This window comes from Thamnophis elegans, chromosome 8 (genome assembly GCF_009769535.1).
Source record: "Thamnophis elegans isolate rThaEle1 chromosome 8, rThaEle1.pri, whole genome shotgun sequence".
Taxonomy (NCBI): Eukaryota; Metazoa; Chordata; class Lepidosauria; order Squamata; family Colubridae; genus Thamnophis; species Thamnophis elegans.
The window spans coordinates 31,297,874-31,442,052 of record NC_045548.1 but is presented as its reverse complement, the minus strand read 5'-3'; the positions used below and the strand labels follow the sequence as shown (position 1 = coordinate 31,442,052).

Genomic DNA, 144,179 nt, shown 5'->3' with positions numbered 1-144,179 from the left:
TATCTTCATCGAGAGCTTGGTGCAAGCCAGAATTTTCCGGTGTAAGTTGATGTCAAGGAGCCCATAGATAAATTGTTCGAGGAGGGCATCCTCTAGGTCGGCAAATTCGCAGTTAATCGCAGCGGCTCGCACTTCAGCCACGTACTGGCTGATGGATTGGCCTTGCCTCTGAACGCAATGCAGGAAATATTGCCAGCGGGTATACTTAGAAGGCAAAGGCTCATAGTGAAACTTGAGCCGAGCCATAAGGACATCTAATGGCACAGTGTGTACCGGGGCAGGTGCAGTGAGAGCCCGGGCAGTGGCGAACATTTCTGGTCCGCAATAGTGGAGAAAAGTGCCCCGTCGTCTCCCCTCAGGGAGCTCGGAGAGGTCATGAGCCATGAGGAAAACCTCGAACCTCTCTAAAAAGGCATCCCATGATTCTGGCCTAAAAGCGGCAAAAACAGATGAAGGAGCCAGGGCAGGGATGATGACAGGATCCGTGTCGCGCATCCTCATCACCAGTTTTAGATTCGAGGCGTGAGGTAAATAATAACGGCTTTTATTAACAGGCAACAGCAGAACAGTAACTTCAGAACACGGACAGCGCTCGGCTGCCTGACAGCTCTTTATATATGACAGCTGTCAGGTGGCTGGCCAATAGGTAGCAAGTGGTTTTCCCGCCAGCCGGCAGGCGCGCCAGGGCCAATCAGGAGCCTGTGGCTCTGGCCCCACCTGTCGGCTGCGTCAGGAGGACACAACAATGGCGAATCTTTTTTGGCTCACTTGCCATAAGCAGGGGGAGCGCAGGGGGGTCGTGCATGGGCATGCTGCACCCATAATGCAATGTGTGATCCCCCCAGCACGCATGCGTGCATGACAGGTGCTCCCCCCATTTTTTGCATGCATTTTTCACCCTCCCCAGGCTCCAGAGGCTTTATAGGAGCTTGGGGAGGGCAAAAAAAGCCTCTCCTGCCCCCACCCCCGGAGGCTGTCTAGAGGCTTCAGGAGCTTCCCTGAAGCCTCCGGAGTGCAAAAAAGCTGGCCCTATGGGCAAACCAGAAGTTCGGGAACGGACTTCTGGTTTGCTCATAGGGTCATTTTCAGCCCTCCGGAGCCTTCAGGGACCTTCTGGAGGCTTTCCTGAAGGCTCCAGAGGACAAAAAATGACCCTACGAGCAAACCAGAGGTGACTTCATTTTTCATCCTCTGGAGCCTTCAGGGAAGCCTCTGGAAGGCCCCTGAAGGCTCTGGAGGGCTTAAACCAGCCCTACGAGCAAACCGGAAGTCGTTCCCAAATTTCTGGTTTGCCCGTAGGGCTGGTTTTTTGTGCTCCAGAGCCTTCAAGGAAGCTCCTGAAGCCTTTGGAGGGCCTCTGGGGGGGGAGCTGTTTGCACCATCCACAGGCTCCTATAAAGCCTCTGGAATCTGGGGAGGGTGAAAAATGGGTTAAAAAGAGTGAACTCAGCTGGCCAGCGCACGCATGCGCGCTGGCCAGATGACAGGGAACACCTCGCGTGCCCTGACAAATGGCTTTGTGTGCCACCTGTGGCACACGTGCCATAGGTTTTCCATCCCGGTACTAGGAGATTACATTACAGCACAAGGGATTCCAAAACTCTGCAACTTAGTTTTCTTACAACTGTTGTATAAAAGAATCATAGGTTTACTAAGCCTAGAGAGAAGTAGTGGCATCGTGGTTAGAATGTAGTATTGCAGGTTAACTCTGCTGACTGCCAGCAGTTCGATCCTTACCAATTCAAGGTTGACTCAGACTTCCATTCTTCCTAGGTTGATAAAATGAGGACTCAGATTGTTGGAGGCAATATGCTTATTCTGTAAACCACTTAAAGAGGGTTGTAAAGTACTGTGAAGTGGTATCAGGATAGAGGCCTTGATCACACAAGTGATCCTGAAACTGAAATCTCACTCTTTTTGGGTGCCATGTGTACAATATATGTAAAAAGGGGAGTTTCTATCATGTGGTCATGGCTTCCATTTAAATATTTTTAATCATACTAAGGATATTCTGATCATCATATGGTTTGCAAGATATCTATGCAGGGATCTGATTGCAAAATGTGATTCACGGTGTATCTAAGGCATGCATGTTGCACCTGTTGGGAACACATTCAAGCAGCCAGCTGCCCTCACCAGCAGATGCATGATCCAAAATACCATTTTGCCCTTCAAATCCAAATTCTGCACAGACCTCAATTCCAAAATATTTTGTTTCTTGCTAACTTGTTCAACACTTCAATTTCAGAAAATGATGATTTATGGCATTCAAATGGGCAGAATTTATTCTTCATGTTACTCATCATTAAAGGAATGTTAGTCTTACAAAAAATATTCTGCAAACATTATCAGATTGCCACTATCCTTTAAAATATTTTTTATTTATTTACATAATCAATTCTTGGGAAAAGTAGCACTTCTGCTTCCTCCCCACCATCCACCACCCAACACACCCAACAGACACTTTCCAAATATGAAGAACAGTTCAGATTTGCTTCTAGTGATGCTTTAGAGCAGTGCTTCTCAATTTTGGGAACTTTAAGATGTATAGCTGTCAAGTCCCAGAATTGGGAGGCTGCTGGCTGCATGGCTGGTTGGACAATTTTGGAGTTGAAGAACACAGTTGCCAAGGCTGAGAAACATCACTTTAGGGAGAGGAGAAAAATGAAGGGCATTGTTGCCAAATTTATTGTTGAGACAATAAAGAGAAATTCATTAGAAACTTAACTCAGCCACTAAACCTGAATAAGAAGCACGTGCAAAAACTGAATCACAACAGAATTCCATCAAAAGCAGAGGAGATACAAACCTCCCTTATGGCAAGACAAACACCACAGAGGCAGCACAGGAAGACAGTAAATTCCCTGGCAAGACCAAGTCATGGACACACCACAGATATCAACCTGGTCCTGCAGATAGAAAAGCTATAGAAAGGATCCCTCTCTGAGGGACAGGGGCAGCTTAGAAATAGAAAATTTAAATACATGAATTAAATTTTTAAAAAAATCAAAATCAAACTCACAACCTGGACCTGTGGGTGGGGCATGGATTTGGCCCTTTTCACATAGCCCTCATGTTTATCTTCCATAAGTGCAGTACAGCATTTTGCACAAGAAAAAAAGGGTGGGGGGGATGTCAGAGGAAAGTGAGTAGCCAGGAGGATAGGTGTGTGAGCAAGAGGGGGGAGGAGGAGGAGAATGAGGAGAGCAAATAAGTGAGCAGTCAAGGTCTGCAAGAGTGTAGGGAGTGACGACAAGCAGCCTCCGGTTGAAAAATGCATGGAGAGGCATGTGTGTGGCCAAGAGAGAAAGCAGCATTAGAGATGGCAGTGACAGCCTGGGAGACAAGCATAAGAGATCTGGAGGGTATGTATGTGTGTTTTCTAGAGAGCAAGTCATGCAGGAGATCAAGACAGGAAGAGTAGAAAACATAAACCTTTCTCTTTTGAAGCTATCAATTGTTCTTTAAATATATTTCTCATACAACTATATTAAAAGAAGTTAGAACATGTGGGATAGAACATGGCAACTCTATTAGTAACCAAAGAACAAACCCTCAGATATGCTAAAATATTTTCAACAGTAAATGACTTTTATAGGGAGGCTTCTCAATATACTATCAGCAAATGTAGCTCACCTGCATGGAAAGACTGCCTTTTCACACATAGGTGGCATGGAGCAATTATCAAAAGCCAAAAATAAAATAATGCATGAGTCTGAATGCCTACAATTAACATAATTTAAGGAAAAGCATTCCGTGCGCCTTTGGCATTTATTCATGCCGGCCACATGATCACGGATACGTCTTCGGACAGTGCTTGCTCTTTGGCCTTGAAACGGAGATGAGCACCGCCTCCTTGAATCGGGAAGGACTAGCACATATGTGCGAGGGGAACCTTTACCTTTACCTTAAGGAAAAATAGAGCATGAAGGAGAGAATTTAAATCCATCAAGAAGATATATTTAAACTCTTTATTGGGTAAATGAAGCTCCTTTGGGTTCTTCCAGGCTGAGAGCTTTTAGCATTGCCAAAATAGATTGTACAGATTATTTTTCCCCCTTTCCTTAACTCCTTTTCTATGATTAAAAAAAGATGAAAAAAAAGATGGGAAAAGTACAGGAGATATTCCAAAGAAAGGTAACTCCATCTGACACCCTAAAGTAATGAATAAAGTGTCTCCTAGAGGTGTTCTTACTCATCAGAGTATCACATATGTAGAAGACACAAATAAGGTGCAGTTTACTAATCCTGCCTCCTCTGATGAAAGTAATCACCCACCAAGCAAAGAACGATGAACCCTGAATACAGTATTCCCACTGGGCAAAGCTTCCTTAGAAGATTGCAGTCAGTATAAATGGTAGTAAAAGACATAACTACTAGAGACCCCAGCTGAGTCGCTATATTGGATAAGACAGTATTAGCTGCACTGAAAAGGGAATCTCAAGGGTGACTATTAGGTGACTGCCTGCTCAATGGGAAATTTGAAAAAGACACACACACTAGAAAGCAGCCAACCAATGACACAACATCAGGATGTTCCCTGCCTTTCAGTTCACAGCTGTGACAGATAAGGAACCAGATATTCCCATGCAATGTTTTCAACATAGATGATTAATGTATTAGAAGAGTGAAACCTTCTGTACATCCATTTCAGCATTCCTGAAAGCCTAACAACCCTAACATGAGGTAGTACTTTTGGATCCTTCCCCCCAGCCCACCAGAGTAGGAGATTTTTCATATACAACTATCAACAGGTAGCATTCCCCAGATAGAACTAGTGTAAAATTTGGGAGTCTTCCTGGGTTCCGAGTCCCTGCTCAAAGATCAGGTGACAGCCACAAACTTTGTCTGAGGCCATGCTCACTGTAACTCATGCCTTAGTTGTCTTCTGATTGGATTATTGCAATGTTTTCTGCATGGGGAACCGACTAGATGGTTCCACCCCAGGCGCCTGATGGACCCTGAAAGGTTCCTGATGGAGCTTGGGACTTTTTCTGAATTGCTTGCTCATAGCTCGACTGAAGCCCTAGTGGAAGCCTGGGATAGGGCGGCCACTGGGGCCTTGGATCGCGTTGTGCCTTTGCGGCCTCTGACCCGGTGTCAATCCCGGGTAACTGCCTGGTTTACCAAGGAGCTCTGGGAGATGAAACGCCAGAAAAGATGCCTAGAGAGTGGTTGGAGGGCCAGATCTAACACTAGTAAATCCTACTTTAATAGTGCCTGGAATACAGCGGCGGCAGGGGCTCTAAACCGGATTGCGCCTTTGCAACCTCTCCAAGGCAGCGGATCCAGGAGGGCCCCTTGGTTCACCAAGGAACTCCGGGAGATGAAGCGCCAAAAGAGACGCCTAGAGCACCGCTGGAGGGCCAGATAATCTGAGTCAGACCGAGCACTGATGAGAGCCTTTATCAGAGCCTATCTCGTGGCAATACAGGCGGCAAAACATGTGCATTTTGCCGCCCTTATTGCATCCGCTGAATCGCGCCCAGCTGCCTTGTTTAGAATAACCCACTCCCTCTTGAAAGGGAGGGATGCGGATGACCCTTTACAAGGTAGAGCTGAGGAATTTGCTCAGTATTTAACGGATAAAGTTGCTCGGATTCGGACAGAGCTGGACTCCAATTGCACGGTACCAGCCGAGGTACCGGGGGCAGGTCTTGAGCGTATTTCATGGATTGAGTTTCAACTTGTCTCTCCTGAGGAAGTGGACAAGGCCATGGGAGCGGTGAGTACCTCCACTTGTATACTGGACCCGAGCCCCTCCTGGCTGGTCTCGACCAGCAGGGAGGTGACACGCGGCTGGATCCGGACGCTTGTCAACACCTCTCTCCGAGAAGGAATTTTCCCGCTCCTCCTAAAGGATGCGGTGGTGAGACCCCTCCTGAAGAAACCTTCTCTGGACCCAGCCATTTTGAGCAACTATCGTCCAGTCTCCAACCTGCCCTTTGTAGGGAAGGTTGTTGAGAAAGTGGTGGCCTCTCAACTCCGACGGTCCTTGGATGAAACCGATTATCTGGATTCCTTTCAGTTGGGTTTCAGGCCTGGTTACAGCACGGAAACTGCTTTGGTCGCGCTGATCGATGATCTCTGGCGAGCCAGGGATAGGGGTTACCCCTCTATCCTTGTGATCCTTGACCTCTCAGCGGCCTTCGATACCATCGACCATGGTATCCTTTTGCGACGGTTGTGAGAGGTGGGAGTGGGAGGCACCGTTCTTCAGTGGTTCTCCTCCTACCTCTCGGACAGGTCACAGTCGGTGTTGGTTGGAGGGCAGAGATCGACTCCTAGGCCCCTTAACTATGGGGTGCCACAGGGTTCGGTCCTGTCCCCCTTCCTATTTAACATCTACATGAAGCCGCTGGGTGAGATCATACGCCGGCACAGGATTAAATACCACCAATATGCGGACGATACGCAGTTGTATCTGTCCGCCCCGTGCCAACTCAGTGAAGCGGTAGAAGTGATGTGCCAGTGCCTGGAGGCTGTCTGGGTCTGGATAGGTATGAACAAGTTTGCACTCAATCCCGACAAGACCGAGTGGCTATTGATGCTTCCTCCCAAAGATTGGCCAAGTATTCCATCTCTCAGGCTGGGGGGTGAAATTATACGCCCCTCAGAGAGGGTTCGCAATTTGGGAGTCCTCCTGGATCCGCAGCTGACTTTAGAACACCACTTGTCGGCTGTGACCAGGGGGACTTTGCCCAGGTTCGCCTGGTGCACCAATTGCGACCCTACCAGGATCGGGAGGCCCTTCAGATAGTCACTCATGCCCTTGTGACCTCAAGACTGGATTACTGTAACACGCTCTACATGGGGCTGCCCTTGAAAAGTGTTCGAAGACTTCAGCTAGCCCAGAACGCAGCCGCACGAGCGATTGTGGGTGCACCCAGGTACACCCACGTTACACCTATCCTCCGCGAGCTGCACTGGCTACCCATTAGTCTCCGGACTCACTTCAAGGTGCTAGTCGTTACTTATAAAGCCCTACATGGCATCGGACCTGGGTACCTGAGAGACCGCCTCCTGCCAATTACCTCCCATAGACCAATCAGATCTCACAGACTAGGCCTTCTCCGGATTCCATCTGCCAGCCAATGTTGGCTGGCGACTCCCCAGGGGAGAGCCTTCTCTGTTGCAGCTCCAGCCCTTTGGAACGACCTCCCCGTGGAGATCCTGACCCTTACTACTCTCCCGGCCTTCCGCAAAGCCACTAAGTCCTGGCTGCTCCAGCAGGCCGGGGGGCTGTTGAAGTACCCAGCCCCACGGTGACTATGAATGTTGTGTATTTTAAATTGTTGTTTTGTCTATTTATCCCCCTTCCCTTGTTTATTGTAAGCCGCCCGGAGTCCTTCGGGAGTGGGCGGCATACAAGACCAATAAACTCAACTCAACTCAACTACTTAGTGGCGATAAAAGCGGCAAAATGGCAACATTTTTCTGCTCTCATCACATCTGCAGATAACTGCCCAGCCACCCTGTTTAGGGTGACCCATTCCTTACTTAACCGAGGAACTGGGAAAGACCCCTTGCAGGGTAGGGCTGAAGAATTTGTTCAGTATCTGCAGGATAAAATCGCTCAGATCCGGACAGGCTTGGACTCTGACTGGGTAGATTCGGGCGAGTCGACGAGATGAATCTTGTGGAGACTATCTGGGATGAGTTTGACCCTGTGACCCCTGAGGGCATGGAGAGGATTATGGGGAGACTCAGTGCTGCCACTTGTGTGCTGGACCCATGTTCCTCTTGGTTAGTTTCGGCTTCCCGGGAGGTGACACGAGGCTGGCTCCAGGCGATTACCAATGCTTCATTGAGAGAGGGGTTCTTTCTCACTGCCATGAAGGAGGCGGTGGTGAGGCCCCTCCTTAAGAAGTCTTCCCTGGACCCAGCTTCTTTAGCCAACTATCGTCCGGTCTCCAACCTTCGCTTTGTAGCGAAGGTTGTCAAGAGTGTGGTAGCACGTCAGCTTCCCCAGTACCTGGATGAAGCTGCCTACCTGGATCCGTTTCAGTCGAGTTTCAAGCCTGGGTACAGCACAGTGACGGCATTGGGCACGTTGGTTGATGATCTCTGGCGGGCCTGGGACAGGGGCTGCTCCTCTATCCTGGTCCTATTAGACCTCTCGGTGGCTTTTGATACCATCGACCATATTATCCTACTGCGACAACTTGGGGGGTTGGTAGTGGGGGGCACCATTTTACGGTGGTTCTCCTCCTACCTGTCGGATCGGCCAGAGTTCGTGTTGACTGGAGGACAGGGATTGACCCTGAGGCATGTCACTTGTGGGATGCCCCAGGGGTCAGTTCTCTCACCCCTCCTGTTCAACATATATATGAAACCGCTGGGCAAGATCATCCATGGTTTTAGGGTATGGTATCATCAATATGCTGATGATACCCAACTTTTCATCTCTACCCCAAGGCACACAAACGATGCCCTCGACGTGATGTCACGATGCCTGGAGGCTGTGCGGATCTGGATGGGGAGAAACAGGCTCAAGCTCAATTCCTCCAAGACTGAGTGGCTGTGGTTTCCGTCATCCCGATTTTTGCATCTTGTTCCATCTTTGATGATAGGGGGAAAAAATTTAGTCCCCTCAGAGAGGGCCCGCAATCTGGGAGTCCTCCTGGATATGCAGCTTAGTTTAGAAGAACATCTGATGGCCGTGACCAGGGGGGCCTTTTACCAGGTTCATCTGGTACATCAGTTGCGCCCCTTTCTGGATTGGGATGCTCTGTGCACAGCCACTCATGCCCTCGTCCTTTCTCGCCTGGACTACTGCAGCGCTGTCTACATGGGGCTGTCCTTGAAGAGCACCTGAAGACTTCAGCTGGTCCAGAATGGGGGCCACATGGGTTAACATGGGGGTGCCTAGGTGCTCCCATGTTACATCCCTTTTAGGCGGCCTGCACTGGTTGCCGGTTGTTTTCCGGGTGCAATTCAAGGTACTAATTATGACCCTTAAAGCGCTCCATGGCTTAGCCTCAGGGTACCTGCAAGACCACCTACTGTCATCAGTAGCCTCCCACCACTCAGTGCGATCCCACAGAGTTGGCCTCCTCAGGGTGCCGCGGCCAGACAGTGTCGGCTAGCGACCCCCAGGGGGAGAGCCTTCTCTGTGGGAGCACCTTCCCTCTGGAATGAGTGCCCCCGGAGCTTCGTATAATCCCTGATCTCCAGTCCTTCCGATGCGCCCTAAAAAGTTGGCTTTTCCAGCAAGCCGGCTTGGCCTGAACAGAATAAAATAAATGATTAATTTAATTGTTAATTTTAATCTAATTTTTAAAATTATATTGTTAATATTAATTGGGTTTGTTTTTGGATACTTGATTTAATTTTCTTTTTAACTTTTGTAATATGTTTTTTTTAATGTTGTATGCTGCCCCAAGTCCTTTGGGAGAAGGGCAGCATATAAAGCCAATAAACAAACAAACAAACAAACAAACATGGGGCTGCTCTTGAAAAGCACTTGAACTGATGCAGAATGCAGCAATGTGCAGAGTTCTAGGCATGTTCACCAGGTTTCATCAACTCTTCTGCAAGTTGTACTGGTTCCCAGTGGGCTTCCAAGTAAAATCCAAAGGTCTAGTTTTCACTTTTAAAACCCTGTATGGCACAGGACCAGGTAATTTACAGAATTATGGTACTTGTCTCCAGTTCTGACCAGGTGAGAATGCCCCAGGTCCCCTTTATTAAGCAATACCAATTTGTGGGTCAAGGAGCTGTGTGTTCTGTGTCACACTGTTGGTCCTGAAACCCAGAAGGCTTGAGCCCTCTTGGCTCTTTGAAAGGTGATGAAGACCCGGCTTTTTCCTCAGGGGTCAGAGTAAGAGGTAATAGGTATAAGTATGGTTGTATGTTTGTTCATGATGTGTATCCTTAGTTATTGGACTTGTTTCACTTTATTGATTATTTTAATCTTTGTTTTCTGTTTGGCGGGTAAAGGTTTTATAATTTTGTTTTTGTTCATTATTGTATGATAAATGGGTGGTCATATAAATTTTCTAAATAAATAAATGTTCTACATTTTTCTAAATAAATATTTACAAGAAGCACATTATAGGAACTGATAAAACCTCATGCATAGCTAACTACATCATATCAGGAGACAACACACCAGGAGTCGGGCAGCACCTTGTCTGCCTAACAAATTTTATTAAAAGGCATATGCTTATTTTTTTTATATGAATCTATTTTTGATATTGATACATACTGCAAAAGTTTTATACACCAATGACAAAATTTAATGTGGTTTTTAAGTAGCAGATGTACCAGCTGTTGAAATGCCATTTTGTATACTTTGTGGCAATTTATTGTAAATATTGGTGAATAGAAATGCTCCTGACAAGAACAGAATTTCTGTATTTAGAATTTTTATCATTGAAAAGAAGACAATCATATTGTCTTCCAGAATTGCTGTGCTTTGTGACAATGCCATTAGATATTAAAGAATGGTCCAACTTTATTATTACATTTTCAGCAATTTTCTTTATATTAGATATTTTGGCAATTAAGACTGGAGTAATACCAGCAAATACCAGTTTTACCTCAATGTAAATGTGATATTTTTCCTCCATGGTTTCTATTTTCATTGTTTCACATCAATAATTCTGTTTAAATTTTGCATTCAGAGTTTATATATAAATTGTTGCTAAAATATGATTCAGAAACCAAGCAAGTCAAAGTATATATGACAGCAATTTTTATGGAATATGTTGTGTTCTCAGTTTTTCCACATTTCCATTTTATTTTCTGAACTTTCTTGGAGAAAGTACTAGATTTTTATTTTACAATAGAATATAATAAAAGGAAAAAGCTTTGAATACCCCAAAAGTAAAATTGCTCTTCTTTAAAATTTTGATTTGACCACTTTTTGAATTCTTACAGTATACTAGATATCTAACTTATCCAAAATAAACATGTTGTGCAAATGCCTCAAGTAACATCAAGCAATAGAAAGAAGTTAACAATCTCAAGGGCAACATTTTTTAAAAGGAATTAAATCTACAAATTCTGCCCTGAGCTATTTTAGAATATCGTGTTAAAGAAACAGATGGTTGATATACTTCTGCACAAAATAAAATAAAATATAACTAAAGAAGAACCCTAGACTGTTAAGCAAGAAAAACATACTTATGAAAAATAAGGTTAGTGGGCTTTGAAAATTTTTAGTCTTAAACAAAAACATACAAGAAAGATTGGAATTCACTAGCAAAAAACAGCATACAAAACATGTCTTGTACACACTATTTTTGAGGATAGATGTGTAGCACCTCCAGTTAAAGGTCCTTGAACAGTAGACTAGGAAAGGTCAGGGTGACTTGTATTCAGAAAAATCATACTTTATTTCTATTTTATTTTATTAATTTATTTGTATCCCGCTTTTATTATTTTTGCAAATAACTCATGGTGGCCAACATATCCAACATGCATTCCTTCTCCTGTTCCCCCCCCCCCACAACAACAATCCTGTGAGGTGAGGTGAGCTGAGAGAGAACAATTAGCCCAAAGTCAGCCAGCTGGCTTTCATAGCTAAGATGGGATTTGAATTCATGATCTCCTGCTTTCCAACCTTTCTAACCACCAGAACTTACTGGCTCTTAAGTATCCTATAATAGAGTGCGTAACATGAGCAATTAGATGTGTGTGGTGGGGATACTCACATACTTACAGAGGAAACCACTGACAAGAAAGGGTCCAGTATGATTGCATCACAACGGTAGAATATCATATGGGGCAAATCTACTATGTACGTACACACTCAGTATGAATACTGTATACTCTGGCCCTTGACAAAAAAATACTGGGCTAGACTCTGAAGCTACTTTATTCCTATAGTGCAGAGGTGGAGATACCATGTTTTTTTCCAGTTATGGTGTTGCTGAACTAGACCTCTTAGCTTTTCTCATTGCTCAACATGTCAGTAGGGCTACTGGAATTTGTGATTCATCAATATTTAGAGACAAGTTCTCTAATTCTGCATACAGTGGAAAATGACTTGTTACAGGAGGTCTACAAGGGTGCAGCTTAGGTTTCATGGCTGCTAGTATTGAGAGGCTTAATTGCTCTGATACTGGAATTAATTACCAGCTACCAGTATTGATAAACTTATCTTTTATAAACTGAATAAATTCTTTTCTACAGTTGTTCAAATTGGCAATCATTTCACTATGTTATAGTACCAAATCTGAGAATTCAACCATATACTGAATGACAAAGTATTTCCTTTTGTTTTTGTGACTGTTCTATCCTTCAGCTTTATTGGAAGGCACACATTACAGTTTCATGCAAAAGAAAATTCCTTGAAGGACACTAGTTGACTAAAAGGATTTGCATGGTGAGTATGCATGTAAAACATTCAAAATAGGAAAGGTGGTTCTGAAATAATCTACTTGTTAATTGGATTAAATCTTTGTTCAGTCTTTTTATTTGTTATATTTCCCGTCTTTCAGTCCCCTGTGGCAGAGAGAGTCCATTTTATTTATGCAAGCACAATCGTTGTTTGCTTGGATATGTTAAATAGGGTTTGTTCCCACATAGATTTTTCTTTCAGAATTACACACCAATATATTAAATAAACAGCAATTTTAAATAGACTTCCAAATCTACTGTCTTAAATAACGTCTTTGCTGACTTTCTCTTTCAACAGCTTTCATTCATGTAGTATATTAGACCATTATTATGATGTACTTTCAGTTTTTCTGCTCCATAATAAAGATGTACTTCTATTACATGATAATAAACAATCATATTTTTCAAACTGCTTCCTTCTTAATGCAAGGTATCAAACTCCATCCATTGTATGATGTCTGTAGAAAAAACATAAACTTGATTTTGGAAAAAAAAATCTGCCTTTTGAATTATTTATATATTTGAAGCTTATTCATTATTTATTATTCTACTGTACCTGTTATCTCAATAATAAAATGGTTGAGTATTGTAATTCTATTTTCTAATTGTTCTGATGTTTTTATGTTAGCTGTAAAATAAAGGAGAACTTTCATGTTACCTGTTATGATGCTTCAGAAGTTTAAGAGTACAAAATACTGCATAGAAAATTGGGATAATATATTTAATCTTGTTGAATGTATATATAGTGGGTAGGTGATAGATAAATAGATAGATAGATAGATAGATAGATAGATAGATAGATAGATAGATGGATGGATGGATGGATGGATGGATGGATGGATGGATGGATGGATAGATAGATAGATAGATAGATAGATAGATAGATAGATAGATAGATAGATAGATAGATAGATAGATAGAATATAGTATATATGTATGTAGTTTATAGTATATAGTATATATAGTATGCATGTGTATTAAATGTGTGTGTGTGTATATAGTGTATGTGTGTATGTATGTATGTGTGTACATATAAATAAATATTTTGCACCTATATTGGAATTACATGACAGTTATTTTCATGGTTAGCTAAACTGAGAATTTCTAACACCCAAAGGATACACAAAGAGATACACTTACATAAATTTATATAGTGCCTTCAAGGCAACTCTGTTGCATTATTAGGTATCTCAGGAACAGTTCTGGTTCAGGCAATAGGACAATGAAGCAAAGCTAAGTGGTTCTATACCAGATGAACTGCAAACAAGACAGATTGTGCTACAAACAGAACTGCCTTCAGATACTCCATAGTATCTTTAAAGTGCTAGATAAAATATATCATTTACACTACCCCCAAGTTGTGAATCACTGTAGATACAGCTGGTTCTAAGAATAGAAAGAGGGTAGTTACTTTACACATTGTCATTTCCATCACTGCATAATCTTTAGACTGAGCTGATTGTCATTTCCATCCCACTTCCAGGATTACAACACAATACAATACAATACAAATACAATAGCAGAGTTGGAAGGGACATTGGAGGTCTTCTAGTCCAACCCTCTGCCTAGGCAGGAACCTTATACCATTTTAGACAAATGGCTATCCAAAATCTTCTTAAAGACTTCCAGTGTTGGGGCATTCACAAGGATTCAAAACCCCCATCAGAATTCCTACTTTTCTTCATGAAATAAATCTTAATATTCTCCTCCACCAATTTGTCCATTGTACAGTACTTAAAAAAAAAACAAGAGCAGTATCTGTTGATGGTTATTTGGGGGGAATAACTTGTTAACTAAAGACACTGAGTACTGGAGATCAGACTGCCAGGAAAAGCCATGGAGTTTCTATATTGGTCCCTGAGAAGCCTGAGGGTAGCAGGAAAATGTATGTTGTCTATAGTGCCAACTTAGTGAGGGCCAGTCCTGATTGCAGTCTCTAATTAGAACCATCTGTCACATAAATCCAAGCTATGTACAAACCTGAGACAAACACTAAGTTCTTGCACATTTGGAGATTACAGTTTCATTAAGGACCAGTTGAAAATAGTTCTTTGTCATATATAAAGACATTATATATATATATATATATATATATATATATATATATATATATATATATATATATATATATATATATATATATATATATATATATATATATATATGAACATTGCTCCTGGAAGCACGAAGCCTGAAGATGATGAATGAGACTTCGTCGAAACGTCGCCAAGACACCTCCAATTTTACGTGGGAGAAAACCCGAATAACCAAAGACCTACATACTAACACCCGCGAAAACCTCAGAATAAATATTCAGAATGTGTGTGTGTGTGTGTGTGTGTGTGTGTGTGTGTGTTGATATAGAGACACACAATGGAGTTATGTGGGAGAGGGCAAAAGTTATATTCAAACTCCAAATTATATCATTAAGGTAACAATTGCTTGGTCCTTGGTTGAAATAGGTAAACAAGTTATATAAAATTGAAAAGTTATAGCAAAACATTGGTTTGGTTACAGGTTGCTACAGTTCCATTGCTTTTATAATAGCATGACATGGGAAGCCCCCTATTATATATTAAGGTTAATAATAAAGGAGGCTGTTAAATCTCACATTTGTGAACAGTGTGCCACCTTCTATTCCATCAATGTATTATCCTTCTTTCTGCTTGGAGGCGGTCAGTACTGACTACTGATGTTCTATTAATGTGAACAATCCAATATGGATATTTTTTCTCTCCAGAAAATAAGTGACATTATTCAAGCTGCATCTGTGTAATAGTGAGAACCATGCAACTGTAAAGTCTAATCCCATACTTTATCTTTTTGAGTACACATGAGATCCTGGAAGTGAATAATGGCAACAGGTAAGCAAATGGTAAGAAATAAAAAAGGATCTACTACCTCATGCTAGCTGGGGGAAAAGATACTGCCTCCATAAATTTGAAGACAAATTTGGAGAGAAAATTGAAAGGAAACACAACTATTTTATAAGCAGTTCTTAAACTTTAAAGTACACTTTAGACATTGATTGCTAGATAGAGGTGCTTGCATTTATTTGTTTGTATGTTTTCTGCTTAAGTGTTATATATTTCTGAGATTAGGGTCAGGTTGACATGGTAATATAAAACCCATACTCATAGAGTTAGTTTTGATATTTGTTGTTTACAAGAAGGGCCAAATAAAAATGCAATGGGTTCATATTGTCTGAATCCTTTACAACCTTACCCTAATCTGGTATCTTTCTAATGCATCAGGGCAACAGCTTCCAGAATTAGTCAAACCCCCTAATATTTCAATGTTGTAAGTTCTAGTAGAAGGCTAAGAAAAATTTCTCTTTGAAAAAGTTTCCATTTTGTTGAGGGTTAATATTGATGATGACATGAGGGATGGAGGATATTAGTTTTCCATGAACTAATTATAACCAGATGAGACTTTTAAGTAAAAACTCAAAATCCAAATACCTCTCTCAGTTGGAGTTCACAGATTGTTTCACAAACATGTTCCAGATTTATGTAAAATCTACGGGAGGAATTTCCCTTCAAAGTTAATGCCAGATAAAATTGAACATAGTTTTTCCAGTAAAATTATATTCAACAACTAAACAGTATCTAAAAATAGAAACACAGAGCTATGGCAGTTGCTGTCAAGAACAAATTTAACTCTTGAATAACTGAGAAAATTATTTCTAGAATAATTATGCTGGCTTTAGTAATGAAGGTTTTTTTCTTCAACAACTATTCCTATTCAAAATACATTCTAGCCATCTTATTAATTTCATGTATCTGTAAAAACATCCCCATGCTTTCTCTGACACACTATTACATAATATAGTATAATATAGGCTACTATATGCTCTTCAATGTCCAGAAAAGCATGTATGTCAGAATCAGAAGTACATTACTCTTGAGGAAAGAGATTAGAACTCCTTTAACTCAAGCTTGATCCTCAGCATTATATGAATACAGCCAGGTAGGATATTTGCCAATAGCATGTAGAAACTGTTTGCCATCACCTTTTTCCAGTATGTTTATCCAGCCTCTTAATTTAGGTTTAGGTTTAGGTTTATTAGATTTATATGCCGCCCTTCTCCAAAGGACTCAGGGTGGTGTACAACATTAAAAGAAACACATAATACAAAAGTTAAAAAAAATTAAATAGAATATCCCAAACCCAATTAAAATTGACAATGACATTTTTTTTTAAAAAAAAATCGAATTAAAATTAACAGTGATCAATATATATTTTTTTGTTCAGGCCAGGCTGGCTTGCTGGAAAACCCAACTTTTTAGGGCGCATCGGAAGGACCTAATTTAGCCTAAGCCTTGGGATTTGCAGACTATCTTCCATATGAATACTAACAAAGTCCAATCCTACTTCTTTTTGAAGAATGGTTAGCTACATGCTTCTGGTTATTTGGGTTCAACCAAGGAGACATCTGTCAAAATACATATGGAAAGTAGAATTGGATCACTGGTCATCTCACCCAATATTATTGAAATTGATTGGCAATGACTCTTTAAGCTTTCAAGCAAAGGTTCATTTCTGGGGATACCAAGGAGTGATAAATGGATATTCTGTATGCAACTATATACTCTCTCACTGAGCTCCATTTTATGCTAATTCTTCTTAAATTAATACACATTGATTGCTGTATAAAAAACACTGTAAATGGAAATAGTCTCATAGAGGTTTTGGTTTCTTGGAAGAAAGGCAGGTTATGATGGAAATAATAGGAGCAACAGGATGATCTCTCAGGCACCAAACTAAAACCCAAAGAAGATGGCATGTAGGGCAAATGTCTTGTAAATCTGTCTTAGAGAAATGTATGTGAATACCGGTAAATATGAAAAGCTTATAGTGAACCTGCAAGAGGGAATGTATATAGGATAGTCCATATGTCAAAGTGGGATACTCTACTTTAAATAATGCAGAAAACACCCATTGCCTGCTAAAGAAATACCTGCAGAAAGGAAAGGACAAAAGGAATTTATTGGAGAAGCTGTTTCTCAGCAAGAACCAGATATCAAGGTACAAGGTATTGATTGGTGACACCAGGTCTGGTATGATCTGTGTGATAAATTCCAGGCAAAAATGGTGAGGTGTCAGGGACAAAATTGGGAAGTATGTAATTGTCTTCAGATGTACTTTTCCTTGGTAAGATTCCAGTTAATGTAGTTTTACTGATGTTTGAGTAACTTGTTCAGGACAGAAAAGATACATGATGTATTAGAATAGGGATATCAAACTTGTGGGACAGATGTATCATGTGCTGGCCACAGCCACCACCAGTTTAGCAAAGAGGAAAAAAGTTATGATACATCACGTGATGTGTTGTCAGGAGTTTGACACTCCTATATTAGAAGTATGCTATTACTATTGAGTGCAAAATGTTCCATCAGAAAGACAAACTCTTTTGTTTTATCCTCCCAAACTTTGGTTATTTTCAACAGTTTCTTTAGAAAATATGTAACAAATTATATTTGTGTTATATGGCTAGAAGAAATTAATAAACTGTTATTTAAATTGATTTTTGTATCAAGTATTTGACTAGCAAGAAAAATAAAAGCATTTTAATACTTTAATTTTTACTTTATTACAATTAAGTTAATATACTATAGATAAACCTGCTACTGTAAAGTATGTGTTTAAATTTTCACTTACACTAAAAATAATCTGATTTATTAAATCTGTTCTTGTAAATAACATTGACTAACATGTTGAAGTGTGCTTTAAACCCATTATTTTCACTCCATTTTATTCTTTTTCACAATTTAAAATCTGTAATTTAAATTTTTGGGAAAATAGGGTCTAACATTAAGTATTATTTAAAGTGGCTTTAGATGTCCACCTCTAAGTCCTTTAAATTATAATAGACATCAATTATGTTCATAAGATTGGATCATCTAATCCTATCCAAGACAATATACTAGGTATCTTTAGCTTGAAAAGTTGTCTTACTTTAAGAATCTCAAACTCTTTGTACCAATCAGGTACAATAAACTGTTGAAGAATACAGAAGGTGGGAGATGACATTGAATTAATAGGAAAAATCCCATTGCATTTGTTTTTAATCATAATAAATGTTACCTGATTGTACAAATATGCTGGAACTATGCATTTAAATGCTGCAACCAAGTAGCGCTTCTAAGTTTTCCATAATACATGCTATACATTGTATACATTTTGAATACTACAATAAATATTCTGGTCAATAAGCTGGGAGGAAAAAAATTCTTTGATTTATTTCACCCTGTAGTGACTATAGGGTGCAGGACCAAGGCCATGGTCACATTTACCTTGCAATTTTTATCCCATCTCTGTGCTCTTCGTATTATAAACTCAGATACAACTCAGTCATTTTTAAATTAAATATTCCAGTTACTGTAGATTTTAGATAAATTTAACTTCTACTATGGGGAGGAAAAACTTTAAAAGTTAAACAGTCAGTATTGGGGTCGTCTTATTAAAATCAATAAAACTACTCAAGTAGTTAACCGCAGGTTATTCAGGAAGTACCATAGTTACCAGCCAAGAATATTTGGAGAACTCTTCCAGTTTAATTAGATAATTGAGGAAAGTTAGCCACAATTGATGACAGGGTCATGTGATCCCTTCATGGTGAATTCCTGAGATGGCTTACATAGATTTTGTTTTAATTCTGCTGTTTTGGAATAAAAATTCAGTGGAACTCCTTCAATCTTTTTACAATTCTGCATGGTTGAACATTCAAAATGAGTTTCTGTATCACCCCCAGGCACTGATTCAGACTTGGTTGGGGCAAAGCAGATTCCATGTGCTTGTTTTATTTTTTATATATATGTCATTTGGGAAGTCATACAGCCAAAGGATCAGAAAATGCCTGGCTCCCTTGCCAAATCATCACCTATCCTTTATTCAAATTAGAAGGGCATCTTAATCAACAAGTTAGGCAACCTCAATGCAGTGGTAATGTTAGGTCAACTGGGAAAAGCGTAGGGACCGATCTAAATGCCCTTTTAGAAAAAGAAAAAGAAACAACCAACAATCCTTATAATTATCATCATCTGCTGCTTTTCCCTCTTCTGGCAAAGAAACACGCCATCCATTTGCAGAAATCGCCCGCGGAAACGTTACATCAAAACTAATCACAACGATTAAAATCAGCTTTTCTGTGCAAGAGGAAAGTAAAAAGCAAGTTGGAGGGTGGAATGAGCCTGCTTTTTCCAAACAACAACAAAAAAAGAAATATCTGGAAAAAATACATACATGTGCGTGTGCATTTTGAAAGAGATCAATTCAATGCCCGTGTGATCAGTTAATTTAATTTAACTTTTATTTTAGAGATTGATTTAGACTGGAGGTAGAGACATGAGCTAATTGTATCCTGATCCTTGCCTTGAGGGGTTTCAAAACCCCTGGAGCAACTATTCTTTGTATTTTGTTCTGTCTACCTTAGCCAAGCTATTGCATTTCTCTCTGGTATAGCGAAGAGAGCAGATCGCTGCCGGGAGAGAGAAATATCGGGAGGAAGGAAGGAAAAAAGAGAGGGGGGAAAAAGGACTTGGAAAAAAGAGACATACACACTTCGCGGCTTCAATGTTTCAGGTAAGATCTGGATGGGTTTGTTATTATTTGCTAAGAAGGGTCTGCTTGGGACTCAGGCGCAACTCGCTTTTACGCATGTGCCAGGCAATGGGTGAGCGCCGCACATTTCTAGAAATAGACGAGGAGAGACACCGGACTGGCAAATCTCCAGCCTCCCGGTTCACTGGAACTGGGGCGCTGAGAGCTTGCGAGGGCGGGCTGGGCTGCGACGGGAACGCTCTTTCTGGCATCTCTCCCAGCGGCTCCTCGCGCAGCCTTTTCGCTTGGTCCGAGCGGCTACCGATTTGGAAGCGGTCACTTTCTCTCTCCCCCCCCCCCCGCATGCTTCTAACCCTCGTCCCTCCTCGCCACCCTCCTTCCAAAAAGGTGCAGCAGCAATACATCCCGTTGCGTGGCGTCGCCATAAGCGGCTGCTTTTGCAATTAGCCGGACTACAGCGCGCGCGCGCCAGTTGCTTTTCCCGGCGGGGCTTGAGGAGGATTTGTTTATTTTGCTCGCTCTCCTTTTCCTCTTCCCCACACACACGCAGCAGGCAGGCAGCCGCCGCCTCTTTCCAAAGAGCGTCGGAGTAACAAGCGGGGGAACGAACAACGGGCCGCAAGCGAAGCCTCAGACTAGTATTGTTCGGCGGCTCGCTCTCTCTCCGCCCCCAAGCGCCCCAGCTGGCTGCAGGAGAGACGCCATTATGGGCGAAAAGCGCGTGCGTGTGTTCAGCTCTTGCCCGGGGTCCTTCGCTTTTCTCTGTTACAGGAGGCGCCTTCTTCCCCACTAGGCGGGCTGGCGGAGGCGCGCGCTCTTCCCTGCGCGCCAGCTAAAAAGGCAGCCCCCGCCAGCCCTGCCCCTTTTCCCTCAGCTTCGGACGATTCTTCCTCTTGCGCAGGTTCAGGCTGAGGCGAAAGGATACAAGGCTCGCCTTCTGCAGGCCGACGGCGACCCGAGCTTTCTTGGGAGAGGCCGCTCCTCCTGCGGCGTCCTTTCGTCTCCGTTTAGCGCGCCGCTCGCGTCTGCCCCCTTCTGGCCGGTTCCTCGGAGAACGGGCGCGTTGCCGCTTCCTGCAACGGCTCTGCGAGTCGCGGGACCTTGGCGAGGCTGTCGCTGCCTGCCTGCCTGCCTGCCTGCCGGCCTGCCGAGCTGTAATACCGGGCATCTTAAAGGGCCAGAGCTTTGCCTTGAGGGAACTCTGCCTTGTACGAGAAGAGCCAGGGCCTGCTTAAAACTCTCAGGAAGGGACTACTAAGGAATCGGCGAAGGCTTTATTCGGTTGCATAGTACGCCACGTACTGCGATGGGAGGGGAGGGGAGAAAGCCTATTCAAAAACTAGCCGCTGAAAGTGGTGGGTGGTAATCCATCGGGTGTGCAACGGATTCGCGATGCGTCACTGGAGATAGAAATTAGTGGTTTTTAATGGACGTGAATAAGGAAATAATTTGTGGGGGATTTCCTACGGTGTAAACATGCTCGAACACGTGTCGTAGGTAGGCTGGCCGCGCTAGCTAAGTCACGGCGTTCCTGAACGTAGGCTTGTGTTTCCCAACCTATTTCTCTGCAAAATACAAACACCCCCGACAATTGTGGGAGGACGATTTGACTGGTTTATTAAATTTGCCCGGATGCCCAATTCAAAACGAGTTTGGGAAGCGTACGGGGTTAAAAGCAGATGAAAAACAAGGATCCAAAAGAGATTAATTGCTCAGTAGTAGAGGCTGCGTTTGCAGGATGTTCATAATTTAGTTAACCGCGATTTTACCCCTATCACAGAATATTGATCTGTAAATTAACCATGCATGGTAGTCAAAAATGGTGGTGGGTTGGTTTCTTGATTTGAGTATTGATGAAGGAATTTGAAAAATTGAAGTACAGTGTTGGAAAGACTACTTCTAATAACGTACATTTGAAGGCATGTTTGATATTTTACTGTGATTGTGGGACTTTAGGGAGTGCCCAAAGTGAGGAGCTATGTATTTAAGATTGGATGGAGCAATGAAAGTTGCTGCTTGAAGGTAACTATAAGTAGATATACCACCCAGTATCACTGGCTTAAGCTTTCTTCAGTCTCCCTGGCATCAGCTCAATGGATAAAACACAATTAGTTCAAATGAAATGCCTTAATGTTCTTTGGAAGTCATGCAAACAGTTATCTTCAAATAAGTCTTTGCTTGTTTTTCCCCCCTTCTCTCTAATTCCTTTTTCTCTGTTGAAATAAAGGAAACAGTTATAACATCACAATTCTCTCAGAAATGTTCGCCTTCTGGTTTCAATCAACAAAACTGGCAGACACATACAAGTTTATTTGAGCATACCCTCTGGCCACCAAGCATGCTTGGATTGTTTGAGCAAATTAAAAATAAGGAAAACGGCTTTTACCTTCTCAGCAGTTAGACTCCTAAAGAGTCCTTCTACTTTGAAAGTGGAAAAACAAACAAAAAAATGAGGAAAGAAGGGGATTTCCTAATATACCTAAAATAATTTATATAGCAGATTTGTTTATATAAGTATTTCAAATGCACAGTTAATGAAAGAGTAGTTGTACAACTTACTTTGAAGTAAGGCCCTTTGAATTTAGCGGGACGAGTAAACAGCCAGAGATTCAAGCTGTTGTAGAATTATGTAACATACAACTATGGTGAATCTGGTCTGTTGAGTATGTATATGCATCCATAAGACATACTTTATTCCATAAAATTTAATTAAACCTTTTCTGGACTAACTTGCACATCTAGAATTTTGAGAGTATTGTGGATTCACTCACAAAATAGCCATCAAGAGTGGCCTTACCAAAAATTCCTGTTGCTTCCTACCATAATCTCCACCCCCAGGACATTCTGTACTCTCCTTTGAATAAGGATGAGGGTGTCTCTTGTTTTTGTTTTCTCAATGAAGAGCAATTAAACCACAAGAAGAAAAGTCCCACTAGAATTAGCATTACAACACTCAAGTATAAATGAGGCAGTTCAAGTGGGAGTACATATAGGAAATGGGGATTAACTAAAACACCTGATCCTGAAATAATTACTTTAGTTAATTTGCCATCCTCCTTACATTCTATTTATATAATTTCCCAGTATAATAATGGCAGGAACAAGACACACACACACACACAAAAACTCGGTTCCATGTTAATACATCTCCCTCCTCCAGAAGAGAGTTAGGAGACTGACACTCCATGTCATGTGTAGAGTGAGTCCACAGGACTTCCCTTGGTATCCACTGACTATTTTTCACATTTCTTAAAGGGAGTCTGAATAAATTAAATGAAATAATGAGAGAAAAAGAACAATGGGTGGATGAATAGATAATAAGTAGGACATTGGTTTGCTACAAAGCACGGGCCTCTGGGATCATATTTCTTTATAAGAATACTTGAATACTTGAATATGTTTCCATAGGAGGGAAGTGAGTGCCTTCAGGTAAATTGATATTTTATGGCTGGAGATGCTCTTCCTAATTACATATATCTCATATGGCAGCCATTTGGCATGCTGAGCACAGGTCTTTACAATTTCTAATGTTCTTTTGGCCAAGGAAATGTTGTCTATCTCTCGTCTATGCTCTGTGTTTCCTTTTGGTAACTTCCCATGAGCTGCTTATTGGAATTTCTCTCTGCTTCTCATAAGCTTCCAATGAGTCTTTTTGAAGTAGGCCAGGTCAGGAAATAGAATTCATGAAGATCCCAAGAATGCTTTATTGTTCTAGCTTAATAATAATAGAAAAGTCTTCCAAAGGTCTCCTTACCCTCCTCTTATACTTATCCGAATCAAGGCAGATCTCTTGAATTTAATTTTTAACCTTTTAATTTTACACAACTTTATTTATTAATCAAACTTGTATGCTGCCAATCTCTCCAAAGGCAGGCAGCTCAAAGACATTGAATAAAATGCACCAGAAAACATTAAAACAATAATATGGGTCCTCATTTTACTGGCCTCGGAAAGATGGAAGACTGAACTGATCAGGATCAAACTAGGGACTGGGGAGTGTTAGCCTGCAATACTGCATTCTAACCACTGTGACCTCAGGACCCCCAAATATTTGTCCATATTTCCTTAACTGTCACTTTAAAGTTTTCATTTTCCTTTCACCATTTCCACTTTACGTGCCTTTGATAGTAGCCAAACTGATGACCAGAGATTTCAGAGTGGACGAAATAGAGAAATGATTATAAGCTATAGGCTTAACCTCTTTCAGTATTTTTATGGCCTAATAACTTGTAGTTGTTTGTTGGAAATTTTATGTTTAATTATACTTCTCTATCATTTGCAAATTTATGTTTATGATGATATTCCAATTATGTAGAAATGTAAATATACTGGGATACTGCCATTTTGCTTCCACATTAAAAGACTTCCTGAATTTAACACACACACACCCTACTCCCCAAAGTACATCAGATTTAAAAGCAGGCATTAATTCCAAATCCTATTTTCTTTAGTTTTATACATGCATACTGATTACTGGTCATTAAATAAATCAGAAACCAGTTATTTTAAATCCACCCTATAGCGTTCAATAGGATAAACACTAGATTTATAAATTGCTTTATTTTTGTTACTTGTTACTTTTGTACTTTAGTTTTGGTCTGGCAGGAATATAAGACACTGTTAGGCAAAGTGTTTGTGGTCCTGGATACAAAGGTGTGAATACTGCTGGTGACCTTTTGATCATTCAGCTATAAAAATCCAATCACGGAAACTGATTGGACATAGTGCAGAAGGAAGGTTTGAGTTTTTATTCAGTTTTAGTCTGATGCCATTTAAGTTAAGCTGCACACTTAGGACATTTAAAACGAATTCACTCTGAGAGACACTTATTGAAATTTAATATCATGTATGCAAAATGACTGCAGTGATTTTGTGTATTAATTATGCCTGAAGCATGACACAAGATGTTCTAGCACACAGTAGAGGTCTCCCTCGTAGCTAAAATGCATCTTGTTTACAGTTATTTCTCATCTGATTTTGAAACAACTAGAGCTGTAATCTTAAAACACATACATTTATCTCAGTACTTTTTACATAGTGCTGCATAGAATGAAGGTTAATACACATTCACTGAAATAGGCAGTTAGTGTATAGCCATGAAAGTAGTTGAGAAATACTGCACCTTTAAAATGAAGATACTAGCCTTGATTTTTTTAAAAATGCTAGGGGAATCTAGTAAATGGATGTTCTGTATCATGAATATATGGAAATAAGTTAACGGGTTCCATCCAATCTACCTCATAACAAACATTTATACTTTTGTACAAATAAAATATTTTGTTTACAGTAGAATCCAAGAAAACTAAGAGGGAGATTTAATTAATTACTGTTTACATGTGGTTGGATGATTGTTTTAGTCTTTATTAATAATGTTTAGTGTTACTTAGTAATGTATACAGATGATTTAAAAGATGCAGGTAAACTGTTAAGTGAAGTAAATCCATGACAATACATCTTTAAGAGACGCAAACAGCCATTTCTCAAGAACTAATGGATTTTAATTCAATGATTACACAGTTACAAAATTATATGATACTAAAGATTAATTGTAGTTCATGTGCTGCTTGCATTTACCAAGAGCCATTTTAGCGGAGTAAATAGAATAGTACCTACCAGTTCCACATTCATGATGCTATAATATGACTATGTGCTGCTGTATGTACTTTGGTGCTCTACCTCAGTGGGAATCTTGCATAATTTCTGTTTCTGTTGGTACTCAGAGCTATTTAGTGCATATATTTATAGACTACTTCACCACCACTGATTTTCTGTTATATGTGCAATAGTGATGGGAAGGTAAAGTGAAGGTAAACTGTGGGCCTTGCATTCAGTATATTATGAACAGTGATATGAAAAATAGTTCTAATCCATGCCATGCCATGGGAAATGATAGCTGATTTTTGCAAACCAAGTTTAGTTAAAGGTACTATAGGAGCAAGCATACTGTTTTTCCCCTGATCTACGTATTAGCAACAATAGATATTTGTGTTTTGCATATGTTCAGATATTTTCATCCAGGTTTATTTGTATTTTTATCCTGCTATTACAAAGCATGCATAAAGAAAAGACAAGATGGCTAATGCCATAAATCCATCTAATGCACCATCCTGTAATGATGGACCATATCCTAGCTTGTTGATCCTGTATTTTTCCTGAACTTTCACCACTACTATGACATATTTCTTCTTTAATTTAATTTATGCAATGAAAGCTTTTGTGCATTGTGAAACCCCTGCCAGTATCATTGGATGAACATTAATTGTAATTGTAATTTAATAAATTCATATGCCGCCCAATCCCGTAGGACTCCGGGCGGCTTACAAAGTACAAGACTAAAAATAAAAAGTTAAAATATAGGGAAAGAGAAAACAGATTTAAAAGCAACACACCATACACTCAACCTAGGTGGGACTGGACCTTGTTCATGGGGTCAACAGCCCCAGGCCTGCCGGAAAAACCAGGTTTTAGTGGCTTTTCGGAAGGCCGAGAGAGTGGGAAGGGTCTGCATCTCTGCGGGTAGATCGTTTCACAGGGCCAGAGCAGCTACACAAAGGCCCTCCCCCAAGGGGTCGTCAGCCGGCATTGTCCAGCTGACGGCACCCGGAGAAGGCCCAGCCTGTGAGATCTTATCGGCCGTTGGGAGGTATGTGGCAGGAGGCGGTCTCACAGATATCCGGGTCCTAGGCCATGTAGGGCTTTAAAGGTGATAACCAGCACCTTGAAGCGCGTTTGGAGACCAATAGGAAGCAGTGCAGCTCGCGGAGGATAGGTGTAACATGGGTGTATCTAGGTACACCCGATATCGCTCATGCGGCTGCATTCTGGACCAGCTGTAGTCTCCGAACACTCTTCAGGGGCAGCCCCATGTAGAGCGCATTACAGTAATCAAGCCTTGAGGTGACGAGGGCATGAGTGACCATTCGAAGTGCCTCCCGGTCCAGGTAGGGCCGCAACTGGTACACCAGGCGAACCTGGGCAAAAGCCCCCCGGTCACAGCCGACAAGTGGTGTTCTAATGTCAGCTGCGAGTCCAGGAGGACACCCAAGTTGTGGACCCTCTCTGAGGGGTGTAAAATTTTACCCCCCAAGCTAAGGGATGGAATATCTGGACTATCCTTGGAGGGCAACATCAATAGCCACTCGGTCTTGTCTGGATTGAGTGCAAGCTTGTTCACTCCCATCCAGACCCTGGCAGCCTCCAGGCACTGGCACATCACTTCCACCGCTTTGCTGAGTTGGCTCGGGGCGGACAGATACAACTGGGTATCGTCCGCATATTGGTGGTATTTAATCCCGTACCGGCAAATGATCTCACCCAGTGGCTTCATGTAGATATTAAATAGGAGGGGGGACAGGACCGAGCCCTGCGGCACCCCATATTTAAGGGGCCTAGGGGTCGACCTCTGTCCTCCAACCAACACCGACTGCGACCTGTCCGAGAGGTAAGAGGAGAACCACCGTAAAACGGTGCCTCCCACTCCCACCTCCCCCAGCCGTCGCAGAAGGATGCCATGGTCGATGGTATTGAAGGCCGCTGGGAGGTCAAGAAGCACCAGGATAGAGGAATGTCCTCTATCCCTGGCCCGCCAGAGATCATCGGTCAGCGCGACCAAAGCAGTTTTGGTGCAGTAACCAGGCCTGAAACCAGACTGAAAGGGATCTAGATAGTCTGCTTCATCCAAGGCCCGTCGGAGTTGAAAGGCCACCACCTTCTCAACAACCTTCCCTACAAAAGGAAGGTTGGAGACTGGACGGTAGTTTTTAAGGATAGCTGGGTCCAGAGCAGGCTTCTTAAGGAGGGGGTCTTACCACCGCATTCTTCAAAGGCTGCGGGAAAGATCCCTCCTGTAGAGAGGTGTTAACAATTCTCTGGAGCCAGCCTCGTGTTACCTCCCTGCTGATCGAGACCAGCCAGGAGGGACACTGGTCCAGTAAGCAGGTGGAGGCACTCTCCGCTCCCATGGCCTTGTGCACTTCCTCAAGAGTGAGAAGCTGGAACTCACTCCAAGAAATCCGATCAAGGCCCACCCTAGGCATCTCCGCTGGTACTGTCCAAGTGGAGTCCAGGTCCGTCCAAATCTGAGTGACTTTGTCCGACAGAAACTGAACAAATTCCTCAGCTCTTCCCTGTAAGGGTTCCCCCACGTCTCTCCCTTTCAGGAGGGAGTGAGTAATCCTAAACAGGGCGGCCGGGTGAGATTCTGCGGACACAATAAGAGTGGAAAATGAGTATATTTTGCTGCCCATATCGCCACTAAATAAGTCTTAATAAAGGCTCTTAGTTGTGTTCGGTCAGATTCGGAGTTACTAGTCCTCCAGCATTGCTCTAGGCGTCTCTTTTGGCGCTTCATCTCCCGGAGTTCCTCGGTAAACCAAGGGGCCCTCCTGGATCCACTGCCACGGAGAGGTCGCAAAGGCGCAATCCGGTCTAGTGCCTCAGCTGCCGCTGTATTCCAAGCAGCGACCAAGGACTCTGTCGGATTGTGGCCAAGGGAGTCAGGTATCTCTCCAAGCTCTGTCTGAAATCCCAATGGGTCCATCAGGCGCCTGGGGCGGAACCATTTAATTGGCTCCACCTCCCTGCAGTGGGGGAGTAGTTTCCGAAAATCAAGCCTCAGTAGGAAGTGATCTGATCATGACAAGGGCGAGATCTCTATGCCCTTCAGTTCCAGATCACGTCTCCACTGCCCCGAGAGAAACACAAGGTCGAGCGTGTGTCCCGCTGTATGAGTCTGACCCTGAATTACCTGGGTCGAGTCCATGGTTGTCATGGAAGCCATGAACTCCTGCGCCCCATCTGAGCGTTCGCCGAGAGATGGCAGGTTGAAGTCCCCCAGTACTGTCAGTCTGGGGAATTCAACCGCCAGTCCGGCTACTGACTCTAGGAGCGCAGGCAGGGCTGTTGTAACGCAGCTGGGAGGTAGGTACGTTAGAAACAAGCCCACTTGACCCCCTAGGTCCAGCTTCACCAGAAGGGACTCACACCTGGCAGTCTCCGGAGCAGGGATCCCATGAGGGACTAATGACTCTCGGATGATAGCTGCCACTCCCCCACCCCTTTATCTGATGTCGTGGTTGGTGGAGCACCTGAAACCATTCTGGGCACATTTCTGATGTGGGGACTCCTCCCTCGTGGCCCAGCCAGGTTTCAGTAATACATGCCAGGTCTGCCCCCTCATCTAATATTAAGTCCCGGACGAGGGGAGCTTTATGAATCACAGACCTGGCATTTAGCAACAGCAACCTGAGACCAGGGCCCTGACATTTCTTGCCACCTGGTCCTTGAGTTGAGCTATCAGGGCCGGAACGAGGGATCGCTGTGACGTAGCGAACCCTCCTTCCCCGGTAATGGCTAGCCCTGTAGCTCCCGTGGTACCTGCCTCTCCCAAACATAATCGGGATGCTCCGTCCCGTCCCCATCCCCGTAGACCCCTCCTCCCCTCCCACAGCCCCTGCTCTCCCCGGCAGACCATTCACACCATGCACTCCAGGACGAGAGGCGGATCCGGGCCCCCATCCACTTCTGCTTCTGCACTCAGTGGAGGTGGCTCCAGGCCACGCTCTCGGTCCCCTTATATGTACTAAACAGCCATTCTCCACATGCATACCCCACTATAACCTTAAAAACATATAGGTACAATAAAACAGGGTATAAAAATTAAATTAATTTAAAAAGTGGGATCATTCACCTACATGCATACAACAAACATTCCACATACAAAGAAGGTTCGCGCAGGTAGTTCGAAATAGCTGAGAACCAGCGGTGGTATACAGGTGGTATACAGGAGAGTGTCTCGTCTTCCCCCTCTCCTGTAGACCTGGAAAGGTATAACAGAAGGGTCCAGAGTCCGGGGTAGCTGAGGCGGATTGAAGAAGAGGGGGGAGGTGCATCAGTTGAAGAAACGTTAAGTCCCCACCCGTATTTCCGCCATCTTCCGTCGCTCCTTCCCCTGAACAAATGCACCACGGAGCAAACTGTAGGTGTCACCGCCATGTCAGAGGGCCTCCACACTCGCTGTAAGTGTAACATTGTCTTTTCGACAATTATGCTCATGAAGGTATAATCATTTATAAAGTAGGTGAGGGATTTATCACCTTACTTAAATGTGTCATTTAAAAAAGCTCCAGCTCTTACGGCATATAGTAAAAATGTGAGAGTTGGGTGAGAGTGAAATCCAGCCACTACACCGTCTTTCAGACTCCTGCTCTGCTATAGTTCAGCAAAAGACAACAATGAGGGACCGTTTTGAATGTTTGTATATTGTCCTTCATGATCTCAAACACAGAATGATCAGAAACACAGATTGTCACACATTTCGCTAGCAATGCTGTTCTTGTAGTTGTCCAACTCTCTGCTCTACATTTGAAGGGGGGGGAAATCTGTTCAGAAAAAAAATTCTCCAATCCCTATTTTCATTCATTCATCCATCCATCCATCCATCCATCCATCCATTGCTACATAGAGGCACATTGGATTTTCCAGAGGAAGGGGAAAATCCTTATTTGTGCACCCAGACACAAAGTTATTTAAGTGCTTGCTTTCATTATAATTTTACAAGTAAGGTTGGATAGCATCATACTTTTTCTTGGAGCTTCAGTCAGCTTAGTGTATCACTTGCCAATACATAAGAATTATTCTGTCCTACTATTACACTTTATTATTTCCTTGTCCTACTTTTTCTAAGTTATAATCTATTTTTTTCTGCTTCAAAGAAAATAATTTAAAATGCAAATTTTATTGTAATTTTAACTGCTGCCCCTTCCCTTTACTCGCAATGCAGTGGGGGTCATGACCTTTGCTCCCTGCTTTTTTCTTGACTGCTGGCATGTCACTGCCACCCTTGAACAACCCCCCCCCCCAATGCTCCATCTAGCTCACTTGAACAGCAATACTCAGCAGCAATGCCAAGACTGGACCTGAAATTGAGGCATGGGCCTCGACTTCAGCCTTAACATCACTGCTGGCCACCTTGAATCACTCCCTTGGGGAGTGGTGCAATTACCTCTGCAGACCAGAATCTTCTGATCTTCTGCAGACCAGGGTCCTCGGGATCTTCTGCGTGCCGCTTACCTTCAGGCAGTGTTTTTTTTCTTTTGACAGACCCCTGTGGCTACCGGAGGCTGCTCCGAGTTGCAGAAGGCCTTTGCTCTTGAAGCAGCTTCAGAAAATGTTTTTCTGCAGGCTCTGCAACCTCTAAAAACTGCATGGAAACACTGTTCTCACATAATTTCAGAGGCCACACGAGAGCAGGGCCCTCTCAAGCAACTTTTGGAGGTTCTAGAGATGTGATGGCAAACCTATGGCACATGTGTCACAGGTGGCATGTGGAGCCATTTGTTAGGGCACGTGAGACGTTGCCCTGTCAGCTCGGCTGTGACTTTGGCCTTCATTTTCGGCTGTTCGGGAACGGACCTCCGATTTGTGCATTGGGTCGTTTTTCTCCCTCTGGATGCTTTAGGGAAGCCTCCTGAATCATCCTCTGGAGGGCGAAAAAAGGCTTATGGGCAAAGTGGAAGTCCGTTCCCGAACGGTTGCACATAGGGCTCATTCAGGGAAGCCTCCAGATCCTCCGAGGGCCTCCGGGTGTGGTGGTGGAGACCGTTTTCACCCTCCCCAAACTCCTAGAAAGCCTCTGGAACCTAGGGAGGGTGAAAAACAGGTCCATCGCGGGCCAAAAGCGGGAGGAGGGTGGGGGTTGCGCGCATAGAATTATGGGTGTGGGCACGACTGCTCATTACCCCCTTGCGCTCCTCCACTTTTGGCACGTGATGGGAAAAAGGTTAGCCATCACTATTCTAGAGGCTACGCAAGAGCACACTCCATTCTCTCTCAGCCTCTGCTACCTACAAAAATCATTTGAAAACAAAGTGTACTTTCAAGAATAGTTGTTGAGTATTGGTGAAGACTTGTGTGTTACTCAAAACATGGTGTGTCACTTTTGTCATGTGTGTCATAGGTTCTCCATGACTGATCTATGGTGTGCAATATAAGGTTGCTCTAAGAAGCACAATTTGACTGAATTTTGAATTGAACCTCTGTGTGTATGTGATGTGCATGTGTTTCAGTTTCTTTGCATGTGTTTCAGTTTCTTTATTGGATTTCTTTTAGCAATTTGGTAAATCTGGTCACTAGGACTCTTTCAAAAAAAGTTGTCAAACATAGTTTATTCTGAATTGTATTTTTGTAAAAGTATGGTATGCTTTCTTGTGTTTAAAGGCAGCTCTATTCTGTATACCCTATCATCTTGCATATCTGCATATACAATTGTTTGACTTGAAATTTGCAAATAGCCTGATCCACTTTACAGACACCAGGAGATTGTTGATTATCTTGCTGGCCATCTCCATTTCAGAAGCATGAATCTGGAAAAATGGATCTCACCGTTTGTTGAAGATAATTATCTCTCCTCTACCCCAATCATAAGTGCATCTCCCTTAAAATAAACGTTAGAGGAAAATTAAATGAAGTAAAGATAAACACAAATGGGAAGATTTCTTAGGAACTAAGATGCAAACCACATCCTGTTGGAAGAAAAGCAATGCATTTTACAGAACAGTTCACATAGGAGATTGCAGTATCTCATAAGAGAGAGCAAAAAGTTTCTGTGATTTTCTCAGGCTTTGTGAGTGAAGGTACTAAGAAAAAGAACCAAACTAACAAATTTAGAATCAAACTATTTTTCCTTCTTGATGTCCTCCCCTTAAAAAATATAAAACTTGAAAAATGCTGCTTAAAGTCAATACTTTTTGTCCTCCAGGTTTTGGTGTTGCATTACCACAGTGCTCTGGTGCTACAGTTTATGCTGAAAGGTACCTGAGTTTGACCCATCCTTGAATTAAGATATGGGTGTCAAGTTCAGAGAGTGAGTGGGCCACATCTATAAGTATTTTGAAGCTGATCAGAAAGAATTTAAACAGATTAAAAATAATTTTATTGAGATAAATTTCTGAAATCTTTTAGAAATTGGGCAACCAGCTAAGATGAGAGAAAGATGGGAAGGAAAGCCTGGTCTCAGGCTGATTCAGAAAGGAGCAATTTTTTAAAAAGCTGTGTGAAAAACACAAAAAGTGAAAAATGGACAGACTAATTAATACACATTCATAAATAGATTATTTTAATCAATAGCATTATCAAAAATACATGGCCTTGCTGGCAACCTTATTTCTTCTATTCTGCAAGAATAGAATAGAAGAATGCACTTTCCTAATTTTTTTTAGTTATGTACATTTCCTAAAAATGATATTACACTGTACTATGTGTCTATAGAGCACTATTTTCATATTGGAAACCTCATTGCTTCCTACTCACAATGAGTTCCAAATGTTGAAAATGCTATTAATCAAATTTGGAGACCTTATTAAAGTTTTGAAGAAAATACACTATACTTGAACAGTATTCAAACTTTTTTGTTTAGCTGAAACAATTTCAGGTGAATGGTTTTGAATGGTTATAGCCCATGGACAAGTGAGTTGAGCCACACCAGTAGTATGTAAAGGTAAAGGTTCCCCTTGCACATGTGTGCTAGTTGTTCCCGACTCTAGGGAGCAGTGCTCATCTCTGTTTCAAAGCCGAAGGGCCAGTGCTGTCCGAAGATGTCTCCATGGTCATGTGGCTGGCATGACTAAATGCCTAAGGTGCATGGAACAGTTACTTTCCCACCAAAGGTGGTTACTATTTTCCTACTGCATTTTTACATTTTCAAACTGCTGGGTTGGCAGAAGCTGGGACAAGTAACAGGAGCTCACTCTGTTTTGCGGCGCTAGAGATTCAAACCGCCAAACTGCTGATCTTTCTGATTGACAAGCTCAGCATCTTAGCCATTGAGCCACCACATCCCTCTATTAGTTTGTACTTTTATCCAATTCTATTGCTTTATTAGTATGTACTTTTATCCAATTTTCTTTTGTTATGCTTTCTTTTTAATCTGGGGAAAATATGTATAAAGAAATCCAGATACTTTAAATATATCATATACGAGTTAAGGAAATAATCCTGAGAAGCAAAAAGAAAATCTCTCTCTTTTTTGTTCCTTTTCTGTGTAATGCATTGTCTCATGTGCAGCACATATTCTCAGTAGTTCAAACTTCAATCTCTATGCCTAGAAGAAGTCAATGAGATAGTAGAGCTATTTCTAGACAGTTAAGAGTACCAGATGGTCTTATGAGATAGCAGGGCCCTGAGTGTAAAAGGGTGAATGAATGAATGAATGTTAATTTATAAAGAGATTCTGACTTGGCAGTTTTTAATTCCATTATTATAGTTAATAATTTTGCTTATTTTCTAAAAAAAAAATTCTGTATATTTAAGTATCTGTCTATTAAATGATAATGAAAAAATAAATCATGTTATAAACACTTGATCTATGTATGTAGTCACTGAAAAATAAATTACAATGTGATTTATTAGAGGCATTTATTTCCTTGTCTTACTACAGTACAAAATGTCTTAGATAAATTATATAAGATCCTATAGGCCCATTTCCCCCCCCCCCCAATGATTACATGTATTGGGCAAACATTGCCTCTCATAGCTGGCTGCATTGGCTCCTTTGAAGAAAACAATCCTTAAATTGAATATACTACATAATCATTTACTTAAAATTTCAAAGTTGTTCTATGGATTACCTGAATTATGGAAACAACAAAGAATTATGTAATGTTCTAAAAATGGAAACTTTCATTATAGCATAACATTATATGGACTGGCATCTACTCCATCAAATGTGTATTATCCTGGGTTGTCAAGCATGAATTCATATGAGTGTAGAGAAAGAAAAAATGATAAATAGTACAGTTAAGGGAATCCAAAGAATATAATCTCAACAATTCCATTAAGTGACCATTCACAAATTTATGTAACTGGTCCAGAATTTATTTTAACATCTCTTTAAATTCTGTAAGGTTTCAATATATACATAACTTGAAAAAAACCCGGGAAAGGAATGTTTGTCTCCTTTTCCAAAGGTTTCTTTCACTTGTATGCCGCCCTATTCCCGGAGGGACTCAGGGCGGCTAACAAACCAAGGGGGGGGGGGGTAGTACAAAACAAAAAACAAAGGACAAGCAACAAAATACAAAGACAATTTAAAAACAATCAACAGCCACAAAATTCGAGCGGGGATGGGAACTCATCAGCCCCAGGCCTGCCGGAACAGCCAGGTTTTAATGGCTTTGCGGAAAGCCTGAAGGGTGGCGAGGGTCCAAATTTCCACGGGGAGCTCTTTCCAGAGGGCCGAAGCAGCCACAGAGAAGGCCCTCCTCCGAGTGGTCGCCAATCGACATTGGCCGGCGGATGGAATTCGGAGGAGGCCTAGTCTGTGGGATCTAATAGGTCTTTGGGAGGTAATTGGCAGCAGGCGGTCTCTCAAGTAAGAGTACAGTTCTTTGTACACAGTACACCTCCTCTTTAACCTTTTAAACTGAAACTGGAAGGAACATAGGTCTTTCTTCAGATAGTTCAATAAAGATTAACTTACTGTATTTCAATGGCCATAAATATGTGAGAGATAGAGCCAGGGTAGAATTAAAGCAAAGACTATAGTTAAACTCACTTCATGACTAATGAGCTTTAATAGCAATATCAGAGTTGGAATGGACCTTGGAAGTTTTCGAGTCAAACCCCTTCCTCAGGCAGGAAATCCTATACCCGTGATGGCGAACCTATGGCACACTTCTAAGTCTCCAGAGGGTGAAAAACAACCTAACACACAAACTGGAAGTTTGGAAACGGACTTCCAGGCATGTTGTGCTGTTTTTTCCCCCCCCTCCAGAGGCTTCAGTTAAGCCTGCTGAAGCCTCTGGAGGGAGAAAAACAGCCCTACAGTTTGGGAATGGACTTTCAGGTTTGCCTGTAGAACTGTTTTTCTCCCTCCAGAGGCTTCAGGAGGCTTCCCTGAAGCTTCCGGGGGGGGGGGGGGGGAAACGGTCCCAACAGGCAAACCGGAAGTCAGAAAATGGGCCATTTCCAGCCTCTGGAGGGTCTGCGAGTGGGAGGTAGAGGGCTGGGGAGGGTGAAAAATGGATCCACTGTGCCATCGCATGCAAAAAGCAGGCGGGAGGATGGGGGTCACATGTGCATGTGCGGGGGTGCATGTGTGTGCCCTCCCCGCTTATGCGCACACGACTTACCTGTGCATGCACGTGCGAAGCATATAATAGAATAATAAAACATGAGGGATCTTGGAGATCATTTAGCCTATCAAAAGGCCAAAGGAATGAATCTATAACTACAGCATACCCAACAGGGATTGGGGGTTGTGACTTCCAATCTTCCAAGTGTATTAAGGTCATTCAGAGTTATAGGTGATATTACTAGAACAGGGAGACCGGACTTATTTTTTTCCAGTCTGTTTTTGTTCATTTCTTTAATGTGGCAGTAATTCACTGCCAAAACAGCTTTCTATTCTCAAAACCAGGGGTGGGCTGCTATGGGTTCTCCCAGGTTCAGGAGAACCTGTAGCTAATGTTTTGGCTGGTTTGGAGAACCTACACATTCCACCCCTGGCTGGCCACATCTGCCCTGCCCCTCCCCTCCCACCCATCCCTTCCCAGGAGTCTCCACACGGTCTGTTTTGGATGTGAGGTAAGTGTGGGACCCACAAGAAGGCTCGGAGAGGGGAAAAAAGGGGCTGTCCAGAAATTCTGGAAGGCCATAAATGAGCCCATTTCCGGCCTTCAGAGGGCCTCCGGAGTCTGGAGGAGGCAGTTTTCACCTTCCCAAAGGCTTGAGGAAAGCCTATGGAGCCTGGGGAAGGTGAAAACAGCCCCTCCCTGCCATGGTGCAGCAGGCTGACTAGGCCACACCCACCATGGTCATGCCCACCCAGCAACCAGGCAAAGAACATGTTGAAATTTTTGAAGCCCAACCCTGCTCAAAACCCATGGTGATTTCAGACTATGAGAGTTAGAGATCTGCTGGTTACATTCACACTCTTAATTTTGAGAAAAACATCAAAGTAGAGCCATTTTACCCCTGAATTTTAGTAGCAGTATTACAGAGTGCAGCTGGGGACTTATCTCAGGTAAGTCCATGGAAGTGTATGATATCTATCTGCAGTTTTAGAGATGATAGTAGTTTTTTAACTAGCAGAGTAACTCAGTTGCACTCTAGTACTCCATACAGCATTTCAAAACAACCATTACTACATACTGCCAACAACAGCACTCAAGCAAAAATAATAAACTTTGAGGTCTTCTAAAGCATCATTAAATATACTAATTTATTTTGATTCCACTGTATTATCCCTCTTTCAATACTTTTGCTGAAAAAAACTTTCAGATAGCTAGTCCAATGGCTTTTGAAAGTAATGTTCAGTGAAACATATTCAGAACTTACTCCAAAGTTTTATGCAACAAAGATTACATAGACAGATTGAACTGGAATTCCTATTTAACAGCTTTCCAAACACAAAATCAAATTTATTCAAAGGGTAAATGAAAAATCTTTGTTGCTTGTGCCAGAAATCCCAAATTATACAACCTTATCCATAAAAGTAAAACTTACATGTCAGTACAAAATAATGGAGTTTCTGACATAAAATGAACACGATTTCAATGTAAACTTTGAGAAAATAGCAGATTTTGTAATCAAAATGTTAACATTAGATAAGCTACATGTATGTATGTATTAGAGGTGGGTTGCTGCTGATTCAGTCCGGTTCAGCTGGACAGCAACCCAGGCCTGACACACCCCTGAACCAGTTCCTTCGCCGCCGCTGATGTCGCTGCCATGTTGGATTTTAGTGACTGCGCATACGCAGTTCACTGTAAATTGTTCTGGGCATGCGCGCAAAACAATTTCCATTGACAAGCACATGTGCACGCACAGTGCATATCTGGCATGTGTGTGGGTTGCGAACCAGTAGTAAAACCAGCAGCAACTCACCCCTGGTTAGTAGGTATGTATAGCAATAGCAATAGCAGTTAGACTTATATACCGCTTCATAGGGCTTTCAGCCCTCTCTAAGCGGTTTACAGAGTCAGCATATTGCCCCCAACAACAATCCGGGTCCTCATTTTACCCACCTCGGAAGGATGGAAGGCTGAGTCAACCCTGAGCCGGTGAGATTTGAACAGCCGAACTGTAGAACTACAGTCAGCTGAAGTAGCCTGCAGTGCTGCATTTAACCACTGCGCCACCTTGTAAAGGTAAAGGTTCCCCTCGCACATATATGCTAGTTGTTCCCGACTCTAGGAGCGGTGCTCATCTCCGTTTCAAAGACTAAGAGCCAGCACTGTCCAAAGACGTCTCTGTGGTCATGTGACTGGCATGACTAAACCGAAGGCACACGGAACACTGTTACCTTTCCACCAAAGTGGTTCCTGTTTTTGTACTTCCATTTTTACATGCTTTCGAACTGCTAGGTTGGCAGAAGCTGGGATAAGTAACAAGATCACTCCGTTACACGGTGCTAGGGATTTGAACTGCTGACCTTTCTGATCGATAAGCTCAGCATCTTAGCCACTGAGCCACCGTGTCCCTGTAGGTATGTATGTGTGTATGTATTATTTTTATTTATTAAATGTGTATGATGCCATCTCCCCGATAAGGAAACTGAGTAGCTTTTAAAGTTATATATTTGATACTGGAACACCATTGAACATAATGATCAATAATTCTTGTTTTAACCCTCAATTGACTCTAAATGGCTGTGTTTATACAGTACAGTTCTATATCAAGGTTTTCAAAGTACAGTATCTGCATATATTAACCACCACCCATTTATTATGTTGAATGGAATGCACTTACTGAATAAGTTCATGCTATATAATGTTTTCCTCAATCAAGTTTTGTTTAAGCGTAACTTCTTGAAGTCAAAATTAATTGAGTATTCCATAAGCCATGATTAATAAATCATAGCAACTAGATTGATTAAAAATGTATAAAAATCTTTCTGGGAATTAAAAATCAATGTAATAAATTTAGTTTAAAGAGCACAAGAAACAAAGATATTCAAAGATGGACACTTGAAAAGGGAATTTTAAAGATTTTGTCAAACCAGAGGTTGATTTAATAATGCACATAAAACAATGTACTTTGATGCCCTACTACATTTGTTTAAATTTGACCAAGCTCACATTAATGGAAAACAAAATGGGGATCCTTAGCAATCTTTATTTTATTTTTTATTTTATTTTTGCTTTGAGAGACAGAAGGCAAGCTTTAATAATGACAATTTCCACACCAAAATATCTGTTTCTCTAATATAGTCTCCTGCAATCTTTTGCCCTTCAAATATGTTGAGATGATAATTTCCTGAATTCCCAGCCCTCTTTGGCCAAGGTAACATGGGATTCCACACAGTACTTGTATTTAGTTAGATACAAGTGATACATCTAACCTCTTTACTTAGAACTGTTCTGAATCTCCTCCTTGTCTGACACCATTTTTTAATCATCAAGTGATAAAATCTGCAAAGCTTTGGGATCCATTAGTACAATCACTAATATCTGTGTTATAGAACTACTATATATAAGAATCATATAATAATCAATATTTTGAATATTTGTTATCACTTTACCTCAAGCATACTATATGGTCTTGAATCCAAAATAAGTTAATCTAATTTATAGTATTATATTATTTTCATGTAATTACTAGACAAATAGGCATGATTGCTGCAGGAAAAACATGGGTTTTGTTGTTTGTGGATATTTCTTTAGCTATATGAAATGTGTTATGCTAACACAGAATTAGTAATATCCTAATTTTATATTAAGGATATATTTTATACAAGATACAAGACCAATAAACATCAACATCAAACATTTTCATCTCAGCAATGCAATTGCCTCCTCCCCGACGGTATATGCCCTGGATGGATATATAGGTATGAAGTAGATAAATGATAACCATACTAAGAGATCAGTGAAAAGGGTGATAATAAATCATCACATGTTAATTCTTAAAATAAGGTCCATTATTGATGTTCTATGGCAGCGGCCCCCAACCTTTCAGGCCCCAGAGACTGGTTCCGTGAAGAGAGGTTTTCTTCATTGGTTTCTGCCTGCATCCCGCCTGCATCCCACAGATGGGGCTTTACTTGTTTGCACAACCCAGTTTCTGGCATGCCACAGACTGGTGCTGGTCCACAGACCAGAATTTGAGGACCCCTCATCTATTTGAAATAAGTCATTCTGAAACCTAACATCCCAGGGAGTTGATATGACAGTACCTAATCATTCTGTTTTCTAATTTCATGTCACTCCTTCATATTCCTTTAACATGATTAAGCAAGTAGGATGCAAGAAAAAGAAAATTCATGCTGAATCCAAATAAACAAATAAGAGCCTGTATTCTCTGTATTTACAGTGGAGACGGGGAAATCCATTGTATCTCTACATTGCTACCCAGCCAAAGTTTTCTGTTGATGATGGATCTGTTGAAGTCTGCCCCAGAAATACAGTTATTTCTTTCTCTCCTGCCTTAAACCTATAGTTAGTATAATTATACTAGTATATATTTTATAAAACTGTATATAGTATACAACATTTTGTTCAGATGTGTTGGCTTTCTGTTTCTGAGTCCTGACACTGCAGATAATGATAAGATACTCAGTTAAGTTGGATTAATCATTTGCTGTCTTGACCTTGATTCTCCTGGCAGTTATGTACCTTTGAAAAAGAAGCAGTGGCGACGTCTTTGAATGAGGTAGTGGTCAGATTAGAAACCTTGATCAGATTAAGAATCTAATCTGTACCATATCAGGAAAGCAGTTATAATTGATTGCCACCTTCAGCTTCCTAGCAAGCTGTTTAAGTAAATAGTGTCTAATAACTGCAGGCTCACTTGGATGAAATTTATTTTCTGGATCTATTTTAATCTGGAATCGAACCTCAATTTGAAACAAAGTCCTTGGATGACATATGTTGAAAGAGGGATATGGGATTACAACCTGTTTGGTTTGCTTGTTCTCTCAGCAGCTTGTTGACATCATCAACACGAAGTCTTGGCTGGATTTCTGGGATGACTGATTCAGGAAGGTAATATGGGAGCCTATTTTTCTGTCTCTGGCAATTGCTTTAAAGTTAGTCAAGACTTTGTTTATCTCCTGCCCTTTATCATCTAAAACCTCTGAAATGATTAACTTAAGATGATGGTAAAATGTGATTGTACAGATAATATCCTATTCGGCATTTACCTGCAGTATTTGTGTGCAACATTGCAATATAAAAACGAAAAAAATGGAGTTTGTATTCTGATGTCACAATGGGTATTTCATAATTTGTCCCATTCTGTCAATGCCCATAGCAATATGGCAACAAATGTTTTGTATTCTGTCCTTGTGGTTGGTAAAGGATATCTGTGGGGAGTGGTTAAGTAATCAGAACTGAATATAGGAATGTTCTAACAATGTAGTTCAGTTTTTGAAAATAATGCAAATAGTCCCTTAAAGAATACCAAGTTGTCAGGTATTATAATTCTGTGGCCTTGTTTTGTGATCTATCACTTGGATTGGACATTTACTGAAAAATATATGTGGTCTTATTTTATATTCATTTATATGGGAGTAAGCATTAAATTGTGATTAATTGAAGTATGTTGCATGTTTTGAATTGTAGCTATGAGAAGATGGAAATCTTTTATGCACATATTTCTCCTTACATGAAATGAATCTACCCTTTAGGCTTTTCTGCTTAACAAGTCACATGTTTATATCAAATAAGTGGACACAACTCAGTTCAAAGGTAAAATGATCAGACTATTTAGTCAAATCAGAAACTTTAAAAAATAGCTAAAAATATACAGGTGGAATTACAAATAAACATTTTATTTTTAAAGCACTTAGTTGATTAAAAGTATATTTTAATATAGCTTATGTTTTACATTTTACATACAGATGACACAGTACTTCTGAAATTAGAAACATTTCTTTAATTTTAGGAATGTTATAAATGTTATAAAAAGCATATGAATGTTTAAAATAGGGCTTTACCATGTATGGCTTCTGCAATCTTCCTTGATTGTCAGATAAGTAGGAAGCTGAGGTGTAAATTAAATAATAAAGATGCAGTGGCATTAAAATATCTGCTGACATCAGCCATATAATCTGAGTATTCAGGACTTCTCTAGTGTGTTTTTTATAAGCTTTTTGAAACAGTTGAGCATGTTCAACCTGAAGAAAAAGAAGTAGTAGAGCTACTGATGCCTTCTTCAATAGCTCTAGCATACAGAAAGGAGAGCAGTCAGACTGAAGTGGCCTAAAAGTCACTGAAATGTTTTTTTTAAACATTAAAGAAGAAAAGTATTTTTTCCAAGCTAGCCATAATGATTTGTTTATAATGATGTTAATATTAACAACATCGTAACTGAAAGTTTACTTTACTACAATAAAAGAATTGGCAAGAATCCTGTGATTTGGTTGCATACATAATAACTTATTTGCATGGTCATGTTCTTAACAGAAAGCTGGATATGAATACTATAGCAGAAATAATTTGTAGTGATAACAGGAACAAAACACTGCCAAAACTTTGAGATAAATTGTTGATGTAAGAGTATTTTACCACATTCTCTTGGATCATTTGGCATTTTTGGTTGTTTTCAAAGGCAATAGAAAATTCATTGTGACAATTATACTGGAATTACCAGAACATTCATGATTCTTGTAAAGCTATTTCAGGACATGTTCAGCTATTTTACAGCATGTCATTCATTCATTGGGTAGCTTTGAGACAATCACTTTATATCACCTCAGACTACCTAACAACAGTGTTGAAAGGGGAAAAGTTATGAAGAAAATACATAAATACAAATAAATGAATAACCTATCTACCAGCCATATATTCATTCTACCCTCAGATTTTATACTAAGCTTATTGCTGAATTTCAAGTATTAAGGAAACATAATAATTGTGCTATTTTTAACTTGGGGCAGGTTGAAACAAGTCAGGCAGACTAATTCTGATCATTCTGTCTGCCAAACTATATGGCAGTACTTCGTGGCTCATAAGCAGAAATGTACATAGAGACCACAACAATTGATAGGGGTGGGTGAATCCCAGTTCATGTATTCACAGATTCTTTTGAATGCACCAACCAAGAGAAATCCATTAGAGAAATAGAGTTGCATGTCCAGTTTTTATCTATGTTTATTTGTAACTTAGACAGCTAAATCAGCTTATTCTTCTGGATAATGGAGAAAAACATGATCCACTTGTGATGATATTCAGGAAGTAGAAGGTGGAGTTTCCTTGGCTGTTGATTATGTGAGTGATCTAAGACATTGAATACACGATGGATGTTCAGAAACATGTAGTTGCTTTCATTTTTTCTGATCGTCTTAGCACTATATTTACTTAATTTATTGATTAGCTTATAGGATATATCAAAACACTATATTAACTTATACTGCTACATGTCCATAATTATATTGGTAGAGTTTTTATTATTTTATATCCTAGATTAAAAAATAGAAATCCAATGTAAAATCCTAAATTGTATGAATGGTGTTGGTGAAGGATAGGTCTTTTTATTTAAAATATTTATATAATTTGAACAGTTTTTTAAAAAATAAATCCAGTTGCCAAGTGCCCCAAATGTGATTGCATGACTGCAGCAGGAGGGGCAGGATGAGCAAAGCTGCTTTTTTAAAAGTGTGTTGTAATTTTGACTAGTTAAACAACAAATAATAAATTGAGGACTATCTGTATAGGCTAGGTTGGAATAAAATAGGTGTTTTAATCTAATCTGAAATATATGTAAGTGAACATTCAGCAAACAAAATTAGGAATTGATGACTGCTCCAGTTTCTATCGAAGGCAGCTTTTTTATGGCATTCGAATTCTCTTAGGCTGCACACTGTTACTTCCTGGTTTGTTTCTTACATTAAATTTACATCTTATTTGGTTTAGTAGAAATACTTTGAACCAGGCATAAAGAAACTCATTTTTCCATATGTGTCCCAATGACATTTACAAAAGCTTATTTTCAAGGTTCTGTGTTTTTAATGGGAAAGAGATTTGTAGAGCATGCATTTGACTTTTATTCTTTGTAGTTGAAATTCTACTGATTTCTTTGCATATGGTTTGTGACCTGTTTAGATCAAGTAGTACCTATGTTGTTTGTCTTCAGATCTCTGACAAGCAATGAAGCAATGGCAATAGAAGCGCTGATGCCAGGTCGGTGAGCTATACTTAAAACTCTCGGTTTTCTTGCCCTCAAGCTCCAAGATAACCTAATTTTCTCTCGGTGGAAACAATGCAATCATTTGACTCCTTGTCCACATATAATTGTTCAGATGACCTTTCTCTCTGAAACTGGAAGGTAGAAAGGGAAAATGAAGGAATCACTGTAAGGTTTGCTTTTTATTCCCTTTTTTGCCTTATTATTTTAATACTTGCTTCTATCTCTTTGTCTAATCTACCAGATTTGTCAGGCGCCTACAAGATTACCTTTATTTTGCATGTCTATACATTTACAACTTAGCTACTCAGTGTTTGTAAAAGATGTCTTACTTTGAAATGTGTGTGTGTGTTCTTTGTTTTTCAAGGACTAGTCATATCATAGCACAGAAAATTACTGTTTGAAGTACTTTATTGAACCACACATATTGCCCTGGGTTAACTCCATTTTCCTAAGTTGCAGTTTTCTGTAGCTACATGAGTGGTGGGTTCCTACTGGTTCGGACCTTATGGAACTGGCAGCAACCTAGGCCTGCCACGGCCCCGAACTGGTTCTTGGGCGGCAACGCAGGTGCTGCCATCTTATTTCGCATATGCAGAATAATTTTAATTGTGCACAAGCACAGCGCGCATGCAAGCAAACCAGCAGTAGTGCCTGCCGGAACTCACCCTTGAGCTATATAAATAAGTATTTGATGGTTAGTCTTTATATATAAGTACAAGTCTTCAAATCTGTAAAGTGGCATCTAACTGATGCCTTCCTCCAAAAGTTCTGCACTTGTTGAGATTGGGTGCAGCCTCAGTGTGGTTGCCCCTCTTCTTGTTTCTACAAAGTTCCAAGCTCTAAGCTAAGTTCCAGGCAGGAATCATACCACATTCCATATCCGTATCACAATTGGCTGCTTACAAAATAGCTTGTGAACCTAGTAGTTGAATGATAGGTCTCTTGCTTGCCTGGAATACATTTGATACATTGCTTCCTGCTTCTTTATCTGCTTATTCTTTTTCTGCTAGGCACTAATTTTTGTATGCTAAGGGCCTGGGATGCTGAAGCTACCTATGGATACCGCCAAGTTCCTGAAATGCTCAATTAGCCAGATACTTGGAATACTGATATGGATGCTTTTGAGCAAACTGTGAATGGGGGATTAAATGAATGAGCATGAGCCCATCTCTTTGCAGGTTTCTGGATCTGTAAAACATTTACTGCCTTTGGACAATAAAGAAAGGATAAGATGAGCTATATCTGGGTAAGTGGGAGTGGGAAGTATTTCTGCACGATAGAAGCTACTTTCCCCAGAAATAAACAGCAACCCCAACTTCATTATCCCACAGTGTAGCAGTCTAGATTGTGTGAATAGGGGCAACATTAAAAGTAATACTCTGGTTTGGTTCATGCATACTGCTAAGCTAAATGTGGTTTGCTTGAATTGGACTTTTGTGTGTTGTGTGAATCCTGTTGCTAGGATTGGTAAACTGTGGTTTATGGATTAACACTTATCAGCATGTTGGTAAGAAGGTGTTCCTACAACCCCTCTTGATGCTCTCAAATTTCTTGGAATGCACGATTTTTATTTTTTTTTAAAGTTAGAAACCTTTTAATGCCAGAATGCTTCTGAAAAACGATCCCCATAAGCTTGGCTCAATACATTTTTTTGCAACTGCTCAGTTGTGTAGAAAAAAGACAAAACAAAGAATGCAGATATGATATGGTAAGAGTAATAGGTAGCATTCTGGCAAAATAGTGCTCTAAACTGGTTATAATCTCCCATGAGAGCTGTTTTATGAATGAACAAGGACCTTGAGAAGCTATTTTGAAAAGCTGTTTTCACAATTTCAGGTGAGTCTATCAGCCTGAACCCAGGATCAGTGTCAACAGACAAGATTTAAACAATCCAAGCTGAATGCATGAATCCAGAATCTCAGTCTCTTTACATGTCTAGGAAAATAGTTCTTGCAGCAAATGTAAGGTCACGTGATGACTCATTAATGACCCCATTGCTTAGGGACAGAAGTGTTGTAAGTCGAGGGCTGCCCGTAATGTTTATTTTTAAATATGGATGTGTGTGTGTCAGGGGTGGGTTCCGGCACTCGTCTGTGTGCTTTGCACGCATGCTTTGAGTGCGCGCAGGATCAATGCAATTAAAATTGTTCTGTGCATGCACAGAACTGAAAAACAAGATGGCAGCGCCACTGGCGGCCGCCCAGGGAACTGATTTGGGGGCGTGGCAGGCCTGAGTCGCTGCCGGTTTCAGCGACCCAGGTTGCCAAACCACTACTGGTTTGGCCGAACTGGTAGGAACCCACCATTGGTGTGTGGTTTTACACACACACACACACACACACACAGAGACACAAAAAGACACGCAGGAAATAAGCTTATAGCATTTTACACACACACACACACACACAATGTTATAAACTTATTTCCTTTTTATTTGAGATTCTGCATAGTCAATTTGAGCCAGAAGTGAAATGTGAGATTTAGGAACTATTGCAATGAAGTGGCAGTGAATTATGTTTTTGATAGATCTCACTATCACCAATTGTGAAGGTTTGTTATTAAACCATGGATCTGAATTACTGTAAACATACCAGAGGATATAGAATTCCAAATCTAGAACAAAACAATAGTTCTGGAAGTAAAACAGCATTTTTTTTACTTATCACAGCATTAAAATAAATAATATTATGCATAGTACATCAAACTGAAGAACTATATGTTTTCAGTGTTGATTTGATGAAAGACCAGTTCAGATTATCCATTTGAATACCTTATTTCAGACATAAAAATATTTAGATTTCCCCCCACATAAATGTCTTACCCCTGAAATGTTATTCACCTCTATTCCCCTAAGCAGTTTATAGGTCAATAGCAGTTTGAAAGACAAAATCCCGTCATCTCCTCCTTCCTGCTCTCTTGGGTCTTAAGAGAAAAATGCATGTCTTAGATAATTGATTTCAATGGCTTAACATCTTTTTTTACAAGTTTTTTTTTTTTTTACTGCTCGTAATTTTGGTGTGACTACCCAAATAGTGCTTTGTGCATTCTATTTCCCCATGCAGACATTACAAGACATTTGTAATGGTTCATATATTTCATAGCACACTAAAAAAGGATTTAAGATTAAATAATTTCTATAGGCTTTCAGTGTCTGGTGTTGATGAATACTAGGTATGCCTAGACTGCCATACATAAGAAGGTCAAAAGTTTATGGATGAACTAATCTACTTCCTTTTCAGGATTTTCACAAGGAATGAATCCAGTTGCATTTACTTTTCCAGGACTTTGTGATATTTTTATAGACCATCAACCACATAACTCTGCTTTGTAGATATGTGGATCAAGAAAAAAACTTTTCTTAGAAGTATGCAAAATGTTTCAAATTCAAAATGTTTCAAGTTCAAAGCCCTACATTTTAAGGATTCTGGAAATGTTTTGATTATACTATACTCAAAACATGGTTACATTAACCTTGGAACATCATTTAAATAGTTGCAGCAACTGTCTTAAACTTTAAAAAAACAGACATTAAAAGGCTACATTCTCAATAGAAAGTGATTGAAATTCAAATGTTTTAAGTTTGAAATGCTCTGTCCTAAGTTTGAAACAGATGTTTGGATTATTTCTTGTTCTGAATTTTAAGTATTTTTAATTTGAAATGTTTTTCACATCACCATTTTGTTTGGAGTGAGACTACAGTATCTTTAAAAACTCAATTTATATACAGTATTGGTTTATTTCTTAAGCAAAATGTTCTATATGATGGCAGGTCTTGATGCATTATTTACAGTGATCCCTAAAAAGAAAAACATCTGGTCGTTTGACACATTCTTTAGTAAGTATGCATTATAGTGGCAAACTTTAGGTAGGACTGGACAGGTTTTATCTATCATAGCGTGAACATACTGTGACAAATATGCTTATTTGTTATGTTGTAAAATTATTTATTTTCAAACTACATCATTGATCACATATTCTTAATATTGTGAACTGTTAAAATTAGTAGTTCTAAACTGAAAAAATGCTAGGTGCAGCAATATGACAAATACTGTTAATATTGCCAATGTAAATTGGTGGAACTCTGCTGTGCATAGATAGTTTTGTTTTTTGTTACTTGTCATGCAGTAGTTAAAAAACTGATTCCCTTTTTATACATTTATAAATGGTAAGCAAGTCCTGTTAACCTTTGCTTCTTGCACCAACATCCAAAAGAGTGCATGGGAAAATAACTTTTAAGGAGAAATAATACTTTTAAGGCTTTAAGAATTTTATAGGAAGCAAATCATAACATGTTACAGTTAGAAACAACAAGGCTCATGTTATAAAGATATCTTAAAATAACAGCCCTTGTATATATTATTGCATGTTTAATAATGATAAATATAAGCTAGAGGTCTGTCTTCATATCAGGTAACTTCCTCTCTAATTGGCTGAATTATAGAAATAACCCCATACACAATCCCTTAAATGCTTCTATAGACTGAAATAAATAATTTGACATAATTTAATGCATCTTCTTCCAAGATGTGTTAATGAATACAATATACAGCTGCAAATTTTAATTGCAACTTTGTCTTTTTCTTGGAGAATAATAATTATTGTTTGCTTATTTAACAAGCAGCTCCTATGAACTCAGAACTTGCAATGAAAAAGATTCTATAACTATTTCAGTCTATATAATTGTCAACTCATAGTAATGAAACAGATCAGCTTCTTATTTTATTATTCAATGTTATAAGATCATATCATCAAAAATAATAAAATATTTAACAGTTATTGATACAGTACACAATTCACAAAGCATGTATATAGCATAATAAAATACAAAAATAATAGTGAATGTAACATTTATTCTCTGCCCAACATCAAATAAATTTCTTCTACCCAACATCAAATAAATTACTTTTGTCTTTCTTTATCTAATTTATAATCAATATGTGGAATTCACTGGCATCAAATAAGGTCCTAGCCATCAATTCATACAATTATAAAGCAGAGTGGTTAAATTCATAGAAATTTAGACTGTCAGTGCATCATAGGCAATATACCTTAAATAGCAGTATTGCTGAGAAAGTATGCATCCAGTTAACCACCATAGTGCATATAGTGCTGGGCTAAATGTATCTTTGATCTAATCTATCGGACCTCCTTATGTTCTGAATAATTACAACAGTAACTTTCCAAAAATTTGCACTATTGTACAGGAATACATTTACTAGGCTAATATAAAGACAACAATTTAAAAAAGCAAAAAGAAAAAAAGAAAACCAGTTTGGTCTAATGCAGGGGTCCCGCCCTCCCCCCAGTCCATAGACAGCAATCAGTCTGTGGCATGCCAGAAACTGGCTCATGCAAATAAGTGAAGCCCATCCTTGGGATGCAGACAACACACAAAACCATGCCCCCTCCAGTCTGCAAAGAAATCTCTTTCCATGGAACTGGTCCCTGGTGCCCAAAAGACTGGTGGCTGCTGGTCTACTGGTTAATCTAAATCCAACTGACTTTAAACAGGTCACTCTCTCTCAGCCCAATCTACCTTGTAGGTTTGTTGCTGCGAAGAAAATAGGAGAAGCAAAGAGAATTAAGTATGTTCACTCTCTTGAGTTATTAATAAAAAGGTGATATTCAATGAATGAATGAACAAACAAACACAGGTGCAATCTATTGAATCCTTTCCATTGGGCAAAATGAAAAATAAAACTGGGGATGGAGAGAAAGGGAGAAACAGAAAGGTAGCTGAAAAGCCTAGAATTACTGCATTTTACGCATTATAAGACACACTCCCCATCACAAAAGTGGGCGGAAATATTTGTGCGTCTTATAGACTGAATATTGCGGTGGAGGGGAGGGGGGATGGTGCCGTGGCAAATGGTGGAGAACGGTGATGGAGAACAATGATGGCGAATGGCGATCCCTGCCACCTAGTACAGCTGATCGGCAATATTCCGGGAGACCAATCCAATCACCAATCAGCTTTGCAGCGAAGGCTCCAGCATTCCCTGGCAGTGGCAGCAGCTCAGCTCAGTTGACTAGTGGTGGGCACAATGGAGCAGAGACCTGATGAGCCACGTGCTGGGGCTGCAATAATGTGCTGAAGCTGACCAGGCTGTTTGCTGCAAGGATGCCAGCCAGATGAATACCGGATGGATGCGGGGAGGCAGAGGCAGATTTTTTTTCTTGTTCTCCTCCTCTAAAATTAATGTGCGTCTTATGGTCCAGTGAGTCATAGTGCAAAAAATACAGTAATTATAGATTGTGAAGAATGAGGAGAGAAAAATCAAATATTCAATATACAAAGTCAAGGTGTGCACTTCACATTCAGTTCTGAATGTGTGAAATCTTGGCTTCATATATTGGGTATTTGCTTTTTATCCTCTCCTGCTTCAGATTCAGACCGGAAGTGAAAATAGTGCTTCAGATCTGAGATAGATTTAGTGTACTTTTCCTGTTTCAGTTCTATAAACTGCACATTATGGCAATTATAAATGTATGGCCATTTTAATGTGATTGTGTGGGATATAAAATAAATAGCAAGCAAAAACAAAAATAAAGCTTAGGCTTACAAAATACAAATATAAGTGAACATATAAGCTTTGTTGCTCTAGATCGGAAGGTGAAATGAATTGCCCAATTGTAAATCTTTAGCTCATGAGTTCCAAGCATAGTGTTAAGCAAACAAGCAATTATCACCCATTCACCCACAAAGATGTGTTGCAATATTATTCACCACTGCTTTGGCAGATAAATTTACAGCATTCATATTCCATTCTGTTGTATCATTTATTAATTGAGTCAGTTTTAAACCTGAAGAAATAATTTATTTTATGTTTCATCTTAGAAACTTGGATGAAACTCTATACTGTAAAGAACATTGTCACAAACCACGTTCTTTATTTTAAAACTTTAATATTTAGTGTAAACAATTTTGGCTCACCTCCTCCCTACAATGACTCCTGTAAAGATTATCAAGGAAATCATGTAGGAAGATTTCTTGATATCAATGGTAGTAACCCTCTGATGAGGCTTCAATGTTATTTTTTTATTACTAAGTTCCAGTGTACTTGGGGTTGTTTTTTTTTTTTTTTGAGAAGTTTGTAATTTAGGTGCTATGAGGTCAATACCAAACTCTGGTAACTATATGGACAATTGCCCAATTTGTCCAGTGACTACCTGCAGTTATCTTTCCTTTCTTCTATTTTTGTCAATCTTGCCAAGCATTAGTTTTTTCTGTCATAAGCCTATAATAACCCACATTGTACATGTACAGTTTCTACTAATGGACTGTTGTGTCTGGGAAGCATAGTTCTTTTTGCAATCTATGAGACTCTTAGTAAAGATTTCCAGATTCCAGATAATTTGAAGAGGCATGTTTTTTTTTCTTTTTCTCTCTTAATGTTCAACTTTCACAATACTTTACAACTGGAAAATCCACTGCTTTAACTATTTTGATCTTTGATTGTCAGAGAGATATCCCTATACTGCACAATTTGCCTAAGCTTGATACAGTCTTATATTCTTATTATATTTACTTTCTAAGTTAATTAGATAGTATGATGATATGTAGTTTTATCTTAACCTTTCCTATTCTTAACCATTCTGCTTACACTAATTTCTAGTTCATTATGAATGCTCCTTGGAAGCAAAATAAATATGAAAAGCATGAATAATGTTAACCCTCCCATACCAAGGGAATAAGGAATAAACCTATTATTTCAGGAGGAATGCAACCCTATCCAAAATCAAATCGGGAATCATTCTAGTATGGAATAGCTTCTGAATCAAAAACCACTTTATCTTGTTACTATTAGATCTGAATTTGTTTCTTCTCTTCCAAACACTTACTCTTTTCAGATATTAGGTCTAGTGTTCCTTCACCGTACTACTGAGTTTCAGCAGCATCCTGATACATCATCACATGCTAATGGATGACTTCTTCCAGCAGCTTCAAGTAGATGTGAAATAGTATGACAGAAAAGAGCCAAGGTGGCGCAGTAGTTAGAGTGCAGTACTTCAGGCCACTTCAGCTGACTGTTATCTGCAGTTTAGTGGTTCTAATCTCACCAGGTCAAGGTTGACTCAGCCTTCCATCCTTCCGAGGTGGGTGAAATGAGGACCCAGACTGTGGGGGCGATATGCTGACTCTGTAAACAGCTTAGAGAGGGCTGAAAGCCCTATGAAGCGGTATATAAGTCTAACTGCTATTGCTATTGCTAAAAGGCTTCAGGTAGATATGAAATAGTACGACAGAAAAGGCAGTGCAATAGGGCATTGAATAAAGGACTCATCAAGGGCTCAACTTTTCTTTCCTCCCTAATTCTGGCAACACTTGCTCAAGAATGATCAGCCGCTGAAAAATGGTGTCCCTTTCTCAATCCTTGTAGATAGTACAACATAGCATCTATATATCACAGACAATGGAAGAAGTCCAACAAGACCAAGTGCAATCTTAAATCCCACTGTGATCAACAAGAATAACAAATACAGTTTTCATCTCATGCCGAAGCCTCAATCCAGACTGAAAAGGGTCTTCACCCAAGAACTCCTGTGGCTACAGCCCTACCATTTAACAATTTTCTCCCCAAAAGTGATAATTTAAATAGTGGTAGTTCTGTAGTGATATGTGTCTAATATGAATGAGTTGAAGGAGAGAAAGAGGTGTGCCATTGATCTTTAAGCCTGGTGACTTCACTTCTCACTCAGAGGCATTCAACAAACCCAGCTCCTCATTTCTTCCTTGGTAAGCTGTACCAGGATTTAGCCTGAAGGGAGAGAACTTGCCTCACAGAGATTCTATTCACTTCATCAAGATCCATAGACTCATATGAATCCCAGAAAGCATTAAAGACACCACCTCATCTCGTTGGCCTTCAGGCCTGTCCAATTGAGTAAATATGATTGTACTCCAAAATGCTTAGCAAAAAGATTATTGTTTAGGTTTAGGTTTTAGGTTTCATTTGACTTGTATGCCGCCCTATTCCCGGAAGACTCAGGGCGGCTAACAATCAGAAGGGGAGGGGGTATTGTTCTCTTTATATCCACTAATTCTAATAACTATTATCCTGTTGTTCACTGGGATGTATAAGCAAGGCACATGTTAAGTGATGTCATTTTTAAATATCATTGCCATTCCATTCTTAAGTTTCATATTCTAGTTCTTGCAAAATATACTTAAAGTGCCCCCACCCCCGTACATTTAGCCTCACATCCCCCAAACTCCATGTTTCACAGGTATATACATCTTTTTCACTTTAAGAATTTCAAATTCCCTTGGTTTGTACTTTTCATATTCCATGCTTCAACTGCAAAGGAACTCTTCTTTTAGTATAGACAGTATCAATGACCAGCCTTTTTTTGTGATCTGGATTATTGATTCCAGATCTATTTATAAAAGTTCAGTTTTTCCATCCCAGTAACGTGTATCTTTTGACATGGAGAGATAATCATCTGGCACTCAAAGTTGCCTACCTGTTTTCAGCCCTGTCTATATGGGGAGTATATGGGGTGGGGGTGGAGGTGGAGTTTGACAACAATACAAAAGTTGTCAAAACATCTGTATTTGTCTTTTGAGTTCCTCCAGATTTGAGTTTAGAATTCCTTTTAAGTGAATTGGCTTCCTTCATGCCTTCAGTGCCTCACCTGCTCTCATTCTGTCAATTGTACTTATAGTCCCTGTTCCTTTATGACCTTAGCAGTAAGGGAGACCCAATGAAGGGCTTCTTCTGGGATGAAGCTGGGTGATGATGATGCTGGTGATGACTTAAAGCAGCTTACATTAAAAATAATAATAATGATGATGATGATGATCAGAATACAAGATATGCAAATGAAGTGATGCTTTGGGGAAGTATTTTTTTTTAAATAACCAGTTTCAGTCATGACATGGCAGGCTTACAAAATATTTCAGCACATGGCCTGCTTGAAACGTCAGGTTTTTCATGCCCTTTTTAAAAGCTTAATATAATCTGTCTCAGGAAAAGTGGTAGGAAAATAAACCTGTCTCTATTCTATCATTTTGCCTTTGCTGGAGAGCCAAGACAAAAACATGCTGACACAATGCTGCTATTCTTCCTTGGTCTTTTCAGTTGTTTTAATACAAGATTTTAGCACGTCTTGGGAACTTGCAGTTTTATTAAGGTAATTTTCTGAAGCTTAAGCTAAATACCTGTTTGCTGTATTTGAATATCAGTTTGACTCCATGTGAAAATGTGACTCAGACATGGATTTCCTTCTGACAGGAATTTTCCATTGGCATTAGCCAATATTCATGAAAGCAAACTATATATGCCACTAAGCTTCATGCATCACATATCACATATTTCTCAGCCAATCTTCTTTTGAAAAGTTTTTTTCTTTTTCCATAACCACTCTTACATCATTAATCTTAAAGTGTGTCATCTGTGTGCAATCTTTGTGTCATCATATTTAACAGTTACATCATTTTATTTTACATTTACAATTCAATTGCCTTTTAATTCAACTCCTCCCCTATAATTCTGTGTTCTTTTCCAAATTATTCAATTTTCTGCTTCTGTTCAGCCAATCTTCTTTTGGTTCTTTATTGCAGGTTTACATATAAATGGTATGTGTAGTTTGCCTATATGAGTACAGGTTTAATAACTCATAATAAAACAAGGTCACTGTATGAATAAATGTACTTCATTCTACTGTATATAAATAATTTATATATTGTTATAAATTGTAAGATATATATGTAATGAATGGTAGTTGATACCATATTCCTATATGAATTTTTTTAAACCAAAATAATTATAAATAGCAAAATCCCATTGTAATACAAAGTCTTTCACTATAAATATTTTATATTATTTTTATCTTTGTAAGATAGAAATATCTTCATTAGAACTAAGTTTTCTGGCTGATTAAGCTCATTGCGGTTACCAAATATAATTAGGCTCATGTTCTACTACATGTTCAAATCTCTGCTGAGAAAAAGATGATCTAGTTAAAAAACACAAATCATATGCAAAACATTCTCAGTAGAAAACATTTTGAGCTCAACATGTGTTATCCTAAGCTTGAAACAGTTGTTCCAAATTTGAAAACAGCTTTTCTCACCCTACTAGAAGCCTTCCAACGCTATTCTCAGCTTTTCTGGAAATGCTCTGAGTTTTGTGACTCTGTTTATTCACACAGCATTTAGCTACTGCAAAATGGGATTCTTTTTTGTGGAAGAAAACGAGCATTTCTTATAGATACAGTGATATCATTTTTGCTTGAACTTTGAAAATCAACTCAAGCATTTAAGTTTGTGTTTTGAATTAATTGTTGAACTGTTGTCATCTACCTTTTCCCAAAATACTCGGCTTTATTTCACTTTTTCAAACGCGCGCGCCTTCGCGCTCGTTCACACGCACGCACACATGGAAATTGTACTCAAGTATTGTTAAAATTGTCTCCAGCCCATTTTAAGGATCAGAATAGCAATAAACTGTCACATTGGTCCTTATCTGTGAATCATATCTAGGGAGTTGCGCTGGTTTGTTGTGACTTGTCTGCTGCTAAGCAAGATTTCCCCACAATTTTTTTCACTGAAGCACATTGTCAGGAGGCGGGTGTCAGGGTGTGTGTATGGAAAGGGATTTTGCTCCATCTAAGGAAGCGCAACGACACTGTGGCGTCAGTTTGATACCGCCAAGTTTGTGAGCGGCGCGTGTTTATGCTAGTGATGTCTGCTGTGTGTATGGAAAAAGAGAGCGAGCGCCCAAATTCAGACTCGCTTTCCCTGTTCTCTCAGCAAGGAACCGCGAGGGCGCCCGTACACACAGGCTTGCTTTGTTGACTTTTGTCGAGAAGCCCACTGCTCAAGGGCACCATCCTCCGTTGTCGTAAAACAGCGAAAGGAGTCAAATCGAAGGCGAGCAGGCCGGCCGGCACGCCCCTCTTGCTGAAAGTTGGGCAGGAAGGATTGGCGGCACCATCTGGAAATACGCGGCGAAGAGAATTTGGGGCTGGCGGGGAATTGAGGGGGGTTCGGTAACAGGGCTCCAAGCAGGTATTAACTTGAGGGCGGCTGGCGGCAACGCGAGGGCTTGCCGAGTCCCGCCTGGCCCGAGGGAGATGCTAGAAATGGTTTTGAGGACTGAAAAGTGAGGCGGGAACCGGGAGAAGAGGCACACATGAGCGTCTATGAGAACGAGACAAGTAGATAGCTATGTTCTACAGGGCTAGGCTGTGCCACGTGTGTGTGAGTGTGTGTGTGCGCGCGCGTTTGTGTGTGTGTGAGAGACAGCCTATGTGTGTGCGCGCGTGTTGCAGCTGCCTGTCCCCGCAGGCTGGGGAATAGCTGTAGATTTGCCTTTTGGCTGCGGACTGTGTGGGCTTTGCTAGCCCTGACGGCTTCCTATGTTAGTCGCTGCTGGCTTCCTTCGGCTTACCAGCGCCAGCCAGGAAACGAGCAAGTTAACTTCTTTTGTAGCGAGCCCGGTTTATTCGCAGGCTTCGGTTGCCTCCCGATCTGCAGCAACGGCGGTCGCTCGAGGAGCGACGGAGAAACCTCCGGGGATCTGCTCGACTCTCCCCTTTGGTTGCTGTCTTCGGACGAACCAGCCGCTGTCTTGCGTGACCCGCCGCCTTCGACTCCGGTTGCAGCCTGTCGCGTCTGGCTGCTCGTCCAAGACCGCTCGATGCCTTCGCCGTGAACTCGAGGAGGAGCGAGATCGGCGCGCCTGGTATGCAGTCGGAGTAATCCTCTTTTTTTGGGGGGGGGGGGGGCGGAGGAGGGTTGGTGGGATGGTCGGAGGGAGGGGACGGTAAGGGAGTCGTTTCGAAGTGATGAGGATCCGAGAAGTTTATCCTTTGCTGGGGACAACTCCGAACCGCTGCCCTCAGCCGCTGATTCGGGGGCTGCGAAATATGCCGTGTTTCCGCGACCGGGTGCCAGAATTCAAAAGGGAGGAGTGCCTTGTTCGGTAGAGCTGCCTGCCCCCTTTCTTCTCCCGCTCTCCTGGTGGGTCTCACCTGCTGCCGCCGCCGCCGCCGTTAATACAGCTGCTCTCTCCCTAACCCATCCCATCCCTTCAGTGGCCGGTGGGAGTGGAGTGGAGTCTTCCCTGCCTCCCTAAGCAATGAGCGTGCCGGGGTTGCCGTGCTGCTCTTCGGGCATCACTTAACGGACGGCAGCTGGCACCGTACCGAGGCTTGGGTAAGTGAATGTCAGTCTCTTTTAAGCGGGTGCTTGCACGGGCCAATATAAAGTAACCCTATGCACTACACTAGCTTCCCATACGATGGGGCAGCTGTGCCTATTTTGGTGAGCTCTCTCCCCGCCACCACTCCACGCTTCCTTCCCAGTTCTGTCTCCCTTCTGTTTCCCCACCCCATAAATCGCACAGCAGCCACCGCCACTGGGAGCGCGCGGCCCCTTTAAGAGCCTAGCTTTGCCTCCCGGTAGCTGAAGGTCATTAAACACAAAAGCTCTCCAGCGCTGCGGTCCAATATAGCGCATGCGCCCTGCCCGAGGACTGGCAGGGAGACGGCAATATGGCGAGAATGCCTGGCAGCGGCGGCGCCAGCGGAGACTGGAGCACCGGGGGCGGTAGCGGTGGTGCAGGTGGTGAGCACAATGCGGGGGACCGGCAGCCCAGCCGGGGTGGCCCCCACCGGCCTCTACATTATTGCAGCGCGGGAGAGGACGAGGATGGGGAGGACGAGGATGAGATTCAGGAGGTGCAAATAACGGGGGACGAGGAGGGCGCCGATGGGGGACTCCTGCTGCTGGACGACGACGAGGAAGAAGAAGAGGACGATGTGATGATGGGACTTGCGTGGGACCCCGAGGAAGAGCCGGGCCATATGATTCGTATGGACCAAAGCTCCAGGGCGCTGCTGGATAAAGCTGCGGCTGCTGTTTGCGGCGTCAGGGGCAGCCTCGGAGGGGTCAGAAGAGGGGGCACAGGGGCCATCGGGGCCGCTGCAGGTGGCGCCCCCTCGGTGCCGGTGAGCGCCCGCGGTATGACCACTTCGGTCGTTAGCAAAGCGGTGGCACCGCTTGCCGCCGAGGACTCAGACCCGGAGGCGGAGTTGCTCCTGCAGCGCCCCGAGCGGGCTCGGCTGAGCGAGAACACGCGCTTGGCCACCCGGTACGCGGTGCGCATCTTCCGCGAGTACCTGAGCGAGAAAGCCCAAAGCCCCGACTTCGAGACCATGGACAAGGGGGCGCTGTGCCGCGTGTTACGCTCTTTCTACGCCGAGGCGCGCTCCAAAAGCGGGCAGCTCTACTCCAAGTCGTCGCTCATCAGCATCCGTAGCTCTCTCAACCGCTACCTCAACGAACCTCCTTACTGCCGCACCCTCGACCTCACCAAGGATCCGGAGCTGCGCGCCGCTAACCTGACTCTGGCCGCTGTCATCCGGAAGTTGGAGGAGCAGGGCGCCGGGCCGGTGGTGCAAAAACAAGCCATTACGCGCGCTGACCTTAGGAAGCTCTACACTTGCAACGTGTTCAGCACGCAGAGTCCCTTCGGGCTCCTTAACAAGGTTTGGTTCGAGACGTGCATGTACTTCTGCACGCGGGGCCGCGAGAACCAGCGCGAGCTGGAGGAGGACTCCTTCGGGTTGGCCATGGACGAGGACGGGCGCAAATTTGTCTACTTTAAGGCCCTGGGGCCGTATCATAAGTCGCGCTCGTCGTCTTGGAGCAAAAAGCGCGCCGAGAGCAGCGACGAGGAGAATTTGCCGCGCATGTACGAAACCGGCACGGAGTTCTGCCCTTACGCCAGTTTTGTGAAATACTTGGCGAAGCGTAACCCGCTCTGCAAGGCCTTTTTCCAGCGCCCGCGGGACCACTGCAGCGAGGGCGACGTCACCTGGTATGAGAACAAGGCCATCGGCAAGAACCTGCTGGGCACCCGCATGCAGATGCTCTCCAAGGCGGCCAAGCTTTCCAAGACTTATACTAACCACTGCATCGGCGCAGTCTCCATCGCCACCCTCAACAGTATCGCCGGCATCGGCACCAAGCTGACTTCAGGGACCACCGGCGGAGGAGGTTTCTATGGCCTCAACGGCAGAGGCCGCCTCCCACCCGTTCCCGCCAACAATACTTACATTCTCCCCAAAGACGGCGACAACCACCCCAGCGTCAAGGCCGAGGCGGCTGCTGTTCTGGTGCCGACCAAGCGCTCCCACGAGGCCATGTACGTTGCCGGGGGCGGGGCCGCGGTAGTGGGAGATGCCTGCGGCCCTTCCTCGTCCCCCAAAAGACTTTGTCTCAGGCCTGCCGAGCCCCTCGACACCGCTGCCGTCGTGGTGGTCTCGGTGAAACACGACCCCTTGCCTCTCCTCATACCTGAAGCCAACGGGCCGAGAAGCACCAACTCTCCCACAGTCATTTCACCTGCAATGGTTTCCCCCACACAGGTAACCCAAAAGAAAATGCCTCCTCCTCCTCACCCACCCATATATACACCTTTTTTCTCCTTTTCTTAGGTTCGCCAATTGGTTTAACAACCCCCCCCCCCCCAAAAAAAAAAAAAAAAGTAAATGGCTCTTGAATTTGCCCTTGATTTCAAGCAGGCTTTTTGGAGTATCTGCTAAAAGCAACTTTGGAAACTTTACTAGTTGCCTTCATCTCTTGTGATGGCAGTACTAATTCACTGCATGTAGCATTAAGTATCATGAAACTGGAGAAAGGTTTTATTATTATTATATGTCCCATCAGATGATGATGAAAAGACTTGGGATGTTTGGCATCTTTGCCAGAGTCGTACAACTTTATGTACATTATTAAAAAGTTATAGGACTGGTAGCTATTAGAAAGTTGAATTTTTTAAAAAATAAATTTCAGAAATGGGAAATATTTCAGAAAACTTGAGGACCTTACTGGATCTGTATAGTCTTGTCAAAATGTCACCAAGCTATGTATCTGAAATTGAGCAAGTTCTCAGCTTGCAGTGGCTGGTATAATTTCAAATTTTGAAAGCCCTAGGCAGTTGATTTGTCAAGAATCATTCTTAGTTTTTTTAAAATGGAGTATACAAGTTACCTTGAAGAATTATATTAAGTAATTCGATTTTAATCAAATTGGTTCCTGTAGCATCAAATTGCACAGTTCTTTGTAGAGCCATAAAGTAAATTTGAAAAATCAGAATCATTGCAGTTGATCCTTCCAATTATCAATGAGCTGGGCTTCACTGTTAATCAAATTCAACTGAACTTTAAAAGTGTTGTGCTCTGTGGATACAGGTATATAACATGTCAGAACAATTTCCAGAGTAGAAATACCAGTTTTGTACAAACTGACCCTTTCAGAGGAGTTTGCCAGCTAATCAGCTAGCCTGAAGGCTGACTGAAGAAAGAGCCTTTTTGTGAATGGCTGCATCAGCATCTGTCTTCTGTGAAATACATGTGACTTCTCTGTTTGGAGTTTGGGGCCACTTAAGTAGAGTATTGTACAGCAGAAATGATTAGAAATCCACTGATGTGTAGGTAAAGTTAGTTATGAAATATTCTGTTTATCTGCATAAAGGTATTTCAATTAATGAAGTTGTAGACAACTGAAAATATTTTTCTCAGATTTTGTTCTTGTGTTGCATATCTGCTAATAATGCAAAGGAAATCTGTTTTGAATAAGTATACTGGAATAAAACTAGCTCATTAATATAAACCATTGATATTAGCAAGAGGCTCTTTAAACAGAATAATTTCTGCCAGATAATCTATATAGATTTTAATCTAATAATTTATAATTATATTCAATAACTATATAGCTAACTTGTCCTAAAGTGTGATATCAACCAAGTGAGTGATATTGAAAGTGAGGTTTAGTCAGTGTTAATGCCAACAGTTTAAATTAGTAATTTCAAGTAGAATAAAAACATGTAGTGCTAGTACCGCCTGAGTCTGCAACAATTGAACATTTAATGAGATTTATAGAGATAGCTTAATAATACTACCATCTTTTGGATGAAGCTGATTTGCTATTTGCCCATTTCTACAGAAAACTGTTGGGAAGATTTAAAAAATACTTCATTTATGGCATGGCAATGAGGTTTAATTTAAAATGCTAATTATCCACAATTAATTTTACCTAAATAATTGCAAAATCTGTCACATTTATATATAGCCTTACTAATTTAAGTACAGATGTCAAAATAGAAACAATAATCGATAGATACATGTTCACCCTTTTAATATAAACAAGACAATGATATTTTCATTGAACATTAAAAGAAATAAATGACTGCTTGGGTTAATAGCCTTGAAGTATTTCCAAAGGCCAGCAACAGGTCATTAACTGAAATAGATGACCAGGCCCATAATTGTTATGCTTAATTGTAAACATAGATGTTTCAGGTCATAACTGAAATGACTTTATGAAGTATCATGCCACTGAATTCCATGATTGAAACATATTGCTGCTTTCATGATACCTTTTGAGATATTGAAGGTCATAGAATTAAAGCTTTATTGACTATCAATACTGTAAAGATATACTTACTGCTATTTATAGATAAATCAACCTCCCTAGGTTTAATCAAAAACAAAATCAAAAGATTAAATTCATCTGAAACCAGTAAAGGTAAACTTCACCCAGAAGTACTTGAGGAATTTAACAATTATCTAATTTATTATAATATTGGTATTTAATCTTAATGTGACTGTGCTATGATATATACAATCATATTGAATTTGATAAGTTTATACTATGTTTATGCATTGATCATTATACCAATAGTTTTTATATAGAATTGATGGCTCTGATTTGTGAATGGAAATCAAACCATCATTAGTTTCTCTGATTTAACTATACTGGGAATTTCAGAGCAGAGAAGAAAAGGCATCTGGGTTGTTTACTAGATTCTTTTGGCATTACCACTAAGTAAAGATAATTCCATAGTTTCTGGGGGGAAATGCAGTGGTTTCATGCATTACAGTGTTTTCCACATATGTAATGTAGATTTATGAAATAGTCACCATTTGCAATTAGATTTAGTCACTGCGTAATTATACCTGCACAGAGAAGCATGGTCAAAGTTTATGTACAAGATTTTGTAGCTTTATGCAAATTTGCTATTTTGTAGTTGATCATTTTTGCCCAAGCATTCACTTTAATTGAGAAAAAATACTGTTATGCAGTTTACACCACATAGTTAATTTGCATCAAAGGTCTGGAAATGTGCCAAGACTTCTTCCTGCCAAAAACACTTGAATAATTTCCAATACAAGGCTCCACATCCCTTTGTGCCCATAGCCACACATCTACCATTTTGTTTGAGTTGTTCTAATTGCGTCCTGTTTCTGACTTATTTTTCTACCTGTAATAGCCACTACTGTACTATTGCTATGGAGCCAAAGTGGCTATGAACATTTTGTCCATCCCCCATGTCTCAGCAGGAAAGGTTCTTTCTAAGACCAGAAACAAAGTTATTATTTGTTTTTAAATTTGTTTGCTGCCCATCTTGTCTGAAAGCAACTCTGGGTGGCTTACAACATTAAAAGTTGAATGTAATATGTGTGAAACTTAAGCAGTCAGTTAAGATATTTATCCATGAATCTACCATGTGCAATAACAAATAATGCTAATATTTGTAGTGCCATGATCAATTCTATCTCTTTATCTGCCATTATAAACATTCACATTAAAAATCATCTGTAGAAAGATGGAAAGAACGTTTTTCACTGTATATAAATAAATAGGCAAGAAAATATATTTGAGTAACATAATACTTAAGAATGAGCCTCTTTAAAGCATATTTGTTAATGCATTTGGGTTACAAAATGGATCTGATACCTCACAATCTCCCCCCCCCCCTTCATTTCCTTGCTTTATGAAACCTGCTTTGTGCAAAGGTTTTGAAGAATATAACTCTAGCATTAAATCAAGGATGGCTATACCATAGTTTTTTAAACAGAAATTTTATTACAGAACATAATTATAACCTTTTCAATATGAAAGTACTGAAAGTTCAGAAGTCATGCGTTTGGACTTTAATAGAACATTTTCCCTTATTCTTTCATGCATGAAGGATGAAATAGAAACCACGTGACAGCAGTTGAATTTTGAAAAGGCATATTGAAATGTTTATCTAATTTTAGATAACAAGCACAAAAACTTTCTAACATTTTAATTATTAGAAATCATAAACTGAAGAATATCTTCAACTTAAAAGCATTGCTAAGTATAGAAATACATCTGAGTGATATTACACCTTCCATGTGCTCTGATGATTATTGTAAATGATTGCTCCAGAATTTGGATGCAAAAGAAATGAAAGAGCATGTTATTTCATCTTATTTGTCACAAATGTTTTTCTTGCTGTTAAAGAAATAGCAGACAAGTTGTTGTTTTGCTAGATTATTCCAATAATACTTTATCATGTTAGGACCTGCATATAAGGAAAGCAAGTTTGCCCCAGGTCATAAATATTTTACATTAACCATTTAACAATATTTGTCCAGCTTTATGTACCTGAAGGATGCTGAAGACAAAAACAGTATTAAAAGAAGATTTTAATAATTTTAAGTAAAATATATAACACTAATACCGTGTTTTCCTGGAATAAGTTCTTGGCCTTATTTTTGGGGAGGACTTATTATTTTTGAGGTGTAGGAGGCGGAAAGCATGGTCACCTCATGGCTGCTGCTGGATTGCAATATTTTTGGGAAGGGCTTATTTTCAGAGGAGGGCTTATTTTTGGGGAAACGGTAGTTTTGTAACTATTTAGAAGGCCAAAAACTGTCTTAAATTTCTGTGAAGAAATGCTAAATATGAGCTTGAAAAACTTCATTGGTAGGTCTATTCCAGAGTCATGGTACCATTATTTAAAATGCCCTAATCTTCTTGCTTATTTACTCCTTACGCCAGCCAGATGTTTAGACTAGATTTGGCATTTTTATTTATCTCTCTGGTACTTCCCAAGAACCTGGGATAGGCAGATGTGGATGTTTGATGGTGTTAAATGTATCATTGCAGGATGCATTTTCTTTTGTCACAGTCATTATTATGGTTTGTTACACAGTCAGCCAGATGTTTAGACTAGCCATGGAACTTCCATCAACCTATCAAGCCCTTCCCAAGAACCTGGGATAGGCAGATTTTGTTGTTTGATGATATTAAAGGTATTGTCGCAAAATGTAAGCTTTTCCAAGTAAAACTGCCTTTTGCAATTGACACTCTTATTTATTAAATTTATAGGTTGCTCAACTTCTAGTGACACTGGTGGTTTACAAATAATTTAAAACATGAAGAACATGACAAACCAACAAGAAGCAAAAAAGGGTGGTCATGGCATGATTGAACCAAAAGAAAACAAGCTAAATTAAAAGTAGAGAACAAGAAAACGTTCTCTTACCTTAAAGCTATACTTGTTCTAAATCTTTTAGTAAATGGATGTTGGAAAGAAATAGCGAGCTAATAAAGTTAATGTATTTTGATCTATGAATAACTCTGAAGTTTCAGTACTGTAAATGTATTTTGACTAATTGAAACTTACAGGTTATCATGAAAGACAACCACACACTGAATATATTATAGTAAGTTAATCTAGATACATGTGGATTTAAAAAAAATATTATCTTAAGAGAGCAGAGGTGATAATCTCCCCTTTAAGAGTATTTGAGATGATGAAGTTCAGGAGTATAGTGTCATGTGAACCATTCTAGAATCTTTTCACTTGTAATTGTATTTCTCTTAAAGTAGTAATTTCTTTGCAACTTCAGTCATAATAGTTCATCAACATTTCTCTTTAAAAATGGATAAAGCTTTTAATTTTGTATTGTTTTAAATTGAAACGATCTGTGGAACCTATCAGGTGTGCTGCAGTGACATCTCATAAATTCCACTTTTTCAAATAATTAAATAATTTACTACTACAGTATACAAATATCAAAACTTCACAGACTAGCACACTAGGTGCCTGAAAGCATTTGCCTATTAAATGAGGATTCTCTGCTTTTGCTGTAGAAAAAGATTCTTTTTTGCTCAGTTCTTTTCGCAGAGGCCAAGAGATCAGAAAATGTTCAGTTTTAATTGGTGAATTTCTATGACAGTAAGATGCCTTATTTTATGTATGGTCTAGAAATAAATGAGTGGCTAAACTCTTTGAAATGTGCCAACTGCTGCAAAAGCCATGAGCTGTAATTAAATTGAATGTAGGGTTATATTGTCTGCTTGCCTTGAGCTATAAACTTGATAACAAACCCTAGAATAGCAAGTATTGTGTGTTAGAAGTTGGTACGTAATTAGTTATGCAGTTTTCAATCACTTTGGAAGACCTGTCTTTTTCACCACTCAGTCTTCTTTTTTCTTGCCTTTTGAATATCAGAAATATGTGTATTCTATTCTTTTTCAAAAGGGAAGAGGGCAGTGAACATGGCTCTGAAATATTAGTATACCAGTTAATGTTTAATGGACCATATGTTATTAATTCTGTGGACGTGATGTCAGTTCAATTTGGATTCAGTGTCATTTGAAGGAACTTAAAAAGTGTATACTTGAAGGAAGTTCTGATGTTTGAATACTGATTTTGTAAAGTAGTAGACGTTTCCTGCATTTATTATTTGTGTAGTGCAGTAGCAGTTTTATAAGACTTTTCTTTAAATGGGATTGTAGCATTGATAACATGAGTAAATTTTTAAAAAAAAGCCCTTTCCCCCAACTAACTTCATTGTAGTAGGAAATATGTTGTTACAAAAAAATTAGTCATGCGGAGAATTGGGAGTTGCCCAATGCTTTTGGAGCATTACTGCTGTACACAAGGAATTGCCATAAATCTTGAAGCCCCTTTTTGTGAACAGGAACTCTCATGAATATATTTGACCTAGAACTGAGATAAAGATGGAGACAGTTTTTGCCTGTTCTTCATGCAGATTCCCTAACTGGAAGAATACTCCAAAGCCTTTCAACAGAGATGGGCAGAGGCTGTCAACTAAAATTTTTAAAATCTTATTTTTGTCACTGACAACATTATTTTCTGCTCATGGATGCTTTTATCAGTAAAACAGATCTGGACATTCGGTTGTCCCTATCCAGCTTGCAGTGGTTGCGATTGGGAACAGTGGCAGGGCAGCGGCAGCCCTCCACAACAATCCCACTTTCTCATGTGGCCCCTTGGGAAATTGCCCACCCTGGCAGTAAAAGAACTTGGCATCCAGGACACATTTGTACAGCTTCTGCACATCTTCACTGATCAAACCTTGGGATATATATTTTGTAGTGAAGGAAAGCAAGAAAAAGTAACAATGATGTATGTAAGTAGCTTTCAGATTACATTTTTTGTGATTCTACTTTTGATTGAATCATATTGTCTGGATACTGGAATTTTCCAGAATTATCATTTGTTACAATTTATAGCAATATCAAATATTAAGGCTGAGATCTTATGCTCTAGTTCTCTAACAGGATCAGCTCTGAATTAAAAGAGTTGATATTATGACAGTAAAATGTGCTTAATGTACTGGCCTTAATGTTTTATCTATGGTTCCCTGTAGGTGAACCCAAAACATTCAGTAGAGATAATTAACCATGAATAAGCATATTACTTTAACCTAGTCCATACCTAGGCATTTGGTTCTTCTTGCTAATCTTATCATTCAGTCATGTTGAAATTTCTCCCAAATTGGATATAATGAAGAAGTAGTAACTCGAGATTTAGAAGAAATCATTTCAAAAATATCAATATAAAATTATTACAAATTTAATTAGCTTTTTTTGTATTAATTGATAATTAATTGCCACGTTTTTACTTATCTCCAAGCCTCTGTGTATTTGTCTGTTCTGAGAAGCCCCTGGCTTTTAGCCTTTAATCGATTAAAGATTCCATTACAAATCATAGTAGCTAGCAGAGAGAGATTGTGATGATTCATTATATCATATTATGTTTCATTATGCAAGTGTAATTGAAACATGTTTTTATTTACTGTTTGCAGTAAATTATGTAGCATATATTGGTAGCCAAGTGTGAATGGTATGTATTGTTTTGTCAGTCCAACAGTTTTTTTAATTCAGAGAAAAATTTAATTGTCAGTAGTAAAAAAAAAAATCCTGCTTGTTCCATTTTTGCTAATGTTCAAGAAGACTAGTGACTCAAAACTATTACAGAAATGGATCTCTTAAATATGGATTTAACTATATTATTCTTAGCTTTTGTTTTTGTGTCATATTATGTAAAAATGTGCACGAAATGATGTCTACTTCTTTTGACTTTGAGGAATGACCATCATATCTTAACTAAATTAGAGTCGACTGTATTGAAGCACTATGGAAATTGTATAAATAAATGTTCATATTGCATTGTGACACAGTTTGCCTGGTTTGGATTTAGCATAATGCCGGTATATGTAATTATGACTTGTTCCACAAATCATAGTTAATAAAATCTTAGCCTAAACCTTGAATCCAGATAATGTATACAGTAATATATGGTGTAACTAGAACTATGTTCTAGTGCATATGGCAGGGTGAAATTGCTTGAATGCCTCTGCTCTTCCATAATTAGTTTTTCCAATGTCTTGGATAGCTATGTACATATGCAGTAAAACATATGTAATATTGTTAAAAATGTGTTAAATGTTAAAATATATGTACATTTTGTACAATATTTGCACAGATATTGTACAAATGTACAAATAGATACACATTTTATGTAATTCATTCTTGATTTCATGCATGCTTGGGTATTAAAGTTCTTTATGATAAATAAATTAATGATTGCATGGACAGTTGGCAAATATTAATGTGGCAAAAAATATTTAAAGGTGTGATTAGACTACTGCAAACCTATTTCCTTTGTAAAGGATAATGCTTGCATTGTCCTTGTGCATATGTGTGTGAAAAAAGTTGGCATCTGATTATTAGTTTTTAAAAAATGAAAGCTATTGAGTAGAGGAAATACGCCATCTATTCAATTGATGGCATTTGCATGCATTTGTATGTGCATGTGCATCTTGTGTGTGTATAAAAAATAAAGAGTTGGAATTGCAGTGTTACATCTCTCATTGCTAATATTGCAGTTATTGATATGAAAAAATAGAGGGTGTTGTAGTTTTATTCATTAAAAACTAACATGTAATTGTTATTACTCATACAATGTTATCTTGCCACTGCATATAATTCTGCATACTTTATCTAATGTAATACTTCTATTCCATGCCAACTTTATTGAAACATTTGGTCCAAGTAAAGTGATACCTTATTGATTATTGGACGTTTATGCCATTGTATAACATAGAAATATATATTCCTTTGCTCATTTTCTTGCTTGCTCTAGTTTATCTGCCCTCAATTATAATGGCTCTGATTGTTAACAACAAATCTACACAATATGAAGAGTCAGCAAATTACATATCAGTTACATAACATCTCCAATACAGTGCATCACATTTTAAGGGTAAGAAAGTCTTCATTTATCCCCCAAAGCCCTCTTGAACAGCCATATTTTACCACTGTTCAGAAACATAATAAAAAGGGAGTGCTCCAGATAGTCTCAGCCTCACATGTCTGAGTAAGTCTTCCCTACCTGATACAACTCAACTGGCAGAATCAACCCAGAGAAGTAATTGCATAGATATCTAGGCATGTTAGGTTTTAAACGTGTAAAATAATACCTTGAATTGCAGCTAATTGGCAGCTGGTACAGTTCTTTCTGTAGTGATAGTTACATAGGCAAATCTAGGTACACCATAACTGTTCAGGTCATTGCATTCTCCACCAGCAAAAGCTTCTAGGTAGCCTTCAAAGCCACGTAAAACGCATTGCAGTAATGCACGTGCAAGGTGATAAGGGCAAAGTATCCTATTTTGGAAATTGCTACAATTGGTGCAAAACATGCACCAATTGTTGTTTGCATAACATGTAGTTTGTGCAAAACCTCTTCCGGGAAACAGGAAATGCAAGTTGGAGTCAGTTACCTTTTAAATACATTGCCACTCCATTTTTTGAGATTAAGTCTAAGTGAGTTTTTCCTAATGGTCTCTAGGCATCAGGTCCGGATTTCCTCCACATTTCCTACTCAATCTGATATGGGCATTAGGAATCTGGACAAACTAATTGAATGGGTCCATCTTCCCTGGAGAGGTCCATGATGCCAAAAACAAAGAGTGATCTGACCATAACCAAAGATAATAGTGTCCCCCCACACTTGCTGTGTTTCAACTTATCTAAGGCAAAAACCTAGATCTAATATGTACAATACCTCCTTTGTGGTTCAGGTCCATAACCTGGGAAAAGTTAGTGGTTGTTATTGTTGGCCCTGAATTTACAAACCACTACTCACCTCTCCCAAGAAAGAACAAATTAACCAAGTTATTTCATAGGCACTGACATCCACTTACATTGCATTAAGCTTGTTACCTTAATTCTACTAATGAATGAATGACAATATAGATATATACTGAGTAAAAATTTGTGTAATACTCAGGAGTGGGAAAAATGTAACTCCAGATACAGTGAACAGAAATAGCTTTCAGGGAAGTTTCACCTACTTTCACCTGTAGTCACTATAATTTATTTATAGAATTGTGTTGATCTGGCAAGATGAATTAAGCTGGTTGAATTGTTTAGAGAAAAATAATAGCTTCTGAGTAACTATTTGTTGTTGTTGATAAGCTACATGCACAGTTAACTGAAGCAAGAGAACCTTTTTGAGAATTTCAAGACTAGCTGTAAATTGGCTCAAAATATATTGTCAGGCTGCCTTTATATCTATCTTTAGCCCTCTTCCAGGACTGCAGTAATTCCCCAAAATATCTTGAATAGACTTGTAGACACCCAGTTACTGATACGTATTTTATAAAAGCTGTAATTCAGGCCCACACATTATTTGCTTAACTGAGCAGAATCTATGAGTTATGTAGGATGCCATTATGGAGCAATCATATGCTGTTGCTACTTGTGTAGGACTGGAAAAAATAGAGAAATTGTCAGGTACCTGATAGGCCATAATTCAAAGGCTACTAGGTAGTTTCAGTTTGGGTGTTACAAAGTAGAAGTCCATGTATGTGTTGGCTCCCTGACTCAGGAAAGTTTCCCAGGAAACATGAATGGTTTTGAGATACAACTTTATTGTACACAATTATCTTCAACTATTTAGTGAACTTAAAAAGTATATACCTACTTTAAATACTTGATCTGTTGTAATGAGTAATCCTACAGCTTTTCCATAACACTAGAAAGGTCCGAGGAGCCCAGTGATTGGTTTAGAGTTTGGAATCAGCTAGACTGCCGAGAGATCAGAAAAAGGTAGGTTAAGAAGGGGAAAGAGAGAGAGCACACCTAAGAACTGAATGCAGTCAATAGTTGCTGGCAGCTTGTGACTCAGGTTGCTTTTGTGCACCCCAGGAAGACCCAACTATCTCAGTAATGCCGAGGAAGTCCCAGGCACCCCAGTTCCCAGTCCCAGCCACAGTTACTCTCTCCATCGTGCACTCCACAGCCCATGCTACCCTGTGCTGCATGCTATCTGACCTTCACTATCATCTTGTCCCCACTGCTGGTGAAGTGTGCCTGCCCTGGTCTGCCCTGGCCCTTCATTTTCTTCATAAAGAAAACTCCCATGTACAGCCTTGCAAAGAAAGCCTTGTGTGGTCAGCAACCACTTCACAAAGGGTCAAGCCAGGCATTCTTGGTCAATAGAAGGAGCAAGAAAACGTCAAAGGTCAGTAAGGGTGGTATAGACTGAAGAATGCAGGGGGCCAAAAGGGCATAAATGGGGGGAGGTTGGGGTAGTTTAGAATTATTTTTTAATTATGTTTAATAGATTAGGTACAATCTAGGACTACTGCTTTTTGGTTAAAAGGTGCATTGATAGTTGATTTTGGCTTGAGGGAAGGATTCCTATCTGCTACCTAAGACAGACTACTTTGCCCTCCAAAACAGTAAGGTTCATCCAGCAATTTCTTTCTCCTCAGGCAAATTTAAATGTATACAGCAGGCAATGTAATATTACAAATTGTGCATTTGGCAGTGAGGCTAGGTAAACCCAGAACTAGATATCACATATGCATGGTTTATTTAACCATGGTTGGTAAAATGATTAATATAAGGCAGAGTTCAGAGGTACTAAACTGTAAAACAGAGTTTGTAAATGACCATAGCTGAGATTAGGCAACATGCTTGTTTAAAATGTAAATGCTTATTCAGGGTTTAATTAAATGTTGTAAACCTAGCCTCAGTGATAGCAGATTTTGTGCTGTCTTGTATAAACCTAATAGTTTACAAAATTACAAAATACAAAGCAGCAATAATTTTATACTCTGGTAATGGCCTTGAGAAAGACCGTTCGCTTACCTGAATGATCGTTCTCTAGGCGCTGCGGGAATGTCCAAGCACAGGTTAACTTCAGCTTGCTGCCCAAGGAACTGAGTTTAAAACTTATTGTAGCTCTGCCTCTTGGTTGCCTCAGAGGCTCAGTTTCGAAAAACGAAGAAGATCCAATAGTCCATAACTCGAACAAGTCCAAGTCCAAGACATAAGGTGAAATACACCTCATGGCCCCATTTCAAGGATGGGGTTGGACACTCCCGCAGCGCCTAGAGAATGACCATTCAGGTAAGCCAACGGTCTTTCTCCTAGGCGCTGCTTGGAGTGTCCAAGCACGAGACATGCCAAAGCTATGTCGAACTCGGGTGGGAAGAACAGTCCAGAGCCATGGGGCTCGCTATGACCCTCTGCAAAACTCTCCTCCCAAACGACACCTCAGCTGAGGCGAACATGTCAAGTCTGTAGTTCTGTATGAATGGAGACTGACTGGTCCACGTAGCGGCACGGCAGATCTCCTCAATCGGCGCTTGAGTAGCCCAAGCAGCCGAAGTTGCTGCGCTCCTCGTTGAATGTGCAGTAATGCAAGGAGGTACCGGCCTAGCCTGAAGTTCGTAAGCCATCTTGATACTTGCTCTGAGCCAGCGTCCTGTGGTGGAAGACATGACCTTCTTGCCATGGAAGCAGGTTGAAAGGACACGACGAATGTTTCTGACTTATGAAATGGGGCAGTCCGCTTCATATAAATACGCACAGCCCGGCGAACGTCCAACTTGTGCCACGCTACCTCTCTCGGGTGCCTGGGACGCGGACAAAAGTCCGGGAGTATCACCTCCTGCTCTCTGTGAAAGACGGTGTTGATTTTTGGAGCAAAGGCAGGATCCAGTCGTAGGATGACTCTGTCGGAGTGGATGATACAAAGGTCGTCTCTAACCAACAAGGCGGCCAACTCCGATATCCTGCGTGCCGAGGTGATGGCAACTAGAAAGGCAGTCTTTAGGGTCAGGTGGCGCAGACCCATCGTCCGCAACGGCTCAAAGGGGGCCGTGGAGAGCGACTGTAAAACAATAGTCAAGTCCAAGGTCGGGTATCTGTGGACTGTGGGCAGACAGATGTTGGAAGCCCCTTTTAGGAAGCCCCGAACCTGGGGGTGTCTAGAAAGTGGCAACTGAGAGTCTGTGGACAGAATGGTGCCCGAGGCGGCCACCTGCCATCTGAGAGTGTTGGGCGCAAGACCCTTGTCCAAGCCGTCCTGCAAAAAATCCAGAACTTGTGGTATGGTTGCGGAGGAAGCAGTGATCTGGTGGCTCAGGCACCATTGCAAAAAGGACGACCAAGTCGCTTCGTAAATTCTGATGGTGGAAGGCCGCGTAGACGCCTGAATAGTCCGGATGACCCTGTCAGAAAAACTGAAGCCTCAGGAGGTCACCTTCAAGTGCCAGACAGCCAACTGCAGCCACTGGAGCTCCGGATGTTGAACGGCCCCCTGGCTAAGGGAGATCTGCTCCTGAGGTATGCGCCACGGTCGGGACACCGACAAGCTGACCAGGTCGGTGAACCAAGTCCTCCTCGGCCAGTGGGGAGCCACTAGCAACACCTCCGCTCCCTCCTCCAGGATTTTTTGTATGACTAGCGGAATCAGAGGAAGAGGAGGGAAGACATACAGTCGACCTGGAGGCCAGCGGGACCGAAGAGCATCCGTGCCTTCTGCCCAGGGGCAATGGAACCTGGTGAAATACCGGGGAAGGTGCGTGTTGGTCAGCGAGGTGAACAGGTTGACCACTGGATGGCCGAATCTCCGGGACAGCTGGCGGAATAGCCTCAGGTGGCGTCGCCACTCCTAGTTTTGGATGGTGGTTCTGCTTAACCAGTCCGCTGTTACGTTATTCACGCCGGAGATGTGATCTGCCCGTATCGAGGCCAGATGTCTCTCCGTCCAGCAACCCAGAGTCTCCGCTTCCGACATAAGGGCCAGGGACCGCGTGCTGCCCTGATGGTTGATGTAGGCTTTGGCAGCGATGTTGCTGGTCAAAATCAGTACGTCGCTGTCCCTGACCTGATTGTGGAAATGGTGCAAGGCTAGCCTGGCCACCCGAAGCTCTAGCCAATTGATGTTGTGGGCGAGCTCCGCCTGCGACCATCTGCCTTGGACCACCAGAGTCCATAGGTGAGCACCCCAGCCGAAGAGTAGTTATGATCAGGCACTCCGGTTCCCTGAAGCAACTGCCCTTCAAAAGGGCCTCTGACTGCCACCATCTGAGAGAACAGAGGACCTTCGGAGGGACCCGAATCACCCGTCTGGAGTTGCTGGCCTTGCGTCTCTGGAGAGGGAGCAGGAACCACTGGAGCTCTCGGGTATGCAACCGTGCCCACAGGACCACCGAAATGCACAATACCAACTTCCCCATCAGCTGAAAGAGGGAGACTATCGACGCTGACCCGGTTGAGCGAATGCTCCTCACCAGGGTCCTGATGCTGTCCACTCTCTCCTGCGTGAAGAAGACTTTGCAGTTCTCGGAGTCGATCACCATGCCGAGGTGCTGGATTCTGCAGGTTAGGGTCAGGTGACTTTTGGCGAGGTTGACCGAGAGCCCGTGGAGCTGCAGGACTCTGATGGTGGTGTCCAAGTCGTTCTGGGCCTGCCCCCTGGACGACGAGTGGATGAGGATGTCGTCCAGGTAGCATTCCAGTCTCACGGAATGAGATGCGCAGCGACAGTGGCCAGCAGCTTGGTGAATGTCTGTGGGGCCGACGAGAGGCCGAAGGGGAGGGCCCTGTACTGGAAGTGGCGATCGGCGAACTGGAACCTCAAGAACTTGTGACGCGCCGGGTGTATCACAACATGCAGGTACACTTCTTTCAGGTCGATCGAAGTCAGCAGATCGCCTTGCCTGACGCAGCCCAGAATGGTCTGAAGGGACTGCATCTTGAAGTGCTTGTACGCCAGATGTTTGTTCAGTTTCTTGAGGTCCAGAATTGCCCTCACCCCCCCCCCCGATGACTTGGGGACCAGGAAAAGGATGGAATAAAACCCCCTGCCTTCCTGACCCCTGGGGACCTCCTCTATGGCTGCTATCTCCAGGAGATGGTCTATCTCCGCCCTCATAAGTTGGAGTTTGTGGGCGGACCTGGGGATGGGACAGTGGATAAAGGTTCTTGGGGGAAGGGATAGGAACTGCAGAGTCAACCCATAATGGACCGTGCTCCGGATCCAACTGTCCATCGTGGTCTCCTCCCACTGGGCGGCATAGAGTTGGAGACAGCCGCCTATGGGGGGAGTTCTGTGACAGTCAGACTTCCGAAAGGATCTGTTAGAGTAACCCCCTCAGAATTGCTTGCTGTTCCCCTGCTGTCTGTCCCTGTCCCTAAACGAGGACCTGTCTTGGGAACGGTCCTGGGGTGGAACGTAGGAACGACTGGGAACACCGGAGGAGGTAGAGGGTATTCCGAAAGGAATTCTTACGAAAGGACTGACCCTTACGCTCCTGCTTCTTGGTAACCGCGGGGAGTACCTTGCGTTTATCCTTGGACTCTATTAGGAATGGGTCCAAGGCCTCCCCAAAGAGTTTCCCCCCCTTTGAAGGGAGTGGAAGCCACCTTCCACTTCGCCTTCACATCAGCCTGCCAGTGGCGAAGCCACAGTAGGCGCCTCGAGGTGACATTGGAAGCCAGGGTCCTGGAGGAAAACTTTGTGGCCGCTAGTGAGGCGTCAGCGGAGTACTCCACAGCCACAATGATCTTATTGACGTCCTGCCTGGTTCTAGTGGTTCTAGTGGTTCTAGTGTCTCCCACTGGAAGCCCTGCTGAAGCCAGAACAGGGCTCCCCTGCTGAAATAGGAAGAGGACGAAGAAGCCTGCATGGCCCAGGCAGTAGCCAGGTGGGTCTTGTGAGCTGCTGACTCTGCCCTCTTGTCTTCAGCTTTAAGACCTTCCAACAGATCGGCAGGAAGGGAAGACAGAGAGGTAAGGGGCACAGCAGGATCATCCACTTGGGGAAGCTTCAGTAGCTCCTCTAGGGGAGCCTCCATAGTATAGAGCTTCCTGTCTGTCCCACTAGGGTTCGCCATGGATCCCGGTTGGGCCCATTGCCGTTGTATAATGTCAAGGAACAGCTGGGGGGCTGGGACTAAGTCCAGAGGAGGAGGCACCTCTTTAAACAAGCCTGCGCCCGGGTCCTGGGGTCCAACTGTCTCGCTGGTGCCCTGATCTGAAGGGGTTTTGGCCGCCGGGGCTGGAAGACCCATTTGGGGCCCCGCTGCCCGAGCCTTAGTGAGAATGGCCCTAAACATGGCGAGATTAAAGAGCCCGGACCCAGGGGCGGGGTTTTCATCATCAGAGAGAACCGGAGCCTCTATCTCTGCCTCCTCTAAGTCAGAGACCTCACAGATCCCCGTGGGTGTTGGAGAGGCCTCCCTAGCCGCAGGGGTCTTAGGCTTGGCTATGCGACTTGCAGTAGGGACGGTCGCTACAACTGGCAGTTTGGCTGTCAGCTGTTGCATGCCATCAGATAAGCCACGTGATATGGCACGAGCCACTACATCTTCCATGGCCTTGGATAACAGTACCTCCTGACCTTGGGGAGGGGGAAGTTCTAACTCAGAAGGAGCCAAGGATTCTTCCTCAGCCCCAGAATCCATATCCTCAAAGGAGTCTTCAGCCATGGAGTGGACTGGGGGTCCCAGGGAGGCCCTGGATGGATTGGGGGAAAACCCAAAATCCTCATTAAGTGGGCCTGAAGGAGAAACCCCCTGCTTCATTAGAACTGGAACCCCCGGAAGCTTTGCGTTGTGCGGCCTGAGCCCTCTGGAATTGTTTTTCCAGGGCCTTCTGGCGTCTCACAGCCATCTTTTCCTCAGCCTTAGAGGCCATCTCAAGTTTGGGCTGCTTCCCTTTGGAGGGGGCACCCACCCCATTACCCTTGGCCGCAGGATTGGGCCTACTGCGTTTGCTGGGAGTGGGCCCGGTCTGGTTCTCCTCTTGCCTCTCCCCGATGTTGCCACAAGGGCTTGTCTGCTTCTCCATGACGTTGGTGGGTAGATTGTATAGGCCTGCAGGAGGATGGTTGTAGGCCAGGCGCTGGGCCTCCGTTGGCACTGGGCCCTTGCGCTCTAGTGAGGAGAGACTGAATGGAGCTGGCTGGGGGAGGTAGCCAAGGACCTGCAGATCTGCGCTGGACAGGTAGGTTGGCTTGGCTGGCCAAAGTTCCCTGCGGCCGTGGGAGAAGGAGTAGGAGGGATAGTGGCTGCCTGGCCACCCAGAGCGAGGTCCTGTGCTTATGGCAGCCCTCCGCGGCGATCTGATTAGTGGGACAGGCTGCACAGCAAATTTAGTGGCTCGGGAACGAAGCACGCCAAAATAACTGTCCAAAATGGCGGCCGTTTGCGCGCACGTCCCTGGAGCAACGCCAGGGCTTCGAGGAGCCTAGTGCTCCTTGCAAGGGGAATAACAGCTGTTAAACTCACCCCTCGCATTTGCAGGCGGTCACCAACGCGAGCCCTGATGCGAAGAGCAGCTCAAATCAGTGTTTGGCTGGGAACTCTCCATGCAGCCTGTCCGCGCGATTTGGAGGCAACAGAAACAAACAGAGGCAATAGCCAGGGATTTAAAAGCTACCTGCACTATCTAAAGAACTAGAAGCTAAGGAAATTAAAAAAGGGAGCTACAACAAAACTACACTAAAGGGTCTGGGTCCAGCTTGTTGCCCAAGTACTGGAGCCCCAGAAATTACGATCCTGTAGGGCGACTGAGTTTTTTGAAACTGAGCCTCTGAGGCAACCAAGAGGCGGAGCTACAATAAGTTTTAAACTCAGTTCCTTGGGCAGCAAGCTGAAGTTAACCCGTGCTTGGACACTCCAAGCAGCGCCTAGGAGAATGAAGCAATATTACTTCAGGGCTAAGAATAGCATTTCACAATTTTTTAACCATAACAGTTTATGGTAAACAACATGATGAAGTTTCCAAATGAAGTTTTCTACTGTAATAAAAAATCCTTTTTCAAATGTGCTTCTTACAGTGTTCCCTTGTTTGCAGTAGTGGATCCACTGCTGTTACAATCCAGGCTAAAGAATAGAGCTGCTGATTGCTGTTGGGTACCATAGAGTTCACTTGACCAACTTTTTATTCTGGTAGTTACAATAATTTTTCATTTACACAGACCTTTGCCTGGCCAACATCAGTCATTATTTCTATACAATCATGGATTATTTTCTGCTTAATATTACTCAAAACAGGAAAAATAGAAAGCTAATTGCTAAAGTATAAAATCCCCCCCCCCCAAATTTAGTAATCTAGCCAATTTTTTTAGCTTTTACATTACTTTCTTTTTTAAAAAAGATTTTTATTAACAAACATGTAAAATACACACATACAAAAATTAGACGTACACCACATTTATACAATACAGTGCGAACAGGAATGTCCTGTTTTTTATATTAGCAATCATCAATCGGTATCGCTCACCTTATAATATTTCCCCTTCTATTGTATTTCATTTAGATTTCACCATTCTTAACCCTCTTATTTTACTCATAACTATTATTTTTGGGTGGTGTTTTATTCTTTCATTGATTTTTGTTTCTTTCCTCCATCTACCTATACCATTTATCCCATCTCTGGTAGAATTCTGATTCTTCCTTTCCCTGTATTTCTTTAGTTAGTTTATCCATTTCGACACAGTCCATAATCTTTCTTATTATTTCATCTTCATTTGGGATTAATTTGTTTTTCCATTTCTGGGCAAAGGCAATCCTTGCCGCTATAAGTATATGTAATATTAAATACTGGATTTCTTTTTTGTATTTCACCGACATAATTCCTAATAAAAAAACTTCAGGTTTCCATTCTATTTTAACCCCTGTTATTGCCTCCAGCCAATTTTTTATCCTTTTCCAAAAACTCCTCACAGGTCCACCATAAATGATAATATGTTCCGTGTATTGATTTGCATTTCCAGCATTTTGGGGAGGTATTTGTTGAAATTTTAGCTAACCTTGATGGTGCCAGGTGCCATCTGTAAAACATTTTGTACTGGTTTTCCTTGTATGGAACTGATAGTGTCATTTTAAAATTTATTCCCCAAAGTTTTTCCCATTTGTCTAATTCAATATTATAGCCAAAGTTCTGCACCCATTTTATCATTTATTCTTTCACAATTTCCTCTTCCAATTTATACTTCAGGAGGAATTTATATATTCTCCCTATCATCTTTCTATCTGGGCTTTGAATAATTTTATCCAATTTGTGTGGTTCTGTTTCGATGCCATATAATTTAGTATCTTTATTGTATTTAGTTTTGATTTGGAGGTAAGTTAGCCAGTCAACTTTCATGTTCTGATCTGCCAATTCTTCAATTGTTTTTAAATTTCCCTGTCTATCAATTAAGTCTCTGTATCTCAGGATTTTGTTCCAATCTGTAAAATTTGGGTGAGTCGTCCTTTCTGTTGGTGATAGCCAATTTGGGATTTTCACATAGTGGATTTTTTTGATTTTGAACCATTCTTGCAGTAAGGCTCTTCTGATTAAATGATTTTGAAAGTATTTGTGCGTTTTATTTTTATAATCCCATAGAAATGTATGCCAGCCTGCCTGCAGGTCATGGCCTTCTAAGGTCAGAATTCTTTTATTCTTTAGCTCTATCCAGTCCTTCACCCATGTTATTGTTACTGCTGATGCATATAAATCCCAATTTGGTAATGCTAAGCCTCCCCTCTCTTTGCTGTCTTGCATTGACTTTAGTTTAATCCTCGGTTTTCGTCCCTGCCAAATGAACCTAGTGGTTATTTTCTTTAATTCTTGAAAGAATTTTTTACCTGGATTAATAGGTGCGGCTTGCAACAGGAATAGGATTCTTGGTAAGATATTCATTTTAATTGTTGCTATACGTCCCATAAGTGATAACTGTATATTCTTCCAATTTTCTAAATCTTTCTTTATTTGTATCACTAATTTATTATGATTATCATCTTTAATTGTGGAACATTTTGCTGACAGACAGATCCCCAAGTATTTCACTTTCTTAGTTAATTGCAATCTGGTTGCTAGTTCCAGTTCCTCTTCTTGCTTTTTTGTCATGTTCTTGGTTATCATTTTTGTTTTGTCTTTATTGATCTTTAGTCCTGCCATTTCGCCATATTCTTCTAATTTTTTTAATTACTTTCTAATATATACACAGAGCAAGTGACTATAACACATCATTTTTAAATCGAAGACATTGTGAAATGTTATATTAAATTTTACCTTTAATTTTAAAGCACGATATATGGCAGTGCATCAGGAAACTGAAAGAATACATCACATTGAAACACAAATTGGTTTTATTGATTACAAAGCCTGGAGAAGACGATCTACAATCCCTTTATAGAAGTAAACAAATTTGAATATGCATACAATTTTATACAGCAGCAAGGTATTTGATTGAATATAGAAAAGTATTTGGATATAATAGATAGTCTAGTGAGGTCAGAAAGGCTTTAAAATATAATTGTGAGGTAATGGAGCAACACTACAAAGACAATGAGGTTTTGAAAGAACAAAGAGGCAGTATTTCATGAACATAATACTTTATTTCTAGGGAGGTAGCCTTATTTTTTTTCTCAGTTTATCAGCATTCCTTAGCCTTCTAAATGTTTTATGACTGAGCTTACTTGACCTGGAAAAGTGTATTTGGGTTAAAGTCTTTTAGCTTGATCACCCAGATTCTCTTTCAGGATTAACTATTAGATCTAGGATAATAGCCAAAACACTCTCTTTTTCTACCTTCTTAGAGATCTGTGCCATATTCTGGAATTAATTTTCATGACTATTTTTATCTTCTCTAAAATGTTTTGGAAATGCAGTTCAAGACAGTATACAAGTACCTGAGCTCAAACACACTTTCCTGCATTGTGGCAGTGAAATCAGTTTATGTCAGTATGTATTACTAGAAAAGATTTTTTCTTAATATCTTTAGATAAAAACATGATTCATCTATGTTATTTTTAAGGTAAATTATCAAATAAATATTAGTTCAGTAAATCTGGAACTAAGCCAACTTGGAGGATAAACTTAAGTCAAAGTATCAAATTGTGACTTTTCTACTCATAAAATTACTGTTACACATTATCAGTCTGCAACTTTTGAACTTAACTGTTCTTTCCCAAGATTGCATTGTAACTTCTCAGAGAAAAGAGGAACCAATGTGCTTTCAGAAGCACCTTTGTCTTCGAATCCAAAGTGCTGCTCAAACCTGTTATGATAACCTCTTTTTATCAATTTTAGGTGACCTTCGAGTAGGTTTTCCATTCTTTCTCAGTGGAAGAATTATTAAATCAACTTTTAAACCTCAGTGATGTTAATCTTTAGAAACCAATACTGGTGTATATGGTATGAACTTGTTGATTGGAAGCTGATTGGAAACATGATCTAGACAATGATAAACTTGCTAAGTCATTTTTCACCTGCATGACTATAAAGAGAAATCAACTTGCAAAATAAAAAAGGATTATTGCAACATTTTCCTGCTTTCCCATACATGTCTTACTACTGATTTTTTACATCACTTTGAAGTAATTCACAGGTTTTTTTGCTTAATTTGGGTAAAGTAATTTGTCATGCTATTAGGCAACATTTTTAGGCATATCTAACCACTAGAAAAATGACTATACCAATTAAATTCAATTAAATTTGTTTTGATAATATAAATATAGTAACCCTTTGACCTTATTTCATACTCTACTGACTTATACGAGGTAGAAGTATAGAACTGCTTCTGGTCACTGAAGTTACAAGTGACTTAAGTGATAATTTGGCATCCAAAACACCCCTAAGCCCATACCTAGTCCTGAAGAGGGAGTGCTAATTTATCCAGCAATAGGATTGGGCCAGTTTGTGGATATGAATATTATTCAACCAAATATTTATCCATCATGCATATTGAATCTCCTTGAGCCAATCGCAGCACTTTCCCTGTCACTACTCATTCAAAGGGAAAAGAGAGAGTGTGTCACCTCCTTATTGATGATACTTCACTCCAGCCTCTAGATTATTTTTCCCAATGGTTTCATATGGATATTAAATAGCATGGGGAACAATATTGAGTCTTGTGGAAGCATACAACGCAACTGCAGAGGGACCAAACAGAAGATCCCCAGCACTGATGTGAGGGATCCTTCCCTGGATAGGAATTCAATCACTAAAGTACAGTGCTTCCATTTCCCAAGTCATGGAGCTAGGCAATAGGTTTTGGTGAACTATGGGGTCAAAAATGCCATAAGATCAAAATATGGGTGACTCTCCCATTGTCTCTTTCGAAGGCCATTTGCTAAGGTGACCAATATAATTGTTGTGTTGAAACCACATCTAAAACCAGTCTCTGGCAACAAAAAAGTATCCATAATTTGTTGCAGTTGTTCAGCCACCACTCTCAAATTATTTTGGTCCAGAAGATAATGCTGGGAGACACGGCTAGAATCAGATAAATTCTTTTTAGGAGGTGTTGTATCATTTATACTTTAAACTCTAAATTTCATGGTTTCCATTATTGAGGTATTCACCACTGTTTCTATGCACTTCGACATACATGCAGGCTTAATTAAAAATTATAAAGAGCAAGGAGCAAGAAAGCAGTGCTTGCCTTGACCCTCTCCAGTTTTTCAGGCCTCAGTGGCTGAAAACTCATCCTTCAATAAATAATCGTATAAAAGTAAAGGTAAGGGTTCCCCTCGGACATATGTGCTCCCAACTCTAGGGGGTGGTGCCCATCTCTCTTTCAAAGCTGAAGAGCCAGCGCTGTCCGAAGATGTCTCCGTGGTCATATGTGCCAAAGGTGCACGGAATGCTGTTACCTTTCCACTAAAGGTGGTTCCTATTTTTTCTACTTGCATTTTTACATGCTTTTGAATTGATAGATTGGCAGAAACTGGAACCAGTAACAGGAGTTCACTCCGTTACGTGGTGCTAAATATTCAAACCGCCAAATTGTTGACCTTTCTGATTGACAAGTTCAGCGTCTTAGCCATTTAAAGCATCTTAGTGTCCCTTAAAATAATCGTATAATTTCTCCATTTCTGGTTTAGCTTCCAGTTTAGTGCAGAGGTTTGACCATAAACTGCATCACAAACCTATCTCATTGCTTCTCGAAATTGGGATCCAGTTGATTTGTTTCACCAACACTTGCTACCTCCTTAACTGCCTAGAAATATTTTCTGAGAGATTCACTACAGGCAAATTGTTATAAGGGCTGAAGCTTATATCTTTTAACTTGGAGAAATGGAGGGAAAATGCCTCTAAACCACTAATGGATCTGAAAGTGTGTTCTTCAACAGGCAAATCTTCTTCTAAATAAATTCATTCTTGTACGCAATAAAGAAATGATCTATCCCTGACATGTCTGAATTTCTATTTAAACAAGTTTCTCAATATGGCTTAAATGACTAGAAAAATCAAGATTTATTGCTATTATACCTAACGTCCTATTTCTCTCCATAATTACAACATGTTATACATTTATCTGTGCTCAGTCATATTCTGACTAAGTATATGCCATCTGTGCTCTGTATCCTCGTTTTATGCTCCTTAGTAAAAATGAAAAATCCTATGAGGGGGTAAATGTCTATGGAGGTTCTCAGTCATCCAGCTCATGGTTGTCCCAAAGGTGGTTTTTTCAAGAGGCAACTGGACTTTCTGGTTTTTTCTTTTCTTTTTTCTTTTTTTCTTTTTCTTTTCTTTCTCTTTTTTAAGAAAAAAGAAAAAAACCCAGGAAGTCCAGTTGCCTCTTGAAAAAAGCACCTTTGGGATTATGAAGGGGTAGTCTATAAATCACCTGAGACTTCTTATAGATAGTCCTTGACTTACAAGCATAATTGGGACTGGAATTTCCATCACTAAATGGATGCAGTCATAACGCAATCTTAGTTACTAAGTTCCGGCATCCCCTGCTGCCTTTGTAATCCAAAGACATGTGAGTTTTAAGATAAGGCAGGAGTCCAAGGGATGCTATGGGAAGGTGAGGGTGTCCTGGGAGGGCCACCACATGTCACATATGACTTGGGGGAGGGAGATGCAGTACAGTGCAGTACAAACTAGGAAAGCCAGGAAAAGAATATGCTGCGGCTCACATGCTTCCTGGCCCGCTGTGGTTCTGGAAATTAAAAAAGCCTCTGAGCTGCAAGGCAAAACTTAGCCCCAGCCCAGCCCAACAAGAGATTTCTGCAAAGATTCTGCTATACACCAGGAAACCCCAGCCCAAACCCAGCACAGTTGCTCTTGCCACCCTGCACTTGAGGTCCCTGCTGCACTGCAATTTTGCAACTGCAGTTCACCTTTTCCACTATCTTCCTCCTGCTGCTGGGCTGGGGATCATCAGGTGCTTGGTAAGTAAGAGTGCAATCTATGCATGCTCCTGCAAAGCTTCCCCCCTGGAAAGCACCTTCTGCAAAGCCTCTCCCCAAACAGCAACTCCCACACAGCCTTCACCTTCATCACTGCTGGGGTTGCATCACCTGGTGATAAACAGGGCTGCTGCCCTACAACGCTCACCACATGAATCCCAGCACTACACTTTTCACCTAGGGCCTGGATCCTGGACCAGCAGCAGAAGGAAGAAGATGGTGAAGGGTAGCAAGGAGCAGCAGGGGTATGTCATAGAGTGCAGGGCATCCAAAAAGGAAGGGTGGGGGGAAGATAGGGTTGGAACTGCCCTTGAGATTTTAAGTAGGGGGGGCAAGTTTTGATCACCTGACCACGGGGGCACTGTAAGGGCCATAACATCAGTTCATTTTTTCTAGCACTGTCACAAGTTTGAATAGTCATTGAAAGTATGTCAAAGACTACCTGTATTGCACAGTAAAGTTAAGGCTTCAGCAGGAACACCAGTCATATCCATTGAAAAATCCTCCAAAACATTTAGGATCTGCTCTACTTCTATAAGTTTTCAATTCAGTTTACCTAAAATGGCTGAACAAATGCCATTAAACATTTGTTATGTTTGTTGCTTGGCTCCAATGTTTTTGAGGCCTCTGAAATTCTAGAGGTTTTTTAATGTGTTGGCAAAGTCTTTTATCAAGGCTAAACTGTTTATTTCATCATTTCTTTAAAAATATCACGGAAATAAGCCTGAGCAATGTATAAGAAATTTAGAACTGGAGTTCAAGTAATCCTTGACTCAAACCATTCATTTAGTGACAGTTCAAAGGCTATGGCATAATCTCCACATGATCAAAAGACAGGCACTTGGCAACTGGCATGTACTTATAATAGTCACACCATCCTAAGGTCATGTGATCACCATTTGTAACCACCTCAGCAGACTTTTGACAGGCAAAGTCAATGGGGAAAGCCAGATTCACTTAATGATCACATGATTTGCTTAACAACTGTGCCAAAAAAGATTTACTTAGCCACATGATTATTTTAAAGACTGTGCTAAAAATTGTCATTGTCAGGTCACGTGATAATTTGCTTTTAGTTCTTATAAAATTTTATTAAAAATGATATATTTTATGATTATTTAAAAGGATGTACTACAATTAGGTAGTTTTGTCTAACTGAATAAGTTCAACTCTGGAATTTGTATCATGGTTTATATTCTACTAATAAATTGAAAATATGTTATGGTGGAATATGACAGTGAATACTTTGTGATGTAGTTATCCAAAGCTTAATTGTGATCTGTTTATTAGAAAAACAGTTTTATAAAGGAAATTATGTTTTTTTTCTATAGGGCAATTTTATTTTTTTCTTGTTATCATTTTGTATGAAATTATCTCTCGTCTCCAAATACATTTAATTTTACTTTGTGATGTTGCTAAACTTTACACTTTATCAGTGTCATCTCCTTTCCTAAGCATATAATCACATGTTACATGCTGGTAACAGTCTTCCCACACCAATGATTGCTTTATAAATAAACTAGTTTATTTCCAGATAGGTCTTTCCAGCATTTCCAGACCCTGTGTTCATAGTAGTGTGCCAATAGGGATAAGTAGAAGTAACCGAATATATTTTTCTTTACAGAGATTTGATTTTTTGCTCTCTTTGGAATTCATTACTTGGATCTAGTGTTACAGTGCTGCTTTTCTGGGATCTGGGATCCTTAATTAACCTACCTTTAATTATGGAAAAAAAATGCTATTCTTTTGAAAGAACATGATATAAAATGTTATAATTAAGTATTTTTTCCTATTTATACATTTACTTATTTGCAGTATCTTATAGTGTGATCAGTTATAATAAATGGCTTGTTCAATAGAAGAATGTGCCTATTTTAACCAGAAATGATCCAAATGATTCAGCTGATATGCAGGTCTACATCATACACTTATGTTATGGGTCATAATTCTAGCAAAAAGATATTTGCAGCTGTGAGGGAGACATAATTTTTTTTAAAAAAAATCTTAGGAATTTGAATTATTTTAAGCATTCCACTTTTCAGAACTAGAAGTCCTGCTTCATAATTCTTATTCTGTAATCTGTGTAAATCTTTTGAGATAGTCTTCAATTCTGATCTCTGAATGAACACAAATGTTCAGTTGTTTTCAGTAGTAATCTCCATTACATTAACTGAGAATGCAGTAAACCTATTTTTGAATGGATACATATATGACTACACAGTTAGAAGAAGGCACATGCTCAAGGTCACTTACGAAGTTCTCCTTTTTTCTCTTAAATTTTACTAAATTATTAACGTTTGTTTGTACAACTAAATGGGTCACAACATGAACTAAATATATTGTACTTGAGCATGCTTTCTGTAAAATGGCACTTTTCCCTCCTGAAAATTCTAGGGTATAGCTGATATCCTCAGGCAATATATCCCAAGTTCATCACTGACAGTATGTGTTAAGAGTTAATAAGACTGTCTTACAAATGTGACCAGATTTAGATCTGTTTACATTCCATAATTGTGAAACTGGTCTGCCTTGCTGGCTTCAGCAGAATGCTTCCTTTTGCTCTGCCCCACCCTAACTGTGCACAAGTCTACTGCTTGCTTTTTTTTTTTTTTACTGACATTGCATTTCCAGTTTGTCTGAGGTGTTTGTTTCATCTGCATTTTGCTTGTGGTGCTCCTTTTGGAGATTTCTTGGGGAAGCTGCTGGGAATAGTGGCTGACTTGGGCAGAGAGGGGCATCTGTCACAACTTGTTTAATATTTACATGGAAAATGTCTTTCTCAAAGGCTTTCGGTGCCCCATGTTTTACAGTACATGAACAGTTGGCTAGTCCAGGTGTTTCCTCAACTCTTTGCGTGATATGTGACTTGGAAATTCAAGAGAAGAGTTGGCAGAATGGAAGAGCTGAGGGTTTGTATTTACCTATTCTAACTGCTTAGGAGATAGAAGGGTTTGGGGCACAACAAACAGCTTCCTCTCCCCCTTCCTGGAAACTATATTTTTGAACGGGTGCTAAATCAGTAACTTTAATGATGTAACCAGCCTCTGCAATAAAGCATTGATCGGTTTTTGTTTTTAGCCAAAAGCCTGAAAATACTGCCTTACCATCATGTAGGTTTAAATGCCACAAATATCTATTGGACGTTACAATTGTAGTGCACTAAATTTCAACTTTTCAAACTAAATGATTCTTAAAATATATTTAAATATAAAAAGTGATGGTATATTTTTGTTTTATTCACTCCTAAATGTGAGTGTTTAGTATTTTATTACTGATATTTTTATTCATTACTGTTATTATGATTACTGTTATTTTACTGTTAGTTTCCTAAAATAGCTCAGATCCCTAACATGCTTTGTGTCTCTTTACAGGACAGTCGGCCCAATATGTCAAGACCTCTGATCACTAGGTCCCCTGCATCTCCTTTGAACAATCAAGGCATCCCCACACCAGCACAACTCACAAAATCTAATGCACCGGTTCATATTGACGTGGGTGGGCACATGTACACCAGCAGCTTGGCCACACTAACTAAATATCCCGAATCAAGGTAATTCTGTGGACTATGTTGCATTTTGTCCAGAAGCTCTGTTAACTTGCTCCCTTTTTTCTTTCAATTTTTATGCTAAATCTTTATCTAGTATTAAATCTTTTCATGTAAAAGTGTGCCCCAAGTTTCTGCCTTAAACTGATTGTTGGAAAACATTTTACTAAAGGAAATCAAGCAGTGTTTCTTTGCTCAAGAGCCATTTAATTTGCATCATCTGCCTGAATTACATCACTCCATGTTGATATCTTACATTACATTTTTTAATATGTCTCCTGACAACTTGTTATTTCTATGCTATTATGAGAAACTACTTAATATTTATCATAACTAATGATGCAACTTCTAAAAAAATGATATTTTGGGGTATTAAAAAAACCTGAGTTATCTTAAGGATTGTGTATATACAGAAGAGGGAGTGAAGATACTTTCCATTGCTCAAAGGACAGTACCAGAACCAGTTGATTAAAATTATAAGAACATAAGCTCAACTAGACATTGGGAGGAACTTTGTAAATGTACAAGCTACCAGCCAGTGGAACAGACTGCTACATTATATAGTGAGTTCTCTTTTACAGTAGGTTTTCAGACAAAGGCTGGATGATCATCTGTTATTTTTTTTTTTATTTTTTTATTTTTGAATAAACACAAAACACAACAAATGCTGCAAAAATATCTTCCATTACAAATTGTAAAGAGTGTGTCAGTTAGTTACAAAGAGCTTTCGTGCATCCCTTCCACAGTCATCACCTACAATTAATATCAAATTATATGTTTTAAATCAAATATGTTTTTATATATTACTATCATCATACCTCAATCTTCATATGACTATGATTGTATTTACGTCCCTTTATATAAAATATTCCAAAATTTAAAGCAAAACCACGTGATGGCATTCTGTTATCTATTTTCAATATCATCCAGCAACATTACATCCTTATGACACTTTCTAAATAAAAATTAATAATGTTTAATAACAAAGTTTCTAGACCTCCTTTCTTAATCACTGTTTACAATTTATATCCAATTTCCCTTTTATCATGTCAATACAAATATTACATTATCATTATCAATCATTTATTTAACAATATCCATCATCATTGCATTTGGGGGGGGTGTCTTAGTTTAACTAAATTTGACACTCTTTTTTAATATAAGCTTTTATATGTGACAGAGTTTCTAAACTTCCTTTCATGATCACCATTTAGAATTTATACCAAATTTCCTCTTATCAAACCAATACATATGTGTACATTGTTATCATTATCAATTATTTATCTAATTATATCCATTATCACTTCATTTTTAACATAATGCTGTAATTTTAACTAAATTTGACTAATATTTTGTTATTAGTTTTCATATCTCAACCTGTGCCTTTCCAGTAATAGTGCAGACTTATGTCTTTTGCCATTTGTGGAGTTAGTCTTCTGGTTATTTCCTTAATCAAATTTGTGTGGACTTCTCTTCGCAACTTGTTGCTTTTTACATATCTTGTAAAATCTTGAGACCCTCCATCAGCTTTTTTAATCAGCTTATCTTTGGATATCAGTCGTGCTTTTGTCGAAGTTTCTCTCCTTGAATCCATCAATTCTTCTCTTTTTTCTTCTTCTATACCTTGAAATCTGGGGTAGAGCTCCTTTCCATCTATCTTCCCTTTCCATATTCCACTCTTTTCATCTCCAACCACACTCAGTTCACTGTCAGTATCCACAATTATCTTGCCTCTTTGTTCATTTTTCCCTTGGGTTTTTAGGACTCTAACCTCCACTTTTTCCATTTGCTGGATATCTTCAATTTTTCCATCGAATTTTACTGCATTACAATCTATATTTTCCAATCTCTTCTCAATTCTCTCTGTTGTTTCTAATAATTTTTGAATTTCAAACATAATCTGTTGTAATGTTATGGTTTCTTTTTGGTGTTGTGCCATACTTCCAACTAGTAAACACTGCCGCTCTAGTTTCAAAACAAGGTTTTGTTCTCCCTTCTCTCCAGTTGCCAAAGAAGCATCCAAAGAGCACCTGTATAAACAACCCATGCTCTTCTCCTTATCTCTTCTGTAAACAAGCTGAAGCTTTTGAAGTGCAAAGTCAAAATGATCAAAGAGAAAAAAGAGAAAGCAATAATTCCAGGACTCAACCTCCAAGTGGCAGTGTAACTTCTTTTCCCTCTGGTGTTACTACTCTCTTTATATTCCTTTTATATCTTCTTTATATTCCAGGCTTAAAAGAAACAAAAATCTTAAATGAAGCAAAATAAAGAAAAAGATTTAATCCATAGGTAAAAAAAAGAAATAGAAGAAGAAAAACTTTCACTTTAAAAAGTAGGAAATATTTGCAAAACGTCCATCCATTTAAAAAAAAGAATAATACATTGTCCAATATAGCTTAATTTCACCGATTATTTTCTTTTCTTTGCAAGTTTAATTTAGCTTTGATTTTTTGGGGGGGAAGTCTCTTTTATAACAATAAAATTTCCTCACCAAATGGACACACTTTCTCTTTCCGCTTTCCTCCTGTTGTGGAGCTGTCCCAACTTCAGCTTTTGGCTGTGATTCTTTCGCCGGCAAGAAGAGATTCTCTTGGATCAACCAGGGACTTTGCGATATCCCTGAGATAGACATACTCTTCCCTGTCACCGTCTCTTTGGGATGGTTTAGATCCAAAAGGACCATCCAGCGGCAAAAGTATCGACTGCGATCTCGGAGCTCCGAGATCACATGTCGTACCATTGCGACATCCGCTCCTGTCTCCCGATTATTTGTTATAAATATGCTAGTGGATCCTTCATTGAACAATGGGTTGGACTAATGACCTCTCTGGTCATTTCCAATGTCATAATTATATTATTGTACTTTTTAATAAACTGGCTTTTGCATTGTTGTTCTTTTCATATGGATGTCTGGTTTTTTCAGACAACAGATTATTAAACATCATCTTGCTGTCTAAAACAAAGTATCCAGTCAGTTATAACAAGAAAGAAATGCTGCTACTTTCTTGAAGCTATTTTATCCCAGAAGCTCCTTAGACTAAGCTGCCTCAAAATAATTATGGTAGTTGCTAGACTTTTCTGTGTGACTCCATAAAACTAATAAACAAAAGAATTTGGGAGGCAGCAAGTTTGTAATACCAGCAGCACACAGTTTTTAAACTATTGAACAAAGCAGCAAAAGAATAAACAGCAAAAAGAAAGAGGAACAGCACACTTATTCTAGCCTAACAGCACAAACTTTCATAGTCTCCGATAATCAAAAGATAATAATTCAAAAGAGATTATTAATTAAATAGTGCTTATTTAATCAGATTCTCAAATAGCTCACAAATTGATGACTAAATGATACCATGACTGCTTACAACTTACTTCAGTTTTCAGTTGTTTTACAGACATGCAAAGATCATAAATGCAAGGATTGGTTGTAAAGTTCATCACTTTCATAATTGTAACCAGTTACTAAATGAGGCAACCTTTAAAGGAGGATTGCTCATCATGTTACCTGCTCAAATCACAATAAAAACCAACTCTGCCAGTTGTATATAAATGACTGACTGTTCTTGTTACATATATTTGCTGTTTTAATTTGGATAGTAGTTAATCTACAAAGTGTTTATTTAGCTTTGATAGATAAAAGCAAATTGTAAAGTAACCAAATATATTAATATATTCCCTTGCATCAGTTTTATTTTCTGCAAAAATATTGTATTTTTTATTTTCAGAAAACATTATTAAAATCTATTGATGAAAGATTGGGGAAAGGATTGTAGATTTCTAGCATTTGGATTTTATTATTTCCACTTCTTTTATAAAATGTGAAAATTCTAGAATTTCTAGGGAGAGCATAATATATTGAGGAACAAAAATAGTAAAAGTTCCTGAAATACTTGACATAATAAAGTAACTGCAGAGTGGAGTACTCTAAATTTTGTGAAGCTGGATTATATTGTTCCTCTTGGGTGATCCAGTCTGACAAAAAATTCATAATTTACGATGTATTATATAATTATATAACATAATTACGTAATAATACATATAAGTATATAGTAACTTGACTCTTTTCTGACTAATATGCATAAATGTTAAGGTAAGTGTGATTATTTGACTCGCTAAGAGAACTCTTGGCTATTTTGGTGTGTTAGTTTTCTATTTCTTCTATCCTATTGCAATCAAAATCTTGGAAGGGTTTTTCACAGTAGAAGTTGTTTATATTTGGATGGACTCTTGGCGAACCCACCCACAAACTCTATCTGAATTTGCACACCCTTTAACAACAGCCCAATTTTTTCTTTTGGTATGGAGAGTGCATGTGGTATGTATGTGTTTTTTTAAAAAAATTATTTATTTATTTCCAAAACAAACATATATTGTAAAAAGTATATCAGCTGGTTACAAAAAGCTTTTGTGCATCTCTTCTACCGTCATCAAATATAATTCATATTAATTAAAATATCTTAACTCAAATATTTACTATATTAACATCATCATACCTCCACTTTTATTTGACTACAGTTATTTAAACATCCTTCATCCTTAAATATACCAAAATTCAATCCATAACCACATACTGGCATTTCATTTACTTATTTATAAAATCCTCCATTAACATTAAATCCTCATGTATGTATGTATGTGTTGATTGAATGATCCCACAGCTTTTAATTTAATGAATTTCTTCTTAGCCATTGTACTACATTACTGTATTTTAATTAGTGGGGTGTGTATGTGCAGAATGCTTGGCTGGTATGGATGGAGGGACTGAGAGCATGGCCCGGAGCCCCCACCACTGAGTGCATAAGCATAAGTGGATGGGGGCCCGGATCCACCTCTCGTCCCAGAATGTATGGTATGAATGGCCTGCCGGGGAAAACGGAGGCCACGGGAGGGGAAGTGGGGTCTATGGGTGCGGGGATGGGCCGGTAAATCCCGGTCATAGTTGGGAGAAGCAGGTTTGACGGGAGTTATAGGGCTAGCCATTACCGGGGAAGGAGGGTTCGCTACGTCACAGCGATCCCTCCTTCTGGCCCTGTTAGCGCCACTCCAGGACCAGATGGTGAGAGTTGTCAGGGCCCTGGTCTCAGGCTGCTGTTGCTAAATGCCAGGTCTGTGGTTCACAAAGCTCCCCTCATCCGGGACCTAATATTAGACGAGGGGGCAGACCTGGCATGTATTACTGAAACCTGGCTGGGCCAAGAGGGAGGAGTCCCCCTCACTGAAATGTGCCCAGAAGGGTTTCAGGTGCTCCACCAGCCGTGACACCAGAAAAGGGGTGGGGGAGTGGCAGTCATCATCCGAGAGTCACTAGTTCCTTGTAGGATCCCTGTTCCGGAGACTGTCAGGTGTGAGTCCCTCCTGGTGAAGTTGGACCTAGGGTGTCAAGTGGGTTTGTTTCTAACGTACCTACCTCCCAACTGTGTTACAACAACCCTGCCTGTGCTCCTCGAATCAGTAGCCGAACTGGCGGTTGAGTTCCCTAGGCTTATAGTGCTGGGGGATTTCAACCTGCCGTTGCTCGGCGAACGCTCTGATGGAGCACAGGAGTTCATGGCTTCCATGACAGCCATGGACTTGACCCAGGTAATTCAGGGTCTGACTCATACAGCGGGTCACACCTCGACCTCGTGTTTCTCTCGGAGCAGTGGAGACGTGATCTAGATTTGAAGGACATTAAGATCTTGCCCTTGTCATGGTCAGATCACTTCTTACTGAGGCTTGACTTTCGGAAACCAATCCCCCACTGTAGGGAGGGGGAACCGATTAGGTGGTTCCGCCCCATGCGCATGATGGACTCTATGGGACTTCAGACGGCACTTGGTGAGATACCTGACTCTCTGGCCCACAGTCCGGCGGAATCCTTGGTCGCTGCTTGGAATATAGCGGCGGCGGAGGCTCTAAACCGGATTGCGCCTTTACGGCCTCTCCGCGGCAGTGGCTCCAGGAGGGCTCCTTGGTTTACCGAGGAACTCCGGGAGATGAAGCGCCAAAAGAGATGCCTAGAACGACGCTGGAGGGCTAGTAACTCTGAATCCGATCGAACACAATTAAGAGCCTTTATTAGGACTTATCTAGTGGCAATACGGGTGGCAAAATGTGCTCATTTTCCGCTCTTATTGCATCCGCAAAATCTCGCCCAGCCGCCCTGTTTAGGATAGCCCGTTCTCTCTTGAAAGGGAGGGATGCGGACGAGCCCTTACAGGGTAGAGCTGAGCAATTTGTTCAGTTTCTGTCGGATAAAATCACTCGGATTCGGACGGACCTGGACTCCACTTGGATGGTACCAGCCGAGATGCCGGGGGAAGGTCTTGATCAGATTTTGTGGAGCAAGTTTCAACTTGTCGCTCCTGAGGAAGTGGACAAGGCCATGGGAGCGGTGAGTGCCTCCACCTGTTTACTGGACCCGTGTCCCTCCTGGCTGGTCTCGACCAGCAGGGAGGTGACGCATGGCTGGCTCCAGAGGATTGTTAACACCTCTCTTCGGGAGGGATCCTTCCCGCACCCTCTAAAGGATGCGATGGTGAGACCCCTCCTTAAGAAACCTTCCCTGGATCCAGTCACCTCAAGACTGGATTACTGTAACACGCTCTACATGGGGCTGCCCCTGAAGAGTGTTTGAAGACTGCAGTTGGTCCAGAATGCGGCCGCGTGAGCGATATTGGGTGCACCTAGATACACCCATGTTACACCCATCCTCTGTGAGCTGCACTGGCTCCCCATTGGTCTCTGGACGAGCTTCAAGGTGCTAGTCGTTACTTTTAAAGCCCTACATGGTTTAGGACCTGGCTACCTGAGAGACTGCCTCCTGCCACTTACCTCCCAACGACCACTAAGATCGCACAGGTTGGGCCTTCTGCCGGTGCCATCGACCGGACAATGCCGGCTGGCGGCACCCCGGGGGAGGGCCTTCTCTGTAGCTGCACCGGCTCTGTGGAACGGTCTACCCATAGAGATCCGGACCCTTACCACTCTCCCGGCCTTCCGTAAAGCCACCAAGACCTGGCTGTTCCGGCAGGCCTGGGGCTGTTGATCAATATCCAGCCCCACTTAGACAGAATGGATGGTGTGTAATTTTAATAATTGTATCTTTTATCTTAAATTTTTAAATGCTTTTTTATCTGTCTGTAAGCCACCCAGAGTCCCAAGGGAATGGGCGACATACAAATTTTATTAAAGTGAAATTGAAACATTTAGTCTCACCTTCACAGTCCAGCTGGGTACATCAAATATGCCTTCTGGCAGTTAGCATGCATTTTAATTGCTAGCATTAGTTGCATTATTCAATTTAACATGCTTTCATTTTATAAAAAACTATTGTACTTTTGTTTTAAATTTCTTGTTTGATCTTTGAAATAACTATATTTGTCTTGTTAAATTTAATATCACTATTATAATTGGGAATAAAAGTGTTACACTGTTTCCTCAAGTTGGTCTCTCTGCCCTTTTCAGAGAAATTTAACATCTTAGCTCTATATTCTTTGGCATTAAATTTTTGTAAAAGTCATCTTAGCTATGACTAATAGAGAAGAGCTATGTCAAAATGGGTAATTATACAGGTAGTCCTTATTTAATAACTGCAATTGTTTGGACCAGCAACTCTATTGTTAAGATGGCCGTTAAGCAAATCATTACGTGACACTGGCATAATTATGACATCAGTTCTGTTACAGTTAAGTGAATTACCTTACACCATATAGAGTGGTGACTATGACTTAAAATTTATTGCTGCTTCTCAATTGACTTTGCTTGTCGGAAGCCAGCTGTGAAGCTCACAAATACCAATCTCATGAGGGCAAGGTTGCTATAATCAACATAAGTTTGAGGAGTACTTTTTCAGAGCCATCATAAGTTTGAATGGTTGCTAAAATAGGCAGTCAATAACCAAGAACTAGCTTCAATGCCTCCTCTGAAACTAATGGCTGGATCAATTACTAATTCAAATAGCAAGTTCTGCTTTGCTGATGGAGATTGCAATGACTGAGTATTTTCAGATATTAATGATATGCGAAAGTTCTGAATAGTAACAGCATATGCTGCTGTTTCTGAATACAGGCATATTGACATTTGTCCTGGCTACATATTGTTTTAGGTTTTATATTCCTAAATTTAGTATTCTGTGTTATCCTGTTTCTATCCTGTTCCTGCTCCAAATATGATTTTACTTTATTTTTGCAATTAATTATTTCTTCATTCATTGTATTTCTTTGTCTTTTCTCTAGCAAAGCTCAGAACAATTTATATAATACTTTTGTCTCCAGTTTTGTCCCACAATTCTTCTACCACAGATGCTAGTACAGCTTTTTTTTAATTGAAGAAAAGGCAACTCTATTCTCCGGTGCACTGCTTGGAGTGTCCAAGCAAGGGTTAGATTCTGTCCCACTGCCCAAGGACTGGATTGAAATTCTTTGGCCACGCCCTCTGGCTCCTTCCATCCTCAGTTTTTCAATTCAGTCCAAAGCCCATTGGATGTATTTACAGCCTTAGCTGAAAGAATTACAAGTACTAATCCCTTAGCATAGCTCTTTATTGTTTTACCTTTCCTTTTTAGTTAATTTAGACTTCCTTGCTTCGCTCTCTTGATTGCCTTGCCCTGAGAAGCCGGTTTTTGCTCTGGATGGAGCAGCACACTTCTCAGCCTCCCGGGTGGCCCGGGACGTCCACAGTACCGCCACCCAGCTGCTCTTCACCAGTGGGACTCTCCAAAGCTTTGGTGGCCCATCCAGCATTCAAGAGGCACATCCTACAGCTTCAGTGGGCCGTACGGTGAAGAGATCACACAGGAGCGTCCAGCCATCTGCCAGAGCCACGCTGCGTGTTTTCTCGCTGGGCATGGCCATTTTGGGAAGCAGCAGCAGCCATTTTGAAGGTGGTTTTTTTCCCGCTGAAAAGCCGGATTGCTGCTCCTTACTGCCGGAGCTCCAGGACACAGCGGATCCTCTTCATCTTCCTGCAGCGAACTTCAGGCAAGTGCTTAAGCATTCAGAAGCCTTGGCGGCTGCCATCCTCCATGAATCTTTCCCCTGCTAGTGGCAAATTTCACCTGCGGTCCCAACAGAGTCTTGCCCCTCCTCCTGACCACAGTGCCTCAGCCTGAGTGAGTGCGTGGGTGGAATTCATCATCTTCCTCCAGGCTTGCAATTTCTCAGACTCGGCTGTCAGTATCTCGGGCAGCATGGACACAGATTCCATTGCTGAAGTTCCTGAGCAAGGGCCTCCACCGGGGTGGATAGCCCTATAGTAGAAGGGCAGGCAGGGCGGCCAGAGAAGCTATAAGGGAGATTGGCAGACACCCTTACTCCAGGAAGGACCTGCAGGACAGGATAAGGTGGATGCCAGGCGCCAAAAAGCCTTAGAAAGGCAATTTGAAAGGGTGCAGAGGCAAACCATTACAGTGGCTCAGGTCCATCATGAGGACCCATCTGAGTCCCCGGGGAGTCACGACCTTTCCCAACCATCCCCTCCCCCTTCCTCCTGTGGGGGAGAACCACAGGAGCTCTCCTCGGAACACTCATGGAGGGTCCAGGTCTCCTTTCCCGTCTATTGGTGGGGGTACAGATCTCTTTGACTGTGGGGTAGTGGAAGATGAAGATTCTCCCTCTCCTGTGCCCTGTAGGCTGGCCTCATGTTCTACTTCCAGGGTGGGGACCCACCCAGTGGAGGACCAGGACTGGCTCTCTCAGCTGAAATGAGGGAGGTGATTGCTTTTGTAATATACCAGGGCATTGCTCATGGCCTCAAAGAACATGCTGAAAAATCGGGCCAGGGGCACAAGAGCAAGTCTAAGACTCCCAGACCTTCCTCGCCTCCCCCCTCCATGGTCAGTGCTGAATCCGTCTCAGAGAGGGAGGATCTGGCTGAACCAGATCTGTCTGAGGACAAGGGTTTGGTAACTGATAAGCCCACCTTCACCGGGCTGTTCAAGCCTTCGCTATTTAAGTCTATATGACACAAGGCAAAAGTCATTATTTACCAAGAGGTGACCCCCACCATTACTCGGGAGTCTACCGGCCCTGCTGACCCCAGTGGGGAGTTGTTTGATGAGACCATTCAAGCTCAGGACCTGATGCCTGCGCCCAAGTTATTCAAGGATGTTGTCAAACACCAGTGGGTGCAGCCAGGGACCTTGGCAACCCCAGGGTTTAATTACAAGCGGCTTTACGCCATAGAGTCTGGAATGGAGGATCTACTCAAATTACTGGAGGTCGATGCTCCGGTGGCAGCCCTGACCTCTAACTCCATCCTTCCCCCTCTTCTCTTGGAAGGGCTCAAGGTGGAAGATAAGAGAACGGAAAGGGCTTGTCATAAGACCCACCAGGCTGCAGCGTGGGCCATTAATTGAATTGAATTGAATTGAATTGAATTGAATTTATTATATTTCTATGCCGCCCTTTTCCCCAAGGGGACTCAAGGTGGCTCACAACCCAAGTCGGGGGGGGGGGGGTAGGGGATACAAATAAAGAAAAAAAGACATGGACAGACAATACCACAATTTAAAAGCAACTCAACAGACACACCATTCGAGCGGGGACAGGAACTCATCAGCCCCAGGCCTGTCGGAACAGCCAGGTTTTGAGGGCTTTGCGGAAAGCCTGGAGGGTGGTGAGGGTCCGAATCTCCATGGGGAGCTCGTTCCAGAGGGCCGGAGCAGCCACAGAAAAGGCCCTCCTCTGGGTGGTCGCCAGTCGGCATTGGCCAGTGGATGGAATTCAGAGGAGGCCTAATCTGTGGGATCTAATCGGTCTATTGGAGGTAATTGGCAGTAGGCGGTCTCTCAAGTACCCAGGTCCAATACCATGAAGGGCTTTATAAGTGACGACTAGCGCCTTGAAGCGTATCTGAAGACCAATAGGCAGCCAGTGCAGCTCGCAGAGGATAGGTGTTACGTGGGTGTACCGAGGTGTACCCACAATTGCTTGCGCGGCTGCATTCTGGACAAGCTGAAGTCTCCAAATGCTCTTCAAGGGCTGCCCCATGTAGAGCACGTTGCTGTAGTCCAGTCTAGAGCTTCCACTTCGGCCTCTTTCTTTAGCAAGGCCTCTATTGCCTGGTTGCCTCAACTGCTCACCTGTATTCCCCAGGGTGATACCAGGCTCCACCAGAATGTTAACAAACTAATGGTGGCAGCTGAATACACCGCAGATGCATCTCTTAATGCAGCAAAGTTTGCTTCCAGAGCCATGGCCTCTATCACCTCCCGCTGGCTCTTATGGCTCTGCCATTGGAACATGGACATGAGATCTAAATGGAAGCTCGCATTTGCTCCCTTCAAGGGTGGCAAGTTGTTTGGAGATGCCCTAGATTCTGTCCTTATTGAAAATAAAGACAAGTGGAAGTTTATGCCTTCTGTTTCACGTAAACCGGACCGCAGGACTTTTTCCTTTTAGCAAGCTACTTTTTGTTTCTAAGCAGTCCTTTCGAGCCACTGACTCGCAACCTAATTCCTCCTCCACCTCCTTCCAACGCCCCTTTGCACAGGGCTCTGAATGAAACCAGGATAGGCAACCTTTTAGGGACAGGGCCTGTCACCAGTCCTTTTCTAGACGCCCATTTCACGGCGGATCGGGCAACAAGCCTTTCCACTGCAACAAATGACCACCAGTCTCACCCCTATAGGGGGTCGGCTTCAACTGTTTGCAGACCATTGGGAGACGACCACGTCAGATGCATGAGTACTGCAAACAGTGAGGCTCGCCCTCGCCCTAAGAGTTCGTTTCCTTCCCCCCAATCATTTCATTCGTTGTCCCACCTCCAGGTATGCCATTAAGAGGGGGCTCATGGAGACAGAGATTCGCCATCTGATAGAAATAATGACCATAGAACCGGTTCCCCTGGAACAGGAGAGGAGGGGATTCTACTCCATCCTCTTTCTGGTTCCAAAAGCTCAGAAGGGTGTGGGGGCATCTTGGACTTGAAGACGCTAAACTATCATCTTGCCTACAAGAAGGATACCCTCGGCATACCCTCGACGTATGGAGAGCATTGAAGAGGTACATCAAGCGTACAACCTCTTTTCGATGCTCTGAAGCCTTATTTGTATAGTTTCAACCAGCGGCCATGGGCCGAAAGGTCTTTTCTTCCACCATTAGCTGTTGGCTCAAGGCTTGTATTTCCCTGGCCTATGAGCACCAGGGTAGGTCTGCACCTCCCAGACTGACAGTGCACTCAACCCGAAGCACAGCAACTATCATGGCCTGGGCTACCCAGACCTCGATTGAGGAGATCTGCAAAGCCGCGACCTGGGTGATGCCATCCTTATTTGTTAGGCACTACAAGCTGGACAAATACGCCTCTACAGATGCTGCCTTTGGAAGATGTGTCTTGCAGAGCATGGTTTCTGACAAATCTTGACGTAAATTGTGGACCTCATTGGAGACACCCGCACTAGTGACAGTTTGCTTGGGCATGTCCCTTGCTTGGACGCTCCAAGCAGTGCACCGGAGAATGACCATTGGCTTACCTGAAGGGTCGTTCTCGGTGCACTGCAGGAGTGTCCAACTCCACCCTGGGGTATTATTTCCAGGATGTCCTGCTTTTCCGTGTGAGAATCTATTGTCACGCGGACATCCGTCTTAGATGGACCATGCCTTCATTGAAAAACTGAGGATGGAAGGAGCCAGAGGACGTAGCCAAAGAATTTCAATCCAGTCCTTGGGCAGTGGGACAGAATTTAACCCTCGCTTGGACACTCCTGCAGTGCACCGAGAATGACCCTTCAGGTAAGCCAATGATTAATTTCTTCATGATTCTTCATTCATTATTCTGCTCTTCCCTTCCTTTGCCATTGATTGTAAGGAAGTCAGCACATATGCCTTTTACTATATCTCAATATTTTAATCCCAATACTTTAGAAGATATAAGTAAGAGAATTTAAATGTCTATAGAGATTTTAGTCATCCAGGTCATGGTTGTTCCAAAGGTGCTTTTTCAAGAGGCAACTAGACTTTCTGGTTTTTCTTTGAAGACGTTTCACTTCTCATCCAAGAAGCTTCTTCAGTTTTATTTGAAGATGTTTTGCTTCCTCAAAAGCTTCTTGGATGAGAAGTGAAACGTCTTCAAAAGAAAAACCAGAAAGTCCAGTTGCCTCTTGAAAAAGCACCTTTGGGACAAGTAAAAGAATTGTGATACTTTTTCTCCTTTCCTGCTTCTTTTAAAATGCAGTTTCTATAAAAGATATGACCTCTATGGATGCATTGAGTAGCAGATATTTATAGGGCTACTGTCAATAAGCAGGATATCTTCTACTTACAGATTTTGGCCATAATTCTTTAGTATTTTGAAGGATAATAATTAAATATTTGATTCTGAGAAATATTTCTAAACTGCATCCAGTACATTTCCAAATAAAAAAATCTTATGCTGGTATTTCCTAAATCGCTATATAGTTGCTAAGTAATTTAATGTATAATGTGTATATAATTGCAGTTCTAAACAGACTTGGTAGCTTTGCAGCCAACACCCATGGAACAGGGCATGTTTGAATGTTTCAGGATATAGCTGCCAAGTTCCAAAATGTTTCTGGCTGGCTCTAGTCCACCTTTTTGTTGGCTTTGTGTTTGGAAAGGTTTATCCTTCAAGAGAGATTTGTTTACTAATGCTTAGTTAAAGTGGATTGTGAAAAGATGAAGATCTTTTGGATTGGATGCCATTTTCTTCAGATATTTTAACAATCAAAACTTTATTTAATCATATGTAGCGTTGATGATTACATTAAGTCACCTCCTCTTTTTAGTTTTTTATTGTTGTTGCTACTGTTTGCTGGCCTAAATGATTTTTATATGATTGCTGCTGCTGCAGGCTCTTATATGTGCCCAGGACAGCACAATTCTCTAGATTCTATAAGTGAATTTTTGAGAGCACCATCTAATATAAATTTTAATCAAAATTATTTTGAAATCTGTTTTAAAAAAGTACTCAAGGTGATCAAAATTTTAATCGCCATTGCAAGGTTTCCTATGAACTTTAATTCCTTGGGTACTTAGCAATGGCCATGCTAGCTTGGATATATAGCATCAAGTTTGGAAAAGCTGCTGTATTAAGTTTAGAATAAAATAGAAGCTACAGATATGGCATCTATATGGGAATAGGTATGCTTTTCTACTGATAGTTTTAAAAAGAGAAAAACTGTCATAGATTGGGATAAGTCAGATTGAATATCTTGAGGTACTCATGCAATTAGGTAAGGTTTTAATAACAAAGCAAGCCAATAATAGGCAAATCGGCAGAAATTAAAATAGGTTTATTTAGAAAAAACCTGAAATAGAAAGAATGAAAAACAGTACATTGCATTAAAAATATAGATTAAAAATTGAATACAATTGGATTATATGAGATATCTTGGAGTCCTACTTAAATGTTTGATTAACTAGAATCTCTGGTAAATTAAAGCTAGTTGCTAATGGAAATTGTTTGAATGTCATGTTTAGTTTCTGATGTCAACAGTCTAATCAGTGAATCATAAAATTATTTACCTATTGATCTCAGTTTCTCAGCTCTGCTATATTCTTGGATAATAAAGGAACTGAACAGTTATAATTGAATAAAATAACTCTTTCCTTTGTATTACAAGGAGAAGGGGGTGAGGGAAATTGAACCAGATTTGGTGCTGTATCAAAAATAAAGGATTGTCACTAGAAGAGAAAGCTGGCAGGGCATTTGAAAAAGTTAGAACATTCTGAATTCAGATATACCATCACTCTCATAAGATGATAAATATTATCATACTATATTAATATTGCAATTAACTTGTGCCTTTTGAAGTGTGACATATAAAACATTTTTATTTATTTAGTAAATGATCTGTTATATTTTTATTCCATATTAGTCAGTTTTTCCTCCCAGCAATCTTCTCCTTTTCCTCCTCCTCCTCCTCCTCCTCCTCCTCCTCCTCCATCACACCAGCCAGTTGTTTCTCCGGATTTGGATTTGGCACTAATCGGGCCCCACCTAGGGGCCTAGGATGTCGTAATGTATTTTCGTAATATGCGTGCAGATCCAAGCAGTATGGCTTTTTGCATTTGACTGATGGTGATTTTGTCAATTTTTAACTGTTTTAAATGTAATTCCAGTGCTTTTGGAATAGCACCCAGTGTGCCAATTACCACTGGAATTACCACTGCTGGTTTGTGCCGTAATCGTTTAATTTCAATTTTTAAGTCCTGGTATTTCGTGATTTTTTCATATTCCTTCTCATCGACCCTGCTATCACCTGGTATTGCAATGTCTATGATTGTAACCTTGTTTTTCTCAACCAGTGTGATGTCTGGTGTATTATGCACCAGTATTTTGTCTGTTTGTATGCGAAAATCCCACAAGATCTTGACCATCTGATTTTCGGTGACTTTTTCAGGCTGATGTTCCCACCAGTTTGTTGCTGTTTTAATATTATAATTTTTGCATAAATTCCAATGGATCATTTGGGCTACTGAATTATGCCGCAATTTATAATCAGTCTGCACGATTTTTTTACAGCAGCTGAGTATGTGATCAACAGTTTCATCAGCTTCTATGCAAAGTCTGCATTTGGCATCATCAAAGGATTTTTTGATTTTGGCCTTAATGGCATTTGTGCGGATAGCTTGTTCTTGTGCAGCCAGGATTAGTGACTCTGTTTCTTTAATGTACCTGCTGTTAACCATAACCAAGTTTTTTCATTGTCCACTTTATCTTTTATTTTTTCAGAAATTGGCCATGCCAACTCTCCATTCTTGATTTTATCACATCTTTTCTGTATTCTTGTTTCGTCTGTTGGGCCTTCAGTAGATTTTTGTTCTTTACTTCGATTAATAGATGTTCTTGACTTTCTTTTAAATAATCAGCCAGTGCATGTTTTTCTTCTTCAACTGTTTGCTTCACTTGTAATAATCCTCTGCCACCTGATTTTCGGGGCAGGTATAGTCTATCAGTATCACCACATGGATATAAACTGTAATGCATTGTCATTACTTTCCTGGTTTTTCGGTCCAAAATGTCCAAATCAGCTTATGTCCAATTAACTATACCAGCTGTGTATCTTATAACTGGCATTGCCCAGGTATTTATGGCCTTGATTGTCTTTAGCAATAGCAGTTAGACTTATATACCACTTCATAGGGCTTTCAGCCCTCTCTAAGCAGTTTTTACAGAGTCAGCATATTGCCCCCACAGTCTGGGTCCTCATTTCACCCACCTCGGAAGGATGGAGGCTGAGTCAACCTTGAGCCGGTGAGATTTGAACCGCTGAACTGCAAATAGCAGTCAGCTGAAGTGGCCTGCAGTACTGCACCCTAACCACTGCGCCACCTTGGCTCTTTTTATTTATTTCCACCATTCAATTTAGATTTCAAAATTTTCCTAACTCTGTTGGTGTACTCTCACCTGACAATAGTTTTTACTTCTCCATGCTTGATGTTATCCAACTGCAGAATGCCTAAGTATTTGTAGGCTTCATTTTCGTTGCATTTAATTAATTGGCCATTGGGCATTTCAATTCCCTCACATGTAGTGATTTTGCCCCTTTATATGGATACAGTAGCACATTTTTCCATGCCAAACTGCATTGAAATATCGGTACTGAATACTTGGACTGTGTTTGTCAGTGATTGATTTTCTATTTCTGACTTTCCATAGAGTTTCAAATCATCCATATATAATAAATGTGAATTTTTTTCAGCTTCTTTGGCTGTTTGGTAGCCTAATTTCATTTTTTTTAAAGATTACTGATAGTGGGATCATCGCGATGATGAAGAGAAGAGGTGAAAGTGAATCACCCTGGAAAATTCCTCACTTGATATTAACCATTCCGTAGATCTCATTTCCTACTGCCAACTCAGTTCTCCATTGTTTCATCGCCTTTTCAGTAAAGGATGTAATATTTTTGCTAATGCCAGTTGTTTCTAAGCATTTTGTGATCCAACTATGTGGCAAAGAGTCGAATGCCTTTTTGTAATCAATCCAGACCATATTCAAGTTTGTTTTTCTGTTCTTACAATTTTCTAACATCATTTTATCAATTAGGAGCTGATCTTTTGTGCCCCTGCTCCTTCTTTTGTTGCCTTTTTGCTCTACTGGCAAGATGTTGTTTGTTTCCAAATAATCCATAATGTTATGTGCAATAATGCCTGTGAGTAATTTGAAGGTTGTTGGCAAGCATGTTATTGGTCTGTAGTTTTCAGGTATTGTTCCTTTAGTTGCATTTTTCTGAATCAAGTATTTTTCCAGTTGTCAACCATTCATCAATTTGACCATTTTGTAAAATTTCATTCAGTTGCCTGGCCAATTTTGCATGTAAACTGGTCAGATATTTGAGCCAGAAACCATGTAATTGGTCATTTCCAGGTGTTGTCCAATTCTTTACCTTTTTTACTCGATTTTTGACCATCTCAGTTGTTATTTCTAATACTTGCATTTGTTTGTTGCCAAGCTTTTCTCAAAGTCATATATCCACTTTGCATCCTATTGTAGTCCTTTGCATTTTCCCACAATTCTTTTCAGAATTCAAATGTGGCCTGCTTTTCTGGTTTTTCACTTGTTTTACAATGTCTACAGCTTCATTGATGTTTCTTGTATCCAATCTAAATCTTCTGATTAGCTGATCTATGATTTTGCTGTTTTTAAGCCGTTGCTCATGCATGTTCTTTAAATTGCTAGCATCTGCCCTTAATTTTTTGACTTTTTGTTCTAATCAGATTTTCCACTTTGGCTTCGATGCTTTTTCCCTTGTGCGAGTAGATGCTTTGATTTTAATGCTTAGTTCATTAGTGACTATTACAGCTGCACTGTACATTAACTGGTTCGTTTCCAAGATGGATCCCGATTCAATTGTTGAAAACACTGCATTAACCATTTTCATGATAGGGGCCAAAATTTTCTTAGGCACAGTTTTTAATGATGATAAACGTTGCCTTTCCTCATTAGACAGAAAATGCTCCATGATCTTGTCCTTCAATTCTTTTTGTTTTTGAGTTAGTTCATCAGTTGGTTCAGTGATAATTGGTTCTGGTGCGATATTTCATTATTTTTTCTAGTTCTTTTTGTTTGACTCTGGCATCTCCAGAACAGCGATATCCCCCCACCCTGGGTGGGGCCCGACTAGTAACCAATGCCAAATCCGGCGAAACAACTGGCCGCTGTGATACAATTGTATAATAACAACAACAACAACAACTATTATTATTATTTCAACGATTATGGCACAAACCAGCAGTGGTAATTCCAGTGGTAATTGGCACACTGGGTGCTATTCCAAAAGCACTGGAATCACATTTAAAACAGTTAAAAATTGACAAAATCACCATCAGTCAAATGCAAAAAGGCGCACTGCTTGGATCCACATGGATATTACGAAAATACATTACAACATCCTGGGTCCCTGAGTCCGACTAGTAACCAATGCCAAATCCGGCAAAATAACTGGCCAATGTGATACAATTCTGTTGTTGCGATAATAATAATAATAACAACAACAACTATTATTATCATTTCAACGATTACAGCACAAACCAGCAGTGGTAATTCCAGTGGTAATGATTTTGATACAATTCTGTATCGTTGTGATACAATTATGTTGTTGTGATGATGATGATGATGGTGATGATGATGATGATAATAATAGCAATAGCAGTAGACTTATATACCGCTTCATAGGCCTTTCAGGCCTCTCTAAGCGGTTTACAGAGAGTCAGCATATTGCCCCCAACAATCTGGGTCCTCATTTTACCCACCTCGGAAGGATGGAAGGCTGAGTCAACCCTGAGCCGGTGAGATTTGAACCGCTGAACTGCTGATCTGCAGTGCTGCATTTAACCACTGCGCCACCTTGGCTCTTATAATAATAATAATAATGGAGAGTTGGCAGAACAAAGCACTGCATGGTCAATTTCTGGAAAAAATAAAAGATAAAGTGGACAGTGAACAAACTTGGTTATGGTTAACAACAGGTACATTAAAGAAAGAAACAGAGTCACTAATCCTGGCTGCGCAAGAACAAGCTATCCGCACAAATGCCATTAAGGCCAAAATCAAAAAATCCTCTGATGATGCCAAATGCAGACTTTGCAAAGAAGCTGATGAAACTGTTGATCACATACTCAGCTGCTGTAAAAAAATCGCGCAGACTGATTATAAATTGTGGCACAATTCAGTAGCACAAATGATCCATTGGAATTTGTGCAAAAATTATAATATTAAAACAGCAACAAACTGGTGGGAACATCAGCCTGAAAAAGTCACCGAAAATCAGATGGTCAAGATCTTGTGGGATTTCCGTATACAAACCGACAAAATACTGGCGCATAATACACCAGACATCACACTGGTTGAGAAAAATAAGGTCACAATCATAGACATTGCAATACCAGGTGATAGCAGGGTCGCCGAGAAGGAACATGAAAAAATCGCAAGATACCAGGACTTAAAAATTGAAATTAAACGATTATGGCACAAACCAGCAGTGGTAATTCCAGTGGTGGTTGGCACACTGGGTGCTATTCCAAAAGCACTGGAATTACATTTAAAACAGTTAAAAATTGACAAAATCACCATCAGTCAAATGCAAAAAGCCGCACTGCTTGGATCTGCACGCATATTACGAAAATACGTTACGACGTCCTAGGCCCCTGGGTGGGCCCCGACTAGTAACCAATGCCAAATCCGGCGAAACAACTGGCCGCTGTGATACAATTGTATAATAATAATAATTTGCAAGTTTTCAGAGGTGGTGCGCACTTGCCTGCTTTCTATGGCTAAGAGAGTGACTGACCCACAGTCATCCCCCGGCTTTGTGCTTAAGGCAGGAATAGAACTCGGAGTCTCCCAGTTTCTAGCCGAGTGCTACAATTTGGTGCTACACCAAACTGGCTCTCTTTGCCTTTCTTCCTTTATATAATTTAAATCAACTTGCAGTTTCCTAGGACTAGGAAAATATTTTTACCTATTCAAACATGTTTTAAAGCTTTCTAAAATCCCTATTTGAGGAATGAATTGTGAAAATAGGAATTGAATTCCTTGGAAGATTTTACAAAAAAAATCAGGAGTCTAATGACACCTTTTCCCAAGTAACAAATTTTATTGGAAAGAATAAGCTTTGGTGAACTGCCGTTTACTTCATCAGGTGCATAGAGTGGCATGATAGACATAGAATTTAAATTGGGATGACTAGGGGGAAAGCTAGGGGAAGATAATATGCAGATTACATGTGAGACAGACTATACATAGTATCTATAATAATTGTAACATATTACAAAAACATTGTGTTTCTTGAGACCTTTTGAAATAGTCCCAAACCTTTGATGTTCGTAACTGCGGCAATGCTTTTCTTAATGGTGCTGTCGAAGTCTCATTTTTTAAAAAAAATGCCATTTTGAGAACTAATAGAGTATCCTGGAAATTTGAAATGCTCCCCTTTTATTTTATCCTAGCTTTGAGCCCTATGTTAAACTTGTGACCATTGTTATTGCTGGTTTTTTTTGCAAAGTTTGCGCCCTTTGTTCTTTATGTAGAATCCAGAAGGACGTTGCTTGCAGATGATTATATGTATCATATTTGAGCAAAAGCATTTGCACTGTATGTACTGTTGATTATGTAATTGTGTTGTTGAATTAAATGTGGAATTTGGGTTTGTGGCAGGGTCTGGTTCCTATGTTAGCATGTTGTTCCTTTTTTTACTTGTTAAATCTTGCTTCAGGTGAGTGGTTGCCTATATGCAAGTATGGACCTGGCACCCAGTCCCTGAGAAAGTGCAGCATTATTGTCCAGTATGGGCTGTAATTTATTAATAGTAAGATGGAATGGAATAGTGAAGAAATAGCTTATGCTACAAACTGTTTTCTTGTAGTTGGTAAGTTGACCATAGTTAGTAAAAGGCTGTCCATGCCACTATGGCCACCTGGATTTCTAGTCACAATTGATGGATCTAGGAATATTGCCAAGCTGCAAACCTGCTTCTTTAGGATGAGTGTGGACCACTCCAGGATTGACTCAAGTGGACAGATGCATCACTCGTAAATAGTAGCTTCATCTTGCCTGGATTGTGTCTCAGTCTACTGGCCATCATCTAGTCCATTTCCCTGTCCGGGCACTCATTCAGAATACCAAGTGCCTCAATTGTTTTAGATGAAGAAAAGGGTAAAGCTGAGTGTAATCTGCATATTAATGGCATCTCAGTCCATATTGCTGGATTACTTCTCCCAATAATTCTGTATAAGAATGGAAGATAAACAGAGCCCTAGACCAGTCCATAACCAGTCCATAACCTAAGGAAGAATTTAAACCATAGCATCAGTTTTTGGAAACAGCCTTCTAAATAGAAATGGAACCTCTGTAATACAGTGCCCCTCCTGACAGCCTGTCCAGGATGAAAACTGTGATTGATCATATTGAAAGCCATTAAGAGAGCCAGATGGACAAATCGGGTCATTTTTGGTCATTTTACAATTTCTGTTCCACAGCCAATCTGAAATTGTGCTGAGATGTATCTTTAAAAAAAAAACAGTTTTATCAACAGAGAATGGACTTAAATGACCACTACCCACTGAAGCACCTTGCCAAAAAAGGGAATATTGGCCATAGGCCTGTTTAGTTATTTCTTTAGTTTATTCAATTTATACGGCTATTGTCTCACATTCATTATTCGAAGTGGCTAGCAATATTTGAAAAGTCACATAAAAAAACAAAGAAAATGCACAAACCAGCAGCCAGGGTAAAAGAACAAGCTCAACAATAGCAAATTAACATAATTAATGTTGTGGGTTCAGATTTGATCAGAAGTGGCCCAAGCATTGCTTCTTTTAAATATATTTAGGAACCCAGATGCAGAAAGTCCTCAACTTCATTTATATCCACCATATGAGTTGAGACATGAGTGCAGTTAAACTATTTGTGTTCCTTCTGCTAGAGTTTTCCTCAAGTCATTTATATTGGGCAGATTTTCCTGTCAGTGGAAAATCTCCCTTTCCACAGCCACAAAGGACACATCTGCATAATTTAAAAGAGGCTGTAATATTATTTGAAAAGAAAAAAGCCTGAACAATATTATGGCTGTTTTGTGAAGTTATCCGAATATAGAGACAATATATACGTGGTCACATGATACAATAGTTTCCTCCCTCATATATAAACATAAAGATCTAGTTTGCACTACTGCTTTTCTTTTTATTCTTGTTAGAGGTTGTAATTAATTTATATTCTTGTGCAACTAGACATTATGCTTTTGGTGACAGTAATTCAAGCCTTCAGTTAAGGAGCTACAACCACAAATTCTCAACAGTAGCAACAAACATTTCCCGCCTACGAAGTCTTGAGAAGTAGATTCTAAACTTGCCCATGTTGTTAGAATGAGATCCAGGTTTACTCAGGTTCATCAAGACTTTTCTAGGCTTTTTTACCCATCTGAAAATTGATTTCTTTTTAAATAGCTTAAGATGATGCTTCAGGCTTCACAACTTATATTTAAAAAATGAATTCTCTTCCTGTCTTAGAGCATCTCAAATAGTCAATACTAAATTGACAAATGATCCTTTAAGTATATCTATTGAATCTATTTTCTTCAGGCTCTTGTGGGAGATAATTCATCAAAAGTATCACTATCTTAATGATTCATTTCAGAAGAAAGAAACAAGGTGAAAATTGGATAACTTCCCACCTCATTCTTAGCTTTATAAGGAAAGAATTACAAATATTGGAGTAAACTACCGTAGTATTAGCCAGAGTACTGTATGTGCTAAACTAAAATGTTTGGGATTGCATTCATTTTTGCCCTCACTGTGATAGCATTTATCATATTTTAAAATAGAAAGAAAAAAAGGGTTTTATGCTGCAACCTTATAAAAGTGTTCATGAGTAAAATATAAAATATTTTACAAAAATGTTATTTTGTAGTAGTTATTTTTGTAATAGTTGAAGGAAAACCTCAACTATTTCTTTCAGGAATAGATTTTTGTTAAAGAAGGCTATATAGCAGATATTTTCTGAAAAGGAAGTGAATGGGTAATTGAAGGTGTGCTTTCTGTCCCTAAATTATTTACCTTTTATTAGGTATGCTTAGATATTCCGAGGAGCGCATTTGAAAAAAATGTTTCGGTTTTAATTTTAACATGATTATATTAGTATTAAACTACCCTGTTTCCGTGAAAATAAAGCTCCCTGGAAAATAAGATCAATTAGGCTTTTGAGCGCATGCGCTAAAATAAGCCCTTCCCTAAAAAATAAGCCCTTCTCAAAAATATTGCAACCCAGCAGCGGCCATGAGATAACCATGCTCTCAGCCGCCTGGACCTCCAAAATAATAAGACACTCCCCAAAAATAAGGCCATGTGCTTATTTCTGGGGTCAAAAGAAAATAAGACCCTGTCTTATTTTTGGGAAAACATGGTATTTTTCTTTGCTATTTATTTAATTCATTGATAACACTTGCCATCTTTCTTTCAAAGTTCAAGGAAATGTATATAATGGCTTATTATAGCTTCACAAGAATTGTGTCTCCAGGTTTCATGGTTTATAGTAAGTTTGTTATCTTCAGATTTAAGCCAGAGTTATAATCACTACATCATATTGGCTTTTTTAGTTCTAGTGATTTAGTCTTTCATGAATCATGACCATTCTGTTCTTGTGTCCATTTGTTTTATAAAATGACAGACAAAAGATCCTTAAGTTCAGTTTCACAAACCATTTGTTACTTTCTGAACAATAATGAAGAAATTATTAATATATTAAAACATTTTTAAAAAACAGTAAAAAACAGGCAACTTTAAAAATCTGTTGGATTTTTCTCCTAGCAATATGGATAGGAAAAGGGCGTTGGTACACACCTGATACGCCTTTTGTCTTAATGTGGAGGTATCATCCAGACTGGGCTAACTTTTAAATTTGAGATAAGTAGGATATTGGTTTAACATCAGATTGTGTGTAAATTTGTCTTGGGAAGCACTGTATTGAGGCTGTTAATTTATGCCTTCAGCCCCTTAGGGAGTGGCATGTGTGTTTGCCTTTAAGGCAAAGGAGCCTCCAGCATTGAATTGCCTGGTAGAGATCCGCACTCTACCGCAGGCACACAGCAGCCTGTTTGCCATTTCTCAAGTTCTGATCTTGTGTGGCTTTCTGTAAACTCTCAAAGTATCAGGGGAAATTTCCCCAGTCTGACAATGAGGCTTTAAAAGGTGAGAAGTGCCATTTTAACTGCTAAAAGCGTTTTTGACAGTTGGCAGCCTTATGGAACATTAGGAAAGGCATGAGGCATGAGTTCGGCAGTTGACAGTTTCCTTCATTTGCATATTCAAAATGGCGGCTGCAAGGACTTTTAACATGACAGAAATAGCTGCAAGCTTCTCCGAAGATAAAGGCTGTCCACAGAGAGTTGAGGGGAACCCAGAACTTGACCAGGGACCCTCCACTTCAGTTGCTGCTGACGAAAGAGTCAGCCAGTCACACAAGAAAGGAGGCAAAGTGACTGCTAAGTCAGCCAGATCCAAAAAATCAGAGATTTCTTACAGATATGAGAAACAAAGAGACAAGGAGGGAGACGGGGGACCCCTTACAGGGTAAGGCTGAGGAGTATGTTCAGTTCTTGGCGGACAAAGTTGCCCGGTTTCGAGCGGACCTGGACTCCACTCTTGCAGAGCCAGCTGAGACACAGGGGAAAGACTTGGCAAACCATCTCTGGGTTGAGTTTCAGGAAGTTGCCTCTGGGGATGTGGACAAGGCTATGCGAGCTGTGAGTACCTCCACTTGTGTACTGGACCCGTGTCCCTCCTGGCTGGTTGCCAACAGCAGTGAGGTGACACGAGGCTGGATCCAAGCGGTTGCTGTGGCATCTCTTCGGGAGGGGCATTTTCCCACCGAGCTTAAGGCAGCGGTGGTGAGACCCCTTCTGAAGAAACCGTCTCTGGATCCAGCTATTCTTAATAACTACCGTCCAGTCTCCAACCTTCCCTATGTGGGGAAGGTTGTTGAGAAAGTGGTGGCCCTCCAGCTTCAGCGTACCTTGGAGGAAGCAAACTATCTTGACCCCTTCCAGTCTGGCTTCCGACCAGGTTACAGCACAGAAACTGCTTTGGTCGCATTGACCGATGATCTCTGGAGAGCTAGGGATGGAGGCTTTGCGTCCATCCTGGTTCTCCTTGACCTCTCAGCGGCTTTCGATACCATCGACCATGGTATCCTTTTGCGACGACTGCGGGAGGTGGGAGTGGGCGGCACTGTTTTGCAGTGGTTCTCCTCCTACCTCTCGGACAGGTCGCAGTCGGTGTTGGTGGGTGGGCAGAGATCGTCCCCGAGGCCCCTAACATGTGGGGTGCCACAGGGGTCGGTCTTGTCCCCCCTCCTATTTAACATATACATGAAACCGCTGGGCGAGATCATTCAGAGGCACGGGATAAAGTATCACCAATATGCGGACGATACTCAACTGTATCTGTCCGCCCCGTGCCAACTCAATGAAGCGGTGGACGTGATGGAACAGGGTCTGGAAGCTGTTAAAGACTGGATGAGAGCAAACAAACTGGTGCTCAACCCAGACAAGACCGAGTGGCTGTTGTGTTTTCCTCCCAATAATTTGACCACCGTACCATCAATCAGGCTGGGGGGACAAAATTTATACCCCTCAGATAGGGTCCGCAACTTGGGAGTCCTCCTGGATCCACAGCTGAGTTTTGATCACCATCTATCGGCTGTGACCAGGGGGGCATTTGCCCAGGTTCGCCTGGTGCGCCAGTTGCGGCCCTACCTGAATCGGGAGGCTCTCACGACAGTCACTCGAGCCCTTGTGATCTCTAAGCTGGAATACTGCAACGTGCTCTACATGGGGCTGCCCTTGAAGAGCACCCGGAGACTTCAGCTAGTACAGAACGCGGCCGCGCGAGTGATTGTGGGCGCACCTCGGTTCGCCCACATAACACCTATCCTCCGCGAGCTGCGCTGGCTGCCTGTGGATCTCCGGGTGCAATTCAAGGTCTTACTTACCACCCATAAAGCGCTTCATGGTAGTGGATCTGACTATTTGAGAGACCGCCTTCTGCCAATAACCTCCCTGCGTCCCATCAGATCGCATAGAGCGGGCCTCCTCCGTATTCCATCCGCCAGTCAGTGCCGACTGGCGACTACCCGGAGGAGAGCCTTCTCAGTTGCTGCTCCGATGCTATGGAACAATCTCCCCGTGGAGATTCGTACCCTGACCACAGTCCAGGCCTTCCGTACAGCCCTCAAGATCTGGCTAGCCCGTCAGGCCTGGGGATAAACTCTTCCGCCCCTCCCGAATGCTGAGAGAATGTTGTGTTTTTAGTATTTTTCAGTTATTGCACATTTCTTTTTATGTTTTGTCTTCACTCCCCTTCCTTGTTATTGTAAGCCGCCCTGAGTCCCCTCAGGGAAAAGGGCGGCCTATAAATGCTATTAAAATCTAAATCTAAATCTAAATAATAATAATAATAATAAATTATTATTATTGTTGTTGTTGTTAGCAATAGCAATAGCAGTTAGACTTATATACTGTTTCATAGGGCTTTCAGCCCTCTCTAAGCGGTTTACAGAGTCAGCATATTGCCCCCAACAACAATCCGGGTCCTCATTTTACCCATCTCGGAAGAATGGAAGGCTGAGTCAACCCTGAGCCGGTGAGATTTGAACAGCCGAACTGCAGAACTGCAGTCAGCTGAAGTAGCCTGCAGTGCTGCATTTAACCACTGCGCCACCTCGGCTCCTTGGTTGTTGTTGTTGTTATTATTATTCCTGACTGCGCAAAAACAAGCTATCTGCACAAATGCCATTAAGGCCAAAATCGAAAAATCCTTTGATGATGCCAAATACAGATTTTGCTGATGAAACTGTTGATCACATACTCAGCTGCTGTAAAAAAATCGCGCAGACTGATTATAAATTGCGGCACAATTCAGTAGCCCAAATGATCCATTTGAATTTATGCAAAAATTATAACATTAAAACAGCAACAAACTGGTGGAAACATCAGCCTGAAAACGTCACCGAAAATCAGATGGTCAAGAACTTGCGGGATTTTCACATACAAACGGACAAAATACTGGCGCATAATACACCAGACATCACACTGGTTGAGAAAAACAAGGTTTTGGTGCTATTCCAAAAACACTGGAATTACATTTGAAACAGTTAAAAATTGACAAAATCACCATCAGTCAAATGCAAAAAGCCGCACTGCTTGGATCTGCATGCATATTATGAAAATACGTTATGACATCCTAGGCCCCTAGGTGGGGCCTGACTAGTAACCAATGCCAAATCCGGCGAAACAACTGGCCGCTGTGATACAATTGTATATAATAATAATAACAACAACAACAACAACAACAACTATGGAAAGTCAGAAATAGAAATCCAATCATTGACAAACACAGTCCGAGTATTCAGCACCGATATTTCAATGCAGTTTGGCATGGAAAAATGCGCCACTGTATCCATAAAAAGGGGCAAAATCACTGCATGTGAGGGAATTGAAATGCCCAATGGCCAATTAATTAAATGCAAAGAAAATGAAGCCTACAAATACTTAGGCATTCTGCAGTTGGATAACATCAAGCATGGAGAAGTAAAAACTATTGTCAGGTGAGAGTACACCAACAGAGTTAGGAAAATTTTGAAATCTAAATTGAATGGTGGAAATACAATCAAGGCCATAAATACCTGGGCAATACCAGTTATAAGATACACAGCTGGTATAGTTAACTGGACACAAGCTGATTTGAACCTTTTGGACTGAAAAACCAGGAAACTAATGACAATGCACTACAGTTTACATCCACGTGTTGATACTGATAGACTATATCTGCCCCGAAAATCAGGTGGCAGAGGATTATTACAAGTGAAGCAAACAGTTGAAGAAGAAAAACATGCACTGGCTGATTATTTAAAAGAAAGTCAAGAACATCTATTAATCGAAGTAAAGAACAAAAATCTACTGAAGGCCCAACAGATGAAACAAGAATACAGAAAACGTGATAAAATCAAGAATGGAGAGTTGGCAGAACAAAGCACTGCATGGCCAATTTCTGGAAAAAATAAAAGATAAAGTGGACAGTAAACAAACTTGGTTATGGTTAACAACAGGTACATTAAAGAAAGAAACAGAGTCACTAATCCTGGCTGCGCAAGAAGAAGCTATCCGCACAAATGCCATTAAGGCCAAAATAGAAAAATCCTCTGATGATGCCAAATGCAGACTTTGCAAAGAAGCTGATGAAACTGTTGATCACATACTCAGCTGCTATAAAAAAATCGCGCAGACTGATTATAAATTGCGGCACAATTCAGTAGCACAAATGATCCATTGGGATTTGTGCAAAAATTATAATATTAAAACAGCAACAAACTGGTGGGAACATCAGCCTGAAAAAGTCACCGAAAATCAGATGGTCAAGATCTTGTGGGATTTCCGTATACAAACCGACAAAATACTGGCGCATAATACACCAGACATCACACTGGTTGAGAAAAATAAGGTCACAATCATAGACATCGCAATATACCAGGTGATAGCAGGGTCGCCGAGAAGGAACATGAAAAAATCGCAAGATACCAGGACTTAAAAATCGAAATTCAACGACTATGGCACAAACCAGCAGTGATAATTCCAGTGGTAATTGGCACACTGGGTGCTATTCCAAAAGCACTGGAATTACATTTAAAACAGTTAAAAATTGACAAAATCACCATCAGTCAAATGCAAAAAGCCGCACTGCTTGGAACTGCACGCATATTACGAAAATACGTTACGACGTCCTAGGCCCCTGGGTGGGGCCCGACTAGTAACCAATGCCAAATCCGGTGAAACAACTGGCCGCTGTGATACAATTGTATAATAATAATAATAATAGGACTTTCAAATACAGACAGATTGACATTTGGAACACAACACACCAGATATCACAGTTATTGAGGGCCAAAGTGTACAGTTTATTGATATTGTACAAGGAGATGCCAGAGTCAAAGAAAAATAACTGGAAAGAATCATGAAATATTGTGACCTGGCCACCGAAACTACATGGCTATGGATGAAACATGTAACAGTGATACCCATTGTCATCGGGGCACTTGGTATGATGTCCAAGAATTTTACAAAACACATCAATACATTGCAGCTTCCTGCAATAACACCAGTGGAACTGCAAAAAAAAATTTACACTATTCGGAACATCATATATTTTAAGAAATACTTGGGTGATACCTAGGAGGCTGGCAGCAACCTGTATCAATCATTACCCCCTGTCAATGGTATTTGTGACACATTTTTAAATGTTCAGTCAACTGAGTTTAATGTTTAACTAATAAAATATAATAATAAATAACTCAGAAAAATATGTTTAAATACCACACTGAAACATGCTTGTATAATCTGCATTATTCTGAATGTTAGACCTAATGAGATTTGCAGATTATTTAATAGTTAAGTGTGGAGTGTTTTTCATTAAGAGTAACCAAATTGGTTGGTTAAAATATGATTCCAGAGTGTTTCAAGTTTTTGGAATGACTTCAGTGGACCAAAAGAAAAATAGAGAAAACTATCATATTGATATGGGATGCTAAAAAAGTAGAAGAAAGTGCTCAAATGTTCTATCCCTAGGCTTTTCTTTAAAAGACTCGGTTAAGAGGCATGATAATCTCTTTAGTTCTTATTCCTGGGGCCTATTAGGCTGATCTGATAACCTTTCTACATGACTTGTTGATAGTTGTAAGAATAGTTTAGTAGAAACAGTCATTTAGTGTGTTCAGAGTGAAATTCATAGTGGAATTGAACTTTTTTAAAAAAATTATCACTCATATTTTCAGTCATGTTTGATATAATCGTTATTTGGTACAAAATGTGTCCTTGTTTTAAAACATCTAGGATGCAAAAGAATGTCAAGGGGACTAATCCATTTATTTTGTTTTTAAATTCATTATTTGTTTACGTGCTTGCTATAAAAACAACTTTTCTAATTTTCAATCTTGTTAATTTTGTGAATAGTTTATTTTCCTATAACTCTATAGTTTTTTCTGCCTTGAGCCATAGTGAAGCTGACAGAAATTATCAATTTCATCATGCATCTGCTTAGAAGTTCAGAAACAAATGTTAAACAAATGCAGGCATGTGTGAGAAAGTGACCTTTTGAGAAAAGAGGATGAGGTACAAAGAGGGGAAGAAGCATTAAAGCATAATTTAAGTATGAAGAGACTTTATAATGAAAGAACTACTTTCACATGTTCCTGGAATGTAGAAAAAAGCTGGACAATATAATTTAACTAACAAAACAGTTTTCTATATGTGGAAATATTGAATGAAATGTCTTTGTTATTAACAAATACTATCACTAGTACATATAGTTTTATTCTCTAGTGTTTAGCATAGGGGTGTGTGTGTGTGTGTGTGTTGTGCTAAAATAGAATGGCAGATGTATAAAGTATGTTTTTCACAGTCCTGTTTCCTAATGCATTTTGAATAGAATGGGCACCCTGTGAATAATGAGAGACTGCTCTATAGCGGGAGTTGTAAAATGGCTAGGAAAAAGGGTCTGAAATATGAACATTTTAATAATTTGGGAATGGACTGATTACAATCACCAAAGTGCAAAGAAATAAGAAGATGAGCTGTAATGGTAATCTCAAGGTGATTGTCTTGAAACGAGCATTTTGCAAGCTACGGCTTTTTAATAGAAGATTCAGGTTAGGGTTCAAGTTGTTAAATTGCTAGGCAATGAAACACCATTTTTTTCTTGACTTTAATGGAAGAGAGTGGCTGTTTTCCAGAGGAGGGGGAGGGAGCGGTCACGTGTGGGTTTTCTCTTAGCCTGATTGGTCCAAAGACTGAGCGCAAAGCTTTAAATACTGGTGCCTTCCAATCCTGGCCCAGATTCTCTCAGTCTTTGGTCCAAGCACTGTTAGAGAAATACTTAGGTAGGATTTATTGTTGTTTCAATCTGGTTCCTATTTGGCTTAATTGGACACTTTAAAACTTTTACTAAAATCTCTAAATTATACAGCTGCGGCCCCAAGGGACAGATCTCTGCCTCGGGCAGTTGGGGGAGGGCCCTGTGGGGCGTTTGGCCTCCCCCCCGCGGGCCAGGAGCCTCAGCCCTATCCCCGGGAGTGCGGGGGTGCCAGCTCCAGTTTTGGCTGCTTGCAAAGCAGCCCTTGTGGCAGCGGCGGCGGCAGCAGCTTCGGCGCCTCGTGGAGCGCGCGAGCCGCCCGCTGAACAGCTGATAGCCCCGGGCAGCTGCCGCGCCACCGGATTTAATCTACTTGCTGTGGGGGCCGAGTGGGGGTGAGGAGAGTGTGCCTGGGTGCCGTGTGGCTGTCCCCGACTCATTTAAGCGCGGCGCCGGCTCCTGGAAGCCAGGCTGAGCCGCTGGACTTGTTTGCTGGCCTTTTCGACCGCGCACGGAGTTCCAGCGGCCATTTTGGAGGTCGCCACGTGCGCAGGGCCTTGCTTCGGCCTACCTCGTGGGTGAGGCCTAGCACGAGGCTTTGGGCCTGGTTTTCCCCACAGGCCCTTAGGCCCTGGTTCCGCCGGGACTTTCGGAGGCCTGTGTTCCTGCTCCCTTCGTCAGACACGTGAGTTGGATATGGACGAGGGAGCGGAGATCCCCCAGGGCCAGGCGGTGGGCCCAGCTGGGGGTGATGAGGTCCTGGATCAGGAGGTGGGGTGGGGGGGTCCCCCCCAGAGATCCTTGCTCGCCAGGCGCCCTTCTAGGTCCTCCACTAGGGAGGAAGCCAGGCGGCATAGGACGCTGGAGAAGACATTTGCGAGGGCAGAGAGGCAGGCCCAGTCGGCCAGGCCTTCATCCCAGAACAGGTCGAGGTCCAGATCCCCCCTTGGGCCTGTTTCCAGCAGATCTTCCCCTAGGGGATTTAGCCCTGCTTCTTCCTCAAGCTCCCCTGGCAGGTCTCGGGCCTACTCCAGGAGGAGACGTTCCCCTGCAGGTGATCCTCTGGAGGGTACATCCAGGGGCCCCTGCTCCTCTCACAGGTTGGCACCCCAGGGGCCTGGTTCTGTTTATGGGGATGTGGAGGATCTGGATAATCTTCCTGAAGGAATTAAAAGACTTATTTCTGCAGCCATCTCACGGGGCATTGCCCAACGGGACAAGGGCTCCCTTTCTTCGAAGCATGGGCCCAGTATCGAGCTTCCTCTCCTTCCATGGTCAGCGAGGCTTCTTTCTTGGGGGGGGGGAGAACCTCCAGGAAATGGGCTTCTCGGATGATGAGAATGCGGCCCTTTCTGACGAGCCTTCTTCTAAGGGCCTCTTTGTTCCTGCCATGTTTAAGATTCTCTTGGACAAGGCACGGCAGACCACTAAAGTTGGGACGGGGGATCCTTCAGTGCCTCCCCCTAGGGATCCTGACATGGCCATGTTTTCTGCTATGGCCACCAACAAGGAGGAGATTCCTGCTCCTCCCCTGTTTTTGGAGGTCTTGACCAACCAGTGGGCTCGCCCTTCCAATTTCTAGGCTCCTGGCAGTAATGACCACCGGCACTATAACGTGGAGCAGACCTTTGCTCAGGCCATTCAGCTGCCAACCATTGACAACCCGGTGGCCGCCCTTGTCTCCTCCTCTCCAGTGGTGTCAGGCGATGCGGCAGATAAGATGAAGCTGGAGGATAATCGTGCAGAGCTTACCTTGAGGAAAAATTTTAACGCCACGGCGTGGGCTATTAAGTCCACGGCCTCGGCTTCCTACTTTAACCGCGCCATGATCATGTGGCTTAAGAAGCTTCAGGAGCGCATTCCCATCCAGGATGAGCGAATCCACCAGGATCTGTTTAAGATCATGGTGGCCTGCCAGTTCTCTGCTGATGCGACCCTGGATACGGTCAAGTTTGCCTCCAGTGCCTTGGCCATCTCTGTCACCTCTCGTAGGCTTCTTTGGTTGCATCACTGGCAGATGGATAACAAGGCAAAATGGGATTTGGCGGCCGCCCCCTTCAAGGGGCCCAATCTTTTCGTGGAGGCCCTCGTTCCCATCCTAGTAGAGGATAAGGACAAGAAGAAGGTTCTTCCTTCTAATGCTAAGAAGCCCGAGACTAAGTCACGCCCTTTCCGTAGGCAAAGGTATAGGGCTGCAGATTATGGCTATAACCAGGGTTTTTCTTCCTTCCCAGCTGATAGACAGTTCTCCGGGCAGTCCTTTCAGGACAGGAATCGCTTCCAGGACCAGGCAAGGTGGCCCTTTCGTGGAGGAGGCAGCCGTCCCTACCGCAGGGGGAAGTGACTCGAACTCGAGTCGTCCCATCGGCAGCCGCCTCTCCCTCTATGCGGATCAATGGGACAAGATCATGTCGGACGCTTGGGTCCGAGCCACGGTTCGTCATAGTCTCAGGTTAGAATTTCTCTCCACTCCTCCAAACCTCTTCTGGTCGTTCCCTCCGTCTCGGAGTCGGGAGCACCTGATAGATCAGGCGATCGCCCACCTTCTCGACATTCGGGCGGTGGAGGCAGTTCCTCTAGGGGAACGAGGCCTGGGCCACTACTCCAACCTCTTCGTGGTTCCGAAGAGCACGGTGGGCTGGAGGGCGATTCTAGACGTCAAGCGCCTGAACAGGTTTCTGATGTACAGGCGCTTCAAAATGTCATCCCTCAAATCTATCCTTCAGGGCATCAGGAAAGGGGACTTCCTGGCCTCCGTGGACCTCACGGAGGCCTATCTCCACATTCCCGTCCTGTCTGCTCATCGCCGGTTCTGGAGGTTCTCTCACGGGTCCCGCCACTACCAGTATAGGGCTCTTCCCTTCAGCCTGGCCTCGGCCCCCCGGACCTTCACGAAGGTTCTAGCGGCTCTGGCGGCTCATCTGCAGTCTGTGCCGGTTCGGCTCCAATGTTATTTAGACGATGTCTTGGTTCAGGCGGGGTCCCTTCCTCAGGCCATCTCGGATCTTCGGCTCACCATTCGGAGCCTTCAAAGCCTGGGCTTTTCAGTGAACTTCGCCAAGAGCCATCTTTCCCCCTCCACTCGCATTCTTCATCTGGGGATAGTCATAGATTCCGAGTTGGGGGTGGTGAGTCTGTCTCAGGAATGGCAGGACAGCCTCCGTCGGCTGGCGGAAAGCGTTCACGCAAGGCGGTTGACTTCCATCCTCTCTCTGTCACAGTTATTGGGCAAGATGGTCTCTTGCATCGGGATTGTTCCGTGGGCCAGACATCATCTCAGGCCGCTCCAGTGGGAACTCATCCCCTTTCAGAGGGGACGATTGAGCAATTCTCTTCGGACTCTCCGTCTCCTGAGGGTCCGGATCTGTCTGGCATGGTGGCTCTCCCCGGCCATTCAGCGGGGCTGCTGCTTCTGGGAGCCGGACAGGGTGACCGTCACCACGGATGTGAGTCTGTTCGGGTGGGGGGCCCTGGTGGGCTCTCGGATGGTGCAGGGCAGGTGGATGGCCTCGGACCTCCGCCACAACATAAATTGGCTGGAGCTGAAGGCTGTGCGACTAGCTCTGCGTCACTTCCAGTCCTCGGTGGAGGGGCATCATGTGCTCCTCCTGACGGACAATGTGGCCACCAAGGCACACATCAATCGTCAAGGTGGGACCCACTCGTGGGCCCTCTGGTTGGAGGCTCTGTGGCTGGGCTCCTGGGCGGAGAGGCACCTGCTGTCCTTGTTGTCGGAGCACATCTCGGGACTCTCCAACATCCAGGTGGATTGGCTCAGTCGAGTGACTCTGGACAATGGCGAGTGGCAACTCCACCCGTCGCTGTTCCGGGGGAACTGCCAAAGGTTCGGGTCTCCCCTGGTGGACCTGTTTGCGTCGCCCGCGAACTCCCAGCCTCCACAGTTTTTCACCCGTTTTCAGTCCAGGTCGGCAGAGGGCACAGACGCCCTCAGGAGCCGGTGGCCCCCGGGCCTTCTTTATGCTTTCCCTCCCATTCCCCTCATCCCGGGGACCGTCAGGAAGGTGGTGGCGGAGGGGGCCCTGGTCATTCTAGTGGCCCTGTATTGGCCCAGGAGGTCCTGGTTCGCAGATCTGGTTCAGCTGTCGGTGGCCCCCCCGTGGAGGATTCTGCGGGGGGAGGTAGTCTTGCTGCAGGGGGCTCTGGTACACCCAGAACCCCAGTGGCTTCATCTGACCACCTGGCTCTTGAACGGCGGCTTCTGAGGGAGGCTCATCTATCCTCCGGGGTCATTCATACCATCGAGGCGGCTCGGCGGCTGTTGACCCGCATTTATAACTCCACCTGGGCAGCCTTCGTCCGATGGTGCTCGCCTAGGGGCATTTCTCCCGATAGGGCCACCATTCCCAACGTCTTGGATTTCCTTCAGAAAGGTCTTGAGGACGGGCTTTCGCAGAATACCTTGCGTCGACAGGTGGCAGCTCTGTCTTCGGTCCTGGGGGGGGCGTCTTCTTCCCTTTCCCAGTTTCCCCTGATCAAGCTTTTCCTGAAGGGGGCGGCTAATCTCAGGCCTCCCCCCGTCCACAGGTTCCCCACGTGGGATCTTCCCCTGGTGCTCAAGGCCTTGACGGGGGCCCCGTTTGAGCCCCTCCGTTCTGTTCATTTACGTTTCTTGTCGCTGAAAGTGGCCTTCCTGGTGGCGATCACGTCCGCCCGACGTATTTCCGAGCTGGGCGCTCTGTCTTCCAGGGACGACCTTTGTCACTTTCCCCAGGACAGGGTGGTGCTTCGCCTTGACCCGGCCTTCATCCTGAAGGTAAATACCCCCTTTCATAGAGCTCAGGAGATCGTCCTGCCTGACTTTTGCCTGGGTCCATCCAATGACAGGGAACGTCTCTGGCATCGGTTGGATGTCCGCCGCGCTCTGCGAATCTACCTCCGACGGACCAGAGAGGTCTGTAGGTCGGAGGCCTTGTTTGTCTCCTTCCAGCCGGGGACGCTGGGGTCGAGAGTGTCTTCAGCTACCATTGGCCGTTGGCTGCGTCAGGCCATTGGCCGTTGGCTGCGTCAGGCCATTGTGGAGACTTACGGGGCTTCGGGTCGGCCGGCCCGTCGGGGATCACGGACCATTCTACTAGGAGTGCCGCGACCACGAGGGCCCCTTTTGAGGACATCTGTCATGCCGCTACTTGGGCTTCCCCGACGTCCTTCATCCGACATTATCGTCTGGATGCTTTTGCGTCTGCAGACGCGTCCTTCAGTCGGAGAGTCTTGCAGGGGGTGGCGGCTGAGGCTCCCCTTGGGCCCTAGTGGTTCTTGTTCTCCCTCCCTGGGACCTTAGCTTGGGTATGTCCCACACATGACCACTCCCTCCCCCTCCTCTGGAAAAAGGACGTTGGTCTTACCTGAACGTCTATTTTCAGAATGGGGGAGGGAGTGGTCATGACCCGCCCTGAGTTGTGTTCGTTGGGGCCAAGGGGAGGGCCCGGGTGTTCCCGGGGTTTGTTGTGGTTATTTTTTGTTGTTTCAGTTCTACCGTTCGACTTCAAGAATCTGGGCCAGGATAGAAAGGCACCAGTATTTAAAGCTTTGCTCTCAGTCTTTGGACCAATCAGGCTAAGAGAAAACCCACATGTGACCACTCCCTCCTCCACTCTGAAAATAGACGTTCAGGTAAGACCAACGTTCTTTTTCAAACTGAAACCCATATAAAATTTAGCAAATTCATATCTTTCCTTTTAAAATATGAATTTAAACAGGAGTGAATTTTGGTGTTTTATTGCTAATGAAATTGCATTATTTTATAAATTGTAAGGTTATTACTATTAATTTTGTAACATGAAAGACAAATTTAGAGGAGATAACCAAAACTTTGAATTCTACCTTGAAAATTATTAGAATTTATGCAGTAATGTTACATGGGCGTATCAAGGTATATCCATATGTAGCTACTCATCCTGACACTTTGTGGACCAACTGCAGTTGCAGGACAGTCCACATTGAGTACATTGCTAAAATTGAAGCAGAGATAAGTCAGAAGAGTGACTGTGAGTAGGGCCTCCAAATCCAGGAGTGGGTACCGTTGGTTTTTCTTTTACCTTTATCTTCCAAAACTTGCTGAAAGATACATTTCTGATTTATCTTGTGCAAATGATGCAGCAATATTTTTAGCAATATATGTTGGCCTTAAAAGAGCATTCAGAACATTAGCACAGTATTTCAGCAAAGCCGAGCTAGTATTCAATTATCAGAAAACCAAAAGCATGGTCTTTGCCTTTTTCAGCTAACCCCCAGTGTGGGGCAAAGAGTGTGGGGTCCATAGAAAGGTGGGGGGAGCCCCAGCACAGGCCACTTTTTGATTAGGGGCTGAAAATCCTTGGATTTCTGCAGGAAGGATTTGCAGCTTCTGAACTGAGCCACCCAGGGCCTTCCCCAACCCCCCTGAAGAACCCCCTGCTCCTTACCTGGGATTTCATCCATTTAACCTGTGTGATCATTTAATGACCATAATTGTGAGTGCTGGGGCTGTAGTCATTAATGCATGAAGTTTCACATGATAACTTCTAAGATCAACAACCAAGATTCTAGTCCCAATTTTGGTCATAAATCAAGGACTATCTATAGTCAATTTTAAATATATTATGTATATATGTTTCAGTAATAACAGTAATATACAATGTATTACTGTACTGCTCTCCATAACACATATACACTGAAGTCAATCAAATGTTGAATTCAAATTCATTTTAAAAACTAGAATACATTTTCCTCTATTATATAATAGATATAATTTATCATGGTCACAGACTAGAGATCTTAAGTGTATAGTAACTGCCTTCTAAAATGAAACAAAATGAAGTAAATTGATTTTTGATAAACAAAAAAGCACTTTTACTAAGATTAGTAGTACGGTAGTTACTAAGATCTTCCTAAGTTTTTATATTGTATTTTAAATAATTAAATTGAACCTTTTAAATGAAATCCATTCTACTTATCATTTAGTACTTTCTGGTTGCACGCTTTCTAGCATGAAAATCAAAATAGATGTTCAGGAAGTTCAATAGAAGGTCAGTGATTCCAAAGTAAAGACAGATGGTTTGAAAATACAGTCACTCACTTTACATTTTCCGCTACTTCTCCTTACTTTAGTTGATGATTACTGAAAATGACCTAAATGAGAAGTATACATAGAAATTGCCTGAAGAAGCGCATACAAGGGTCAGAACATTGGATAATGTTATGTTCTAAAGGTGGGGTAGTGGTTAATAAGAGAAACAGCAGCAACAGACACATGGTATATGACCTTTTTTTAAAAAAAAAAATTGTTCGATATTTATGGAAATCAAATAGATTCATACATTTTACTTTTGCCCAAAATGTTATATTCTGACTTCAAATGACATTCAACATGCAGAAGGATGCTACTGAACTGATACTTTTTGAGATGCCTGTACATTCTCCCATTTCACTCTTTTTTCAAATATTTAATTAAAAAAATAAAATGTGACAGTGACATGCTGCAAATCACCAGATTGAGAATCATCTTTATTTTGAAGAATTCTCCTAGGTTTCACATAGGCACCCTAGCCATTATTGGAGGGGGAAAATGATGGAGGGTTTATTGTGCTTATAAATGTGTCTATATACTTAGCAAAGAGACAGGAATAATCTATCCTTGATGTCAGAGAACACAGCAGGGAACAACAAGTTTGGTTTTTTTGATTAATTTTGTAAAAAAGCAGTAATTCATGGCAATCCATTTCTTTGAATTATGTCGCATTCTTTTAACATTTGCTGACTAAAAAGTACACGAAACTTAAAATTATAAATTAGGCTAAATTGTTCTAATGTATTCTTAAATATTTTTTTATGAAGCAGATGTCATTGGTGGTTCTGGGCAAGGGAGGAGAAAAACCCTTTAGCGCAGGAAAACGTGTTTCTTTTAAAAGGTTTTTTTTTTTTTAAGTCTTTCATAGATAGTTTTATTTTCCATTTTCATTTTCTTACAGTCACACATATACTGTACAGAACCGGGTCCATATAACATTAAACAATAAACACAGCCATTCCTCTTGTCAATAATACCCCCAAAAATAGAAACCCAATGTACCTCTTCGACCCTCCGTACACCCTTTCTTTCGCCCCCTCCAACTTTCCGCCTTCCCACCATCATTCCCCTCTACCCTACTTCCCCTCCCCTTCTACCACGCCTCTCTCCCAATACACTCCCTCCCTTCCTTCTCACCCTCCCTCCAATCCTCTCTCCCACCCTCTCTACCCCTCTTTCTTCTTTCCCTCTACTCCTCCCTTCGGTGTATTTCTACTATCTATTAATATATTCAGTTGTCCTATTTTTACACTGGAATTAAAGAGCAACAGTATACAAGTGCAATCGTGTTACTTTAGTATCTAGCACATACTATATATCCCCCCTCCCCCCTAAGACCCCACCTCCCTTCCCCCCCCCTGACTTCCCAGAGCCCGTACACGGTGTAGCTTTTTAACAAACACAGTTTAAATATATTAAGGCAAAGGAAATTTTTAAAAAAAGAAAGTCAATAACATCTCTGCGTTGAACTCAGCTTCTTGCTGTTGCACAAACGTTAAGCAGTTTAAATTATTCCTAATCTTAAGCATAGGCTATCTGGAATTTCTTAGTCCCATATTTGTTTTGTGTATAGTCAATCCATTTTTTCCAGTCTCGTTTATATCTCTCATTTGAGTGGTCTTTAAGATATGCCGATATTTTAGCCATCTCGGCTAGGTTTGTAACTTTCAATGTCCATTCTTGAGTTGTAGGCAAGTCTTTCTTCTTCCAGTATTGCGCCACCAACAGTCTTGCTGCCGTTATTAGGTGCAGAACCAAGTTGGTCTCTACCGCTGTAAAGTCAGTACATATACCTAGTAAAAATAACTGAGGAGTAAATTTTATCCTTCTTTTAAAGATATTTTGCATGATCCACCAGATTTTTATCCAAAATGCCTTAACCTTTTGACAAGTCCACCATATATGAAAATATGTAGCATCGAGAGAACCACATCTCCAACATTTAGGCTGTATATTCGGATACATAGAAGCCAGCTTTTTAGGATCTAAATGCCATCTATAAAACATTTTATAAAAATTTTCTCTCAGGTTTTGTGCTTGTGTAAATTTCACATTTCTTACCCATATTCTTTCCCACGTGTCCAACATTATTGGTTCTTCAATATTCTGAGCCCACTTTATCATACAATCTTTAACCAATTCCGTTTCCGAATCCATCTGTATTAGTACATTATATATCCTCTTTATATGCGTTAAGCTTTGATCTCTTATTTGTTTAAACAAATTATCCTCAACTTGGATAAAACCAGTTTTTTGGTCTATTTTCCACCTGGCCTGTAATTGGCCATACTGGAACCATGTTTGAACTACCTTCTCCTCTTTTAGTACCTCTAAAGATTTTAATTGTAGAACCCCCCTTTCTGAAGTGAGAAGTTATCTGTAAGTGGTTCTATCGTGTTTTTGTTCTATATTCATATTTTCAATTGCATGTCTAGGAATTGCCCACATGGGTAACTTATCATTTAGTTTATGTTGATATTTTTTCCAGACCCGCAATAAAGCATTTCTTAAAATATGAGTTTTAAAGTTCTTATCCAATTTTTTGTTGAATAACAAGTAAGCATGCCAACCATATACCAGATCGTGTCCCTCGATATTCAGTATTCTATCATTGGTTAAATGGGTCCAATCACTAATTGCGGATAGCGCCACTGCATCATAATATAATTTTAGGTTAGGTAATTTCAAGCCTCCTCTCTCGCGTACATCTTGCATTATTTTCATCTTTACCCTCGGTTTCTTTCCAGCCCATACAAATTTGTTGATACCCTTCTGCCATTCTAAAAGATTCGCATCTTTTTTAAGTATAGGTAGCATTTGAAAAAGAAATAAACATTTTCGTAAAATGTTCATTTTCACTGCCGCTATCCTACCCAGCAAAGATAAGTGCAATTTCTCCCATTTTTTCATCTCTATCTGTATAGTCCGCCAAAGTGGTTCATAATTATGCTTATATAGTTTCCCATTTGACGCTAAAATATTGACCCCAAGATATTTGACTTTTTTAACTACCTCACATCCTAGCATCCCTCCTAGTTCTTCCTTTTGTTTAGTATTCATATTTATAGCTAATATTTTGGTTTTTCCTAAATTTATTTTAAAACCAGACACTTGACCATATTGATTAATCGTGTTCATTAAAACCATACTAGATTCCTGCAGTTGTTCCAATATTACGACCAAATCATCCGCAAAAGCGCAGACTCTGTATTCTTGCTGCCTAATCTTGATCCCTTTTAGACCATCCAAGCCCCGTATTTTATTCAATAATACTTCCAAAGTTATAATGAACAATAGTGGGGACAAAGGACAGCCCTGTCTTGTACCTTTTCCGATTTGAAAAGAATCTGTTAAACTTCAATTGACTATGATTTGAGCTGGACCCGGATTGTTGTTGGGGGCAATATGCTGACTCTGTAAACCGCTTAGAGAGGGCTGAAAGCTCTATGAAGCGGTATATAAGTCTGCTATTGCTATTGTTTGCTGTTGGTATATTGCTGTAATTGACCGTAAAAAGCTATCTCCTATCTGCATTTTTTGCAATATCTTCAACAGAAATTGCCAATTAACTTGATCAAAGGCCTTCTCAGCATCCAGAAATATGAACGCAGCCGGGATTTGGTTGTTCTTTCCCAAATATTCTAATGCATTAATGATTTGTCTAACATTACTCTTCATCTGTCTCCCCTGTATAAAACCTGTTTGGTCGGTATGTATCAATTGTTGAATAACCACCATTAACCTATTTGCTAGTATTTTAGTAAAAATTTTATAATCTACATTAAGTAATGAGATAGGTCTATAATTTTTTGGTTGGGTAATATCTTGATCTTCTTTGGGTATCAACGATATAAACGCTGTCTTCCAAGATGGGGGCACTTTACCTTCCGTTTGAATTTTATTAAATAGTTCTCTAAGAGGTTCTACCATTTCTAACTGTAAGTTTTTATAGTAAACCGCTGTCAAGCAATCTGTGCCTGGCACTTTCCCTAACTTTAGTTGTTTGATTACCTGCAAAATTTCCCCTGAGGTTATTGGTTGGTTCAACTTTTGCCTGTACTCTTCTCTAACTAGGGGTATTTTCTCTTTATCTAAGTATTTGTCTATGTCTAAACCCTTAATTTTGTCCCCTTTATACAATTCTGTAAAGAATTCCCGGAATGCCTTTTGAATCTCCTCCTGTTGAAACACCTCCTTCCCTCTATAAATCAATCTGGTTACATTTCAAGTTTTCTTTTTTTTCCTAATCTGATAAGCTAACCATCTGCCCGGTTTATTTGCGTTACAAAAAGTATTGTGTTTTGCATATAATAAACTAGTGGCTACCTGATCAGAGATCAACATATCAAATTGGGATTTTAATATAGTAATTGCTTCCTTAACCTTTGTATCGCCTGGATTCAATGTTAATTCCAACTCCTTCCCTTTAATTTCCTCTTCCAATTCTTTTCGTTTCAGCCCTTGTTTATGTCTGTGTATTTTGTTTATATTCATCAGTACTCCTCTCATATACACTTTGCTTGCATCCCATACAAATTCCATAGGTGCACCCTTATTCATATTCAGAACAAAGTATTCAGATAACATTTTTTTACAATCATTAATGTACTTCTCATATCTAAATAAGTTTTCATTCAGCCTCCAAGACCTTCTTGCCTGCACTATCCTTCCCAATTCTATCCAAACTGGGTTATGATCCGAAAGGACCCTCGCCGCAATCTTTGTCTTCTTCACCCTAGAAAGTAAATCATTAGTGATTAGTATAAAATCAATCCTTGAGAAGGATTGATGTCTATCAGAAAAGAAGGTGAAATCATATTCCTCTGCGTTTCTTTCTCGCCAAATATCTCTCAATTCAAAGTCGTCCATCATGTCAAAAAAAGTTTTGGGTAGCTTAGCTCGCATTTTAGTATTAGGGCGAGAGGTCTTCTTATCTCTTTTAGTGTCAATCACGCCGTTCCAGTCACCCAATAGTATACAAGACTTATAGTCCCACTGTACTAATTTAGCGTGAAGATTTCTATAGAATCCGTCTTGCTGTTGATTAGGAGCATAAATTCCCAAAAGTAATGTCTTTTTCCCTTCTAAGACTAGGTCTAGCGCGATATATCTTCCAAAGGGATCTGCTTCAATTAGTTCAGTCTTAATGTCTTTTCTTAAGTATACAACTATATCATTTTTCTTTTCCGTAGCAGAGGTCACAAAATGTTGACCAAGTTTGGGGTTAAACAAATATTTTTGATCGGTTGATTTGATATGAGTTTCTTGTAGACAAATTATATCATTCTTGAACTGTTTAAGATAGTGGAATATTTTCTTTTTCTGTGGAGAGTTCAGTCCATTGACATTCCATGTCAAAATCTTAGTTGTCATTTTTGGTTGCCTGAAGCTTTTTTAGAGCCTCCTGCATGGCCTGTTTAACCTTTGGCCTAGCTCCTCCCATGGCTTCTGAGCTTGTTGCTGTAACTCCTTGATCAATGGCCGGTGATTGTTGAGGTGGTTGCATTGTAGCTTGTTTTTCCATTCGTCTGGTGGTCATACGGCTAGCTCTTTGTTCCATGGCAGCTTGCCCTTCCGGGAGGGGAAGATGATGCGTCTTGTCTGGTAGTTGTGTAGTTTGCCGTCTATCTTGTCCTTCTTTTAAAAGTTATTAGTTATGTTTTTATATCTGATTAGCTAGACATAATAGAAAATGGAGTACCAGCTACTTTACCATCCTTCTCAAATCTGGCAATCAGAATGGTACACAATATTAAGATTGCAGAAATGCCATAAATATGTATGATGACATTTTAATTTTAAACTCTTTCCTAATGCTGATTTAAAAAAATAATTTAATATGTTTAAAATATTAAAATATTTAATTTTCATAATTATGATATTTTGCCTTTTTCACAGCTATCAGAAACTAAACCAAAATTATCTGTTAATTACAGTTACATTAGAGCTTGTCAGTTTATATGTGAAATTAAGTTCTTTTGCCTCAGGGTATATATATATTTACTTAAATTAAACTATATTTATCATTTGCTAAATTGTTCACCAGTATATTGGTATCCTTTATAATTACATTTGTATTTTAGCATCCTGAATATTAGTGTCAAATCACACAGAGTTGACCAAATTGACTAATCTCCAAGGGCATTTATAACAACTTAAATTTGCTATAAATTGGGGGACTCAACTTTTTATTCCTTTCCACCCAGATTTGATTGCTTGATTTATATGCCATGCCTTCATAGCAATAGCAATAGAACTTAGACTGACATACTGCTTATCAGTGCTTTACAGCCCTCTCTAAGCGGTTTACAGAGTCAGCACATTGCCCCCAACAATCTGAGTTCTCATTTTACCAACCTCAGAAGGATGAAAGGCTGAGTCAACCTTGAGCTGGTAAGAATCCAAGGAATCAAACTCCTGGCAATGTGAGCAGAGTTAGCCTGCAGTACTGCATTGTGACCACTGTGTCACCATAGTTCATGGTTGCTCTTAGCAACCTCTGTAGATTTTCTGCTTATTTGTTCCTATTCTTAGTTAGTGGTTAGTGACTCATAAAAGGAACCATTTCTTATGTTATGGCAATTTACTTAAGAGCCTTTAATTAAATTGAAGTTTTCTGTCAAATTTTAAGAATGAAAAAATAAATATCTTGAGTATAACAAAAATAAAGTCGAGTGTTAAATTCTTGGATTATTTAGAGGCAGAGAAGACTATTGTCATTTCTATCCTGGATGTTTATATTTTAACTAAAGGAAATGGTTAAAGATCCTTAAAATTGATAGGTCTTCATCGAGTAATACCAAATATTTTATTGTACAATCCTATGTATATTTCCCTAAACAAAACCTTCACTTAGCTCAATTGGTTTATTCCCAGATCAGCTTTAAGAAACTATAGAAAGAGAGATGATACCCTTGTTGCTCTGTTTTCATTGTAACTAGCTGATTAGACATTGAAACACTATGAAATAAGATAATAGGATTTATTTCTTACTAATGGCTAGGTGTGCTGATGGCAAATTTATGCTGGTCTTGATTTCTCTTTTATTTTCAGAATTGGGAGGCTATTTGATGGCACAGAGCCCATTGTTTTGGATAGCCTGAAGCAGCACTACTTCATCGACAGAGATGGCCAAATGTTCAGATATATTTTGAATTTTCTACGAACTTCAAAACTGCTCATCCCGGATGATTTCAAGGTGAATTGTATTTATTGTCATCTTCAGAAGGATTATGAAGCAATTGTTTGAGTAACACTAGTTAACAATAGTAAAACACTTGGGAAATAATTGCTTTGATTGGTTTTGGCAAAGTATAGATAATTAAAATGGATATTTGAAATGAGCAAAGCAATAGTCAACTTCTATTTTTAAAAGTATATGGTTGTGCCAGATGTATACTGCCTTTGGGTAGGTAGCTGTGTCTCAACCTAAACTGTTTCAGAAGTCTTGGCCTGTCCTTAATGAAACAGGGCTGTTTTTCTTTATATGTAAACAAGATGGATTGGTTCTTTTGGGGCACATTCACTTGAAGGTGATAGAGAAAAATCCAAATATTGGCATCTGAGGGGAGGAAAGGAAAAGCAAAGGAAGGCAAGGTGCTAATACTATTGAGGGACGGGGTGCTGCAGCACTGGAGCATTGACAGCAGAGGAGGAAAGGCTGAAGAAGATGCAGCCTTGATTATCTTTTGCTAAACCATGTTTGCTTTGGAAGCTTAATCCCATTTTATCACCAGCTTGCTTCTGAAAACTTACTTCTGGTGGACAATAATGGGGGGGGGGAGACCTGTTTTTATATTTGTCACCTTGCAGTCTTGGGGTTATTATTGGAAACAAAATGCAGAGTAAAATGAGTCCTTGATATTAACCAGTGGACCTTTTATACAATTTATATTTCATGTAAATCAATTTTAATAGATATGCTTTATTTAAACCATATCTGTGGCTTGTTTATTAATGTGACTTATTGTATTTGAATCAATATTATAACATGATTCAGGAAATCATAAATGTATGTATTTTTACATTTACCCAAGTTTTCTTCAGAGAGTAAAATTGGCATATGAGATTCTTTTCGCTTCCATAGTTTATCTTCACAACAATTTTATGATCTGATCTGAAGGCTCTTCTGATTTTGAATGTAATCTGAAAGAACTACATGACTGAGTGGACACCAAATTCAAGTCCTCCCAAAGATAGAAAAAAATTATTACTGTCCAAATCACAAATTTAAACTTAAAATCCTAGAGTTGAAAGGGACTGTTTAGGCTATCAAATCCAATCCTAAACTCAATATTTCATTTAAGTAATTAAAATTAAATTGAACTATCCAGCATCTTCTTAAACACAGAGGTGAGGGAAAAATGACTCTTGACTTTAGCCTGGCCTAGTCCCTGCAGTTTTCTTGGCAAGATTTTTAGAAATGAATAATTTCCTTTGTAGGATTCAGAGAGCATGATTGGCTGAAGATCACCCAGGTGGCTTTATGTCTAGGATGGGACTACAACTCAAAATCTCCTGTTTTCTAGCCTGGTGCCTTAACTACTATACCAAACTGGTTCTACTCAATTAGTAATTTACCGTTAATCTCCACTTATCATAATACTTTTTTTTTAAAAAAAGCTTTATTTCTAGTTAAGACTTTTAAGTATCTCATATTTTGATAAGTAAAATAAAAATTACTTTATTGAATCCTAATTTATATCATTTAAAAAACATGATATTTAAATGAGAATAATTTTAATTCATTCCTAAGAAATTATTTCAGTTAAATTTTATTCCAAGTATCTAGAATCTTTGGGTGTAGAATTTTAGATTCTTGGACTGTGGTGAAAAAGGTGATTTTGCATTTACAAAATACTTCAATCCCAAACTCTAAATATTGGCTTAGTGAAATTTGTCAATTCTTAGTCTTTTTGTGAATTTAAGCACCTGCTGTGAATAATACTGACAGATTCTTAGAAATCAGAAATGTAGAGATATGTTGTTAAAAAGAGATAATAGATAAGTATATTGCTTAAATAGAGACAATGCATACTTTTTTTGAGCAATAATCTTCAGATTATTATAACACTATGAGTCTGTCTCAGAAGAGCACTTTCTATTACACTAAAATTTAGGTTAGATTTTTTTTCAGTTTTCCAGATGTGACATACAAAAGCATATCATGTTAAATGTATAAAACTTAATATGTGTATACATGCACATCAATACTACTTAAAATTGTAAACTACAAATGTGTAAATTTTTATTTATTACAAAAATAAAGATTTATTATAATAAAAGTCTAATAGTAGAAACAGAACAATTGAATGTGTTCAGCTTGGATAAGAAGCAAAACGTCTTCAAGGAAAACCAAAGAAAATCTAATTGCCTTTTGAAAAAGTACCTTTGGGACAACCATGACTGGATGACTGAGAATCTCCATAAACTATTTGAATGATTAATATTGGGAGCCTTTTTTAAAAGATACATTAAATGTATGAAAATATTTTGTAATTATTTGATAATGCAGTTCTATTTTTTATTTGTGGGTTTCATTGAACTCACTGAACTTTATTTCCAGATAGGCCTGAATACGTTTGTTTGTGATTAGCTTGCTTAGAATGTCACACCACATTATATACCAGGTACAGAAAAATATTTACCGAGACAGAAAAAAAACCCCATCAAGAGAATTTCATTAAACCATTGTCTTATTTTTTAAAAAATTATGGCAGCTTTTATCAATTAATATACTTCATTTTAATACTTTCAAAATAAGTCTTACAATCTTGCTGTCTACAATCTATTTCTAAGGTTTCACATATTTCTTAATGATTTAAACTGGAGTATAATTGTATATTGACATTTATTAATATTTTTATTAATATTTATTATACGCATTTTCTCACACCTGAATCTCTTTTGCATGTATGCATTATGAACAGAACTGTATGGAAGTCATGTAAAAATAACCCCAATAGTAATTAATGGCATTGTCCTACTGTTGGACTCTTCACTCCAATATCTCCATTTTCTCTTCATATGATAAAATGCAAAGCTAAAATATATCTCCATATGATAAATCACAATAAAATATGTAAATGTATGAATGTGTGTGTAATGTAACACAATGTTGTGGGTAATAAAGAAGAGAATATAAATGCAAAACAGTACAGCAGCCTACCTGCCTCTTTTAATGTGAAAATATCCTTAACCTCTTATTAGTTGAAAAAAAAAAGATATTTCCGTTAATGTAATCCATAAGTTGCTATTACCTTACAATACTAAAATAATAACCATTCAGATACTATATAATGAGTTTTTTTTTACTGTGGTTCTAAACATCATGTATCTTTCAGGATTACAGTTTGTTATATGAAGAAGCAAAGTATTTTCAGCTTCAGCCCATGCTAGGGGAAATGGAAAGATGGAAACAGGATCGAGAGACAGGCCGGTTTTCGAAATCTTGTGAGTGCTTGGTTGTACGTGTTGCTCCGGATCTTGGAGAAAGAATTACTTTGAGTGGAGATAAATCTTTAATAGAAGAAGTTTTCCCAGAAATTGGTGACGTAATGTGCAATTCAGTCAATGCAGGTTGGAATCATGACTCAACGCATGTCATCAGATTTCCATTAAATGGATACTGTCACCTCAATTCAGTTCAGGTATGTAATCAGTGTATTAGGGTTTTGGTTTTTTTTGCTTTTTTCTCCTTTTAATCTATATTCATAATAATGTTTAACTGGATTGAAGCAGGAATAGCTCCCTTCTATATCACATACTACAGAGCAAGGCAGATTTAGACATTTGGAATGCCATTTTGTTGTTCATTAGTTTTATTAGTTTTTTATTAGTTTTGTATGCCGCCCACTCCCGAAGGATTCCGGGCGGCTCACAATAAACAGGGAAAGGGAAATAAATAAGACAATACAAAGAATTTAAAAATGCACAACATTCACAATTGAGGCGGGGCTGGACATTTCAACAGCCCCCAGCCTGTCGGAACAGCAGGACTTAGTAGCTTTACGGAAGGCCGGGAGGGTAGTAAGGGTCCTGATCTCCACGGGGAGCTCATTCCAGAGGGCCGGCGCAGCAACAGAGAAGGCTCTCCCCCGGGGGGTTGCCAGCCAACATTGGCTGGCCGATGGAACCCGGAGAAGGCCAAGCCTGTGAGATCGAATCGGTCTTTGGGAGGTAATTGGCAGGAGGCGTATGAAAATGTATGAAAAGAGTTGAGATTTTAAGACAATAGATGAAAAGACTTGAACAGAGAGAAGCAAAAATATTCTATGTTTCACATTAAGTATTAAAAATATAGCATAAATATATAGGTAGTGGTAGACAAAGATAATCAGAAGACAGATGTATTACTAAAATACTCCTTCATATAGTTTTGACTTTCCTTTTGCTTTTTGTATTTTAATTTATTTTTATTGTTTTTGCACTCATTAATCTTATGCAGTATAATTAAAATGCATTACTTTATAAATAAATGGGTGAAATAGTCTAATGAAGTTGTAAAGGGCCATTTATACCATGAAATGCAACTCCCTGCTCAATGCAGGAATTAAAATAGAACAACTGCAAGCAGACAGGTGTATATAACCTCCTCTGGAACATATGCAATGAAGCAGAGCTTATCATCTTAGTAATTTTATGTTAAATGACCTTTCTTTTTTAACTATAAATCAGAAATATGTAGCTTAAGTACATTATTTCATGTCTTGCATTCGGGAACAAGAGAAAACAAGTCCTGAATTGCTATATGGCATTCTTTCAAGTATTCATATCCAGTTGCCTTTTTTAAGGCTATAAGTATCCTGTACCTTCAACCATTCTCCATAGATCTTTCTTTCTAGTTTCCTTACCATCTTTCTCTTAACTTGGTTTAGTCATGAATTTTCTTAAAGTGAGTTGGCCAAACTGTACAAGGTAGTGCTTGACCAAAGAAAATGATTTAAAAGAAACATTACCACACCCATATATTCACAATATTGTGCATTTGAGTAACCTTTCTTCTAAGGTATATTGCATTTATGTATGTGTGTGTGTGTGTGTGTGTGTGTGTGTGTGTGTGTGTGTATATATATATATATAATTTATCTCTATAAAACAGAATTTCTTCTTTACTTGGATTCTACTTTTTAGTTTTAAAAAAATTAAAATGATGTGTGGGGATACTTTGGTTAAAAATAAAGCTATGGCATGATCACTTTGTTTCTTCTGTTAAAATTCAGAAGACTCATTCAGAATTATCATGCAATCATGAATAATTATTGTATCATGCTTTGAATACCAGCTGTAGAGAAGCATTTCAGAGATACGTTTTAATAAGGATGGAATGGATTAAGTTATAATTTCTGAATGACATTTTTGCACTTAGGCAGCTGTTTGTACTTTTTATGTTCTGTAGGTACTTGAAAGATTGCAACAAAGAGGATTTGAAATTGTTGGCTCATGTGGGGGAGGAGTGGACTCTTCTCAATTCAGTGAATACGTTCTTAAGCGAGAACTCAGAAGGACATCTCGTTCATCTTCAGTCATTCGAATAAAACAAGAACCTCTGGACTAAGGACACTTTTTCTTATGCAACACAAGGGGAACCTTTTTCATGTGCAGTTGGGACACCAAACAGCTTTAGAATGAAAAGTTGAATAAAGATATGTTTATATCAAATATAGAGACCATGCCTGTATTCAGATGAGAGCATTTGGAATAGTAATAATAACTACAAGGTGTAAAATATGTATATGTGAACCATTACGTTTGCAAAAGAAAATAAAAATGGGTAAGTGAGGTTGGTGCTGTGATGGACATTAAGTCTCCTAGGCCTTAGTAAGGCCTGATTGACCGTGAAGAAGCCATTGCCATTACTGGAAGCTAACATCTCTTTTCTTTTTTCCATTATTAAATGGCAGTCTGCTTTTCAGTGTACACATCTTGAATCAAGTTTACAGATGCCTGTTTTGGAAGTGACTGAAGAGAACTCCAGAAGAGTTTTCTTCATCCACTGCAAAAGAAAAGGTCATAAACAAGGATTTAAAATGTAGCTTTTACAGAAGTCATACACTTCTGCCCACCTGACAGATGTGAACATTTTTCTCTCTTTCTAAAAAGGATCTAGAATTTATTATTATATAGTAGAGTGGCCCTGGTTTGAATCTAATGAATTCAAAGTGTTTTTTTAACTTGCTAATATATGAAGTATAATAAATTCACTTAAAAGGAACTATTAAAATCAGCATTAAACAACGAGATAATTTTTTTTAAAAATATAGCTTTTAACTCACTTTTATGCATTTACAGGCTGCAATGCCATACACACTTATCTGAGAATCAGTCTTACTGATCTCAGGAGATACGTATAGAATTGCACTGTAAACGATGAATTCTGTTTGGAAAAAATATGAAGGCATGAAGAAATTAGTAAAAAAAGTGGTATCCTCTAATCCACCGTAGCAAAAGAAAATCTGTTGCACTTTATAGTGCTACTTTCTCTTCTTCACTGATTTAAGCCTTGTTTGAAAAGGTGGCTGTATGATAAAATCCCAATGCTAGTCTTAGAATTTTATAGATTTTTTTAAAGACTTGGTAAAGCAATTAATTGGAGATTTACATAATTCAAGTACACCTAACACCTCTGCTTGGTATAGCTTCATCAGTGTTTTTAGATTTGTCCTCTTGAATCTTATATTCAATTGTTTTTTACAACGTATGCTTCCATTTTGCATTGTTTTGCCTTTCTCAAAACAGGAAAGTTAGTTCTCTACCACCATCATCATCAGGGATCCCAGGGTTACTGGGAGTTCATTCACTTTGTACTAATTCATTACTTTGTTACTTTGGTATCTGAAGTCATCTATGTTTAATCTACATTTTTATTAAAATAACAAATGCCATATTGTCAGGACCCATAAGAATAATTATTGGCTGTTGGTTCTTTTTCCCCAATGTGAGTCAAAAAATTACTGAGAAAACGTTTATTAGTTGGCAAAATGCATACTGCATTATAATGGGGTATATTGCAGTTGGAGTTTCTCTTATCTTTTTTTTTTCTTTACCTATTTTTTAATGTGAAGTTTGGAAAAAGAAATGTTTTTTTTTAAAAAAAGAATGAAAAAGGAGCATGAATAAATCTGTAAAAATAAAAGAATAGTGCATTGCTTAAGTTGGTCTTAATAAGACTTTTATGTTACATGTTTTAAAGATCCTCTTCTCAAGGACCAACATAGTTCCCCCCTTTTTGTCCAAGTAATATTAACTAAGTGGATTTGGAAGAGATTGCAAATTATACTACAGAAGCCCCAAAGTGTTGAGAAAATGATGCTTTTCTTGCCTACTCCTCGCTATTACAATATCCTTTCCTAAAAAGAATATTTCTATGTACAATCTAACCATCCATCCAAAATAGCTCTAATCAATAAAAACTAAAAGCATTACCAATGAGAGTTTTTATTTAATGTGAAATAACCTAATCACATACAGCAATTGAAAGAATAAATCCCTAAAATATGTTGATTAAAATAGAGCACAAGTAATCTTGTGCCATTCCAGAAGTGAAGGCTTGTAAAATTGATATAATCTCATTTATCTAATGTCTTATGTATCATAAACAGTTAAGGTAAAAATGATGGATGGCAATGATATTAACATACAGTTTCATTAAGGTATATTAAATTTGTGTTCCCAAATCTGTAAATTTGGACCATAGCAGTAATAACTGCATTGCTGTATTTGGATTATTGTTATATGCTTATTTTTTTAACGGGAATTAGCTTTAATGGATGTGCATTTTTATCTTATTTTGCACTATGGTAAAACGGAAGGAATACAAAAGTTGGAAAAATATTCCTTTTTAATCAGAAAAATCTAGAAACGTATAAGAAAAAGAAAATTCAACAACACTATCTGTACTTACCATACATTTAATATACACATTCCTTCCATTTTTAAAGCAGATGGTCCAGACACTGAATTTTAAGAATGAGATGATGGGGAAATGTTATTTTGTTCTGTATGTAGCGCACTATTGTTCATAAGAACCAATAGGCTTTGCCTGGTTAAAATTCTTGGTAGGATATTTTGATAGAAAAATGACAGCACATATGTGTTATTGAAAGTTGTTCTTCCCACTTACAAATGCTGCAACTCAAATTACTGTGGTTTTTGTGTTGGATGGGATATGGAATCTTGTTGGCAATTTGGACTTGTTCAGTTGTCTGAAATAGACATTGTATCACCTTCCTTTCTAATTCTTTTATTAGTCAGATAAACATTTTTTCACTGAATGTTAATAATTGAATTACAGATTGTGGAGGACTGAAATGTCAATGACATTGTACTCTAGGTCAGTCATGGAATCCAAGGTTATGAGCTAAATAAACATGATGCAGGGGTAACAAAATGTAGACTTCTTGGCAAGTCTGATTAGCTATATACAAAGGGAGCAGAATCTTGAACAGTGTTAAATGTCATTTGTTAAATCAGATTGGTAGATACAAGCAATAAATATATTAAATAAGAAAACAATGAGCAGCTCTCTTATTACAAGGTAATAATTTCTGAAGCACATGATGGTTATAAGTTAGCTTTTTTTGGAAAAAAAACCCTACATTTTATTTCACCAATGGATGCTATAAATTGCTGTAACTCATAAAAAATGGAACATCGGCTGCCAAGATTATGTATTCTTTCAACATGATTTAAGTGGTACCAAATGGTCTGTTGGGTACGCATACTGGAAGGAGCGTACAATATGACTTTCTCAGAATAACGTGGCTGGAGTTGCGAATGAAACAAATTTCTGAAGGGAAATTGATCATTGTTGCTTATATTAATTTTGAATACATTTTTAACCAGTGCTAATTCCTTTTTCTAGTTCTCTGATGTTTAATCAGATTATATCTTTAAAATGCACTTAGACTACTCATTGTCTAATATAGACATTTTGATATGTCTCAAAAATGAGTCTAATCATTAAAAATTGTAGAGATTTGTTTCTTATTTGATAACTGCAGTGGTAAACACTGTTTCCCAAACTGGTATACAAAGCAAGAGAATATATAATATCAAAGATACAAAATAGCTGCAGCCTCCAGGGAGAATAGCTTATATATATATACCATACAACAGTTCACTGAGAAGTGCTCCAAGTGCTTGATGCAGAAAGAGAAAAGAAATCAAGTTGAAAGTAGACAGATGAGGAGAAGAATGTGATTTTTAATCTTAGTTTTAAAGCTCTAGAGGTAAGATAGATGTCACTGATCTTTGTACAGTGGATAGGACAAATAGCAATTAGGAGTAAGTATATTTGCTTTACACATACTGCAACTTCCTGTTGAGCATGACTGAAGTATCAAATAGAGCAAATGCGGGTTTGTCTATTCAAGGGATTCTAATTACAGCTCTTCTTTAAGCTATGGAATCTGATTTTGAAATTTACAAGTAGACTAAATATTTTAGGAGCATGCTTACCTAAATTCTGTATTCTTAATCAACATGTTTTTCTTACTTTGATCACCAGCTCGCCAAAGAAAAAGGGTAAACTAAACTGATATTGGGGAGGGAAATAGATTTTTTAAAACTCTGCAATAATATTGACCATTGTTCTTTTTTAATCATCTCTTTAGAAACTAAAAATCAATTATTCTGTCATTCCTGTCCTTCAAAATTCTCTATTAGGAATTACTTCCATTGGACAAGTGGCATTTGAATACAAACATTCCTGCAGCCTGAGGTTTATTTACAGTGGAAATGAAACCAAGAAAGCTCCAAGTCCCTCGGGCCACTTAAATATTTCAGACTTCAATGTGAGTGCTTTATTATTTCTTGTGAGAGTAAGAGATCACCAGGAGTAAGATCAATACTTTGCATTAAAGTTTCTTGTCATCTTTGGCTATTTCCTCACTGATTTGATTACCTACACCTAAGAAAAAATTGACATGTTAGATCACATATTCTCCATCTGAGGCTATTGCTCCCTTCAAGACTTGCAATCTTGTATTTTTAATTCAAAATTATATTGGAAAGTTGAATATTTTTGTTTTATTCATCAATTTATTTCTTCAAGAAAAAAATTGAATTCCCCCCCCTTAAAAAGTGTTGATCCCTTTTTTATATCATACTGATCACTTTCCAATGTAACAATGGACATTCAATATAAAAATTAGTACACCTGCAGTCATTTTTGTTATAAATGAGTACAAATGGCAAGAGCAACAGAGTCCCTCTCTGAGAGACATGGGTAGTTCAGAAATGTGAAACAAATAACTAAAACTATATAGGTTATAATTTTAATTTGCATCTTCATTTCAGCTGAGCTCACATATATAATAGACATGAATTATTGATTGTTAAATTAAGGAATTATGCAGTTCCCAATTTAGTATTTCTAACTCTTAAACAAACTACAATTTAAAAACAAGACCTGGTTAAGACTGAAAAATTACACTCTGTAAATTTTCCTTTTCCTGTCTATAAACTCAGCTCTTTTTTCTAAACACTATGACAGTGGTCTATTCCTGCGTCTGTTCTTTATTACTGGTTATAACTGTCAGGGAATTATACTAATGTTAAAACATGAGATAAATTGAGCTAGATATCAAAAGAAGAAAGGGAAATTAAATTGCCATTTTCTAGCTAGTAGCCCCATTATCTCTATGATGCCTAGTTCTATATGTTTTCCTGAGGTTTCCATACAATTATTTATCCTGTGTAACATTTGACTATCATTGCATCCCCCAAAAGGGGAAAATCATAAATCAATATCTGATTAGAAACTCTGTCAACATACAGATCCCAAAATAATCTCAGTGGGCTTTGGATCTCTGAGTTATTACTAAATTATCAAGAGAGCATTTGTTTCTAGTGAGGGAATCATACAGTAATAAAAAATTAATGTTGCAGTTTTATTAATGCCAATTATCATATTGTCTAGAAATATCAACCAATTGGTAACTACAATTAAGATTTTACCATGGGTGGAGAGTGGAATGGAAGCCAGGGTACTGCTGTCTCTCTAGTTTGAGCTGCAGTTGTGACAACAAATAGAACCCTTCATAATACAAAAATATAACGAGGTTTTATTTTGTCAGTGTTGCCTTTCCAGAGGAAAATGTTCATTATGAGATCCCTGGTTTGGCCTAATTTTTGGTTCCAGCAGCCTATGATTTATAGCTATACACTATGATAATTTAACTCTGTAACACACTTCACATATGTTTAGCATTTTAGCATTAGCATTAAGCTAACTTGACTTGGTAGTTTTTCCCACCTTGTTTATTGATATAGCTATTCTACTTATTGGTACCTTCAGGAGTGAGACATATCTTTCAGGAAGATTGGTTTGTGAGGCTAGTTAGGGTTAGGGTTAGGGAATGAACATCTGGTAGTAGTTTGCAAAGATTAGTTCCAATACATATTTTGTGTTTTCATTGGATATGATTGATAAAAATGAAGCAAGTAATTCTTTTCACTTATGTATTTCATATACATATTCTTAGTTTAAGGTGACCAGACGTCCCGATTTCAGCGTGACAATCATGCTTTATAACAATTTTTCCCGTTTCCCGCCACGTTTTTAAAAAGTCCCGATTTTCTGGCTTCATGTTGAAAGCCCAGTGGATTTGCTTAAGAAATTCTAACTGGGGCAAGACAAAAGACACCCTGTCTAATCCCTCTCTCTGTCTCAGTACTTTCGTTGAAGATATTAAAACATTAAAGCAAGAAAACGGACCTTCCCCCCCCCGCGCCCCCTTTTTACCTCATTTTATAAGAAAAAATGACCAAGCAGCATAGAGCTGCAGGAAACAGAGCTGCCTAGACTAGCAACTGTTCCTTCCTGGATTTCCCAGATGGCACGGAGTTTGGAGGTCTGCTCGTGTGGGGAAAATATGGTGGCTTCTATTTTTCTTTGAAAAATATTTCTCTGGGACTATTTCACCATTTTAATTTGCTCAGTTCTTTGTATTAACATCTATATCATTCTGGGTTGACTTGGAATGTCTGCCTGCTGGTAAGTGACCTGGCTTTTTTTCTTTTATTTTTTTAATGTATTTTAAAATAATATTTTATTTATTGTGCATAGGATTTTTTTAAATAGTATTATTCTGTGTGGATTTAAGTTAAGAACTCCCTG

The 144,179-nt window shown here is 40.4% G+C and overlaps 1 protein-coding gene across 2 annotated transcripts; it reads left to right on the top strand.

The window, feature by feature from the left end:
- Positions 1–57,524: 57,524 nt before the first annotated feature.
- KCTD1 (potassium channel tetramerization domain containing 1) lies at positions 57,525–139,856 on the top strand. Of its 2 annotated transcripts, none has more exons than XM_032223352.1 (5): positions 57,525–59,415; positions 86,988–87,166; positions 132,113–132,257; positions 135,403–135,708; positions 137,457–139,856. In XM_032223352.1, exons 1-5 carry the CDS (start codon positions 57,538–57,540, stop codon positions 137,613–137,615), a joined length of 2,667 nt encoding a protein of 888 aa, XP_032079243.1. In that variant the 5' UTR covers positions 57,525–57,537; the 3' UTR covers positions 137,616–139,856. The 2 variants fall into 2 exon arrangements, with proteins under 2 accessions (XP_032079243.1, XP_032079244.1); XM_032223353.1 differs by lacking the exon at positions 57,525–59,415 and adding an exon at positions 86,403–86,525.
- The last annotated feature ends 4,323 nt before the right edge of the window (positions 139,857–144,179 follow it).

Excerpts from the sequence above, each read along its gene's own strand:
- KCTD1 (XM_032223352.1), top strand. The coding sequence starts at position 57,538 with ATGGCGAGAATGCCTGGCAGCGGCGGCGCCAGCGGAGACTGGAGCACC. Across the intron at positions 87,167-132,112 it reads ACTAAATATCCCGAATCAAG|AATTGGGAGGCTATTTGATG; the intron begins GTAATTCTGTGG and ends TTTTATTTTCAG. Across the intron at positions 135,709-137,456 it reads GTCACCTCAATTCAGTTCAG|GTACTTGAAAGATTGCAACA; the intron begins GTATGTAATCAG and ends TATGTTCTGTAG.